Below are 121,896 nucleotides of genomic sequence, written 5' to 3' on the forward strand. Positions count from 1 at the left end.
ACATTTATGACCACACAGAATCATAACAGGGGCTCACCATAAATCTAAGCAAATTCCTAATTTCAGGATCAATAACCTTAATTTCCCTTCAAACATTTGTGTAATTCGATAGCAATTGACTTCTTTTTTAAATACTGGTTAGATTAAAATGTCTACCAGCATGCTTTTTATACAGCTGGTATATACTGAGGTGGGTTTTTTCGGGGGGGGGGGGGGGAGGGTGTCATAGATAGCAGTCCCCTTTGCTGTAATGAAGAACCATGACTTTAAAAGCAGGCGTCTGAAAGAGGAAGCTCTAGTCAGATTTACACCTTCGCTATATTTGGGGGAGGGGGGAACTGTTGCCCCGTCAGATAAATTATTGTACTTTATGGAACAAAACTAAAAATATTTGTGCTGTTTTCCAAAGTGCCCCCTCAACCTTTGGTGAAAATTGCAAGAGAAACAAAGCCTACAATTGAATAATTTCGTTCGGAAGGGGATTCCTTTGTGTGGATTTCTGGACGTCCGTTAAAATGTCAGTGCCCTAGTAGTATGATCGTTGCAGGATCTTAAAACTGGTTTATTTCTCTCTCTCTCCGTCTGTCTTTTTTTTTTTTTTTTAACTGCGTCTAAATGTAGCAAGCTTGTGTGTCCACCCTCTTAGGTAAGCCCAACCGAGAGATACCGTTTCCCGTTTGCATGGCCTTGGAGAGCCACACGGGGGCGTGCTCACGTTCCAGAAGCCGCGTTTGGCGGAATAGGCCGCGGTACCGTATCTTTCCAATACTGGATTCTAATAGGCAATCTCAGCCCGTTAGAAACCGGCGGCCCCTAAGGTATTTGTTTGCTGTTTGTTTGTTCTCAGCAGCCACGAGGTGTGGGAAGTTGTATAAAGATAGAGAAAAGGGAGCTACCCGGATTCCTGAAATAGACAATCACCTAATCGTTGTCTTCCTAAAGATAAGGCTGTCGCAAAGAATACCGTAGTATAACCTGGTGGTGTCGAGGAGAGATTTTTTAGAAGACAAATATGTGCATTTCGAAATAAGCCATGCCACTGCGAGTTAATTAAATTAGAGAAAATCCATTTTCTTGTTGGTTTGAGTATGAAGAAGGATACAGGGTAGGACCAACTCCTCCCCAAAACAGCATCCGCCTGGTACGCTCTCCGACCGCCTGAGATGATTAAAAGGCTTTTGTTTAAGACAGATGAGGGCGCCGGCAACTTAGCTGAGTGTGGTCTCAGAGAAAATGAGCCATGAGCGGCGTTGGGACTGAGGGGGTCGTTCTGGGCGAGGGAGTGCCCCCCAATCGAGCCGTGCCTGGCGCCCAGTGATGGGAGGCTCTGGCAGAACTATGAGTTGGGGCGACAGGGTCAAGCTGGGCTTGGTGGCTGCGGGTAGCGGCAGACCATCCCGGGGAAACATTTACACGACAAGGTGGTAGAGAAGGGGGTTGCATTTGAAGCAAACGAGCTTTGCCTTTGACAGAATCCTGGACATTCTTCCCAGCTGCCTGCTGGCCTTGAGCACGGAGTTTGATTTTGGCACCAGCTCTTGGAAGCGGTTTTCTTGCTGCGTGTCCTCCTTGTGCCCCATCCCCCTTTTGCAAAGCCCCTGACTTTGGGGAGGGCCTCTGTCACCATCCTTGTCCAAAAGGGAGGTTCCAGAAGGGACGGCTGCAGGACCTGGGCCGTTCTAAGGGAAGGTGGCTATGCCTTCTTTCCCGAAGTTCACTGTGAAGCGCCTCCATCCCCCAGAATTAGTGCTGGCCTCTTCGGCTCCGCTGTCTCTGTCTCCTTTTTCCAGACCCTAGACCAAAGGCCCTGGGTCCACCCCTGGGAGCCGGCATCGGCTTCAGTGGAGGCTGGGGCGCCACGAACCCCCAAGTGAGGCGTCAGCCAGAGGCATAGGTGTTCCCCGCGGGCACCCCTGACTCCTGTCTGTCTGACCGCGGGTCGCTATCGTGAAGCGACATTTCTCGGAGCCTGACCTGGGCCTCAGTCCAGGTGGGGCGAGAACTCTCCTCCCCAAATGTCGTTGTGTTCCTCTTTAGGCAGCTGCAGCGGGGGTGCACGTGGCCTTTCGGGGGCGGGGGTCTCTTGGCCTTGGCTGGCAGCCTTCCTCAGACAACGGGTACTCGGCAGTCCACAGTTCCCTTCCTACCAGCAGCGCCCTACATGGGCCTGAAAAAGGACAGAGGATTGGACCAGGACTTAGGGGGGCTGCAGACCCAACCCCTCCTGACTGTTCAGAGCCGGTGGCGCTCGTGGAGTGTGGCCGTGTATCTTGAGTCACCGAGGTCTCAGATCCTGAAGTGGAGGGAAAATGAGCCAAGTAGGAGCCTTTTGTGTCTGTAACGGAAAGAGGCTCCCCAGCGGCCAGCCCTTTTGCACAATCTCCACACACTCTTCATTGAGGTGGTGGTGGCGGCTTCCACAGCCTCCCCACTTGCCCCCCTGATTGCTTTCCACGTTGCCTGGGAGGTGCACAGTGCAACCCGGAGGGGCTCCCTGGGGAAGAAGCCTTTAAAATTTGTCCCCATCCGCTCTGCCCCCAAAGAGTGACACAGCCCTGAGGCCACTCAGGGCCCGAATTCAGGGTGAACCTAGGAGTCCCCAGGTCTACTCAGGCCCAGGGTCACTGCTCTTCTTCCTGGTGACAGAGGAGCGCAGATGCAAGCCACTTCTTGATTACAAATGCTAATTTCTTGCTAAAGCGACCCTATTAATTTTTCTCTGGGAAGAGCTGTGCCAGGGAGAAGGATGTCTCCGCACAAATATGGATATTCATCTCCTTTATAGCGCGATATTGATTTATTATTAATGGTAACTGCTCCAACTGATCTAAAGATGATCGAAAACAGCAGCTATGGACCTACATTAAATACTCGTAAGCAAAATACAGGCTGGCCCCGAAAGCCACTGCCTTTTCATTCCATTTGCTCCATGTTAGTTAGCCTTAGAGTCTTAGCCAGATGTTCCATCCTCCCAGGTCCAGATCATCCTCCTGTATTATTTCTATTTTGCTCAATTTTTATGATAAAATCGCCCTGAAACACTGGAGTCTCTGGCCTCAAAGAACTGGTCTGAAGGCAGATATTTGAGAAAGAATAAAATAGAATTGTGTGATAATAGATTCAAAATTATATCTGATACACGTTTTCTGTGAATGAAGAGGACCTATTTAAAGCTTCCAGTGTGGGGGTGACTTAGAGCCCCAAGCCACTGAGAGTTGAAACAGAAAGGCCCCCAAATTCGGAAGGCAGATCTTGTTTGTTTTGGCTCACCGCTAGACCTACCCGCTCCGCAAGGAATTGCTGGGTTTTCGCCTAATGTTTTCTTCGTGTATAAATAAAGATTATGAAAGGGCATTTGATGGGCATAAAATTCCCGATTAGATTAAACAGTCTTGTCTCACGAGTGGGATAGGGAGAATTGGACATCTGAGTTCCAGGCAGCTCCCCTGGCTGAGATGCAAAGGGACGACAGTCCTGGAGCGCCAGGCTGGCGTCAGGGTGCCTGCCGAGAGTGTGTGCAGCGGGCACTTTGTCCAGCCTTGGGCACGCTTAACCGTGGCCGGGATCATGATCTCCACCTTGTGATAAAACCATTTGGGGGGTGATGGTCAGCGGCTGTTAGCTTTGAACAGGACTGTAGCAGGCTAGAGTGAAAAGTTGGATTTTTTTTTTTCTCCTGCTTTCCTCACCGCCACCTCCCCATCCTCAAGCTTAAAATCAGCCACCCCTGCGGAAAGGTAATGTTTAAACCCCGGGCTTCGCCAGCCGGCATCCCGCAGCCGGAGCAGTTAGAGGCGCCAGGCTTTTAACCTGACAATGATGTTGTATTTGAACAGCTGCGTAAAGGTTTAAAAGGTCTGTCTCATTGCCACCGTGGAGTTTTTTAAAAGGGGTTATTGTTTGGGCGAGGGCACTTAGAGGGGACAGGCAAAGTGGTCCCAAGGCCGAAAATAATGTTCAGCGCCTGTTTCCACCAGGCCAGGGGAGATTCCTTTTGGGGAGGGGGGACAAAGGGTTTATTGGAAAAGGTTTTTGTGAAGGAGTGAGCAGGCTCCTAGTTCCCCAAGAATGCTGAGACGCGTTAATGAGCATCGGGCTCCAAAGAAATGTTCTGCTGAGGCGGAAACCCAATTTGCCCACAAGTTCAGTCTCTGGGCCTGAAATCCAAGGCCAGCCCGCACAAGGCGAGTGTGGAGAGAAGAAAACACAGACGCCTTCCCGGACCGAGAGAAACTGGTTCCCAATCAGGGTTTCTGGGGCCCTTTTCCTCTCTCAGATGCTGGGAAGGGGATCTGGGAAGCCCGAGGACGGCTCCTGTGCCCTGGCCCGGCCCCTCGCCTAGGGCAAGCCTTTGGAAATCAAGGTTAAAGCTCCCCGCTGCTGCCCCGAGGCCAGGGCTTCCGAAGGGCGGCTCACCCGCCTGCAACCAGAGAACAAGAAAGGAAGTTGTTGGAGAAGTTTCTCATAAAACTCTGAGTTTCCATGGTGGTGATGGTGGTTGTTCTTTAATGAGCTCGACCACAACCCCAGACCAAATCCTCTTTATAGAACTTTCCGTCACCAAAGGAAACAGAGGACTAAGGTTCTCCCACCTCCTTTTTTTCTCCCTCCCCTTACCCAAGCAAACCGGTGTCAAATAATTTTAGGAATTGTCCAAAACTATAAAACTCAACTTCTGACAAAAGTATAGCTTTTAATATTTGACGATTTGTGTTAAAACAAAAATTGACCTTCTTGGTTAGTAGCGAAGGGGAAAAATCAATAGTATAATTTTCAATAATTCATAAAGCGAACGCCATTATGCTAAATCTTAACTATTAATCTTATCCTTTACAAAGTCTCGATTGATTTGTTAATAAAATATCTTCCCGTGTGTGGCAACAGCGGGTATAACTCTTTAAAAACCTTCAGAAGCAAGAAAATTACCAAGTAGCCCAAGAATGTAGATGAGAATTTTATTGATCGCCCTGATTCTTCTTAATATGTATTAATAAATTCCACAACCTTTTGTACCTTGCACTTGTCAGAAACCAATGCTTTTACAAAATCCATAAAAGGAAAACATATTTTTCTTTGCAGAAGAACCAAATGACACCTTTGCATCTCTCTCTGTCTGCTACTCGGCCCAGTCAGTTTTCTAAAACTTCTGGAGTCTGTGGGCGAGAGTTTTCCCCTTTCCTTGCAAAAAATTCTTTTCTTTCTCCCTCCCTTCCTTCCTCTTTGCTCATTATTATCAGGGTGTGTGGGGAGGGAAACCTCGGTTTCGTTCTCCCGCCGGGAACCGGAGGCACGCTTTCCAGGATAGCCCGCTGCTGGCGAGGGATTGTCTCCGGGCTGAAAGCTCCCAGCCGCCCGGCCGCAGAGGTCGGGGTGTGGTTCCTCCGACTGCCGAAGGCTCCAAGGCTCGGATAGCCCACTGGGGCGCGGAGGGGCCGGGAGCCCGCATCTCCCTCGGGCCGGAGGAGGGAATGGACAGCGCCAGAGCCGGCCGGTCCTCGGGGCTCCGGGCTGGCCAGCTGCTTGGCCTCTTAGCCCTCGCGGCTCTTCTCGCCTCCGCTCCCCACCATAACTTGGCCGCGTCTTTGCGTGAGAGATCTTTACTGTGGCTCCCTGGGGTGGGGTGTCGCAGAGCCCGGGGAATCCGACTCACCTTCCCAGGCTGCCCGGGAGAAATTGAACCAGCCGGGCACCCACCCCCCGCCCGTGCCCCGGCTCTGGGGCGCGTTCTGCCTGGGTGTGTGCGGGGAATGCTTCTGTGAGCTGGCGCCACGGCACTGCGGCTTCCCTCCCCGCGCGTGTCCTCCCGGAGGCCCCTCTGGCCGAGACTTTCCTTCCGCCAGCGGGGCCCGGCGGCCGGAGCGGGGGGACGCGAGTGGGGCTGGCCGGCCGAACGAGCCCCGGGGAGGCTGGCGGGCGACGGAGAGCGCTGGGCCGGTTGTCTCCAGCGCGCACTATCACGGGCGCGTAGTAGATGTCGCTGTTGTCCGTGCTTACGCGGCCGGCCGGCCGGGCTCTGGAGCACGTGACCTGCGAGGAGGCTGCGGCTCAAGGCCATTTTCAAATCTCATTGGCTTGGTTGTCATGTGGTCGGCAGAGGCATCCACAATTACACGGGGAATGTTTTCCTAGAGATGTCAGCCTACAAAGGACACAATCTCTCTTCTTCAAATTCCTCCCCAAAATGTCCTTTCCCAACAGCTCTCCTGCTGCTAATACTTTTTTAGTAGATTCCTTGATCAGTGCCTGCAGGAGTGACAGTTTTTATTCGAGCAGCGCCAGCATGTACATGCCACCACCTAGCGCAGACATGGGGACCTATGGAATGCAAACCTGTGGACTGCTCCCGTCTCTGGCCAAAAGAGAAGTGAACCACCAAAATATGGGTATGAATGTGCATCCTTATATACCTCAAGTAGACAGTTGGACAGACCCGAACAGATCTTGTCGAATAGAGCAACCTGTTACACAGCAAGTCCCCACTTGCTCCTTCACCACCAACATTAAGGAAGAATCCAATTGCTGCATGTATTCTGATAAGCGCAACAAACTCATTTCTGCTGAGGTCCCTTCGTACCAGAGGCTGGTCCCTGAGTCCTGTCCCGTTGAGAACCCTGAGGTTCCTGTCCCTGGATATTTTAGACTGAGTCAGACCTACGCCACCGGGAAAACCCAAGAGTACAATAACAGCCCCGAAGGCAGCTCCACAGTCATGCTCCAGCTCAACCCTCGCGGCGCGGCCAAGCCGCAGCTCTCGGCCGCCCAGCTGCAGATGGAAAAGAAGATGAACGAGCCTGTGAGCGGCCAGGAGCCCACCAAAGTCTCCCAGGTGGAGAGCCCCGAGGCCAAGGGCGGCCTTCCGGAAGAAAGGAGCTGCCTGGCTGAGGTCTCCGTGTCCAGTCCCGAAGTACAGGAGAAGGAAAGCAAAGGTCGGTATGAGCAAGTTGCCACCCCAGCGGGGCGTGCAGCCCGGGAACCCGGCAGAGAGGGAGCGCCTGGGTGCCCAGCGTCGAGCCGGGGCAGCTGAGGCGGGGCCCGACTGGCAGGTGCTGCTCCTCCTGGCTTTTAGAGGGGCAGTCTCAGTGTCGAGAAGGTCCCAGCTTCTCCCCGGCTGCCCTGGCCCTCCTGGCTAGTCCTGGCCCCACGCTGATGGCGCCTGGGCAGAGGAAGGGCTTGACGGGTTTATTTTTCCTGAGCTAGACCTGAAATGCAACAAAAGAGGGCAAATGAGACCTGCGGCTCGTAAACACGGCCCCAGAACCTCCTTTCTCCCGCTCAGATTTGCAGTCCCAGCTTTGCCTTTCACCCAATGATGATTTTAAGGTGGTCCAAGGCACCGTGTTCGTGTTCAAGTGTGTGCACCCCGCATCCTGCGAGCTTGGGGGCGGCAATGGGAACGAGATGACTGGGCTGATTGGCGCTTGGGCTGGGGAACAGGGCTCCCTACCTCTGCGGGGCTGGGTAACCTTGGCTTTGTCTGGGGAAAGTGCCGCAAGCTTTGCAATCCATTTGCAAAGGGGGCAAAGGCTGAAGGGAGGAGAATGGAATCTGCATGGGCTAGGGCAAAGAGCCAGGGGCTCTGGCTTTTGGAGGAGGAACCCTGCCCCAGAGCCTCTCCCCCAGTGTCCAGAGGTGGGCCACACTAAGAAGCTCGGGGAATGCTTTTGTGTGGAGACAAGAAGGTATGAGAATTCAAGAAATTCTGGGGAGTACCTCAATGCCCAGGCAGGTCGGAGAAGGTGCACTCAGTTCCTTGGTTATCTTTTGAAAGAGAAGGGCAACTATAAACCTGGTTGTGGGGCTCCCCGCCTGCGCAGGAGAAGTGGGGAAGAAGTGGCAGCCTTGGGGATGTGAGGCAGCAGTGGGGTTGGCAGTCTTGTTCAGGCTGTGGTTTGTTTCTTCCACTCCAGCCCTGTTGTGAGCTGACCACTTAGAACGTTGCTGGGGAGATCCTGAAAGTTTACTATTGTACTAATGTTTTGTGCAGGTCAGAAAGTTGAGAGAGAAAAAGAGAGAGGGAGAGAGAGACAACCCTAGCATCGAGGGCGAGAGTACCCTCCATCGCGTCATTGTGGGCATTTAAACTAATCTGGCATCAATTACAAATCCCTTCCAGGGCCCACCTCATAAGAGGAATGTTTAATACCAGCATTTCCCAAAGCGGCCTGGCTGCCAGCGGGGTCATGGCCAAGGGTACATTTGAACAGGCTGAGAGAGAAAAAAAAAAAATCTTGATTTTTTTTTCTTCTTCTCCCTTTAATTTTGTTAGAGGAAATCAAGTCTGATACTCCAACCAGCAATTGGCTCACTGCAAAGAGTGGCAGAAAGAAGAGGTGCCCTTACACTAAGCACCAAACGCTGGAATTAGAAAAAGAGTTCTTGTTCAATATGTACCTCACCCGCGAGCGCCGCCTAGAGATCAGTAAGAGCGTTAACCTCACCGACAGGCAGGTCAAGATTTGGTTTCAAAACCGCCGAATGAAACTCAAGAAGATGAGCCGAGAGAACCGGATCCGAGAACTGACCGCCAACCTCACCTTCTCTTAGGTCCCAGGCCCGTCGGAGGCCAGGATCGGAGAGGGGGCACCGCGTTCCAGGGCCGAGTGCTGGAGGACTGGGAAGGCGGAAACAAAACCTTCATTGCTCTTTGTTTTTTGTTTTGTTTTGTTTTGTTTCCTGCTAGAATGTGACTTTGGGGTCATTCTGTTCGTGCTGCAAGTGATCTGTAATCCCTATGAGTATATATATTAAAAAAAACTAGCACGTGTAATTTATTTTTTTTTTCATCGTAATGCAGGGTAACTATTACTGCGCATTTTCATTTGGGTCTTAACTTATTGGAACTGTACAGCCTCCATCGGTCCATTCATCCATCCAGCAATGTGACTTTTTCATGTTTTTCCTAACACAAAAGGTCTGTGTGTGTGGTTAGTCCATGATCTCATGGCGTTTTGAATACATCCAGTACTTTAAAGTACTTAAATTACATATATATTTAAAAAAGATTACGAAAACCCACAAGCTTTGGGGGGAGGGGGACTAAAAAAGCACATTACAATGTATCTTTTCACAAATGAACTTAGCAATTGTCCTTGGTGAGATGGAATATTGACGACTTATGCCTTGTAGCCTTCCCTTGTGGTGCATCTGTGGTTTGGTAGAAGTACAACAGCAACCTGTCCTTTCTGTGCATGTTCTGGTCGCATGTATAATGCAATAAACTCTGGAAACGAGTTCGCTCCCTCTGCTTTCTGAAACGGATATATGTTTCGGTGGAAATGAAAGCCTTTGGTGAGATTATCTTCCTGTTAAACTGCTTGTTTGGGGGCGGTCGGGAGGGGGGCGGTGATAGAGGGCAGGGGGAGGAAGATAGGAGAGGCTGGAGGAGGCCTAGGGCGCTAAAATTTGGCAGTGGCTGGGGGAATGATAATCCAGCCTGGGTGTGCTGGCTTCATAGCTGGGAAGACGGGGAGTCTTCTCCCTGCCTCTCCCACCCTCCCCCCCCCCCCCACCTCCCCAAGGTAGTAACAGAATTGAATTCTAGATGGGTGTGAGTTCCCCTCTAACCACAGCCTGGTAAGTAACCCTGTGCCCACGCTGCTTTTTTCTTCACAGCACCTCATTTGTATGTTTTCCTGTCTTTGGTTTTGGTTGTGTTATTTTTTAATACTTTTAGTGGGGTCTTGGCGATTTCTGGCTGGGACGCCATCGTCAGGGGCTAGGTTGAAAGCGGTCTTGCCCACCTGGAAGCCGCCAGGCCTCCATTACAAGAACAAGGACAACCAGCAGCTAGCATTGCATCGGATCCAGTTCTGCTCCCCCTTCCCTCACCCCCACCCCTATCCCAAGCGCAAGACAAGCCAGGCCACAGCGAAGCCGAGGATGGGTGAGTTTTCCCATCCCACTTTGCCCTGGTTTCCTTGTGGAAGGATTTTATGTTCAGTCATTACCTTTTAGGGTCCCACACGAAATTTTCTTAAAGGAGGAAATTTTTTCCCCCAGGTAATGCTCTCTCTATTTAATTACAAAATGCTGGTTGGAGCCACTGTCTCTGGGAGGCAAGAAAACGTACAAAAGGTGACTGAAAGAGAATTTGCAAATGAACATGACTTCCCATGAAGTCCAATGTTCCAGCTGCCGACACAGCTTGGAAACCTCCAGCCAGCCTTCACCGAGAGAGTCCAGACTTATCTAGTGCTGCCTGGGAGAAGGGAGAAGAGCTGACAGAGAATTCGTTTCCCCAGGTTGTGCTGTGGTTGCAAAAGCTCTCCACCAGCTTCAAGCAGCCTCACAAAACACGGCCTTTTCACTTTTTCTTTTTTCTCCATAAAACTATCTATTGAGGGGCTCTAGGCCTTACAGTTCTCATCCAGGGAGTCAATGGGAGGCTCCGTATTTATTCAGGGTTGTAAACCTCCTCCTGAAAACCAAGAACCTTCCCCAGTTCCAAGACAGAACCCTTTAGGGGAGCCATTCCCTAGGGGTGGGAGAGAGAAGGCTCGGAGTCAATGCCAGGTTGGGAACACTGGGATAGATTTGCCCAGACCTCCATTGGTTGGGCAGGAGAAGGAGGGCAATTTTAACTTATCCGTTTCCTCCCTGCAATGTGGGGAGCGCCATTAGTTGTTGACAGGGGGCCGTGTCTCAGAGGAAAACCCGTGCTACAGGCAAAGGCATCTCTTCTGGAACAAAATCAGAAAGCCATTGGCAAAGGCAATCAATCAGGCCATAAGTAGCCATTTACCCCCTTCCTTTCCGGGGCTCGAGGTGGGCTGGGATCCCTCCAAGGGTGCTCTGAGCAACTTGTAGAGTGAGGAATATATTCTCTGCCGCCTGCTCTGGGGCTGCTTTTGTCTCGGCTCCCAGCGGCGCTTCCGAGGCTTTGTACCATGGATTTGGGAGTGACAATGGGCATTTCCCTCAGATTCAAGGCTGCCCAGCCTTACCTCTGGAGCGGGGGGGTGGGGGGGGCGGGTGGGGAAGGAAGAAGAAGAATTCAGAAGACAGTGGCCCAAGGACAACCACAAGAAGCGGTCCTGGCCAGGGGAGATGCGGTTCCCGCTGGCCTCTTCAAGGCAGAGTTGGGGCGGTGGATGGGAGCGGGCCTGCGCTAGCATTTGGGTTCTGCCCTATGGCGTGTTCTCTTCCAGGGCCTTTCCGGCAGCCCCGGAGAAGACAAGGCACCCTGGCCGCCACTGTCTTCGCGGTGCCTACTCGACAGCCTGCCGGCACTTCCGAGGGCACACAGAAGCCCCACCGGTGGCCAGGGAAGCACCCAGTCGGCGGGCCAGGCCGCCCCAGCTCACCCTTCGGGCCGCGGCGTGTGCTCAGCCTCACGTCGGGGGTGTGTGTGGCTGCGCGGGCGTGTGTGAGTGTGGTAGGGGGAGGAGGCCCTCGAGCTGCTCCATCCGTCCGTTTTATTAGGGACACATTAATCTATAATCAAATACACCTCATAAAATTTTTATTGAAAGGCATAATATCATTACAGAGGTCTTCCACCTGTTTTAAACAACACGACAAGCTGTGAGAGAGCGTGTGTGGGTATGTGGAGGGAGGGGCGGGTTTGGGTAGGGAGAGAGGCACAAGGAAAAAACTCCCCTCGGGCGCCAGGGGGCCGCCTCGGAAGGCCGGCCTGGCTTGGGCCTCATCCCGCCCTGCGCTCCCCGGGCTGCTCCGGGCTCTGGCCAAGCGCTCGGTGCGCCCTGGACACGCTGCCGGTGGCTCGAAGTCCAGGCGCTAGGGAGGCAGCGTCTCGGTTCGAACTGCAGGACCGAGGACGGCTAGAGGAGACGAACAAATAGTCCCCAGCGCCTCCTCCGGCCACGGTCGGGCGCAGCGGTTCCAGCCACCGCCCGGCTGTCCGAGCCCGGCCGGACCGAGCCGGGCGCACGGACCGGGCTCATGCGCTCTAATTGCGGCGTTTATGTTGATGATGATATATATATATATTTTTAAATCACAGCAGCCCCCAGTTTAGCGGACTGATTTACTCCCGGTATTGGTAAATATGATCACGTGGGCCGCGCGACCAATGGTGGAAGCTGCAGCCTGCGAACTAGTCGGCGGCTCGGGCGCCGGCGGGGAGCGGCGCCGCGGCGGGCAGTGTAACCTTGGGTGGGAGCGCACGGCGCCTCAAAATGTCCTCCAGTGGCACCCTCAGCAACTACTACGTGGACTCGCTCATAGGCCATGAGGGCGATGAGGTGTTCGCCGCGCGCTTTGGACCGCCGGGGCCCGGCGCGCAGGGCAGGCCCGCAGGTGTGGCCGACAGCCCGGCCGCCGCTGCCGCCGAGTTTGCCTCGTGTAGTTTTGCCCCCAAATCGGCCGTGTTCTCCGCCTCGTGGTCCGCGGTGCCCGCTCAGCCCCCGGCGGCGGCGGCGATGAGCGGCCTCTACCACCCGTACGTGCCCCCGCCGCCCCTGGCCGCCGCCGCCTCCGAGCCCGGCCGCTACATGCGCTCCTGGATGGAGCCGCTGCCCGGTTTTCCGGGCGGCGCGGGCGGAGGCGGTAGCAGCGGCGGCGGGGGCGGAGGTGGCCCGGGCCCTGGTCCCAGCCCCGGCCCCAGCGGCCCACCCAACGGGCGCCACTACGGGATTAAGCCTGAAACCGGAGCGGCCCCGACCCCTGCCGCCGCCGCCGCCGCCACCTCCACCTCCTCCTCCACTTCCACGTCTTCCTCCTCCAAACGGACTGAGTGCTCCGCGGCCCGGGAGTCCCAGGGGAGCGGCGGCCCCGAGTTCTCCTGCAACTCGTTCCTACGGGACAAGGCAGCAGCTGCGGCTGGGGGAACCGGGCCCGGGGCAGGGATCGGGTCCGGGTCTGGGGCAGGCGGCTCCTCGGAGCCCTCGGCTTGCAGCGACCACCCCAGCCCAGGCTGCCCACTGAAGGAGGAGGAGAAGCAGCATCCGCAGCCGCCGCAGCAGCAACTTGACCCAAGTAAGTGCAAAAGAAATTGCCCCCTGATTTATTGCTGAAACCTGTAAGGCTCGAATGTGCAAAACTGATAGTTTTACTAACCTATAAAAACGTCTAGACGCCTACCCTAGCCTAGGCGAGCAACACGCATCCATAAAAAGCTTCCCATAACCACCTACCCTAGGCGCGCGGTTTGTACGGTAAACAGAGCGCGGGCATTAAGGCTTTTTATGATAATTCCCCCCAAGTTGTGAAAAGCGGCCATCCTTGGTGAAATTAATTTAACGACCTCTCTCCCCCACCCTGTCGTCTCTCCTTGCCTCCCCTCCGCCCTCGATCCCCTTCTCCAAACCCCCCTCTTCGTAGACAACCCTGCAGCAAACTGGATCCACGCTCGCTCCACCCGGAAAAAGCGCTGTCCCTACACCAAATACCAGACGCTAGAGCTGGAGAAGGAATTCCTCTTTAACATGTACCTCACCCGGGACCGGCGCTACGAGGTGGCAAGGATTCTAAACCTCACAGAGAGACAAGTCAAAATCTGGTTCCAGAATCGTAGAATGAAAATGAAAAAGATGAGCAAGGAGAAATGCCCCAAAGGAGACTGACCCGGCGCGCCGCTGGCAGGACCACTCTGCGCTGCAAAAGCAGCGGGTTTTTTTGTTTTTTTGTTTGTTTGTGGGTGCTTGATTTCCAGAAACTCTCCAGCGATTCGGACATTCCCCCCCCCCCTTTTTTTTAGGTAGAAGTGACTGTGCGGTTGGTCTCTGTGAGGTATTTGGGGGACTCTGTATTTGCTCGCTTATGTGTTGGAGAAACGAAGTGGCTTTGGGGTTTCGCCTTTTCCCGCTCCCTCCCTTTCCTGACCCGTTGGTTCCATAGGAAATGCTATATTTTGTGAGTGCACGCTGGATTGAAGAGCCCTCTCGTGTAAATGTCCCCTATGTTTCTGAAAAGTGCTGTAGTTTAGCCCCCAGAGCTGCTCAAGCAAGGGCCAAGTGCGCCCCACTTCTGAGAATGAAGGCAGAGCGACAACCGTGGGGGGCCCGCCCAGGTTGCCCACCAGTTAGTGAAGTCCTCTTCCCTCAGAGAGCCCGCGGGCCCTCGGCTGAGACCTGAAATGAGGCCAAGAGAGGAGCCCAGGGCCTCTGGTGGGTCGGGGGTTTATTCTCAGTGCACTGGAGGAGCCGCTCTCTCCTGGGGAGGGCTCACCTTGCGTGGGCGGCCGCGGGTGTAGGCCCTCCGGGTTCCTGCCTGAGGACCAGTTGTAAATGTTACCGCTTCCTACCAATAAATGCTGACCTGATCAAATGGAGCCCAGACGCTGGCCCTGAACACTGTGTGCCTGCTTTCTCTTTTTCTCTGCAAAATATCACCCTCACAGGACTTCTCCCCCATCTCTGGGAGGAAGACACTGCTAAAAATCTGGAGCCCTTACACCTGAGAGGTCTGTCTGAGGTGCCTCTGAGTCTCCCTTTGTGTGGGCAGAGGCAGCCAGAGCACAGCCTCTGGGGGGCCCTTGGCTGCTCTGTCTTTCCCCCAGCCTGCTTCCAGCTTCTCAGCGAACTCTGTGCCCTGAGCCCAGTGTCAGCCTCACTGCAGTGCCCAGCAAAGCCCACGGCCTCCCCCCTCCCAAGCCAGGCACCCTCTCGCTGGAGCTTTGGCACACTGCACCCCACCTCTCCCGCTGCTGATGAAGTACCAGCCATCCACTCTCCTCTCTAAACAAGGGAAAGGCCAACTCTGTACTCGGGAGCAACTCCCCCCAGCTCGTCAGGCTGGCTGGCTCCCGGAGGGCTGAGCCAGTTAGGCTGGGAACTTCCGCCCTACCCTCAAGAGCCCCAAAATGACCTTAGCAGATCTAAATGGTCAAGTCTCTCCTTCTCAGCTATCCCCACCCCTTCTCAACGCCCCCTCCCCCCCAACTCAGTTTCGGTGACTGTTTAGCCCCCAGCTTGGCCCTCAGAGGGCCGCCTTCAGAGACTAAAATGAAGGTCATTGTAAGTGAGGGTTCGGGCCCAGCACAGCCTTTGCAGGCCTGAGGGGCGGCGGCGCCGTGTGGCCTGGGCTGGGTGGAAGGCGGGGGCAATGGCAGAGTTTGGGGGGATCCTGATGAAAGAGGGGACTTGAAGAAAAAGCAGAGGAGGGCTGGGAGGGAAAGCCAAGGCCCAGATCCGGCAGAAGGTGCTGCTTACTCCCGCCCCTGCGGCCAACCCGATACCTAGGGCTCTTTGAAAACAGGAAGAGCCAAGGTGTCATAAAGCCATCGAGCCGGCGAGACGTCTGGAGGTAATGAGTTTACGACAGGCTCGGCGCTTCGCTTTGAAACCATCTCATTTTGATGTTGTGTTTGTGGGAGGAAGGGAGAAATGCAGACAAAACTGGGTCTTAAAATCTGGACAATAAAATATAAACAAGACTGTGTCGGACCAAGAAGGCAGGGGCTTGGGAGCCCCCGGTGAGGTGTGAGCACCTAGGAAATAAAAATGGGGGAGGGTAGGAAGGAGGAGATGATGTAGTTCTGATTTTTAAAATGGGCCTGGTATTAGAATTAGCCTACGGCGGGTGTCTCTTCACAATATTTCACTGTGGTCTCCGTCTAGCTCGTTCTTTTCTTTCTTTCCTTTTTAATTGGCCTGTTATTTGGAGGTGTGAGAGTTCGTGATCTTGAGTCATTTACTCCGGCCGATGGGTCTCCCAGCGGCATGGTTGCAGAGCCAGCAGGGAAAAATGAAGTTACTTACGTGTCCTTTCATAAAAATACTTGGCCCTCCGCTCCAAACTTTGCTGCAAAAGTACTGTTGGAAATTATATCTACTTGCTTATAGAAAATGTAATTCTTACAGCTGAATTAGAAGAAAACATTTTTGAAATTGAGAAAAAGACTAACCTGGAAGGAAACAAGCTGATTAAAGCTTTGCTTTAACAAAAATTCAAGTGGAATGCTTAGTCAATTCCTTTCACTCTGTGACTTTTGATGTAAATTTAAAATCTCATTTATTGTGTATAGAAATTCCAATAAACACAGCCCAACAGGGCCTTTCCAGATGGCCGCTTAGATATTCCGCAGAAAGCTTTTAAATTGGTTTCTATTTCTGCCTCTCCTGCCCCCAGATTGCCCAGCGATATGGGCCTGAAGGATTAAAATTAGGAAGTTAAAGTAGCAAATATTCAGGTTTTAATGCTAAGAGTAACAGCTTTAAAAGAAAATAATAAAATGAGCTTGGGTCATTTCTTCGTTTTCGAAGTGCTTGGCTCCTCTGACTAAAAACAAAAACAAAACATGTTACAGTCAATATTTAGAAAGTTGTAATTTGTTCGGTCTAGCCCGTCCTATAATTGTGGGCGATTACGGAATGGGGACCTACTGTGTCTGGCAAAAGAAGGACTGGAAGCTTTTGAAAAAGACTATTGGAAGCTCTCGGGAGTACAAATATCTTTGGCGTTCAGAAGCCCCAGCTTGTTGCACTTGACTTGTTGACAATCAAAGGGATGAAGCATTATTAGTGTCAGCGATCCAAGCCCCAGTCAAACTAAAGAACAAGATTAGAACTGCTTTGAGTCGAATAAAGGGAAGTTAAACTCGGTCAATTGGAGGCGGCATTTTGCCACTAGAGGGCGCTGTTGCTCCACTTTGTGATCTCGTAAAGCTGGCGTTGCGGCGGCGGATGGTTTTGATTTAATATATTTACAATCTTATTTTTAATTCCAAATTAGGATAAACTTAAGCAAAAATAAGCAATGTACACTATTAAATTCTCCAGCCGTGTTTTTGTTAGGTATAAAATTTTGTATTAGTCAGGATTTCAGAAAATTTGGACTACGGCACGGCTGAAACTATAAAATGTTATGGTTAAGTTAATGCATTCTATCAAAACAAACGTGTAGAAGCATAGATCTTTATTTACAAAGTTAATCGTGCTCTTTTCCCATTCAGATTATGAATAGAATGCTTGGGGGGGCGGTGAAACTGTTTTGTCCTAAGAGGAAATGTTAGTTTGTAATGTTATCTTAATTAGGCCAGAACATGTAGAAATGAATTTCGTAGTGCTTGTGTTTCTTTTTCGCCCCCCACCCCGAAATCACACAGTTCTGGAAGGTGCCTTGTATAATTGACATCTGGGCTCGTTCTTCTTTTTCCCCATTCTATTCCAAAACCCACTCACTGGTCCAGAGTTTTAATACGCATACACACACATGCCAAACACTGAAGTTAAAAAAAAAAAAAATTACAAAGTTGGTTCCAGGGCTTTATTGAGAATAATTCTCTTTTAACTGGGTATTTGCAAGATTGGAGTACAAGTCGTTAACTATCAGAATCTATTTGTTCGCCTTCGGATCTCAAGGAAGTTTTACCTGGCGATATCCAGCAGAAAACACCCCCCCCCCCCCCACTCCCCGCCCCCAGTCTCCTCCACTCCATGCTAATTTAAAAAATAAAGTATGCCCTTATCATCTGGAAATTCATTAACAATCCGTTTACCTTAACCATTTCCAGGCATTCCCAGTAGAAACAATTGAATGAGTATTACATACTATCTTGTTATGCCTTTCCATCTCGACTTCATTTTCTCCATTTGCAAAATATGATTCAGTCCTTTTGCAAAATATGATTCAGTCCACAAGGACTGACCTCAGGATCGCACTCCCAGACTGGACCAACCCACGAGTAGGGGGTAGTTGAAACGACTCGCCTGCTGCGCTTTTGGGGGCCGTCTTGGGTTTTTAGACATTTGTATTTGGCGTGAAAAGCCGGCGTGCTGTTTTAGTTTTAGCCGGAGGGTCCTCGGTGGACTCGGGGCGTGTTTCCGAGGAGGTCGGTTCCCAAGGCTGGTGTGGGCCTGGTGCCCTCACAACAATGGGTTAACCGTAAGGGAAAGGGGTTCGTCCGTCACCCAAAGAACCCACGGAAAAGGCCGAGCAGGCGAGGGAAAACTCACTCAGCATAGACTCATTACATTTATTGGACATTAAAACGGGAGTAGAGAGGGGGAAAAAAGAGATGTGGAGGTCAGAAGATAGTTGGTGGTGTAACGCCAAGCGGCTTTAGATTGAGCTTCTAAAATCAGGAATATTTTGCCGATTCACACTGGACTTGCCCACATGACTCGGGACGGTTCTCTTCCTCACCGCTCACAAGCTAGGATGAGCCTTCTCTTTCCTTGCTTTTGGAAAAGTTAGTAACTTTTTAAGCTGAGTCTAGCGCCCGCTCTCAGCAGAAAGTTCACAGGCTTGGCAGATGGACTAGAATCGTTAGCAGACGATGGGCGCCGCCTTCAGCTGCCTGGAACCGGCGCGATCCGAAAGCCGGCCCGGAGGTTCGATGGGGGGAGGGGGGGAGGCACTTGCAGGCTTCGGCCCCCCGTGCTCCGCCCGGGGCCACTGCCCGCCCTGGTCCGCTCCGTGCCGGGGCTGGGACCCCGGAGCCGCGCGTCCTGCTCGAGGAAACACCACCCACCCCAGCGTGAGTTCTCCTTCCCGCCTCGGAACATTTCTGTCCGCTTTTCTATTTACTCCCTCAGCAATGCTAATGCCTGCTCCCCCCCTCCGCCCCCACATTCTTCAGCTTCCCCCCTGAGCCTACTGCTGACGTCTATCAAGGGTGAAATGATGGAAACTATATTCATGGGCATGATTTCCATTAAATATCAATTAACCTGGGAGCCTCAGCCAGGCGTGCAGTGCGTCAAGGGTAAATGTACATCTCATTTCCACAAGGCCTGCTCGCCTGGAAAAGAAGGGACTAGATTCGCTTTGATAATGCCAGGTTTTGGGGTCACCCTTGTGGCCTTTAATCAAACCACTTAGGACCCAACCCAACTGTACGCGGTCCGGCCTGTCTACACCGTTTGCCCTTGTTCCCTGGGCTGCGCCCGCGTGTCCTGAGGTGCAAAAGCCACGGCCAACCTCTGGGGGGCTGCTCTAGGGGCCAAGGGAGGGAGTCATTTGCTCCTATAGCCTCTTGGGAGTGGCCTCCCTGCCTCCCCCAAGTGTAAGGTTCTCTCGCGCCCCCGCCTCGCCGGCCGCGGGCCGCTTTCCCCAGGCCCAGGGGGGCAAGACGAGCCCTTGGCAGTGCGGCTTTATGGGCCCCCTTTAAGGCCGGCGGAGGCATCTCCCGGCCAGCGTGAGACGTCCCGTCGGGAGCGACGGTGTCGCCTCCGCGCGGATCCCTCCGCGCGGTTATCTCGCCCCCATCTTCTCCTCACAGTGGCGTGGTGCGAAAATGCCTCGCCGGGGCGCACCGGGGCGGCAGCCTCGGCGGCGGCGGCGAGAGCGGTGGGAGGGGGCCGCGGGGGGGCCGAGGTGAGAGGTGGCGGCGGGTAGAGGGTGTTTTTTTCTCTTCCCTCCAGAGCGGGGGTTTGTAAACCGAAGCCAAAGAGTGTCCCCGTGGGCCGGGCGCACTTTTTTTTTTCTTGTCCCGGTGCGCTCAGGGCCGCCTGGTGCCTGAGAGGAAACAGTGGAGGCAGCGGGGCAGGTCACCCGGGGCGTCGGCGATTATATTGTGGCCCAGCCGGCGCGCGCCGGGAAAGGCCGGGCGGGCGTGAGCGCGGGGGCTGGGCGAGGCCCCGCGACCCGCGAGGGAGGCGGTGCGAGGCCGAGTCGGCGGGCGCGAGAGCCGGGCATGAACGCCCAGTAGCCAAGTGCCCGCGGCTGCCGGGCCTCAGAGGCGACGCGCGCGCAGGCGGGCGGGTGGCAGCAGCAACGTAGCCCGGCGGCCCCGGCGGCGGGAACAGCCGCCCCAGAGGCCCCCGCGGCAGTGCGGCCGCGCTGAGGCGCGCTCCCTGCCAGCTCCGCACCGCCCGCCCGGGGCCGCCCTACCTCGGCCCCTGGCCGCCGCCGCCGCCGCCCCGATGAGCTCTTACTTCGTGAACCCGCTGTACTCCAAGTACAAGGCGGCGGCCGCGGCGGCGGCGGCGGCGGCCGCGGCGGGCGAGGCCATCAATCCCACTTACTACGACTGTCACTTCGCGCCTGAGGTCGGCAGCCGCCACGCCGCCGCCGCCGCCGCCGCCCTGCAGCTCTATGGCAACAGCGCCGCCGGCTTCCCGCACGCGCCCCCGCAGGCGCACGCGCACCCGCACCCGCATCCGTCACCGCCGCCCGCCGGGCCGGGTTGCGGTGGTGGGGGCGGCCCGGGCCCCGGCCAGGACTACTTCCACCCCGGCGGGGGCAGCCCGGCCGCAGCCTACCAGGCCGCCCCCCCTCCTCCTCCGCATCCTCCGCCTCCGCCTCCCCCCTGCGGCGGGATTGCCTGTCACGGGGAGCCCGCGAAGTTTTACGGATACGATAACTTACAGAGACAGCCGATTTTTACGACCCAGCAAGAGGCCGAGCTGGTACAATATCCTGACTGTAAATCGTCCAGTGGTAATATTGGCGAGGACCCAGACCACTTAAATCAGAGCTCGTCTCCTTCTCAAATGTTTCCCTGGATGAGACCACAAGGTTGGGATGCATTTTTTTTTTTTTTTAATGCGGGGAGAGGGGGAGAAATCTGCTTTCATCTCACGTTCTAGCTTTAAAAACTACCTTTTCCTCTCTCTCTCCTTTTCCTTCTTGTGTAGCTATAGTGGCTCTTATTCATAAAGTAATACTGTTTTTTTCCCCTTAAAGTAGAAACCGCGTAAAGATGATGGGGACAGTAATTGTGAAGATCTTCCCTCTGTTGCTCTTGCCTGCATATCCTATATATATCAGAGCTAAAAAGACTTGTGTATGTTTCATCCTTTAGACCTGTTCCAGAAAACTCCAGCAACCTGCAGAGGCACCATTTCATTTCTAAAACGTGTATTTTCCTTTTTTTTTTTTTGTTTGTTTATTTTAATCAGCAGCTCCTGGTAGACGAAGAGGAAGACAAACCTACAGTCGTTTCCAAACCCTAGAGCTGGAAAAAGAATTCCTTTTTAACCCTTATCTGACCAGGAAGAGAAGAATTGAGGTCTCCCACGCCCTAGCCCTCACGGAGAGACAGGTAAAAATCTGGTTCCAGAACAGGAGAATGAAATGGAAAAAAGAGAACAACAAGGACAAATTCCCAGTTTCCCGACAGGAGGCAAAGGATGGAGAAACCAAAAAAGAAACCCAAGAGCTGGAGGAAGACAGAGCCGAAGGCCTGACAAATTAACTTCTACCTTTAAATTTTTACCACAGACTATTAAAACTAATGATCAACACATGCTGTTGGACACCATCTATTTTCTTTGTTGGAAAGAACTTTACCTGTATTTCAAGCTACCTTCATGTCACTGCTCTTGAGGTTTTTGCGCTTTGAGAGGGGCTTGGGTGTTTAAAAAAAAAAAAGTTTCTAGTATCGAATACAAGCAGCCCTTGAGCTGTCCTATGTAAGGGTAATTTGATACTGACCTTGTTGCTATATTTTTATAATGGTAGTTTTTAATGTCTGAGCTGGTGATTCGCCTCAACAACATAAACTTCCTAATGATTAGCACTAAATAATTGAATATAAAATGCTTTATTAATCAAACAAGTGCACTTGAACACTTAAAATCATTTCTTTATGGTGAGTAAATTAAAAGAGATCTATTAATTTTTTTAAGAATTATGCCTGCAGAATATTTACTTTATGTTATTTGATTAAAACATATTTATGTTTTATTTCTGCTTTTATAATGAATGGTTCGGGTGCCTTTTGTTTACTCCTTAAAGGTTTCTTTGGGTATTTTGTAAATGTAATATCTCTGGGAAAAGTCTGGGCCAAATATTGAAAAAGCACATGTTAGCTGAAGAGTGTAATGTGTAGTTCGGCTCCGCAGCTTCCTTAAACTTGGGGAAAACGTTGGGCCAATGAGAAAAGTTTCAGGAAAGTGTCAAAGTTGACATTTGATAATTTTTCATAGTGTATACAAATTATGGCAATTTAATCATCTAGAGTGAACGAATACTTGAAAAGCCAATTATAACATTTTCACTCATTAGTTTTTCACTCTGGCTAGTCGCCTTGTGGAATGCCCCTCATTTCTCAACTTGCTTTCGTTTTGAACTGCGCTTGGCATCGCCTGAAATCGCTAGGTCTCTGTGTTGTGGCCGCTGCTGTGATTCCGTTTCTCTGAATAGGTGCCATATTTATTTGTATTCCCTTCGCTCTGTTTGCACGCCCATTTTGAGCCAACTTGTGTGCGTCTCAGATGTCGGTTGGTACGTCCTCTGCTGTTCTCCAGGATGGCCTCACCTATTGAAACAAGCCCCGAGAGCAAATGCAGAAAAATCTTGAGTGTAAACAACCGCTCCAGAACATAGCTAGCTCCTTAATAAAGAAATGAATCTTTTTCTAGAGCTAGTGTCTTTGAGCGCCGCACATAACCCTTTCCCTGAGTCAGGAAATACCTCCTGGGCTCACTAGAAGCTGTAAAGCTTCTGTTTGATTTAAAAAAAAAAAAAAAGTAGTGGGGATTACAGGCACTGCGCTGCTATAAAGATAAATAAATACATGCAGGGGATGGGGTCTCTTTTTCATTCCAAACAGGGCTGGCAAGGCTATCCTAGCTTCCTCTTGCTGTAAATAACCTTGCCAAGGTACTGTGAAAGCTTTGAACTTCGCAAAGGATTCAGAGTTGTGGGCCCAGTGGGGGAAGACCCAGAGTCCAGGTTACACCACAGCTTATTCCGCTGAGCCTGTGCTGATGCTGGGGTTTGGGATGTGTTATTAACAAGATATCCATTTTCCATTGGAGGCTTCTCCTGCAGCTGCCATTTTATGAGGGAAGAGGAGGGGGAAGAGGGGTAGTGGAGAAGAGAAATTCAAGTATACCAGTATTTCTGCCCCCCAAACGGACAGCACCTCACCAGATAGATATTGAAGAGCTCTTTGCTTTTTCTAGATGTTTTTATTTTTAAGGAGGTACATTTTGATTTCCAAAGTGGTTTTTATTGCACAGGTGAAAAAAAAAAACAACCCGGAATCTGTTTTGGGCCTGAATCAGCCCCTCAGGCATTGGGGGGCTATTTGCCTGCCACTTCAAGGACCAGGGAAATGTCGGCATGGGTGGGGCCAGAAGTGAGCCACCACCTAGCTTTCTATCCAGGGAAGAGGCCGTAGCTATGGCATTCGCTGACCTGAGCCAGAAAAGACAATTTTAAGTCACGGGCGGCCTGCGGCTTAAGAAACATTTGCACAAGAGGAGACAGCTGCAAATGTCCATGCTGGATTTGGAAACGTTCTGCTCTGTGTGCTGCCTGAGACTCTGCTGTTGGCTTCTACAGAGCAAGGGTGCCAAGCGCCTGAAAGCGTGGCTAGAGAACAGCCTGTGGGGTGGGGGTGGGGGGGCGATGGCGGTGGCGGTGGTGGGGGTGGTGGTAGCAGCGGCAGTGGTGGTGGCAAGCTGGCTAGAGCTTCTGGCTGGCTAAGCTCCGGTTGCCCTCCATTTAGGGGATTCCTCTGTTAGCAAAATTTGCGGTCTCCTGCTCAAGAATATTCCCCAAATACCAGTTTTAGAGTCACTGATTTGGGGCAAGACTCAGGTAGGAGACCTGGTACGTGAATGGATGTGGAAATGAAGAAATGAAGGGGAAGTAGTAATGTCCTCATTTCCTCTGTATTCTGTGTTGCTCTGGAAGTGTTGTACCTTCTTGTCCCATTGGCCCCAAATCCACAGTAAAATTGTAGCTCTTGTACAGAAAAAAACTCTGTTGCAGTAATTGGTGCATTAGAGAGTATTTGTACATACACAAATTTGGTATTCTGGGGGTATATATATTTGGTGTATTTGTACATAAACATGGATTACATATTGCAGAAAGTATTGGTCATAAATGTAGGTATATATGTTTCTTTTTGTAGCTGGGAAAATCATAGACCTGCTTCCAAATAAAGAGTTTGAGGAATTACACATCTGTCTCTCTGTCTTCCTCTCTCTCTCTCTCCCCCACACACACCCCACTGTCTTTCTTACAGTGGCTAGAAATCCCCCCATCATGGTATTTCATGCAGCCGAGCACAGAAGATACTCTTCTAATTGGCTCAAATCTGTAAACATCCGAGGGGTGCGGCAAAAAGCGAGCAAACATTTTTGCTGCAGAAATTTGCATAAACCTTCAGAGAATCCTTTGCAAACCCAGACGATGCTTTTCAGCCCTGGATTGCTTAGAGTCTGCTTAGAGAGGTCTGTAAACCGTTCAGAGAAAAGGACCCTCCAATGTTAACACTGAATGAAAGAACCAAGCCTTCGAAATGATTTAGGTTCTCTGTTTTTGAGAACCAGGAACACACAAAAGAGGGTGTGGGTCTCAATGGTTTCTAGAGAAAAGTCAGTTCAGGGACTGCCATTTTGTGAGGTTCCACAAAGCCCAGCACACCCGCTTACCTCTGCGCAGGAGAAAAAGTACAAATATGGCTGCCTATTCAACAATGCAATGTCTTTTTCCCATCCCTCCTTCCCCAAGCTGAAAAGGAGGGTCACAAAGCTCCGCTTTTATTTGGGTAGGAGGAAACTGACAATTGAGATTATTTCTTAGAATATTTTAGAAGTGAGCAATCTCTGTTCAGTTCCACATGTACAGACCAGTATAAAGTGTTCTAGCTTAGAAAGGGCCCCCAAAACTTGCCCCACGTATTTTTACACTTTTCTTACACATTTTCTTTTGTAATTAAAAACATTGTTTTATTATTCTTCAGTGCAGAAGGTGTTGCTATTTCACATCCAAGCTTGTGTCCTCTGCTTCCCTGGTGTTTGCTGAATGTTCCGGCATCTGGGGGGTAGACAGGGGAATACAGAGAACATCTTAATGGACTTTGGCTACTGCTATGGTTCCCTCCAGCAAAACTAGAGCACACTGTTTCTAGAAGGAATATGACTTTTGCTGACAGATGGCAACAGAATTCCTTTAATAAAAAACATCCAAGGTCATCGGAACCTTTTCAAGGGATACAAATGGCCTGCTCCAGAGGGTGCTATGTATTTCCTGCTTAAGTCTACGTCCACTGAGGTACTTACTGGGTGTGAGGATGTTAATAGCAGAGAACCTACACATACACATCCAATGCAAATATTTATAAATGCATTACTAGAAGTTCAAAGACAGTGTCCTTGAAAGCTTGGAGGGATGGGTTACCTCTTTCACACAGGTTCTGAAGCCTGGATGGCCATGCCTATGAATGCATTAATGATGAGGAGAATGCTGGGGACCTCAAGGACATTTACTTTCAGCTGGTGTTCTCTGCAGCAGCTCCTATCAGAAGTGCAAAAGGAATGTGATTCCTGCCTTTGAAGAAAAAAGACTATTTTTCCCCCCAAGGTTGAAATGGGGATCAGCTCTTTTCCCGAACAAATGGAACCCCTCTCCTCTTCAGTGTTGCATTGCGCAGGCTTTCCAATGGTCAAACGTTTTGGGGACAAGGCAAGAGGGGGAAATTAAATTGCACAGAAATAAGAAGTGCACTTAGGGGAGACACAGCAAGGGGTTTCATAGGGGATCCAGAAAGACTGCTTCTCCTTTAACCCGGTACTGTCCAGGAGGATATTTCTGCCAAGATAAATTGCCAAGCATTGGGAGTTCAGACTGTTATCTTGGAGAACCTGACAAGCAACCTAAAACCATCACCAGGATTTGAGCTGGTTGGTACCTCTCCTACCCCCAGAAACCCAAAGAAATGGGAGGGACCCCAATTTATGTTGGAGAGGGAAAAGGGGACGGCGGGCTTTCTTGGCCTGCAGAGCCCAGGTTTTCTGCGCAAGATCGCTGGGGGGGCTGGCTTGCCTGCAGATAGATGAGAGGGGCAAAAACCGAAAGTGCTTGGCTGCCGCTCCGGAGCGGGCCTTTCTGCGAGAGGAGGGGAGGAGAAGCCAAGTGACCCGCGCAAGGAGAGTCAGAGGGGGGTGACTGCCAGGATCAACTCCCCGAGCGCCTGGGCAGTACACCGCATTCATTTCCCCCTCTAACACAACGCCCTATTCAGCAGAGGTTTCGAGCCAAATCAAAAAAGAGCAAAAGAAATACTTCCTAGAAGAGGTGAGAGTCAGGACCCATGGAGGCAAGAGACGCAGAGACAACAGAGGGGAGCAGAGAGGAAGAAAGAGGAGAGGAGGAAGGAAGGAAAAGGAGGAGGAAGAGAGAGAACAGAAGAGAGCGGGGAGAGAAAGAGGAAAAAACATGGCGCTTGCGAGCTGTATGTGCAAAATCCGCAAGGAATTGCAGCAAATTCCTTTTTGTTTGAAGAAAATTTACAACTTGGTAATAGACCTTTTTATGACCTATTTGCGGTCGTCATTGGCTGCGGCTGGTCATGTGCAGGCGCCGCTCGCCTTCACGGCCTTTTTCCTGATTTCCCAGGCGAATTTCCCCCCGCATTCTGCCTTCCTGGAGCCTCACCCCCTCTTTTTCTAACCTTTGTCTCTGCAGAGGTGGGATCCAGTCGCCGGCTGCGGGATTGCGGGGTCCGCGGCGGCCTCCGCTCCCGCCCGGCGCCCAACGTGGCCCCACCGCCGCTTCGCTCGGGCCGCGCCGCTGCCGCCTCCGGAGCCGGTGGGGAGCCCGGCGGGCGGGAGAGCCCGGAAATAGCCCTGGGCTCGGAGGCCCCCGCCGGCGCCGACAACGCTCGCCGGGAGCGGCCGGCCTGCTCCGGGTGACTGCAGCCGCGCGGTTCCGACGCGACTCCTTCCCCAACACGAGCGGATCCCTGCCGCCCCGAGTGCGCGAAGCCCGGCAGCGCCCAATGGATTACTGCAGCCGCCCTGGCCGACCGCCGCCTCCTGCTCGGCAGCCTCCGGGTAAGAGTCGCCCCTCCCCGCGCCCCTGCACTGCCACCGAGGAGCTCCAGGCGCCCACCCCCTTGGGCAGCCCAGTGAGCCTGCCCCGACTCCCTATACTTCTCCGGGACCTTGGGGTGACTGCGCCCCCGGCTCCCTCTTCACTCCATCTCTGAGCAGGCATCCCCTGGGGCCCCGGATGGGGTCCAGCTGAGCTCAGAAGTCGAAGGGAAGCCCCATTTCCTCTCGAGCTTCCGAGAGGTGGAGAGCAGCAGATAGGACCCCACTGCCTGGATGGAGAGCTCCTCAATCCCCACCCTGGGAAGAATAGGTAGATGGTTCCTGGATGGCTTAGCTTTGCTGTGGATCATTTGAAGGCATTCTATAGTATAGAGCAGTGTTTTGCGGCTTGTCTGTGGTCAAAGGTATCTGGGAGGCTAACAGGTGTTTTTTGAGGGTTGGGGCTTGGGGTGGGGGTGGGGTGGATTCTGTATACCCAAGATGTGTTTGGTTTGTTAATCTAGGCTTTGGTGAGTGATGCTGGCTGATTTCTAGGCTTTATTGAGCTTTATGTATGAGATGGAATTTTAAATATTTTAAACCGTTTCTCTAGTTTTTAGAGAATTTTTGTAACAAGTCGAGAACGTTTCCCCCCATATCTAATAATCTGTTAGGTGAAATTGGATTATTTTATATCGCAAAATGTATACATGTTTTGGGAGGTAATAGTATCAGAAAAGCTGGTGCAGGTCTTGGGTAAAAAGCAATAGATATTTAAGAAATGCAAACCATGTCTAAGTTCAAATATCGCGTGTCTTTCTTATTTGCCAGAAGAGGAAAAGAGTAGATATTTTGCTTTCTAAATGCACTGTCGTGGTGTTTTGCCTACAAATAAACGTTGTATAGCAACATTTTACCCTCTACTTCAAAATTACTGAACTGAAACATTATCTATGCATCAAAAGAAAATCCTTTGCAGAAAAAAAGAATGCTTTTATCCCACCCATTTTGAACAGTACTTAAGGATGCAGTTCTCAAAATCCTCTTGACTCTTCCCTCATGAACACCTTGCGAAATATTAAAACCCGTGGACAGTCTGCCGCATTGCGCATGGGATGGACCTGCGCACCGCTGAATATCTTCCCCAAAGCACCCAGCGGCGAGTACTAGTAGTCCAGATATTCCTTTGTAATCGTTTTGACCATAAATATTTCTAAACAATAAATGAAATCTTTGTAGAAAGGTATTTTTAGCAATTCACGTTGGAATCACGCTGGTTTCAAAATGGAGGGCCACTATTTGTGGCCAGTTGACGTCTGAGGGATTGTGGTGGATCACTATGATCTCACAAATAAGAAACTGAATGATATTTTTTATTTGGAATGTCTGCATTTTGTAACTATTTCACCACTACGGTACAATGGCTGTCGAGATCATTGTTTCATATTGGTAAAAAGCATTGCCTATTGAAAAGCAGGCCCCTGGTCAGGAACGTAGGCCTGTCCCCTGGCCTAAGGAGCCCCCTAGGTGGGCTGGGACAAGTGTGGGGGTGGGGAGGAGTTGTGGCTGTGATGGCCAAGCCCTAGTGTTCACTTTTCCCTGGGTTCGGTGGCTGAGTGCGCCCAAGTGACTAAGAACTTAGGCGGGCTGGGCTGCAGGTCCTTTTAAGAAGCAGAGGGTGAGGTCATGGGCAGATATGGAGGACTGAAGGGTTCTTTGTAACTCCTGTGGTAGCATTAAGAGTTTATTGGAACTAAGTGGTCGGTTGCATTTAAGGGAGTAAATAATCTGCAAATCACATTTGAACTCGGGCCAGAAGGAGACCAGTTAACGCTTTTGCTACTGCCGGAAATGCCCCCATTGTTCCGGATAACCCAAAAAATTAAACCCAATTTTTAAAAATTAAATAAGAAACACTTGGATTGTAAGAGCTCACAAGCCGGGAAGTGTAACTCCCAGCGTATTCAGTGGGAACCTCCATCCGTTTATAGTTCAGGCAGCCGGTGGCATGTCCGGGCCTTGGTGTTTACCGGTCAGGCTGTGAGCTGGGCTTGCACTCTTCACGGGGACCAGCGAAAAGAACGAAGCTCGCTCTTATAAATGTGGCCAAGTACCAGGGCTAAAAACCAAACGTATTTTCTTATCAGATGCTCCTCCAAACAAGTATATTTCGCCAGAATTCTTTCTGAACTAGAAAAGCAGGGGAAAATCGGAACAAAGACAGTATTTCACTCTGGGCAGGCAGGCAGCTGTTAGAGGTATTTACGGCCTTGCCGCAGTGCGGCCGCGGGGCAGGGCACGCGAGGGCACCGGAAGCTAGGGAGAAGCCACCAAGAACTCGGAATTCCGATGTAAGTCCAATTTGGGGCCACTTTTTCCGGAATTGGTGTGAACAGATACCCTCTTTCTAGGAAATGGTCCCTTAGACTTGATGGCTGTGCCGAATGAGGGATAAGTTGTGCTTTCTGACCATAGGGAGTGATTCCCCCCCCCCCCCCCGCCCCGCCTTGATTAACGACTCAAGAGAAGCCGTGCAGTAGATGTGAAATTGCTAATCCAAATGACAACCTTGAGAGTGTTCGTTGACAACATGGCGATTTTGTTGGTTTGGCGGAACAGAGCTTGCAAATCAGAAAGGACCGTTGGGGGTTTTAATACAGGTTTTGCTGAAGAAAAAAAAAAAAAAGGAAGGAAGAAAGAAAGAAAAAGTACGTTTTCTGCCTCTCTCAGACGGGGTGTCCAAGCTGCTCTGCAGGTAAGCACGCAAGGAGTGCGCGGTGGCACACACCGCAAAGCGCTGCGCACGCTGCGCTTACCGTTCAGGGCTCTAAGCGCCTGCCACGCACGCTCGTTTGGCGTGTGGCGCATGTGCAGTGAAATAGCCCAGCCCGGGGATCCAACCATAAGGCGCAGATGGGGGGAGGGGTTGAGCGGACTCAGAGCAGGAAGATATAACCTGATCTCGCCACTCCTCCCTCCCTCAGAGTGTATAGATTTTTTTCCAGCCTGGTGCCTCTGCTTGGGAAAAGGCCTTTCCTCCTGGCGTCTACTCAAACCGCCAAACTTCGGGCCAGTCCTTCAGGCGGACCATTCCCGGATTTTGTTACTCTAGAGCAGCACGTCTGAGGGCTCTGAGGGGGCCAGTGGCTCAGCATAGAGCGGCCAAATAAATAAATAAACGACAAACCGGAGGGATTTTCCGCCTGGACTCGCCTAATTAATAAGGGATGCACTCTCCTGGGCCACAAGCCGGGACGAGGTTGGGGGTGGGATGGGAGCCATTCTCTGGATCCTTTCGACTTCTGGTCGCCCCAGGGGACACTGAGGGACCAGCTCAGAGCCTTTGGTGCGGAAGACCTCCACCCGCGCGTAGAAGCCTCAGAACGCGGTTTCCCGGGCAGGCTCAGTCCCCCTGCTCGACTGTCGGCGCCTTGTCCAGGAGGAGGCGCTGTAGGACAAGCGTCTCGCCCGCTGCAGCGGCGCCGGAGATGCCCCGGGCGCGGGCGGGGGTAGGGAAAGACATGTGACTCCCCTCCCTCCTCTTCCAATCGCAGGGTGCTTTCTGTCTCGGAGGAGGGTCGGAGGTACGGCACCCACCCCCAGAGGGCCGCTTCCCTGGAGGGGCAGCCGAGGCAGAACTGAGGCCGCGGAGCCTGAAGGTAGTGGTGGCAGGCCACCTCACTTCCTCTGCCTTCCCGGAGGTGGCGCGATTTCTGCGCACTGGGCTAAGAGCAGGAAACCAGGGTCCCGCGGTTGGACAAGCCGCGTTTAACCAGCCCCCTGAGGCTGGGCTGCTGTTCTTGCCACTTTTCCTTACTGTGATCCCTGATACCCAGAACGGACAGCCTTGAAAAGCACTGCGTTCAGCGCCCCCCATCCCGACGTTGTCGGAATGGCCTAGACTTGGCTTTCCTACGACCGGGCTTGGGTTGAGGGATTCCCTCTGGCCTTCCTTGAGGCTCTCGGGGAGAATCTCATTGACTTTGCAGGTTGAGGACACTGCAGATTGTCATCTCTACTTTTTTCCACACCCTTTTTTCACCACTGCGCCCATTTCAGGACTTTGGTGGGCTCCACGGGGTGTTTCTGGCACCATTGTGACACCCACCTTCAACATCGGGCTCTGATCCAACCCCACTGATCCTCCATGGCAATGCAGTCTTTTTCTTCCCTCTTTTCCCTACTTTAGGCCAACGATTCTTAATGAAGGCCTGCATTCAAATTGTTAATAATTTAGGTTCCTGGGTCTCAGGCCAGACATTAAATCAGAATATCTGGGACCTGCATTTTGTAAACACGCTCTCCCAAGGCAATTAAGAAGCATGCTTACATTTGTGAACCGCTGGTCAAGAGTCTCTCCTGATTCTTCTGTGGTTCTTTGGTGTCCAGGCACCAAGTTCCCTTTACTGCTCAGCACCCCCATAGTTCCTGGGGCTCCCTCCCTAATCACGTTTTTAAATGTCACTACCCCATAGGCTGATTAATTGCTCCCATTTAGGGAAGGGGAACATTGACTTCTTACTAACTAAAGATTTTAAAGAGAACAAAAATGTTCTCAGTCCGGACTGCTTAGGTTCAATTCTTTACTACTAACCTGCTATGTAACCTTAGGAAAGTAAGGCCTGTTCCCTCATTTGAAAAGGAGGAATAAGAGTACCTTCAAGGGTCGTTATGAAGATTTTTACTTATACAGCAATGCTATGTACCATGCACTATTCTCACCACCTTGCATACATTAACTCACTGGTTAAGTACTTAAAAACTGTATTTTGGCACATAACAAACATTCGGTATGTGTTACTTATCATCAGTATCCTTTTCCTGCTCAACAATCAGGCCTAGACTTTTAGAGCTGAAAGAGACCTGGTTCATTCACCCAATTCTTGAATTCTACAGAGGAGAAGACAGGCCTAGGCTGGCTCACCCAGGAGAACATAGATCTGGGACTCTTCCTATTGCTGTGGTGGGCCTTGTAGGCCCTGCCCCCTTGGGTCTCAGTATCTGGCATCTGCCTATGGGTAGACTTCAGGGCCACATTCAGAAGGAAAGTGCCCCTAGCTCCTCAGTGGGCAGATGTCAGGTTGAAGAGGCCTTGCACCCACACAGGCACATCTCGGGCTTCTACAGAAGGCTTCAGGCCTTTCCTGAGAGCAGGCCTCCCACTATGCAGCTCCTAGAGTCACCTTCTCCACCACCACCTATCACTGACACCCACCAGAGCAAGTCTCTTCTTTCTAGTCTCTTGAAATCTGGGGCAGGATAGAAAAGCAAATGGCCAGTGGGATGTCAGAAGTGTTCCATTCCCTCTTAATCGGCTTATGTTTCAAGATCTTGGCCTCAGGGCCATGGCTGAGCCACAGCTCCCAACTTGGGCCACAGTGATGCCAAGATAGATCTTGGAGTGGCCTTATCCTCCCAGATTTCCATCAGCTCTTGCAATTTTTTGAGATTCCTTATATCTTTTAAGAAGAGCTATGTAAGTGCTACTTCATGCTACAACCCATGTACACGCACACACCCCTTGTAACCAGGTTCCACCCCCTTAGTCCTGGCTTCCATGACTTATACTTACAGATTTTTCCTAACAGGGCCTCCTCAGCCATTGGCCAAACTGCTTCTCTTGGCTTAACCAGGAAAATCTGGGTCAGATTTTCTCTCAAAACACACATGGTCTCTTTAGCTATCAACCACGTCAGATGAGGTTTGGCCCATGGCATAGGGCAGTGCTGCATTCCCAGCCACACCCAACCCCTGTGCCATCTAACCTCCACTCTTGTTTCTCAAAGTACTAAGGTGACCACCCCAGACCCTCCCTTTCTTGGGACCACTGGGGGCTTCGTCGCCCCCGGCTCCATCATCAGAGATCCTGTCTCAGGGCCCATTCTTTTGGATCCCATCTCTCACTATTGGAGTTTTCTTCTGGGGTCACCTTTTCTTCCCAGAGGACACGAAGCCAGACCTCCAATGAGAAGACTCCATTGTAGGGGGTAGGGGTGAGGGTAGTGGGAGAAGTGTTCCTCTTCCAGTGATAGAATACAGGGCCAGGAATATGGGATCATATTTCTCTCCTGCTCGGGACTTCCTGCTCAGCCCTTCTCTGGCTCTACCCCCATCCTGTGTTCCTAAGTGCCAGGCCTGTGTAGTCTCCTTCCAACTGCCCCCCATCTAGGGATTTCATTCAAAGTCCCATCCCTACCTATCCTGGTTATGCAGACACTTAGCTTAAAAAGAGACAGGACACCTAGGTGGCTCAGTCAGTTCAGCATCTGACTTTGGCTCAGGTCATGATCTCATGGTTCATGAGTTCAAGCCCCACATTGGGCTCTGTTCTGACAGCGCAGAGTCCGCTTCAGATCCTCTGTACCCCTCTATCTCTGCCCCTCCCCCACTCATGCACACACACACACACACACACACACACACACTCTCTCTCTCTCTCTCTCTCTCTCACTCGCTCGCTCGCTCAAAAATAAACATAAAAAAAAAAAGAGGAGTGCTCAACAATACCTCTGGGCAAGAGGCCTCTTAAAAGTCAATGTCAGAATATTCTTTCCTGGAGCCACATAGCAAGGACCGTTAGGGTGGGCAGAGGGTAGGCCTCATTACATTTGGACTATAGCCGACACCTGCTGGTGCGCCTTCACTTTCTCCTCCTTCCTGGAAAAGCTGCTCTGGCTTCTAGGTTGGTGGAGTCCTACACGGGACCCTACCTCATGGGAGCTCTCTGGGCAGGAATTCCCAGGACTGGCTCTTTCTAGCCAAATGGGGAGGGGTAGTGCCCAGAGTCCCACTTTCCCCCAAAACTAATTCCTTACAAGTTGTAAAGAAGACTTCAACCTCTCCTTCCCCACCTCTTCTTCCATTACCAGCACCAACACCACCATTGAAACTCCTTGAGAAAACTCCAGCAAACTGGCCCAAGTTAGTATGTTGCTACCCCTGATGCTCAGTCTTTTTATTAGATCAAGTTTGTTCTTCCCCATCCCCACTCTCTCATTCATTCACAGACGCCCGGGACACTGGGGGCCCTGGGGCAAGCAAAGACTGTAGGAAGGTGGACACTCTCTCCTTAATCATGTTCCTGGCTGCTCTAAGATTAGAAAGTAATTGAAAATGTCTGCCTTAATGTCTTCCTTTCCTCCTTTTCTGTATGCATAGCTAGTTACTTTCCTGTTATTATCTAAATATACAGAGTAGTCTGTGTCATTTTATTAATCTTCCTGTGTAAGCCGCAGTAAAGACTGCAAGCCCAGTCACCATCCTTCATTACCATTCATTCAGAAAATATCTACTGAGCCCGGATTAGGCTCCCGGCATTGTTTCAACCACCTCCTCAGCCTGGTCTCCTCCTTATATCCCACCCCCCGTGAAAAGCTCATCACAATTGCCTGGAAAGTCATATATCCTTTGATTAATTCTGTTTTATTAACCTAAGGAGAAATAAAGCTTTCCTCAACCTCTCAAATTCTAATTATTTTCTTACAGTGGATTAACTGGGACTTATTTTGAAACTGCTCACCTAGTCCTAACAGAATCAGAAATCAGTTTTTAAAGGGTCGATCTTTGCTCATACTTTAAAGACAGATGCTACCAACTGTAAAAGAAAAAGGTCGTCCTGAGTGGCTAATGGAGGAGGGGGGGGGGAGAAAAAATGTCCTACGGTAGGTAGGTCGGAGCTAACAGCTCCTGCTTTCTAGCTAATGAAAGTCAAACCAGGAAATGGGTTTAGAAATACACAGTGAATGGGTAGAAATTAGGATGCAAAGAGATCTTTGTAGAGAGGGGTTTCTTTCAGGGGCTTGGTTGGACTTGCTGATGAGAGCTTTTGCAACTGAAGTTGACTTAGAAATCATATGTGTGTGGGCTTTACAAACCTACACATAACACCTAATGCTTTTTTAACCAGAATAGTCAAAAACACACGTATTTTCACACTGGTGCAAACTCTGGCGGGCTATGGAAGGGTGCTAGGGTCACTTCTCGTTTTATTTACCCACCTTGGTAGGAGCTGGGGGCATCTTTCCCACCCCCACCTTGCCCAGCACAGAATGTCACATCCTCCTGGAGAGCAGCGCTCAGGCCCAAGCTCCTTTTCTGGGCTTTCTCAGCAGGAGAGTGCACTCCCTCCTCCTCTCTTAGGCTCTCCCTCCAGTGGGAGTGGCAGCGTGGGGGTGTAGCTTTGTGCTCAGGTTTGGGCTCAGGGACTCGAGCCCTGTGGGAGTAGGGACATCTGACTTCCTGGGCTTGGGTTCCTTGAGAGCCTCATTTGCTTCCTCACACCCTGTCCCCTTCACACCAGGGCTGTTTTATTGTTTTATAACCTTCTTTAGAGCTTCAGTTGCCAAAGATTCCGATGGGGCTATTCTCCAGTTTCTCACTTTACCAAACCCCAAGTCTTGCTGTTTTAAGCAGTTTGGTCACTTGCAAAGGCTCCCCTTTCAGATCTAAGCAAATTATAGAAACCTCTAGGCATGTGGCTACCTTCACCTTTCTCACTGAGTCCATCCACAACAATACAGATCCAAGTGTTAACTCCAGCTGCCCCCCACAAGCCCACCCAGCCTCTCCCTCACCACCCTTTTTCTGTTGAAGTTTGAACAAAATCTCAAATAACTTCTGGTATATACAAGTAAGAGGTAACCTTTGATTTTCCTCTTTATTTACCACATCTAGAGCTAGAAAATGATTGAAATAAAGGAGCTGATGGTACTCACAGTGAATGCAGCCAAAGAATCATAAGACATGCCCACCAACCAGTCTTTTCGAAATAGCCCTATCTCCCAACTTAAACAGACTTCTCTGAAAAGATGCTATTTGAAAAGCCCAGGGTATTGATATGAATATGACCCCCCTTGCATCCTGAATATTTGGAACTATTTAAGTGTGAGAGAACAGTTTCAGTGAACCTTTATTTAGTGAATAAAAGTTTAAAGCCGAAGGTTATTTATGGTTGTGCAGAGATGAGACCTGAGTGGCTATTTACGAGCACGTGATTCCAATAAACTTTGTTTTATGGCTTGAGAGTTGACAAGCCAAAATATAATTCCCACCATAAATTAGGTTAAGAGCATACAAGTGCAGATGCTTGGTTCTTGGAGCAGCGATAGGGAAGTGAGAGGCTCCAGCTAGCGCCAGGCTCAGAAGGAGACAGTTCGACTCCCAGTTCCCCTGCCCACTGGGAGAAAAAAACAGTAAGTCACTTACTACTTTTTCCAGGACAACTCCAGGGGTGGGGGATTTCTCTGCCTTGTCTTTTCTGCCTGGGGTAAGGAGAAGTCCCATCGAAATTAATGTTCATTTTAGCCTAAACCTAAATTAACAAATAGAATGGGACTCCTGGGCTCTTCCCCTCCCTTCGGGACATAGAAAGTTAGGAACTGAGGGCTCCTACCTCACAAAAGGGACTTACTGTCTCTCTCTTCCTCATAATGGAGCATCTGCTTCAGACGGGAATGAAACTGTGGTAGTCTAGGTGGAGAGAGTGGCGGGGGGGAGGGAGAGAGAGAGAAAGGATAAGGATGGAGATGGCTTTGCCTCTGAGATTTCTCAGAGAAGACTGCCATCATAGAAGGGATGAAAACTTAAAGCTGGACACCAGCCCCTGTGAGGATCACCGATTTGCTTTGTGGGCTCTCCAGAAGCAATACTGACAAAATACTGCCCGGTCCATAGAGCTGCATAACAATCTAAAGCATTGCCATTTACCTTCAAACCCATCGATTTTCCTCCTCCTTCGTTATCATTTGAATCCTCATTTCCCTTGGAAATTGCTCTTTGTTTTGAATTGGAGCAGGAGTGGGAAGGCAAGTCCCAGTCATGCCTGGTCCTTCTTTGGGAAGGAGAAGACAGGTTTGGGGGGGCGCTAGTTGGGGCTGAGGAATTTGAAACTAATCTGAAACTGGCAAAAGGGGTTGAATTGCTCCCAGCGCGAGGCAGACAGGGCGCTAGGGCAGGGGACAGATGCAGCGGCTGCCCCCTCCCCAGTGGACTTGCGCCCACCCGGCTGATTGTGCAGAAGGAAAAACACAAAGGCCCATTTTCTCCTCGCTTCCCGTTTTCCCACTGGGGAAACCCTGTTACAGGCAGCCCGAGTCTGGCCAAGCAACCAGTAAGGTTTTGCCCAAGGGTGCATGGAGTGGGGGAGGTGTTGGGGACCATACTCTGCTACTCCCCGGGTCTGCCCTTGAGGACTGCGGTCTCCCGCTCCGCTCCGCGGAGAACTTGGCGCAGTTCCTGGGGGCGGCACCCGAAGCAGGGAGGTCTGGGTATTGGTGGGGTGTCTGGGCCTTGTCATTTTTCTGTGTATCCTCTACCTCTGCTTCATTATCATGTGGAATTTAAGTGACCCCCGTTTTCATTGCAACAGGTTCGGGACCATGAGAGGCTGCGGCTGTAAGTACCTTCCCGTTTCTTCCGAAATGCGAAGAGGCGGTATTGATAACTGGGGAGGTGTCGGCAGAAGGGCCGCGCCAGAAGAGTGGGCGGGTGGAAGAAGGGCCCTGACTGCCCTGGCCTGGCGGTGCAAGGGAAGCTCTCTCCGGGGTTGGAGGCTCTAAGTTGATTGAGCTCCTGGATGGATTTTCTGGGGCCTAGTTCACAGTCACCTATCCAAGAGAGCACACCGCAGGCTCTCACCCTTGTCTCCTTGGGCCTCTCTGGACCTTCTGGGCCTCCCCGGGCCTCCCCAGCTCGCACAGGTGCAGCTCCGCAGCAGCCTATGCTTCTGTTAGGAGCTTGCAGCTAATTAGCAGCCCGCTCCATTAACAAGTTGCGGCGAGCATCGCTTTCTGCTCTAACCAACCTGCTAAACACCAAAGCAATGCGATTCTCTTCCGCCCCCCCAGCCTAGCTTAACCCGTTCCAGCCTGGCGCAGTCTTCTCTTGTCTTCTTTTGTTTTTAATAAAAAGACGAAGGAAAGAAAGAAAAACGTAACCCTCTACGGCTGCGGGTGTGTGCAGTTGGCCCGCTTCCGGGAAGGAAGGGCTGCGAATTCTGAGCTGTAAGTGGAAATCCCTCCTCGCCCCTCCCCCGGCCACAGCTCCAGACGTTTGGGCTGTGGGCTGGGGACACGGGCTGAGCAAGGAGGGAGAGATACGAAGCTTCTGGTTCACTTCTGCTTCTCTGTAACTGCAATTCGAGAATTTTCGCGCCAGAGCCGCTAGTGTTGCAAGCAAACGTGGTTTTGGTGGTGGTAGTGGGGGCAGAGATTCTTGGGGTCCTGGGCTCAGAACTTTGGATCTTTCTGAGTTGCATGTGCCGCGGAAGACAGGTACATTTCTGAGGAGGCCTGTGGGGTCTCCAGGAAGACTATCCCATTTAAGTTGATGGTAGTGGCAGGAGAACCGAGGAAAAGATAGTGACCCTTCCCTTACTGCAAAATGGAGATGACTTTATTTTAATGGGAGATGGAATGAAGGAAGGCGGAAGGAGCCAGGCACCCATCCTCTCTGGTGAGACACCCTCTCTTCAGGGTGGAAGAAACTGGTGCTTGGCTCTGGGCCAGGTTTCTTTGCCTTCCAGGGTGGGCAGCCTAGTTGACTTCCTGGGGGCTGTGTTCACCCCCAGGAGTGGAGATACCGCCCAGTTCATAATTCCTCTCTATTAATCAGGCTGGCTTAAGTGAAACGGGCTCTGGGCTCCAGGCTGGAAAATCTGGTGTCCCCAGGACACCCTGGTTTTGCCCCCTTCTGGCTGCTGCCCCTGCTCTGGGTGCTTATCTCTGCCAGGGCTCTTCGCTTGCAAACCCATTCGGCACCCTGTAGCTGAACACAGCACAAAAAGCCCGAGAGATCAAAAGCATTTGTATGGGCAGTTGAGCGGGAGGTGAATATTTAACGCTTTTGTTCATCAATAACTCGTTGGCTTTGACCTGTCTGAACAAGTGGAGCAATAAGGTGAAATGCAGGTCACAGCGTCTAACAAATATGAAAATGTGTACCCTCACCCGGGTCCCCACCCGGCCCAGCAGGCTCCCCCAATTTGTCTGGATAAAGCCTAGGCCCAGTGTCCCCAGGCAGGTGGGTATGTGGGAGCATTCGGCATTAGGGGAAGTTGGGGGGAACCACCCCCTTCAACAAGGAAATTTGGCTTGGGGCAGCCTCAGACTCTGGTTAGAATTGGCACCCAGGAAATCCCTACAAAATAGCCACAGCACTGGAACCAAAGGATGGGGGGTGTGGTGGGGAGCATGCAAAGTGCAGAGCAGAAGCAGGCAGCCAATTTTGCCAGGCTGAGAGGCAGAAAGGCGTTTCTCTGCTCTACCCCACCAGATGAAGGCTGAGGCTGAAACTAATTTTTGAATCACAAGGAGGAAATTAAAACAATCAAAAAAAATTTTTTCTAGCACCTCTGGCCTATGCTCACAGATCCAAAAGCCGGACTTGAGCCCGGGGCATCCTTCTGCCCCTGAAATCCATCCCGGCCCTGAGTGAGTCTGTGTTCTTGGTGCCCTAAACCGAGGGGTGAGCCCTAGACAGCGCTGAGGCACTGGGGCGGGCGGGTGCAACTCATGAACTTTTGTACTCTTGTGTGCTGCTGTCGGCAAAGCAAAAATAATGAAACTTTGTGATATGTTTGTAAATGATTTCGAATGACCCCTCGCCCTGCCCTTCACCATTAGCACTCCGACCCCAGCCCAGGGCAGCTTGGTGCCTGCAAGCAGTGCCTGCCGCAGGGTCTGCAGCTCTGGACGGAGAGGACAGCCCGGCACAGGGCCCAGGAAGGTAAATGCAAGACCTCTTGGGGAACTAGCTTTGTCAGCCAACCTGGCTTGCCCCTGCACTGGGAAGAAGAATGGGCAGAGGATATTCTCCTCTTGCATCTTTTCTCCTGCCACTAAGGGCATTTGCTCCTTTCTGGAAAATACCACTTGATAAGGGGGAGGGGGTGGATCTAGAGAGGAGGGTAATAAAGCCCCCATTTCTGGGATGGATTATTTTTTCTTCTTTTCTTTCTTTCTTAAGAAGAGTGTCCTGTCTCCTTGGCTGCTCGGTAACTCTGGCCCTGGTGCAAGGATGGGGAACTCGTTGCTGCAAATTGTCACCGAGCTCTTCAAGCTACCTGAACCCTCTCTGAAAGTGCGAGTGGCTGCGTCGGGCCGGTGATGGCTCCGAGGAAGAGGCCGGGGCTGGCAGCGGTCTGGGTACCCACTCTAGGTGAAACCCGGAGGTAGTAACGTTGTCTATATATACCCTGTAGAACCGAATTTGTGTGGTATCCACATAGTCACAGATTCGATTCTAGGGGAATATATGGTCGATGCAAAAACTTCATGTTTCTCCGAAATAGCCATAGTCAGAAGCTGAGGCCAGAGGCAGCCGGGTGCGGGTCAGTTTCCTTTCTGTTTTATTACCTTAGACTCCAGGAAGATGGACTGAGCCTGGTGACACGGGGGGAGCCTTTTCCCCGAAGCCCCTCACGTTTAAACAGAGGTTCCCGTGTAAACCCTTAATTGGTTGCATGAATGCAGGGCCAAAGGGCTAGCTTTTGGGGAACTGGGGAGCAAGGTGGAAAGCCAGGTAGCCCCAGCCCCAACTCTGCCCTCAAGGAGCATGAAGTGAGGTCAGAGGGTGCCCAGTGAGGAGGCTCACAGGTCGTTGACTGCCACGTGGGAAAAGGGAGTGCAGGGTCCTTTGGAGCCTATCTGGGTGAGGTGGGGGTGCCATCATCACCTTCCAGGCCCACCCCTCAGCTGTATGAGCTGGGTGGAGGGCAGTCTTGCCATACCTGTAAGACCGACTTTGGCTAAAAGCACTCCATCCTGGGCACTCACAGAAAGCTTGGCAGTTACTCATCGCCTGATTTGATTCGGGCCCGCCAGACTGTTGTAACTTTTGGGTGACCCTGAGGAAGACAAAGCCGGGACTCAGCCTTTGTATGGCAGAGTCCCCGTTCCCGCGGGCGGGAGCCCTGCCTGCCTGGGGTACTCTGCCCAACTCAGAGGCTGCCTCACCCACCGGCCTTTTGGCATTCTGCAGCCTGACAGAGTTGGGGTTTCATTCCCCCTTGAACTGTACCCATTTTGGGGGGCTGTATTTCAGCGGGGGTGAGTGGAGAGGACACCGGAGGTTAACAAAGTCAGTGGCAGACAAAAGCTGGGATTACCTGCCAGGAATGAGGGTGCAGGGAATTGGAGAACTACACTAACATCTGGCGGGGGCCCTCAAATGTGCCATGGAGAGTCACTTGATTACACGTATGTTATTTAGTTAAATTTGTGAAAATTATGAGATGCTCACCAACCCGGTGATAAACTCGCTTCCTCGCTATTGGCTGGCTTGGTCACATGGCCGCCAACTTTATTCAGTTGACAGCAAGTAGGAGGGCCCTATGGAAGGAGAAAAAAAGACAACACGAGAAAAATTAGTATTTTCTACCTTCTGAAATTAATGGCCATGAGTTCGTATATGGTGAACTCCAAGTATGTGGACCCCAAGTTCCCTCCGTGCGAAGAATATTTGCAGGGCAGCTACCTAGGCGAGCAGGGCGCCGACTACTACAGCGGAGGCGTGCAGGGTGCAGACTTCCAGCCCCCGGGGCTCTACCCACGACCCGACTTCGGTGAGCAGACCTTCGGAGGCGGCGGGCCCGGGCCCGGCTCGGCGCTACCCACACGGGGTCACGGGCAAGAACCCGGCGGCCCCGGCGGCCACTACGGAGCCCCAGGAGAGCCGTGCCCCGCACCCCCGGCGCCGCCGCCCGCGCCTCTGCCCAGCGCCAGGGCCTGCAGCCAGCCGGGCGGCCCCAAGCAGCCGCCCCCCGGGACGGCACTCAAGCAGCCCGCGGTGGTCTACCCATGGATGAAGAAGGTGCACGTGAATTCGGGTAAGGCATGGTCCAGCGACCTCTCAGTCCCCACCCCAGCCTGGAGGCCTGGGCCCCCGAGAGGGGGTGCGAGTGGGTGGGGGCTTGTGGGGCTTCAATGGGCGCCGCAATTACTCTCTCCATAAATTTTTATAGCTGAGGGAGCAGGCCGGGACCATGTGGCTGGCTGCTTGGCTGTGGGCGAAAAAGGGGGTGGAGATGGGGGTGGGGTGGGGGAGGACTCCATTTTCAGAGCGGACGGAACCTGGTAGAGGAGGAGAGGGGGGTTTTCCAAAATGCTAGGGAATTCCGGAGCTCGGTGGGCCAGGGAGATGGGAGCACGTAAGGGGATCCCCGCCCCGGAGCCTGGGGGAGTGGGTGGGTGGGAGTGAGCGGGTGCGCTGGGTACAGAGGACGAGAGGGCGGGAGGGAGAAAGGGAGCGGGCTGGGGAGTGCGCTGGGAGGGCCGCGGGCCTCGGGCACGCCAGGAAGTGAGCGGCAGTGGCGAGGGCCCTAAGAGGAGCCGGGCGCTGACCTGACCGTGCTGTCTGTTTTGTCTCGCAGTGAACCCCAACTACACTGGCGGGGAGCCCAAGCGGTCTCGGACGGCCTACACCCGGCAGCAAGTCCTAGAACTGGAAAAAGAATTTCATTTTAACAGGTATCTGACCCGGCGCCGTCGGATTGAAATTGCTCACACCCTGTGTCTCTCTGAGCGCCAGATCAAGATCTGGTTCCAGAACCGGAGGATGAAGTGGAAAAAAGACCACAAGCTGCCCAACACCAAAGGCAGGTCCTCGTCCTCGTCCTCCTCTTCCTCCTCCTCCTGCTCCTCCTCAGCTGCCCCAGGCCAGCATTTGCAGCAGCTGGCCAAGGACCACCACACGGACCTGACGACCTTGTAGAAGTGGGGACCCTGGGCCCATTCCTCCCTGCGCTCCCGGCTGAGCCGAAGCTGCGGGGGCAGGCCAGGCTTGCTGTCACCTCCCTGGGCTCTAAGGTACTGTGGGGTGGACCTGGGATACGCAGGCCGCCCTCGGACTAGGTTAGCATCCTGCCCGAGGGCAGCCCCCTCCCTGAAGTGGGATGGGGGTGGGAGGGGGGCGGGATTCTCTCTCTAAGTATATTATATGGCAGGAGCTACTGAGAACATAAACCTTGGCGAGTCATTAAACTTATGAAAATCTCTGCTGTTGGATTTTGAATTTGCAAATGAAGGTTGGATGCTTTATCCCAGTGTGAATTTGAACATCCTCCCCCACCCCACCCCTCCAGGGATCTTGGTGGCTTAATAAAGTGGGGGAGTTGAGGCAGCAGGTTGGCCATCCCTGTGCTAGGTGCTTTCAGTGGAAACAGGGAAGCTGGGCCAGGATTTCTGAACTTTCTGGGTTATCTGTATAATTTCCGGTGTGAAAAAAATATTTTGCTCCCGGTGGCCCCATGCCCAAAGAAATGAGTCTAAGAAGGAAGTGGAAATGGGTTGGGTTATTTTATGTTTAGATTATATTTGCTTAAATATTTATTTGTTGGGGGATGGGGGACAGAAATAACTGACATCTTAATGCCAAAAATCTTAAGAAGGTGAAAGGGGCTGAGTTTCAGGGAGAAGAATCAGAGATGTGTGGACTAACTTCTGGCTCTAACCGGCATTTTGAACTCCACCCCTCCCCACTCCCCGGAAATGTATGTAGGGGGCCCTTAACCCTTTTAGAGGGAAGCAAAGGGTCCACTCAAAGTTGAGTTCTTGAAAATATATTTCCACATGTGCTTTTTTCAGCACTGTGCTTACAACTAGTTCTGGGTGATTAAAGGAAAGGGAAAAGAGAAAGAAACAAATGGTCCAACATTTTCCTTCTGGGGAAAGAAAACAACACCTCTATGTTCTGGGTCATTAGATTGTGACTGAATTTTCTATTCCAACTGGATTCCAAATGCTGGATTCCAAATTACCCATGTAGCAGTATTTTATAGGAATTGGTGTACGGCCTATATGGGAGAGGGGGTGTGTGGTGGGGAGAAACTGGGAAGGTGGGGAAATCTTGCTGTAAAAAAGAAAGAGAACACTAATTGAATCTAGAAGCCCACAAAAGTTGGTCTTAGGGTTTTTTTCCCTGAAGTTTCTTTTATTTTTTAAACAAGTGTAAGGAAGTTTTTCTCAACCCATTGATTAGAAGCAGAGATTGTAAAAGTATAAAAGTTTTAGGCCCTCCTCCTTGCCTTAAGAATAGTGGTTTCATAACAATCACTCTCAAACAACAGAGGAGTGATGTTCTTTAGTCATTTTTCTTATGCCTTGCCTGAGGATTCAAGGCTCATTTTTCTAAAATGCTGACCCTTAAGGCTAAGGGGGGCGGGGGGGAGAGTCAAAGGGAATGGCCAGAGTTCATATACTCAAATGAAACAGACTTTGGAAGTTTAAACCCCAAAGCTGTGGGCTCCAAAAAGAAACCCCTGGTTGTAGCTACCAAAAAGTGACAAAAGAGGGGAGGGGAAAAGGATGAGCTTGAAAGAGAGATTAAGAATTGGAGCTATTTTTTTTTTCAGTGCTTCAGAATGCTTTATAAAGTTCAGAGATAATTTTTTAAATATATTTAAGTGGAGGGAGAAAAAAAAAAAGACTTTTTCTGCACGCATGTTCTTTGGTGTCTCCTGAGAGCTGAGAGCAGGTATTCACTGGAGTCCCTAGGCTGAAATTCCACTTCTCTAAAGTATCTTCCAAGCCTTGGTCTTTTGTATTAGACCCTGGGGACAGCTCTTTGTTCCTCCTTGGGGTGAGCCTGGCTCTCAGACTTGCACATGGCAATACTTGAATATCGCCACGTCGGGATATTAAAGATGGATATTCCTGCATTATTCGCATCATTGTTTCTATGACAAAAAGCAAAGAGTTCATACATAGTCAAGACGTCTTTTTTCTGACGCCCTCACGTTGAGAAGCTGAAAAGGTATTTTACTGAAGTTCGGCTAAATTACAGAATCAGGTTCATCCAGAGGACAAATTTTCTATTCGATTAGCTGTATTTCAGCCGGGAGGACTGACCTCTAAACCCTTAACCTTTTGGACTCTAACTACCCTTCTCTTCTTTTTTTCCCCCTCTAATGGGGAGAGCAGTCTTTGGATGTAGCATTTGAAAAGAGCCGCTATCGTCAGAGGCAAGTTGGAAAGTTGCTAAGATTCTTTCCTAAAGCCCAAATCTGTGAATATATTGAACCTTCTCCTTGGGAGGGGGGAAAAGTATATATTTTCACGACACCCAACTACATATATATTATAAAGATTATTATATAGATTTCCCCATTCCCAGAAGTTCAGGTTATCTACCCCAGCTTCAGACCAAATGCCAAAACTGCTTCACTGACTTCACCCATGTCCCAGAGGAAAGCCAAGAGGCATGTTTTGTTGAAGAAAACCCACCTTCTTCTCAAACATAGCTTCACTACTTTGAAAAGTAACTTAATCAGAGAAACAACTTCTTTGTTTATAAGTCTCAGTTCTCCTCAGTTTCCAGGGATTGTCTTTTGAAATGTTAATGGAGCTTGGATGGCCCAGGGGGCAGTCCTCAACCCTGTGGTCCCAATCGGACCCCAGCGTCCATTTGGGCCCACAGGAGTGGGGCAGGGGAGAAGCAGCAGCACCCCCCCCCCCCCCTTCTCAAAACCACCTAGGGCAGGGAAGGAAATGAGTTTCCATCTGGGAACATACTCTGGAGAAACCTAGATGTGGAAAGCCTCAGTGCCCATTTGCTTTCATTTGTTTCCAGTTTGTTCCCCCAAATATGAGCCAGAAGTGTTTGTTTTGGTGTTGTTTTTTTTTTTTAAGCTGTGTTGGGGTCGTGACTGGGGAGGAGTGAAGTGTTTACCGAGGACATTGCTCCTCAGACTCCCATCTCACTTTGTCCATTGCAGCCTTTTGTTGGGAGATGACATTGTCTGTCAGCCCCATGGTGTCTGTTCGCACAGGATGCTTTTTTAATAGAATTGACCAATGTTCTGCTGCCACTGATTAAAGTATTATTTATACTAATTGTTGCCTGTAGTTTTGATGTAATTCATTGATCTATATTTGAAATAATAAAAGGTGTAGCGAAACTTCCATCCTGTTTGGTGCCTCCAAAGAAGCATTCTTCATTAAGTCTTCTAAAAGCTAACATTCAATATAAACAATTTATTATTTTCTGCATTGTGCCTGACATGTGAAGGTTAAAGTGTGTAAGGGTTAGCAAATCTGTCATTAACCTCTCCCCCCACACATACACAGTCCCAATTTGGCCACCATGTTTTGTGAGCATTGGGAAGCCTAACGTTGCATTCAGGCTGCAGGGCGTTATTTTTTGGAAGAAAAAATAAGTAACTTCCCAGGCTAAAAGGAGGCTCCCGGTTGGCCCCGGTTAGCTCCAGACACCTCCAGTCTCTCTTTGTCTTGTGGTGGGTGAGAGACCTCCCTGCCCCCCAACTCTGGGAGAGTGCTGGGTTCTGGACCAAGCTGAGACTGGCCAGTGGCTGCTGGGACCAAACCCCTCTGGCCTCCAATCTTGGACTCCTACTTTCCTTGTGCTATTTAGTCCCACTGGGGCCTCCAGCACCTGCCCCTCCTTCCCCCAGAGCCCCCTCTGCCCTCCAGACGACAATAAACACTCCCCACCATAAAAAGTGGCGTGCGCTATTTTTTTTTTTTTTTTTTCTGCAAAGGCTTTTTCTCGTCTTTGCCTTGCCTTGGAGAGTGGGCCAAGACAGGAGTCCCAAAATAGCTGGGGGGGGGGGGGGGTGGGATTGCTCGCGACAGGAAATGAGCAGAATGCATAAAATCAGACATGTGTCCTTAATATATGGAAGGGCTCGCCTCAGACGCGTGGACATGTGTATTTATAAGTGCGCAGACAGAAGTTTAAATATTCAGACACATTTTATGATTGTCCTCTGCCCGTCTTCTGGTTAATGGCTCCTCCTGTGCCCACCAATACATCAATACCGTTGTGTGTATTGAATCACGGGCAGGGACGAGGAGGAAGCGAGTCCATAGCCGAGCCCGCTTGAGTACAGTACAGTAAATCGGGACCCTCGGCAGAAGGCGCTTCCCGCCCGCCCGCCATGTTGGGGAGCCCTCCCTGCCCCCCGCGCCTGGCTGGGCGGCCGGGGCTCGCCGGCAGCCGGGGGAGGGCCTTTCATAACCCGGAGAATTTTCAAAGTGCGAGGAAGATGATAAGAATAGATTTCTACAAGTCCCGACCACGTGATTGGCGAAATAATTAATTCAGCACGTCCCTTAAGAAACACGGAGTCGTCATTAATCTGCCACGCAAAGGGCTCTCTCCGACTTGGAAAGTGCAGGGATCCCAAGAATATCACCCGCCGAGGGGGGCTGCGCGGCGCCCCCAGCCCTCCACCCTCGGCCCCCAGTGGCGGGCGCGGGAGCGCGGCCAGCAGGTAAATATTTTGGCGACTTTTATTTCTTCGGATTTAAATCCTTAATGAACTTAGCTGTCAGGGCCGCTGACAAATAGTTCCCTTTGCTTCCTGATTTGGAACCGCGCGCCGGCGAGAAGTTGTTAGTGGCTTGGATGGTGACCTTTGGTTCAGCAAAGCTTTGCACTTATGAAAAATTACTGAGAGCGGCCGAGTGTGTGTATGTGAGCGAGAGAGAGGGTGTGTGTGAGCATGTGGGGGTGGGCGAGGGGCGAGGGGGCGAGGGGCGAGGGTGCGCGCGGGCTGCTCCGAAACAACAGGAGTTGTTTAAAAAAAAAAAAACAAAAAAAACCCGCCCGGCTGGGGGACGCGCCTGGCGCACGCGGGCCGAGGTTGCCCGGTCGCCTGTGTCTACCGGGAACAATGGTCGCTGTCACGGCATCTGCTGCCTATTCTTAAACCGGTGAGAAAAGGCCCCGGCCCTCTTTTCAAGCGAGGGTCGTAAATTTTTCTTTGCGTCATAATAGAAGGCTATAAAATCGAGTTGAAATTTTACCCCAGGCAGGTTTTAACCAACAGATAATGATTTCCGAGTTGCTTCTCCCACTCCCCTCCTTTCCCACCCCAGCTCTGCTGTTTCGGCCACCCCAGCAAGGAGTTTCTCCTTCTTCCCCTTTATTTTTGTATTTTTAATTTGGGGGAAGATGGAAAATAAAGGCGCGGGTTAGAAGTCCCTGCCGGCAGGGTGGGAGACCCTGGGGCGAAGGGGAGCCTGGGGCAGGGATGTGCAAGAGAGGCCAGGGAGAGGTGCAAAAGCTGTCTGTCCGGTTGCCTCCCATTTCAGCCTTTCTTCTCCCACACTCCAAGGAGATTCGAGGTCCCACTCGCCACTACGCTGCCACCCCACCCCACCCCCAGCTTGCCGGGGTCTGGGTCGGGGCGGCAGCGGGCATTCTCCTCCTTCAGCTTGAAACTCAGGGCCGGTGCCGGGGAGGAGAGCCTCTCTATTCGCCTCCTTCCCTGTCGTTGGCTTTGAGGATGATTTCCGCTAGCTGGGGCTGGCTGCGTTGGTAGTTGTTGTGGGATTGTGTGTATGTTTTGATTTCTTTTTTGGTGTGTGTATATTTCCCCGTCAGGACAGAGACAAAGTTTCCTCCGTTATGAATTATACATTCAAACAATAATACATTAATTCAATTATTCAAAGATGACAAATGTTTATGTGCTTTGCAAGTGACTCCGACGCAGATTCCGGGCGCTTTCTTTGAGCTGCTTGCGTTTTTCTCAATGAGAATTGGCTCCCCTCCCACCCCAACCCCACCCACCCCAACCCACCACACCATCCCCTGGTAGGCCCAGAGAAGGAACCCACAAAAAACCTCCCCAGCCCCGCTGGCAGCCCGGCAGCCAACAGCCTCCCAAGTCCTGGGCTTGGCGGGCACCGGCCCGGGCTATTTTATCAGTGTGACAATTGCCCGGGTTGATGTGATAAATCATCGTAAGTAATTCCTGAAAGGGTGCGAGGCTGTTGGGGGCCGGGCGAGGACTGTAAATCTTTCCGGTTTATTGCTCTATGAACATATGCTCCGATTGAAGAAGGCTTAGATCCTTTCCTGGAGACAAATTCCCGCAAAGCGGCCCCCCTCTTTGGCAGGAGATTAACACTTGCTGCGGGCCCGTTGCTCGGCCCCTGGCGGGAGGCTAGGGGGCGGGATACTCCGGTGGGGGTGAACTGGGGGCACCCACGGTCCGGCTCCAAGAGGCGTCCCGAGTGGGCCTCCAGCCAGGCCCGTCCAGGTGAACAAAAGGAGGAGCTCCCTCACAGGTCTAAAGGGCTCTGAGCAGCCTGTGACCTGTCTTCCGGGACTTCTTGTGCCTCTGCAATGGGGATGAGGAGGACTTTACCCCCTTCTCCCCGGCTCTTCTGGGGCTGCTGAGCACATTCACATTCGCCTTGGTCGCTCGGAGACCTCGCCGGCGGCGACAGGGCATCTGCTCCGTGCCCGATGCCGTTGGGAAGCAGAACTGGCCATGAAAATCAGACTTCGGGGATGGGGTGGAGACTTCCGCATGGTGCGGGATTCTGGGGAGCGGGTCGGGCTGGGAGACGACCTTGGGGACTCGCGGCAGGCCGGGACCTGGAAGCCGGTCGCTCACCCTGGCTGGGAGCTTAACTCTTTCTCACACGCAGAATTGTTACCGTAAATTCCGCCTGACCACTCGGAGAGTGCTGGGAACAGGTCCCGATGTAATATTTCTAAAATAGAAGCTCCCAGGACTCCCAGATAAGCCCGGCTAGGGCTGATTTCTCAGCCACCTCGCCTTCTTGGAGGCGCCGCAGGAAGCGGGAAGCCGCGGCCTGGCAGTCGCCGGGCCTGCGGATTCCGTGAGCCCTGCCCAGGTTTGGAGGCGCGCGCTCTTGGCAAACAGCAGCTCGGCGCCTTGGCGGCTCCACGCCGCGCGGAACCCGAGTGGAGCGCGCAAGACGCAGAGCAGGGAGACCGTTACGGGTCCGGTCGGCTGCTTATGCGCCCTTTCTGGCTCTGGGGAGTGGCGGCTCCTCTGCAGCGTCTGCGGAACGAGCCAGAGCCCCAGCGGGGTGGGGGTGGGCGTGGGGGTGGGGTTTCCCCGAGGTGACCGGCCCCGGTCTGGGAGCTGGAGTCACCCACCTCAGGGCTGGAGCCTGCGCTGTGCCACAACTAATTGCCTCGACCGGGGAGGGGGCGAGCAGCCCGTCCGCCTAGGCGGAGCCTGGCCCGGGTGCGTGCGGATGAGAGGTATCGGGCTCGACTGGGGAGCTAAGGGAACCCTGGGCCTCCGAAGCTCCATAGTCACCTCCGGAGACGCCTCTGAAAGGCAGCCTCTAAAATTTCCAGTCCGCGGGCTGGTCCGGTGGAAGGCTGGGCCAGGGTCAGAGGTCGTGGGGGGTGAGACTCTCAGCGCCCCTCATGCCACTGCCGGTGGCCGGACTGGGGCTGGGTTGGACTCGAGCTGCGAGATGAGGGCTTTCTTTCCGCTCCATACCCACTCATGCCTGCTCCGGGGAAGGGGCCCGGATCCCACGCTTCCCGCCCCTCCTCCTAGCCCCCAGGCCTGGCTGCGCTCCGGGGCTGGATGGCGTGAAAGTTTCAGCCTCAATCAGTACAATCTTCCCTTGGGGTCACGTGAACAAATATGCTCGCATTTGAAGGCAGCGTCTGTATTTCCCGACCATGAGGGGGTTTCCGGGGCTCTCTCCAAATCCAGAAAGGGCCACATTCCGAAAGCAAAACAAACCCCGAGCTCTGGGGGGTCTGGGAGGGCTGGGCAGGAACCCAGGAGTGGGTGGGGGCGCGGGTGGCCGCCGCTCTGGGCCTGGGAGCGGACAGGCGGGCGGGTGGACCGACGGGCGCGCATCGCAGGCGAAGCCAGCTCGGGGACTGCGAACTCGTTCCTCCTGCGTTTATTGGTAGTTGAACCTCAGCCTGGTTCCGTTCTACCGGGAATTCCGTGTGCTCGGGTATATGGCCGCGTCTGCGAGCGCGCAAGACCAGGGTTGGGACAGTGTTGTCTGCAGACAAAGGGGGAAGGCTAGCTCTGCCCCCCACTGGCGCCCACTCTGAGGCCGAGGACACCAGGTTTATGATAAATTGGGATCCAGGTAAGCAATTGCATGACAAAATGGAAATCTTTGGGCACCGGGCTGCTTGCTGCCCTGAGCGGGATACTAAATATGATTTATTTTGTGTAATCTGTGATCTTGATTATTGCCAATTGGTGAGGCAGTCCGCGTAGACCTAGATACACTTCTACATATACATTGAGGACGGTGATTAATCGTAAGGAGGTGCGCTTTGTGGGGATGCTCCCCGCCTACCCAAAGGTTAGGAGGACACACTAGCTTGCCAGGCTTGGGGGGTGGCTGATGGCATGGTGGGGGGGATGTGGCAGTTTGAGGAGAGGGTCGGTGAAGGTGTTGGGGGCTGGAGGAACTATTTTGGGGGTAAATGTGCAGTTATGAAAATGGGCTGGGAAATGAAATGAATAAAAAGAAACTTTTTTTACACTGTCACTGCCAAAGTAAGATGGAGCGTCATATTAATTCTGTGTCTTGGGCTGCCTGGCTGGGCATAGGCAGGTTGATTTATATGTATTTAAAATAAACTCTGTGACCAGCCAGCTCCCTGCATTGTTCTGGGAACTAGCTCCATATACGCACGCCTTTATCTCTTGCTGTTGGCTTAATATTTTTTTCCTTTAGAGGTTAAAGTGCTTCTCAAGCTTCTCCCCCAAATTCAAGAGAACCCCCAAACTACTCAGAAGAGTTTGAGAGGCTTCTCCAGTACATGCTCCCTCAGTAATCTGGGTTTTGACTTCCAGAGTGGCAGAGAAAAAAGGTTTAGGGCTCCTGGGTTCTTCTCCCCAAAGAACCCAGGATGAAAGCTAAATCATTATTTTGGCTCCTGCTTCCCATCCATCCTTTTGTTTACGGGATCCTGTGGCTCCTGGCTGGAGGAGGACAGGACAATTCATCCTGGATTTTTCCGGGGCCAAAGCCCAAGTAAGCAGCTCCATGAGTCCGAGGGAGCGGCTCTAGGCTCATGGGAGCGTCACACAGCCGGGCCAGACCGGGCCTCTGTGGGGAAGGGTCCCAGAAAGCAAGGAGCAGTCCCTTCACCTACGATGGGACAGGCCCCAGCTGGAGAGGGACCGACTTCCAAGAGGACATCGCCATCAAAGGAGAGCAGTAAAGCTGTTTTGTCAATCGCCTGCTCTTGGCTCCATCAGAACTTAAAGTCACTGGACATTTTTCTTCGCCTGCTGCCTTGGAGCAGCGCGCCTGCCAACTTAGTCAGCTGAATCCAATTACCGCGAGCAGCATTTCATTTGGCCCCGTGGAGCACTCACTTATAACTTCCCCGAAAATTTCAATAATCCGCACCAAGGCTCCCTATCCTAAAGACTTTTCCCGGGGATGCTGGTGGGGGCTGGGGTATAGGTCCCGGCCTGCGCCTGCCGCGGACCAGCTCTCCGTTGACAGCTCCCAGATGGGTCTCCCTCCCGCTACCCCAGTTTCTGGCTGTGGAAAGGGTACTTGAGCTGGTGGCCCAGAGCCAGCAGGGTTAAGCCCGCGATTCTGGTCAAGCAGGAGGCTGAAGTTGGGCTTGTGCTGGAGGGTGGGTGGGCTGAGCAGGGAGCTCCAGAGAAGGCAATGGGGACTCTGGGTGGCCTAATGTTGGCCACCTTGGGGTCCTCTTTTCTTTTCCCTTCCCAAGCCTCCTGAGCCTAGAGCACAGGGTGCACAGGGCATCCCAGAATGCCCAGGAGCAAACTTACCCTGATCATCCATGGCTGGAAAAACAAAATCTAGCTACAGGCATCGTGGGATCAGCCCTGGTGGTCTTTCAATTTAGCCCTCTTCTGAGGGGGAAGATCCTGCTTTTAAAGAACCCCCTTTTAAAAAAAAAATAATAAAACAGTCAAGCGGCGAAAGTTGATGTCTGTTCACGTGAACGTATCATATAAAGTAGCTTCCGGCTCGCTGATCAGGTCTGAGTACCTGCGTACATCGCACACCCACTGCACAGCCCTCAAGGCGGGCCTAGCGGCCTGGGCCCCCTGGGCCCAGACCGGCTGGGAAGCTGAAGCCTGGGCTGGATATTAGGAGCCCTACTGGGCTGGGATCTCTCCGAGGCGCTTCCGTTGGGTGTTCATTAAGGGGTGAGTTATTGCTGTCTAAGCCAAAGGTCACTTCAAAGGCTTATGGCTGTGTGCTCTGGTCTTTAGAAGGGACTGGAATGCTTTGTGTGGGGCTTTCTCCTGCCCGGTTTAGTGTTTGCAAACTACTGAGTCGACAAATTGCACAGGGCAGATGCAAGAGGGGGGATTGTGTCTCTCCTTTCACCTGACCTGCATGGGCACCCGCTAAGTGCCCGTAGTGGTGGGCAGCTTGGTCTGTTGGGTGGAAGGGATGTGTGTTTCTTAGATTGTTTGCAGCCTAATCCCGACCCAGGAGTGGGCAGCCCAGGCCAGGAGTGTGGTGGGTACCGACTGGAATAAAATAAATTCAGAGGAACCATGCAAGATACAAAGTACAAATCAGGAAATAGCGCCCAGCTCCCTTTCCACTGGGGCTGAGTAGGGCAGCCATTGACTAGGACCCACCCAGGCCCATCTTTTTCAGGTGCCCTATGCTGTAGCCTCCCTCCCATGCCAATTTTGTACAGTCCTTCTCTTTTACTCCTAGGAGGTTTGGGCTCAGCCTGGGAGACTAAGGCACCTGGAGCACTAAGAGCTTGGCTGAAGCAGGGGGAGAGGACAGATTCCCCTTGTGCCTTTGACCCACTTGGCTCACCCGTTGCTTGAGGGTCTGGCACTTCCCTCTGGTCTGAGCTCCTCCTTCCCCCATCCAGCCAAAGATTTTGGTGTTAAAGGCCACTCACTCCCTAGAAGCCAATCAAGTCTCCCTTTCTGCCAGGGAGAAGGTGCCTGGAATGGCTTCGGGCAACATATACAATAGTCACATTGATTATGACACCCTTAAAGGGGAAAGCTTCTCAACATGTGTGCGTTAGAAGCGGCTGCCACTGAGAGTTTTCCATTTTGTTCCAGATCCGCCTCAACAGAATATCAAAAGGACCCTAAAGAACCTAAAAAGAGTTACAGACAAAATTCGAGAGCTTGCGCGGGGGCACACACACACACACACACACACACACTGTGGTGAGTAGTGTGATTTAAAAAAATAATTTCCACTACATTTCCATCTGTCCTGCAACTCAAGGTAGCCATCTCAGGATTCATACATCAAGACATAAAACAAAGGGCGGCTTTGAAGTGGATCACCTCCGTGTGAACTGCTGCCCGTTACATGATAACCGATCATCGGCCTTCAAATTTATGGCGCTTTAATGGGGTGAGCCCAGTGCCTTAAATGGAGGGTGTATTAAGTATTGAGTTATCTGGGCTAAATAAGAATGATTTAGAAGGCGCGTCCAGGGCTTCCCATAGGGTAGAGGAAGCTCAGGCTGAGAGATCGAGAGAACTCGGGCAGAGAGAGAGCCCAGCTCTGCAGCAAATATATCCCCACTGAGCAAACCCGAAAAGGAGTGGTTTCAGAATCCCCCAATAGTAAAGCCAACAGGGAGCGAAGAATCGTTGCTATGTTCCAGTGAATTAACGGAGGTGCCCAGCACAAGTCTTGTCCGCCAGAAAGAGGTGTGTGGGTTTCCCAGGCCCTGGTTTCCTGGTTTAGGAAAAACAAAAACAAAAACAAGGAGAGGAGCCAACTACAACCTTAGAAAAATTTGAGAGCAGCAGAAGCAACCGGCACATCATCGCCTCCCCCTTCTCTTTCAACTTGCCCTGACTCTACCGGCCCATAATTTACTGCGACTGCCGCGCTAGTCACAGCCCAGCGACTGCCGCCCCCTCCTTCCCCGAGCCCCTCGGTCTTTCACGGCCCCGGCGGGAGAGCGAGCGCCGGGCCGGCCTCTGAGCATCCAGCGAGCTTCCCGGCTTCCCCAGGCAGCGGCGGGCAGCGGGTCTTCGGCCCCGGCGGAGCTGCGCGCGTCCGGTCCTACGTCTGGCCGTGCAGCGGAGCTGTTCGGAGAGACCGGCACCGGCCACTTTATATAATCCCCCAGCTCGCGGGGCGCGGGGCCGGGAAAAGTGCGGAGTAGGGAATTCTTTTGCCGCTCTTCCTCCTACGCGGAGCCTGTTTTCCACTTCTGAAAAGTGCCGGGCCTTGCGAAGTGTTTTTCTTTTCATTCCTTACTGAAGCGTTTACTGCCGCCGTGCTTGCAGTCATAAATTTTGTTACAAACCACAATGACAGGTGCATTGATATGCACCGTGAGAGCTCCAGCTGCTTAATAACCCCGTCCCCTGGCCGCTGTGAGCGCCTTTTATTTATTCGGTATCATATTAGGTATTGATCCCGGGCAGAATTAAGTGCAGTGAGCAAGTATCAGGGTTCGGCTGTTTCAGAGGCGCGGCGAGTGTGGCGGTCCAGCGCGGCCCAGGCGGCGGGCGGTGGTCGCTCTGAGGCCGCCTTCCTTCCGTGTGGCTAGGAATCCTTTGGCCCTGCATTCCCAGCCTGCGGTTGGGCCTCCAAGCTGAGTTGGGCAACTTCCCGGGACCGCAAGAAGGGTCGAGTCAGACCCTGTGTAGTGCCCTTACTCTAGAAAGGGCCAGGCTTGGTGCCGGCGGGGTTCTGGGGAACCTGCCCTGGCCGGTGCCCTGGGGGTTGAGGGGAGGAGGAATGAGAGAAAAGGGCAGCTGAGGACTTCGAAGGCTGCCCCTCCCCCGACACGGGCTAGTCTTCACCCCAAGGCATTTGGGTCCCCGAGCAAAAATGAGCAGAGATACCAAAGGGCCAGGAAAGAAAGCCTTTAAAGGGGGGTGGGGGGGGGGATCGAAAAGATGAGCCACTGAACAGTTGACCATTGTCCAAGTGATTTATGACCCATTCCTGCTTTTTAGGTTCAAGCAGAGTTCACAAGGAGTAGGGATTTCTAGAAAGAAATAAGCTTTTTTATTTTTTTTTAACCAGTTTTGTAACAATATTCTCAGGTTCTGTTTTAGGAGAGGTGGCTTTTGGGGGGCATTATACTGCGGAGGTGGGGGGAGTCTGCAAAGCCCTTCCTGGTGAGGAGAGGGCTACTACCCTTGCTTCTGGGGCAAATAGACATTGGAGTGGTGGATCATCACTGAGTGGGCCTTGAAATTCCTTAAGACAATGAAAACGGAGGCAGAACAGACGCTGTGGTTATTCATGAAGCTGCCAGATATTTACACTTTTAAGACCCAGTACACAGCTTTTCCTAAGAATATACCATAGGAAAAATATATATGTAAAGCCATCTGTTTCAAAAACCTGGTCAGTTCCTAAAGAAGCTATTTTAATGTGACTGGTCCACCTATCAAGATAACCTTGGTCAACCTGGGAGGCAAGAGGGAAAGTATTTTGCTTCCACACTTGTAAATGAAATGACAGAAGCAGCAGTGACTTCTGGTGGGTTGTCAAATGTGGCCATTCTGATATCCAGAGGGCCCAAGGTTTAAGACTGGAAGTAGGATCCCAGAAAAGTCCAGAAACAGCTAAACCAGTCCTTTGGCTTGGGGGCAAACCAAGCCAAATGTTAGACACAGGATGAGGCTGTAACTTTCCATTTGATATTCAGTAACTTTAATAGTCAGAATGACATAGAAATTGAATGAAAGAAAGATTAACATCAGCTTTGCTAGGTAGATATCTTAACTGCATACATTTCAGAACAATAATAGAAACAATTCCTAAAACATAACATCCTAGTATTCTATTATTCCATTGAAAAGGGTCTGTGTCTTATCAAGATAAATGCCATATTCACTTATTCTTTGTAACAAAATGGGCAACAGTATTACCAAACAAAGGCTAATATAAAGGATTTTAAAAATTGGGTTAGGCTGTTTGGTGAAAGTGGAGGGGAAATGAGTGAATGGCAGAGTGGTTTTGGTACCAGTGGTCAAATCCTTTAGGCCACGTAAGTCGTCTAGACAATGTGGTCCATCATGATGACCATGATGGAAGCCCAGGGAGTTTTGAGGAAGGAAAGGTGCCTGAAAGAGGAGATCAAGAATTAAGACCAGGGAGCTGACCTATGAGTTTTCTTTATCAAGCACACAAAAGTGGTTGAATGCTATTAGTTATACTTTAACTCCTTAGGAGCCTTTCACAAGATGGGGGTGGAGTGGTTGACAAGGAAAACTTCCATCAAGAGTCAGAGGACACAAAAGGGAAGAATTTTTCTTAGTTTTTTTTTTTCTTCTTCTTCTTCTAAATCTGGGTCCATTCATCATGCCATGAGAGGTTCTCTCATTGGTTGTAGAGTGGGTGGAGGTGGGGTGCAGTGTATGATCCAGAGCAGAGGTCAATAATAATATCTGTTCACACAATTAGATGCAGGATAAAAATGATAAAGTTGTAACATGAAGCATTCTGCGTTTACCCATGCTCCATGCATTTCAAATTCTAAATCTCTTTACCAAGTTTCTAGTGGTATCCACTTAAAAGTAGTGGAGGACAAAGTAAAGAGTCTAGAAAAATGCAGATGAAAGAGAAGAAACATCTTTCTAACCTCAAAATAAGTTTGGGAGTCTTTAAGTGTTCTTGGTTTTTATCTCCTGGTAGATTTCACAGTGCTGACACACAGAGTTAACTGGGTGGATTCTCATCCCGGCACCAGAAAGTGGACTGTCTGGTCTCCATGAAAGATGCTGTGATTTTGAAACCAGGTGGGGGAGATACTTTTCTTCTTCTCCTCCTCCTTCTCCTCCTTCTCCTCCTTCTCCTCCTTCTTCTCCTTCTTCTCCTTCTCCTTCCTCCTCGTCCTCCTTCCTTTGAGAGTTCTGGCTGTTCTGAACTTTCTTTTCTCATCAAAACTGTGGGATGACCCAAAGATTGATTGATAGGTCCATTTAGTCACTCATTCAACAAGCATTTATTACACTTACTACATGTAGGGCACTGGGCTGGGTGTTAGGAATATATAGATGAATAAGACACAAGGAGCTCAAAGTCCAGTGGGAGAATCAGCCATTAAAATATATGTCCATAAGTGCTTTCCTATGCCATATCAAAAGCTATTTGACAATCTTGAAGAAAGAAAACATTATCTGGGTGGGGGTGGGGGAAGCCCCTTCTCTTGGATGGAGTTGAGCTAAAGAGTGGGAGTGGTCTTTTCATGTTTATAAGAAATTCCTTCTGACTTTTTCAAAGGTTCAAATAAGTTGAACTTCATAAAATCTCAGCTCCTTCCACTCTGAACTGGGTGGGCAGCAGAGAGCCTGGGCTAGCTAGTCCTTATATATTGACTGTCCTGTCAGTTACAGTCTCTCTGGGGCCTTTTGCTTTTCTTCTCCACAGGTCACCTGGTGCCTGTGGCTACCCCAGCCCTCTCGGGATTCGGCAGACAGTGGAGGTGGTGGTGAAGGAGACAGTGGTGGTCAATGTTATTTGAGCAGGGTCAACAGACCCTGGAACTTCCTGAGTGCACGATGCAGAAGGCTGCTTACTATGAAAACCCAGGACTCTTCGGAGGCTACGGCTACAGCAAAGCCACCGACACTTATGGCTACGGCACTCCCCATCAGCCTTACCCACCCCCTGCCGCTGCCAACTCCCTGGACACTGATTACACGGGCTCCGCCTGTTCCATCCAGAGTTCCGCACCTCTGAGAGCCCCAGCCCACAAAGGAGCTGAACTTAACGGCAGCTGTATGCGTCCTGGCACTGGGAACAGCCAGGGTGGGGGGGGTGGCAGCCAGCCTCCCGGCCTGAACTCAGAGCAGCAGCCACCACAACCCCCTCCTCCACCACCAACCCTGCCCCCATCCTCGCCCACCAATCCCGGAGGTGGAGCGCCTGCCAAGAAGGCCAAGGGTGGGCCCAATGCTTCTGGCTCTTCAGCCACCATCAGCAAGCAGATCTTCCCCTGGATGAAAGAGTCCCGACAGAACTCCAAGCAGAAGAACGGCTGTGCCGCTGCAGGTAGCTCTCTGAGGGGGCTCATCCTGGGCTAAGTCTCCTCCCCCTCCCCCCCCCCCCCCTCCGCACTGAGCCCCAGAGGCTAGCTCAGGCTCATCTAGGAATCAAGAGACTGGGGGCTAGAAGCGCAACTTTGGAGGCCACATGTCTAAACTCCTACTCATGCAGGAATGTCCTTTCTTTTTAGTGTCCCTGATTGGACCCATGCCCTTACAGTGACAGGGTGTTCCATTCCGGGCTGCTGGTGCCATTGCTGGACAAGTCCCATAGTTATTAATAGATAGCTCTTCCATATATTGACCTAACATTTGTTTTCCTGGGTGGCTGGTCATAACTTGGCTCCTTCTCCCATCCAATAGCTCTTCGAAACCTGTGATTCCCCAAGCCTGGGTTTTTATGTATCTTACATCACACGAATCCCGTTCCCTTAAATTAATAAGAACTAAAGTCTGTGAAGGGCTATGTTAAGAACCATGGTAAGCGCTTTACAAGCACTATCTAATTTTCCAAAGAACCGTTTGAGGTAGGTATAGCCCCATTTTACAGATAAAGGGTTAGACAGTTGCGCAAGATCACAAAACCACAGAATGGGGCACTCGAATCCAACCGGAGCCTGCAACACAGCCAGACTCTACTTGGTCCACGCCAGCCCAGTTCTCCCCATCCCAGCAAATCCATAATGGGGAGGGGCATATCTTAAGGGAAGGGGATATGCTCTAAAACAAGAGCAGCCTTGGATTTCTCTCCCTGAAAAGGGAGACCCCAGAGTTGGGAAGAATCTTCTGTGGGTCTATTCAGGGTGGGCAGAAGAAGATGGGCAGGGCCAGGAGCTCTGAGGCCTACTGCCTCTCTCTGTTTAGCCTGCCTGGTCCCTAAAATTTTCTGGCCTCGTGTCGTTTGATGCAGTTTATCTTCAGATAGATGAATATGCTTCCAGGTCCAGGGCCAGTTTGAGGCATGGGATGTAACTACCTTGTTATCAAATCTCTGGTTTGCCTGCAACTCTCTGGGGCTGCTGCTCTTGGGGGAAAGTGCCTTCCAGCCTGTAAGCTCCTTCTCCTGCCCCTCCCTCCCAGCTGCAAGTCCAGGCCCCTCCCTCCCAGGAGAAATCCATTTGTGTAACCAAGGAGGGAGTGGACAAGCTGCAGAGAGGTGGCAGGGGTAGTGGAAACCAGTGTTCAGACTGCTGCTCCTAGCACTGCAATACTCAGAATGCACCCAGGCTGGCCTTGGAGCCCCTGAAACTCTGGAGAAGTATTTTTATGACTTATCACTTCCCTGGGTTTGGGTGCAGCTGAGCTGGGGTGAGGTGCCATGATCTCTACCCTCATTCCATGCTCCCTGGGGTGCCTTGCCCAGGAGCCAGCCCCTAAGCAAGGCAAGCTGGGGCTGCCTTCCTCCCCCAGCCCGGCAGAGGCTGGGAAGAGTATTCAGAGAAGTCTGTTCCTTCTTTAATGGGGGTTGGAAGAGGGGGGTAGGCCCTACCAGCTGCTACTAGTTTCTCATTAAACTCCTCCACAGCCTTAGCCTTAGGGACAGGATGATGGACTAGGCTGAAGGGGAGGGGGTGGCAGAGTGAATCGGACCTCAGAAGGCAGATGTGTGTGTGTGTGTGTGTGTGGCAGGGGCGGGGGGGGGTGGGGGTGGGGGGCTGGAGTTCAGGTGCAACTCATAGGTATGGCTGGGGCCTGTGAAGTCCCGATTGGAATCTTACGTCTCAGACGCCCCTCCCTCATTCCAGCCAGCATTAAGGTGGGACGAGAGGGGGAGGAAGAGGAGGGATCCAGGGAAGCACCCCGCTTTGGCCCTGGATGTCCTCCCCATCCCCCGCTCCCGCTCAGCGTCCTCTCTGTCTCCCTTCCTGCCCAGGAGAGAGCTGCGAGGATAAGAGCCCGCCGGGCCCAGCGTCCAAGCGGGTGCGCACGGCCTACACGAGTGCGCAGCTGGTGGAGTTGGAGAAGGAATTCCACTTCAACCGCTACTTGTGCCGGCCACGGCGCGTGGAGATGGCCAACCTGCTGAACCTCACCGAGCGCCAGATCAAGATCTGGTTCCAGAACCGGCGCATGAAGTACAAGAAGGACCAGAAGGCCAAGGGCATCCTGCACTCGCCAGCCGGTCAGTCCCCGGAGCGCAGCCCGCCTCTGGGCAGCGCCGCCGGCCACGTGGCCTACTCGGGCCAGCTGCCGCCCGTGCCCGGCCTGGCCTACGACGCGCCCTCGCCGCCCGCCTTCGCCAAATCTCAGCCCAACATGTACGGCCTGGCCGCCTACACGGCGCCGCTCAGCAGCTGCCTGCCACAGCAGAAGCGCTACGCGGCGCCCGAGTTCGAGCCCCACCCCATGGCCAGCAACGGCGGCGGCTTCGCCAGCGCCAACCTGCAGGGCAGCCCGGTGTACGTGGGGGGCAATTTCGTCGACTCCATGGCGCCCGCGTCCGGGCCCGTCTTCAACCTGGGCCACCTCTCGCATCCGTCTTCGGCCAGCGTGGACTACAGCTGCGCCGCGCAGATTCCCGGCAACCACCACCATGGACCGTGCGACCCTCATCCCACCTACACAGATCTCTCGGCCCACCACTCGTCTCAGGGACGCCTGCCCGAGGCCCCCAAACTGACGCATCTGTAGCGGCCGCCACCGGCCCGAACTCGCGGCGCAATTACCTCTCTTGCTTTGGTGGCGGGGGTGGCGGGCGGGGCCCGCGGGGCAGCTCTGTGACCCCCCCCTCCCTCGCTCTGGCCCGGTTGCCGCCTCCTGGGTCTCGGGCCAACAGCGGCCGAGGCGCAGGCGACTGGGCCTCCCCTCCAGGAGCTCCCTCCTTTGGGTGACTCGCCATAAATCAGCCGCAAGGATTGTCCTCTGTAACCCTGACAGTGCCATATACTGCGGACCGAGGGACTCTAATCTGGTAATGGTGTCCCGAAGGTAAGTCTGAGATCCACCGGCGGCGCGCTCTGCAGAGGGACCAGAGCCCGGACAGCCCCGGGCCTGGCCCGCGTCTAGCTTAGTTGCGGAGACCTTAATTTATATGCTCCTTCCCGTCCCGTAAGGATTGCATCGGACTCAACGACCGTATTTATTATTTGAAGCGAGTCATTTCGTTTCCCTGATTATTTATCCTCGTCTTAATGTATTTATGTGTATATTTGTAGAATTCTCCAGCCGAGCTTAGGAACGCGCTCCCAGGCCGCGGGGGCCACGTCTCACCTCTTTAGTCCCCTTGCTCTGAACTAGTTGAGAGAGTAGTTTTGAACAGTTGTAACCGTGGCTGGTGTTTGTAGTTGTAAAGGATTAAGACCGCAAATTGTCCTTCATGGGTATAGAGTCAGGCGGCCCCGTGGCGTGGCACGACACCCGTTACTCATTTCTCAACAGCCGCAGCCCTCACCACTCGACACAGTTTATTGATTTCAAATTGTCTGGTACTATTTGAACAAATATTTAGAATAAAAAAAAATTTCTCAGTCGGAAGTGTATCTGTGTTAATCAAGCACACTTGGAAGTAGATCGCTCTGCCTTTTATCTTTTGCACACTCCCAGCAGAAGGCCCCCGAATAGGCTGACTCTTTGATATATCTATTTTTCATTTATTTGGAATCTGGTATACGAATTGGTTCTGGGGATACTTGATTACATTGCAGCTATTGACATTGGTGGGGGGTGGAAATCTGAGGATGCAAACCCAGAAATGCCCCGGGGAGGAGGGGGGGATAATCTGGGTAGGGCTTTGTGCTGTGCCTGCTATGCTATTTCCACCACCTTCTTTTTAGACATAAATCGACTTTTTAAGGTTGCATTTACACTGGGGAGGCCAGCTCTCACGTTTCTGCGCTAATAAAAAATAAACTTTGAAAGAAAACTGACAATCAAAGACAAGACACAAGAAGTTGTAAGAAGAACTGAGCTCTGAAAAAGCTAAGGTGCACAAAAAGAAACGATCATTTGGAGACACGCACCTAAGCTTTTTCTCTAGGAAATGCTGTCAGGACTTTTTCCTTTATGATGGTTGGTGGTTCATTTCTCAAGTAAACAAACGTTCCCCACGATGTAAAGTAATAAAAGTTTAATTAATGGAACACAACAAGTATAAACACCTTGTTTATTCCGGTTTCTTTGTACAACACGGGCAAAAATGTCTTCAAGAATTTATATCCACTTTGTAAATATTAGCCTGGCTTCGGCTAGGGGTGGACAATGTCCACCCGCTTCTCTAGGAGGAGACACTTGGAAAGGAAAGCGCCTTCAGATAAGGTTCAAGTCTTTTGTATTTCAGCAAAGTCAGCCCACGCATCTCTATTCGGTTTGACAAATAATACAGCTCCTACTACATCCCCCCGGTGACACGAGGTGAAATTCCCATTGTGTGGAAATAATTTAACTTCTAATCTTCTGGTGGAACAACAATCGTTTCTATTCGGATGTTTGTGTTTCGCTAAATAATGATAGCTCAAATAATATCTAGTTCCCTTGTTCCTTTGTTTTTAAAATGGCATGTTAGATCGGGGGGTGGTAGGGATTATCCTTTTGCAAAATTTCACTTTATCTGAGCAGGTTTAGAGTATACATGTTGTACAAGTGTATCAACAGAATAAATGACTTCAACTGAAGGGATATTTTACCCATTTGCAAGGTTTAAAATTGTTTTCTATGAAATTTGCATCCATAGGCAGAATTTCTAATTGTCTTGTGAGAAATTATTTTTTAAGCTATTAGGGAAGTCAAAGAAGAGCTTGCTGCCTTGCAGGGATTACAACAACCTTTCTTAACTGGCTAAATATTAAATAGATGAATTATCAGGCTGTTTAGATTCAGCCCGGTTTTCCCTCATCTCCTCTTCCTACCATAAATAATAATAAAAATACATAATGCATTATGGCTCCAGGCGTTTTCCAGCGCGGTGTGTTACCGCAGGAGTATCTGCTGAGTCTGCGGGTGTCTGCAAGGCCCCAAGTGTCATCTGCGGCTTAGGTCTCATGGATTAGACTTTAAACGGTGTCTAGGCCGGCTGACATCAGCTTCCTCTCACACTGATGCTCCAGAGAGGTGCGGGGTCGGGGGCTCCCTCTCCGGACAGTTACCCGGAGGCACCCCTCTCTAACGGGGTGGGGGAGTTCGCTTGGGACAAATTGACTTTCTCTCACCTTTGGTGACAGGTTTCCCCGAGGCTTCCTAGAATGGCTTGGATTCTTTCCTGCCCTCGGCGTGTCATGTGATGGGCACACTCCGCCGCTCCTGGCGCGGGGAGGAGGGCGCGGTGGCGAGTCTGGGGAGGCGCTTCCCGCGCGGCCGCCGGCCAGGGCGAGAGGAGGGCCTGCAGCACAGCCATTTAAAACTTCATAAATTATAAACAAGCCGCCTTGGCCTTCGCCATAAATTCTGCTCCTTTTGAGCCCGCAATTAGTGTTAGGAAGCACCGGAGTCTAAACACAACCAAACGCCCTCTGAAGGGCCCAACTGCCCAAGGTTGCAAACCTTTATTTATTTCCCAGTACCACCCCCCTCTGCACCCCGAGGTCTGCGCATACAGTCGCCTCCTCCCCCGCCAGCGGTACACTCGGTTGGGTTCCCGCTCGGCGAGGGAAGGTCACAATAGCTGCTCTATCGGCGGAGGCGCCCGCCTCCTCCCTCCCGGGCCTCGGGAAAGCAGAAAGAAGAGCGTGGGGGAGGGGAGCACCGGCTGGGCAATGGCGCTCTGGGCCCAGGCCTCTCCTTCCCGGGGAAGTGGGGGGAGTGTGTGACCTGGAGCGGGAAGGGGCAAGCTGGCAGGAGAAGGAAACCTCCACCCCAGCCCGTGACTTTTGCCCGAGACGGCCGCACGGGGTACAATGGGGGAGCGCACAAGGCCTCGACTGTCCGGCGCTAGGTTGAGGGCGCCGAGCAAGCCGGGCTTCCAGGAGCGGCTTCGCCTTTGTGTGCGCAGCTTCCCCAAGGGCTCCGCGTCGTGAAAGGCCTCACAATGGCACTGTTGGGCCTACGCCTGGAGGTGGGGAAGGGCCGGGCCTCGCTTTGGGCATTGGTCTCTGGGAGGTTTACCCCGTTTGCTGCTCCAGAGGAGGAAGTGGCTCTCTGGCTCAGGCTTTGACCAGCTCGGCTTTTTTTTTTTTTTCCTATAGAGGCGGCGGGGAGGGCTGGGGGAGGGGAGGGATCAGCGAGGTTGTGGGGGATCATCCTGAGGCCTGAAGAAAGGGTCCATGGATGGGGGTGGCAGCGGTTTGGGAGCCCCTGGTTGTTCTGTCCAGGCAATCAAATGTTAATTACAGCTGGGTAGAGAAGGGCTGCAAAAATGGCCCGCAGTAGAATGGGAGGTGGGAGTGGGAAAAGATTTAGCCATAAGGAGACCTTGCCGTGGCTACCAGGAGAAACTCAGGCCCAGCCAGGAGTGGGATAAGAAGACCCAACTGAGCTAGCCAGGGGTACGGGGACGTGGCAGAGGAAAGGTCTGAAGAGCAGTCCTGGCCCCTGGAAAGGCGGTAAGAAAGGGCGATTAAGTAAATGTTCTGCCTCCTGGCTTTCAGACCTCAGCCTCATCCCGGGACCTGACAGAGAAAAATCCGCCTCTGATGGAATCATTAAGTTAACCATCCATTTGTACCATTTCTTTGTACAGGCTTTCAAATGAGAGAGAATGATAGAATATAGAGTGAGTACTTTCCCCCTGGTGCAGCCCCAAGCCTAGTCCCTATCACAGACACATCAGCCAAATCGGTTTCCCAGGCCCCAGAGGGTGCTAACCTTGCGGAACTGGATTTTTTGGATTTCTATCTGTAAGGAGTATTAAAAGACAGTAATTACCTATACTAGCTTCCCATTTCTTCTCTCTCCCCCATTCTGTACAAGCCAACCCACCCTTGAGTGAAGTGCATCTTCTCAGCCATAAGTCTTGGGAGCCTAGGCTCTCCATCTGTTGAGGTTTGTTCATTAGGGAGGGACAAGGGGATGTGTGTGGGTGTATGTTTGAATAACAAAGAAGAAACCCAACATTCTAATGAAAAGTGTTCCTCTGCTTGACCTGGAGGAGCCAGAAGCTTGTTTACACGGTCAGTGTTCAAGGGACAGTCACAGGCCTGTTTGCTTTTATCCTGAGGATTAGTTGAAACTTTCTCTCCCAGTAAAGAACTGGTTAATCCCAGTTACAGATCCAGGAAGGTCCTCTTCATCTGGGAGTTCTTGGTGTTACTTTGGTCCTTCTTTCAGAAACTGTAAGGGAAAAAAAGGGGGGGGGGATGAAGAGAAGTTTGTGAGTATTAAATAAAAATAAAAAGAGGGGCAGGAGGCCCCAGTTCCCACAGGCCTACAGCCTCACCACTTTAGGGCGCTGTGCCTTCCCAGAGAGGATATAGCTACCGGTGAGCAGACTTCTCCCTAGACCTTTGGACACAGTTGAGACACAGTTGAGACTGAGTCACCAGCCATACCCTCCACCATCTCTGAGCACTGGCTCACTCTTGCAGAGGGCCCGGATGGAGAGGAAAAACGACTGGGTAGGTGAATCCTCTGTACTTACAGCATTGTTGGTACTGGTGGTGGTGAAGATCATCACAGAGGGTGAAATTTTAGTTTTCACTGTTCCCCTCTCTTCTGGTGCCCTACACATGCCCTTATCCTTGGGGCCCAAAGTTGGTACCAAATGGATTTACACACCTGGCCCAAAGTCCACGCCTAAACACCTCCCTCAGGTCTCATAACCACCTTGGCAAGTTGGAATGGTACAAGGGGAATTCAAGGACCCACTTTCAGGCCAGGTGCAGCCTGAAGCACAGTGAACAAAAGTTTCCTTCCACACATGAAGAAGAGGAAATGTAAATGGATGTCCAATCATTTGCAGTAGCAGAAGCAGGTGAAAGGTCCCTAGGAGATTTGCAAGGTGGGCAATAGTAGGTAAATCCTCTTGTCCTAGATCTTGTGGCAAAATATCTTGACTGGTTCCTATGGCTAGTCTGGATCAATTTATGGAAGAATAGTATCTGGAAAATAATGAAAATGGGATGTTTACATCAGTAAGAGTCCAAGGAGGAGACTTAGGATTCGTGGAGAACAGATGAAGTGTTTTTACTGGGAAAGCAGGCCTAAAATCAGGCCAAGAGGACCTGTTGGGCCTCGGCCTTTCTGAAAGAGGGGAGAAGAGCCTAGCTGCCTTAGGAGGAGACCAGGGAGAAGGCCTTTTGATGGCTCTATTGTTCCAAGCGCTTGCCCTACAAATACCACATCCCTCCCTGTCTCTTCCGCAAGGGCAGAGCGGGAAACTGGGTCGGTCGGTTGGGCCGAGCTCGAAGTAGCTACAGCGCTGGCACCAACCTCTCGGCCCCTTCTGCGGCCCCTTGGGGCGGCAACGGCGCGCCATTCCCGTCGCAGGCCCGAAACACACAAAGGAAGCCCCCACCCGTCCTCAGATGTGGGGACACTCTGGGGAGGAGGCTGGCGTGGACCCCGAGTCTGAGCACCTCCCTCCCCCGCGGGGAACAATAGCCGCCGCCTCCCCGGGGCGGCCGGGCGATAGTGCGGCACAAAGGCCGGCTCCGGGCCGCGCCACCATGTGACGCGCGCGCTCGTTCCGCGCTCTCCGGCCTGCAGCCGGGCGCAGTCAGCAGAGAGCCGGAGCGGCCAGGCTGCCTCAATCCACCTGGCACACTTTCCGAAAGACAAACGGTGAGTTAATCACCCAACCGGCTGGCGGCCGCGTCCCCTCTTGCCGGCGAGGAGGCCTGGGGAGGGGCGGGGGGGGGGGGCTTGGGTGAAGGATTTCTCAGTGTGTGTCGAGGGTCGGGGGGGGGGGGGGTGGTGGCGGGAGAGGTTAGTCCTATTAAGAATTCATCAATCACCCGGTGTGCACTTTTCACTCGACAGCGGTTCCTCCTACTTCAGAGCAAGTCTGGGCCAGCTGGGAGCCGACCAGAAACCGCAAGCAGAGGAGACACCGGCACCCGGGGTGAGCGCTCACGGAGGGCGCGACCCGCTGCCCCACGCTCTGCGGCGCGAGGCCGGACACCCCCCCACTCCCTGTCCTCCCGGCCGCCTGCCGGCCCCGCCTCCGGACCCCTTGCAGCCCACAGTTCTCCCAAGGGGCGGCCCCCGCGCCCGCCCCAGACGCACGGAGACTGTATACCCTGCCCCCCCTCCGGCTCCCCGCCCCCCGTCACACCCTTAGCGCAGCTGTACCCCTGGAAAGGGAAGAGGAAAATCCCAGGTTTTGCAGACACTATGTAAGAGTCTTAAAAAAAAAAAAAAGATTCCCAGGGGACTAGAATTCAGGGACGGGGCGGAGCTAGTTTAGTTCTCTTATTTACCTGCAGGAGTCATTTATTTGGAAGGAAGCAAGGGTATCCCTGTTAAACTTGGAACTAAACCTGAATGCCATATAAAAAGAACAATAAAAATACACGTAAAATGCCAACCTTAATAATGATACGCCTCTCCTCTCTTTTCAAGTGTGAAGGAAGGACTGGAGTATTTTTACTTCAGCTCTTTTGGGGTTCATTTTAGAAATACCAGAAAGGGATAGACTGAAAACTGTAAGCGTTGGTGGAGGGAGAGAGAAGGAGGTCATTAGCATTAGAGCTGTTTGCAGCAGGAGGTCATGGGTAAAGTGGGTGGTGAAGCGTTCTTATGGTGGTGCTTGTAGTCCTCGGTAAGTTCTAAGAAAGTTTCAGGCTACCCCCTCTTTTACCCTCTTTTTGAGTGACATCAGCTGAGAAATTTCTGACGTTAGTTAAAAGTTGTTGCCTCAGCCTATAGGAAAGAGCCCCTGAAAGACAAAATCCCAGCTCCTCCCTCCCTGTCTTCTCTCTCAGCATCCTCTCAGGTGGAAATTAACTTGCTTTGGAGAGATGTTCCACTATCATTTTACTTTAGATAGATATAAGCTGTAGCATTAAGTCTTGCACAGTGTCCTGAATTCTTTAAGCAATTACAATACTGGTCCTCTTGTCCTTGGGTCAGAGTCTCTCTCTCCTTGCCTTTCAGCAATACCTGCTGAACAGCTCCTGTGTGCACTGTGCTGGGCTCTGAGATCTAAAAATGGGTCACTAATAGTGTATGCCTTTTGATCTACTGGGGAAGAAAAAGAATCCTAAAACGGTGTGACAGACGCTAGAACAGAAGTGTGGCCTAAAGGTTCCTGGAATAAAGAGAAGGAGCCACTAACACAAGTGGAGTGTCAGAAAAGGCTTCTCAGAGGAGGTGAATTTTGATTCCTGAAGTATGAGCTTTTTAGGTCTAGGAAGGAGGGACATACTCGGTGGAAAGAGCAGCACATGCAAGCAGGGAGGGAAGAAAGAACAAGGTCTAGACCTGGAACAAAGAGAGTTTGGAGTAGAGCATCTGGCTGGCAAAAGAGGTTGTATGAGGTCCGTGGAAAGGAGTCTGGAATTAATCTGCAGGCAGTGAGAGGCCACTGAAGTTTTTAAACTGGGACATGACGTTATCTATTTGGAAAGCTTGCTCTTTGGGAGGGATGCTGTGTCTGACTGGAGGAGGGATAGGAGGCAAGAAGGAAAGAAGAAGGGGAAGCTGCTGCAATAATCCAGCCTAGGGAGAGGAACTATAAGGTAACGAGGATGAAGAGGGAAGACATTTAGGAGGACAAATTCACAGGACTTGCTGACAGTTGGACAAGTGAAAGAGGAGTTATGGATGTTAATCCCTAGGCTTCTATTTAGAGGCCCTGATTGGGTGGCCAGGTCATTCACCAAAATGAATACAGGAAGGGGAAAAAAGATTTTGCAGGGGGAAACTAAGGACTTCCGTTTTAGGTCTACACTGTATTTTCTGTTTTGCTGATACATTGTATGACCCTAAACAATTCACTTAATCTTTCTGGCCTTCAGTTTCATCTTCAGTGAAACAGTCAATAGATATCTACCTCATAAGTTTATCAGTAAAGTTGCGTGCGTGCGTGCGTGTGTGTGTGTGTGTGTGTGTATCCTCACCAGGTCTAAATGAGAGTCACAGGCAAAGCTAAAACCAAGGGAAAACATCCTCTTACCCACACCATGCTGATCAATAACTTAGATCCTGGATGTCCAGTGAGAAATAAGTCTCAGGAAAATTAAAAACAACACCTACTGCTTCCCAGATATTGAATACAGGCTAATGCTTAGGACTAGGTCAGATCATATTGCTAATTAGAGCTCCTCTGCTTCCGGAGGGTACTCTCCAGGGACACATGCAGAAATGTGGTCTTGGTATCAGACCACTAAGGAGGAGGCCTCTTAGCAGATGTCGGAAAGCTTTTTTATATCCTGTGTCTTTCAGGGAATGCTTGAAGCCACCCACTCTCTCTGAATCTCCTTAGGCTTCCTCGGGGCACAGTGCAGTACAGGAAAGAGTGCTGAATGTCTGACCTTGGCCATTTACATTGGGTGTGATAACGACCAACAGTTTATCTTTTCTGTGTCGCCATTACCATTTGTAAACTAGAATTATGAAAGGATCAAACAAGATAAAAAAGAATGGCATTTTTGGAGATGCTATAAGGACAAGTAAAAGGTATTATTCTTTATTTATCAGACTGGCAAAAATAAAAACTTTTACTATCCCACTGACTTGGCAAGGGTATGAGGTAACAGGAATTCTCATATGTTGCTGGCAGAAGCATAAAGTGATTCACATCTAAGGAGAGCAATATGGCAATCTGCGTCAAGATTGCCAGCGCACATACTTTTGACTAAGTAATTCCATGTCTGGGGATTTTTCTAATAGGTTAAAAACTTGAACATGTGTTTGTAATGGGAAAACAATGAATAATAAGCGAAATATCCATTAATAGGGGGTTAGTTAAATAAATTGTGGTAGGTGTGTACAGCAGAACAGCATGAAGTTGTAAAAATAAGCCAGGAAGTTCTGTATGCATTTATAGGAAATGATCTTCAAGATACAACAGGGGAAAAAACATGGTGCGAGAGAGTCTGTCTGGTACACCATCATTTAAGCAAAAAAAAAAAAACAAAAACAAAAAACGGGGGATTTATAGATAGATAGAAACGTATAAGGTATCTCTGGAAAGATATGTAAGAAACTCTTAACTGGTGCCTATGTGAAGGAGAACTAGGTGATGGGAGAAAGATGCTCACTGCATACCACTGTGTACCCTTTGAATCTTGAACCATGTAAATTTCAATGTATACCCTATTTAAAAAATAAAGGAGAAAAAGATTAGTACAAGTGTAACCGACCTGGGTATACCTGTGTTCACACGGTCCTAAATTTGTACTATCCAGTTACATTAATGGAAAGACACCTCTGGTTTTGATCCCCCAGGGGTCAAGCTCAGCAGGAAATGAGGGGATCCTTAACCCTTGCGTGGTGGAGGGGGTGGGGACCCAGATCCACCTCTGCCTTCTCTTGTAGGAGTAGCTCAAGGTTGGGCCTTAGAAGTCTGGAGCACCAGTTCAGCAAATTGCAAAGGGAGGCCAGCAAGCCTCCCAGTCAGTCACACTGCCTGTGTGGCCTTCCAGAAACAAGGGTGTCTCCTTCAACACTGCTCTGCTTGCTCAGCATTGACCCTGCCACAGTGCAAAGGAGGGGCTGTTTTACTCTTTCCTCTTCGTACACTGTGGACAGGCAGCAGACTGTAGACAGCTGGGAGACCCAAGTTAGTTCCCTCATTTTTTGCAGGGTAGTTTTGTCTTTTTTTTTTTTTTTTTAATGTTTATTTATTTTTGAGAAAAAGAGAGAGACAGAGCAGGAGTGGGGGAGGGGCAGAGAGCGAGGGAGACAGAATCCAAAGCAGGCTTCAGGCTCTGAGCTGTCAGCACAGAGACCGATGCGGGGCTTGAACTCACAGACTGCAAGATCATGTCCTGAGCCAAAGTCAGACACCCAGCCGACTGAGCCACCCAGGCACCCCGATAGTTTTGTCTTTTAACCTCTGAGTAAAGTTACTCCCTCTTTGAAATGAGGGGTTCAATGTCACTCATCTCTAAGGGGCCTTCTTGCACTGACATTTTATGACATCTTGATCTTTAATCAAAGGAAGAGTTACAGCTTAGGCCAAGGGACATTTCATCCCCTCTGGCTCCCCGGAGCTCAGATGTTCATTCCAGACAATTTGGGAGAGGTGGAAGGAAAGAAGAGTTGGCTCCGCCCTCTTGAGACTCCTATTCCTACTCCTCCTTCCTTCTTTCCATTACCTCAGAACTACTCTACATTTTCTCTAAGAGACCGGGAGAGACAAACGCCTTTCACTTCCTACCTTACTGGCATCCCTAAAGCCAAGTTAGGAAGGTGACAAGGAGCGGAAGCCAGGTCTCTGCAAAGCACTATTTTATCAGCAAAACTTGGGAAAGTTCTACTGACTACTACTTAAGGATATTTTATAAAACTTCACCCCAACTAGACTTAGGCTGCCAAACCAAAATGTGAGAGCCATTTCACATTCTCTGCCCCTACCACCCAAGAGGCTTCTGGGCACTGTTCAGGTATAATGTTCCCACTAGCCATGAGCTCTCATGATGCTAGCCAAGGGCCCCTCCCACCGAATTACCGCTCTCTTCCCACATTGCCCACCCCAATTTCTGAGAGGCAGAAATTCTCAAAATATGGTTCCCAAGAACCCTGCTTGAGAATCACTCAAGAGGCTTATCACAACTCCTACTGGAGTCAGGCATACTAGATAAATATCTCTTGGGTGGGCTCAGGAACCTGCACTTTTAAAGAAGCTTCTATGCTGATTTCCACCCACATGAATTGGTTTTGGGAGCCGTTATCTAAAGATATCTTTTATCCGATATTAGTCATGGTAAAAACACACCATTCTGTCCATTTTTATTTCTGTCCAACAAACATTTCTTGTATGTTTACTGTGTGCCAGACAAGGGCTTGACCCATGAGCCTTTCATTCACAAAGCTCGCAGGGAAAGGCACAGCACTCCAAACTGTTTTCCTCAAGGAGGGTCCTGTTATCAGGCTTCTGATAGGTTTAGAATTCCTGTCCTTCACCCCCACTTCCATCATGGGATGACTGGATGACTGAAGGCTTCTGCAGAGAACTACAAATCTTGCTTGAGAGAAAAGCCCATCCCCCCACCATTCCTCCCCCCCCCCCCCCCCCTGCTTTTCACCCCAACAAGCAAGAGCCCTTCTACCCTTTGGGGCTGTGGAGCCAAGAGTCTGCATGTGCTCAAAGCGTCTCCAAGGGGTAACATGAAGAGGCTCGTGGAGAGGGGTTGCAAGAGGCTTCTTAGGAACAACTGTAAACATACAGAAGACCAGAGTGTCACCCTCCCTCACTTCTGTCTTCTGTCTGCAGGAGAAAAAAAAGTTTGTTGTTTGAATGAGAGACAAAGGTTGTCATGGGGGGTGGGGGTTTCAGGGTGGCTGCCCTGGTTAGCAGTATGGGAGAGATTTCAAAGCATTCCTACATCAAACACAACCTGGCAATCAGGCCCCTCTGCTGTCACCTCCTGCTGAGAACTCACAGCACCCGGACCCGGCAGGGCAAGTGACCCTTGGGAATTCATGACTTGAACAAGCAATAAAATTAGTAAGACATTTCTCCCATACTCTGTGAACATCTAGGAGACAAACTTTAAAGTTACTCAAATATCCTACGTTCACATCTTTCTGCATATAGCTCCTCCAATAATATCTTCCGATCTCTCCTTAGAGAACTGTAGATTCACATTCTTCTGGAGTAGATTTATAGCATAGTTGAGACCTGTGCCAGAAATGAATCCCTTGTTCCTTTGGTTTGAGAGTATCTTTTTTTGTGCAGCCTAGACCTCCCCTAACAAAATGTTCTTACACAGTAGGTCCTTGGGAAATGATGACTCTGAGTCTGAGATGACCAGAGTCTCGGCTCCAATATGAATAAGTCAAGGACCAGTCCAGGGGTTGAGATGGCAGCTCTTGGCCCCAAGGTGTAGGATATGCCAAAGCCTGAGAGGTTAAAGGGAGTAGAGAGAAGGACGAACAGAATGTAGCTCTCTGTACGCAATGATCATTGAACTGCAATTGGGTCTGAACGAATATTGAACACCCTCCTCCCGGCAACTCTCACTCATAGTTCTGAAAACAAAACAATACAATTTTAAGAAAAAAATCTCATTCCCTTTTAGGACATTTTCTTCCACCAGCGAAAGTTCAATCTCCAAAATTTTGCTTCAGAGAAACAGTGTAGACAGCTCATGGGTGGATCAAAGTCAATGCTTAATTGTGACAGGAAGGACCCAACCTTTGCCCCAAGTTCTTAGCAGCAGAAGCCTGGTCTCTGTTGCAATGAAGTTTGCCAAGGCACCTAGGCTGCCTATTTTCCCTGAAACCTTAGAGCAAAGGCCCTTAGTGTGATAAGTTTTGGTCAGATCTGCCGGGCAATTAGGCTTAGTTTTCTGTCCTACATCCTGAGTTGCAGCCTGCAGGATGCCTTCTCCAGAGAGGTTTACAAGGCCATCTTCCTTCTTGACCTGCTGGGGCTTCTGGGCCTAGGAGTTGTGATTAACCGAAAACCTTTCGAGAGAAAGACTGATTTAGACAGAGGTGTGCATGCTAGGTCACTATCCTGGTAAAAACTGGCTCTTAAAGTCTAGCCAGGGGTGCATGAGGTGTTATGTGAACTCAGCAGCATCTGGGTCGCTGATATTTTTGTATGGCCATCAGAGTTGGGGACAGCCAAAAAATGTTTCTACATATGAAGTCTCAGCTAGGTCTGAAGAGCTCTACCATTCCCTGTCCAGAGAGCTAGAAAAAAGACTCTATTTTTCTCTTTCAAAGAACTATTTAGGACCTTTGTCATCTGATTGCCTAAAGGAAAAGACTGAAGTAGCAACATCAAGTTTGAAGGGCCATCTTCAGCACAGGATTCCATTTCCCAACCAAATCCCAGAACTCCAGCAGTGCCGCAACACCAGAACTATTAGCTTTGTGCTCACTCCTAGCTGGGTACCCTCCACCTCCCCCCTCCCCACCTTGGCTCAACTTCACCCTCACCAGGGTAACACTTCTGGTGTGGCTCTGTTTATTCACAGGTTCACATCCCTGTAAGGAACTGGCTCCCCGGACTGTGATGGCTCCTATTTTCCCGGCTTCCTCAGAGTGGAATTTTAGGCAAGGGCTCAATCGCTCTTGCATGACAAGTGGATCAGTGAAACAATAATAAAACCTCCGTCACCATAACTAAGAGGCTATAATAGATCAAATTCTCAAGGGCACTTGAATAAGTCAAGAGTAGACCGTATTCACACAGTTTTAGGAAGCCACCCTCTCTCATGACTGCTGTGTGTAAATAACATTTATTTATATAGTTTTGCTATTTTCCTGCAGCCCCAAAGAAATGTTCAAGGAAGTTGAAAAGTTTGTCCATGTAAAGCCGGTCTTTGTAACCTTTCTACTCTTCATTTCCTGTGCCAGTTGCGCTTTTATTTCCCGTCTCTCCACACTCCGTAAACAAAACCGTATTATCAAGGGAAAGACGTGAGCCCATTAACATTGTGAGCCCTCAGATTTCACTCGCAAGAGACGACGCAGCACTTATCTGATGGAACAGAAGCTTTAATTGCTTCAAGGTACAAGCCCGTCCAAACCTCTGAGATCTGACGGCTCCCTGGGAAGCCTCTGCACCCTCCAGCCAAGCGCCCCAGCCAGAGCGTGCGCGAGCCAGCCTCCCGGAGAGGAGCACGAGCGTTCAACCACAAGCGCAGATGCTGTATTTGGATAACCCAGTTATGGGGGAAGCCTGGTAAACTTCTCCGCAAGGCAGAAACCTTATCTTTTGTCCCAGTCAAAACCTGGCGCTCCAACACTCGCCCCCACCTTGACTCCACAAACGGTAAGAGCGGAAACTGAAGGGACTCTGCCGAAGTAACGTGAAAATCTAGTCTAAAGGTGAAGATCTGATGCCGCCCCAGGGCCCCAGGGCGCCCCAGCGCCTAGGGCACAACATTTAGTCCGGTGAATCGGAGGCAGGCTGAAAGCGAGGGAAAAGTAAACACGTCCTCTAGGTTTAGGAGAAGGGTAACACCAGTGCCAGGAAAACCGAAAGCGCATAGGGCTCTGAACAGTGCCCACGGGTCGAACTCCACGCTCCCTTTTAACCCCTTCCCCACCTCAGTGCCCACTATCCGCACCCGAGGGATCAGCCACCCACCGATCCAGAAGAACAAGCGTCTCGCCCTCTATCCTCTCGTCCTCACCCGAGCGGCTAGTCTTGCCTTTCTCCTCCCGCTTCGTCCAGTGCCCGTCCCGGGGGGCAGGCGTCCGGCGCTCTCGCCCCGCCCTTCTCCACGCCGCCCCGGGGCCGCGCCCGCTCTCCCCGCGGCCCGGGGGCGCTGGACGGCGGCCACCCGCAGGTTTGGCAAAGTTGGCGGCGGGGCAGGCGCGTGGAGCAGCGCGCCAGTCGGGACCCCGGCCGTGCGGGGCAGGCGCCCATTGGCCGGCCAGCGCCACGTGGCCACCCCCGCTGCTATATTAGGCCACTATTTACCTCCGGCCCGCTCGCCATGGCTCGGCGAAGGCAGTTCGGATAGAGAGGAAGGGCGGAACGGCGCAGCCCGCGGCGGTCCTGCCCGGCCCCGCGCTCGGGCCCCCGCTCAGGCGGGTGGGCCGGAACCATGAGCTCCTACCTGGAATACGTGTCGTGTGGCAGCGGCGGGGGCGGCGGCGACGCGCTCAGCTTCGCGCCCAAGTTCTGCCGCGCCGACGCCCGGCCCGTGGCCCTGCAGCCCGCCTTCCCCTTGGGCAGCGGCGACGGCGCCTTCGTCAGCTGCCTGCCCCTGGCCGCCGCCCGACCTGCGCCTTTGCCCCCGGCCACCCCCGCGCCACCCTCCGCGCCGCCCTCGGCCGCGCCCTCCTACGCGCCGTGCACCCTGGAGGGCGCCTACGAGCCGGGCGCCGCACCTGCCGCGGCAGGGGGCGCGGACTACGGCTTCCTGGGGCCGGGGCCGGCGTACGACTTCCCGTGCGCGCTCGGGCGGCCGGCCGACGACGGCGGGGCGCACGTCCACTACGCCACTTCAGCCGTCTTCTCGGGCAGTGGTTCCTTTCTCCTCAGCGGCCAGGTGGATTACGCGGCCTTCGGCGAGCCCGGCCCCTTGCCGGCGTGTCTGAAAGAGCCAGCCGACGGCCACCCTGGGACCTTCCAGACCGCGTCCCCGGCCCCTGGCGCCTACCCCAAGTCTGCGTCGCCGGCCTCCGGCCTCCCCGCCGCCTTCAGCACCTTCGAGTGGATGAAAGTGAAGAGGAACGCCCCTAAGAAAAGTAAGTATCTGGGCCTTGGACGGACGCGACTGGGGTTGGGATCGGAGCCTCCTCCGCAGAATTGTGCTGGGAGCGCGTTGCAGCTGCCCCTCTGGACGGCGATTTAGGACTTCGGAAGGAAATGCGTCCCGCAGCGCTGTTAAGTAGGCGCATTCCATTGAGCGTGCCCCAAGTACACGCTCCGAAAATGTGCCAGGCATTGAGGAAATTTCGGGAAGGCGCTCTCCGTGGGGCGTTTCTCCTGGCACACCTTGTGTCTACAGAGACCCAGGAGAGCTGAGCTGTGATTTTGATTCTCACCAGCCCCGCTGCTCGCCCGCGTTCTATGTCCGCGTCCTCTCACCCCACCGATGCCCTGTCTTTATGTTGCAGGCAAACTCGCCGAGTATGGAGCCGCTAGCCCCTCCAGCGCGATCCGCACGAATTTCAGCACCAAGCAACTGACAGAACTGGAGAAGGAGTTTCATTTCAATAAGTACTTAACTCGAGCCCGACGCATCGAGATAGCCAACTCCTTGCAGCTGAATGATACGCAAGTCAAAATCTGGTTCCAGAACCGCAGGATGAAACAGAAGAAAAGAGAACGAGAAGGGCTTCTCCCCTCGGCCACCCCTGTGGCTTCCCTCCAACTCCCCCTCTCAGGAACGAGCACCACCAAGTCTGACAAGAGCCCAGGGAGCCCTTCTCAGGCCCAAGAGCCCTCATGAGGTTTAGTCTTGGGGCTGAGAAACCTTGGCCTGCAGAAGTCATAGGTCACCTCACCCCTGTCTAGACTTACTAGTTAAGTTTGGGATAGAGGTTTCACTTGGGAAACGAAGTATCCTAGTCGGCTTCTGAGTTCTAGGCTGTAGGTGTACAGATATCAATTTGAGGTCTCTTAAGCCACTCGTTTGTGTTTTATTTGTGTCTTATCAGGGAAAAGGTGCCCAGCTGCCAGCCCAGCCCTGCTGCTGTGTCGCCTAACTTAGTCATATGCAATTATTGGGTGCCGAGTGGCAGTTGCTGATCTCTGACAACCCCTGATTTACTCAGAAGAACATCTACCCAAAGTTTTCCAGATTTTAATTTAAAGAATGGGCTACATGTATTCAGCTTGAGATGACCAAAGCTAGTTAGGGCCTCCTTGATGTAGCTAAGCTGCTTCAAAGATGATCTTCACATTTGCACTCCAGTTTTGTTGTTTTTTTCTTTAAAAAGCAGTTTCTACCTCTTCATGTGCCTGAGTGAAGATACAATCGCTGTTTAGTTAGTAGCTGAACAAATCCACAGGGTGGGTGAAGATTCGAACCTGAACTACACCTTGACACCAACTACTCAGACTTGAATGTAAATATATACAGTATGTATATTTTTTAAAATGTTTGCTTGCAATGAACTTCTACATGGCATTGAATGTCATAGCATGTAAAGAGTTCGAACTTTTTTTTTGTAATAAAAATTACAGAATCTGCTCCTCTCTGTCTTTCCTTACGCTCCTTTCATTTCCATGATTTTTCTTAAAAGCTAATGGGGTTTCTTCAATTTGGAATTTCTTGATTCTGCTCTGGGAAATTTTTGACTGTAATAACTTTAAAAAGTAACAAACACATTTTTTATAGGTTGTTTACACAAACAAGTAACGGACAATTATCTGAGCAGTTTAAGGGTGAAAAAAAACTACTCTGCCAAATATTCAAGTAACTAAGGAGGTACTATACTTTAAGTGCCTGAGTTTTATGGTGAATACAGAGACTGCACATTAACTCAAAGGTGCCCACTGTGGGAATGTCGTAAAGCCAAGAAGATACTGCAGAAAGACCTCCTTATTCTTTTACCTCTTGCTCTCAGGCAAGGAAAAGGCAACCTGAAGATTTTGTTAGTCGGTTTGCCTTCTCTGAGAAAGGCAGCTGCATATCAAAAAGTTCTCAATGGCTGAATTCCCATTTCCAAAGTCAGGAATTACAAAGGAAGCTGGCAGAGACTTTCCACTTCCTGTAACCCAGACTAAGCATCTGGCCTACTAAGACAGCACAGAGGTGTCTCCGTTTTTAAAAGTGAAATATTTTCAAAGAATTCTTTGAAAGAAGCACAAAATTTGAAAGTTGGCAAGAGGGTGGGTATGTGATAAACTTCTTGTTTTCACCCAAACTCCTAGCTTCTAACCCTGAAAGCACTCATGGTTGACTAGGCTTTTATGCAACCTTACAGAAATATGTGAAAAGATGCAACAGTCATACACAAAGCCAAGTGGATACTTGAGACAATTGTCAGGGCAGGTCCTCACTTTATGAATAGTTATAGCTGTATCTTTAAAATCTCTCTATAGTTCAACCAAAAAGCATAAAGGCCCAGATAATCCAGATAAGAACTTTTAAGCTCTCCTTTTACCTAGATTTCTAAATTCTAATGTAGTGCTTTTTTTTTTTTTTTTTTAATGTTTTATTTATTTTTGAGAGAGAGTGAGCACAAGCGGGGGAGGAGCAGAGAGAGAAGGCGACCAGAGGATCCGAAGAGGGCTCTGAGCTGACAGCAACAAGCCTGGATGTAGGGCTCAAACTCATGAACTGAGACATCATGACTGGAGCCAAAGTCAGACGCTCAACCGACTGAGCCACCCAGGCGCCCCTAGCGTCACGCTTTAAATCCAATAATTCAGAAGTCTAACAGTTGTGGGTGATTACTATCCCTGTAAAACTGTGATGCGATTGTCTTAGGAGATTGAAGTTACACTTAAAATCTTGTCTTTTGCACCCACGGTTTAATGGAGTTGAAGAAATAAAAAGAGATCGGGTAGAACTCAGGTCTGTCAATATTATTCTTTTTTTTGTTTTTCACAGTTTCACCCTCTTTTTTAAAGGTTTTTATTTAAATTTCTGTTCGTTAACATACAGTATGATAGTAGTTTCAGATTGTTGATATTATTCTTGTGTTTCACCATCTGCCCTCCATTGACTTGATGCTAATCAGATCTTGTTTGAAAAACAGCCCCACCTCACCCTTCCACTCCCAGCTTTGTAGCTATTTGAAAGGACTTGTTACAGGAGCTGTGATCTCCTTGCTCCAGCCACCTCAGGGCTTCCCCTGCAGCGGTCTTTGACAAGACAATGTTTCCTTTTTGATAAGCATTAAATGTATACCTAAACAACAACAACAACAACAACAGTAAAATACCAACACGCCTGGTCATTTCCTTAATCTACCACGGTTTTCTCTGAGAAAATAAAGCTTTTCCTTTTGAAGCTGTAGCTAGCACTTAACCCTGATGGATGTCTTCCTTGATAAAGGTGGCTGTTTTGACATATGTATAATGTTGTTCTATGAATCAGACCAATATTAGCTATTTTTTGACCAACCCCAGGGATCTTTAAAAGCTTTCTTAATGCAGATCACTATATAGCTATATTCAGTATTAGGGAGAGTCCTGGCTGGAGATCCGGATGAACTAGGTGACCTCTGGAGGTACCCTCCAGCAATGAAAATGATACAGAAACAATTCAAAGATTTCTGCATATTTTATTTTAGGCCTAACATTGGAAAAAAGTTCAGCTCTAAGAAAGTAAATGCAGTCCATGGGAATACAGTGATACTGTGTTTGTATAGGAAAAGTGTATTGAAAAAAAATTTTTAATGTTTATTTTTGAGAGAGAGAGAGAGAGAGAGAGAGAGAGAGAGAGAAATAGAGCACAAGAGCATGGGGAGGGGCAGAGAGAGGGAGACACAGAACTGGAAGTAGGCTCCAGGCTCTGAGCTGTCAGTACAGAGCCCCATGTGGGGCTCGAATCCACGAACCGTGAGATCATGACCTGAGCCTAAGTCAGACGCTTAACCAACTGAACCACCCACATGTCCCTGGGAAAAGTGGGTTTTAGAGTTTGTTAAATGTATCTTGTCAGTGGAGGTACCCAACCCTTGTGAATTGTTTATAGAACATTTCCCCTTCCCATTATTCAGAGCCTTGCATTATTTTGAGTCAGATCGTCCATGGAGTATGATGGTAGCTATGCACACTGTGAAACTGCTAGAACAATCCCATCTCTATTTTATAAAAATTCAAACTAAATATGCTAATGTACCCACCAGTGTTCCATTACGAGAATGAATACACAGTGGACCGTTCTGGCTGTTGTATAATTTACTGTTCAATGTTCTTTTGTCTTCACAGAATGACCATGTGTCTGTCTGTTTTTCTGGATTCAGGATAGTTAGGAATGAGGAAGAAGAAATAAAGCATTTAATACTACTTAAAATTCCATTACTTGAGTACTAGCAAACAAAGGGCTTGCTAATGTAAAAACCTAAAGCAATGTCACCTAAATCCTCAAAAGATTAATTGTATGTGAGTCTTCTGTCCCAGTCTTATATACGGTGAGGCCTGGGACCAGACAAGGTTATGTCCGATTATCATATCATCAGAAAAGAGGGGCAGACTCAGGGAGACCTACAGTAGCTCTGGAGTTCTTAATTATTTCTTATGGCCTAACAAATGCTCTATATTTGCTGAATATTGAATTTAAAAACCTCAGGACCTAATCAGGTTCAGAGAGATATTTAGTCTGACCACAGACCTCTCAACAAGAAAAATGCCGATTGTTAAAACTGTATTTGTGGTTTTAAAGTGAAATCATACTGGACATAGCTCACAAATAATGATAAATCTCCATCTAAATAGAAATCTAGTTTTTCATGGTTTTGACCTCTAAAGCATACTTCCAGAGCATGAACATGCAACAAACATACAAAATAGTTCTATTTGACATCTCACTTATATGCTTCTGAAGGTATAATTGTTATGCAGGAATATGAATTCAATAGAAACTTTAACTAAATTCAATAGCGAACTAAGAGGAAAGAATTCCTAAATATTGGCATAAAAGGAAAGTCAATTGCTTAGACTGTAAAGACTTCAACATTATCTCTTCCACTTCTACTAGTCTTATTGATATAATTTAATATATACAAAGGGTGGCCAAAGACTGGTGGTCATTTGGACTTGGAAATAGCTAATACAGCAGGTTACTGACCCTTTTGAGGCATTTCTAGAGAATGCTAGACTATAGCACCTTCTTATATTCCACTCTTCCACTATATTCCCTTCTTAGGGGTTTTGTTGAAACTAAACTACAATTTGGGGGAATATCTTTAAGAAAAAAAATTACGAATACAAAATTGCTAGGGTATCTTTCAGGACCTGAAAGGGCCCAAGTTAGTGAAGCTCAAGTTTTTTTCTTTCTTTTTTAATTTTAATATTCTTTTTTTTTTTTTTTTTTTTTTTTTTTAGTTTTTTTAATGTTTATTTATTTTGAGAGAGAGACAGAGAGTGAGCAGGGGAGGGACAGAGAGAGAGACAGACACAGAATCCGAAGTGGGCTCCGGGCTCCGAACTATTAGCAGAGAGCCTGACACAGGGCTCGAACCTACCAACAGTGAGATCATGACCTGAGCCAAAGTCGGACGCTTAACCAACTGAGCCATGCAGGCACCCCTTAAGATTCTATCTTTAAGTAATCTCTACACCCAATGTGGGGCTTGAGCTCACAACCGGAGATCAAGAGTTGCATGGTCTACTGACTGAGAGCCCAGGTGCCCAAAGTTTCTTTGGGTTCATGGTCAATCCCTATTTTCCCCTTCCGGAAAAGGTTGCTCCATTCCTAGTATCCAGGATTGTTTGCAAGATGATAGCAGTGATTGCTTCTCTCCAACATCTTGGAAACAGAAGGTCTGTTTGCTCCTCTTGAAGTACATCAAGTAGTGGCAGATAATGCAGACAAGAATAGGTTGGGGCTTTGTCCTCCACGCTGAGTATCTCAATCCCACTCTGCTCTTCTGGGCTACTGGCTGGCTGAACTATTTCACTGTCTTGGAAGGAGAGCTCTGTCTCATCCAGGAGGCTCTTTTCTGTTGTATTTCCTTCTCAGTGTTATAAACAGAAGAGAAATACAGAACTAGATATGACACAGCTACACAGTTGGCTTCTAAGCATTTCCCAGAAGGATGGAATCACTGAAGCTTAGGTAAAGGACTGGGAAAAAAAGAGAACATTATTCTTCAGGGAGGAGATGCAGATTTTAGCACCAGTTGTGTTTTCTCTTTCTTTCTTTCTTTCTTTCTTTCTTTCTTTCTTTCTTTCTTTTTGTTTAACCCTTTTCCTTTCTTTTTGTTTTCTATTTATCTATTTTTTAAAATTTAATTTATTTTTAAAAATTTACATTCAAGTTAGTTAGCATATGGTGCAACAATGATTTCAGGAGTAGATTCCTTAATGCCCCTTACCCAGTGAGCTCATCTCCCCTCCCACAACCCCTCCAGTTCTCCATATTTATGAGTCTCTTCTGTTTTGTCCCCCTCCCTGTTTTTATATTATTTTTGCTTCCCTTCCCTTATGTTCATCTGTTTTGTATCTTAAAGTCCTCATATGAGTGAAATCATATATTTGTCCTTCTCTGACTAATTTCACTTAGCATAATACCCTCTAGTTCCATCCACGTAGTTGCAAATGGCAAGGTTTCATTCTTTTTGATTGCCGAGTAATACTCCATTGTATATATATATATGCCACATCTTCTTTATCCATTCACCCATCAATGGACATTTGGGCTCTTTCCATACTTTGGTTATTATTGATAGTGCTGCTATAATCATTGGGGTGCATGTGTCCTTTTGAAACAGCATACATGTATCCCTTGGATAAATGCCTAGTAGGGCAATTGCTGGATCATAGAGTAGTTCTATTTTTAATTTTTTGAGGAATCTCCATACGGTTTTCCAGAGTGGCTGCACCAGTTTGTATTCCCACCAGCAGTGCCAAAGAGATCCTCTTTCTCCGCATCCTTGCCAATATCTGTTGTTGCCTGAGTTGTTAATATTCACCATTCTGACAGGTGTGAGGTGGTATCTCGTTGTGGTTTTGATTTGTATTTCCCTGATGATGAGTGATGTTGAGCATTTTTTCATGTGTCAGTTGGCCATCTGGATGTTGTCTTTGGAGAAGTGTCTATTCATGTCTTTTGCTCATTTCTTCACTGGATTATTTGTTTTTTGGGTGTTGGGTTTGATAAATTCTTTATAGATTTTGGATGCTAACCTTTTATCTGATGTGTCATTTGCAAATAGCTTCTCCCATTCTGTCGGTTGCCTTTTAGTTTTGCTGATTGTTTCCTTCGCTGTGCAGAAGGTTTTATTTTGATGAGGTCCCAATAGTTCATTTTTGCTTTTGTTTTCCTTGCCTCTGGAGATGTGTTGAGTAAGAAGTTGCTGTGGCCAAGGTCAAAGAGGTTTTTGCCTGCTTTCTCCTCGAGGATTTTGATGGCTTTCTGTCTTACATTTAGGTCTTTCATCCATTTTGAGGTTTTTTTTTTAATATGGTGTAAGAAAGTGGTCCAGTTTCATTTATCTGCGTGTCGCTGTCCAGTTTTCCTAGCACCACTTGCTGAAGAGACTGTCTTTATTCCATTGGATATTCTTTCCTGCTTTGTCAAAGATTAGTTCACTATACATTTGTGGGTCCATTTCTGGGTTTTCTATTCTGTTCCATTGATCTGAGTGTCTGTTCTTGTGCCAGTACCATCCCGTCTTGATGATTACAGCTTTGTAGTATAGCTTGAAGTCTGGGATTGTGATGCCTCCTGCTTTGGTTTTCTTTTTCAAGATTGCTTTGGCTAGTCAGTGTCTTTTCTGTTCCCATACAAATTTTAGGATTGTTTGTTGTAGCTCTGTGAAGAATGCTGGTGTTATTTTGATAGGTATTGCCTTGAATATGTAGATTACTGTGAGTAGTATTGACATTTTAACAATATTTGTTCTTCCTATCCAGGAGCATGGAATATTTTTTCATTTTTTGATGTCTTCTTCACTTTCTCTCATAAGCTTTCTATAGTTTACAGCATATAGATTTTTCACCTCTTTGGTTAGATTTATTCCTAGATATTTTATGGGTTTTGGTGCAATTGTAAATGGGATCTATTCCTTGATTTTTCTTTCTGTTGCTTCATTATTGGTATACAAGAATGCAACCAATTTCTGTGCATTGATTTTATATCCTGTGGCTGCTGAATTCATGGATCAGTTCTAGCAGTTTTTTGGTGAAATCTTTTGGGTTTTCCATATAGAGTATCATGTCATCTGCAAAGAGTGAAAGTTTGACTTCTTCCTGACCGATTTGGATGCCTTTTATTTCTTTGTGTTGTCTGATTGCTGAGGCTAAGACTTCCAATACTACGTTGAATAACAGTGGTGAGACATCCTGTCTTGTTCCTGACCTTAGGGGGGAAGCTCTCAGTTTTTCCCCGTTGAGGATGATATTAGCGTTGGGTCTTTCATATATGGCTTTTATGATCTCAAGGTATGGTTTTTTTATCCCTACTTTCTTGAGGGTTTTTATCAAGAAAGGATGCTGTATTTTGTAAAATGCTTTCTCTGCATCTATTGAGAGGATCCTATGGTTCTTGTCCTTCTTTTATTGATGTAATGAATCACATTGATTATTTTGCAGATATTAAACCAGCCTTGCATCCCAGGTATATTCACCCACTTGGTCGTGGTGAATAATCTTTTTTTAATGTGTTGTTGGATCTGGTTGGCTAATATCTTGTTGAGGATTTTTGCATCCATGTTCATCAGGGAAATTGGTCTATAGTTCTCCTTTTTAGTGGAATCTTTGTCTGGTTTTGGAATCAAGGTAATGCTGGCTTCATTAGTTTTTCCTTTCATTTTTATTTTTTGGTATAGCTTCAAGAGAATAGGTGTTAACTCTTCCTTAAATGTGTGGTAGAATTCCCCTGGAAAGCCATCTGGCCCCGGACTCTTGTTTTTTGGGACATTTTTGATTACTAATTTGATTTCTTTACTGGTTATGGGTAGCTCCAGTTGTGTTTTCTAATTGAAAGGGGACATAATTTCCCTGGTCTCAGTTTCTTCTATAAAACAGAGGGGTTGGTCTGGGTGATCATTAAGTTTCCACATCACCCTATTATTCTGCTGGATTCCTTATCTTGCTGGTTATTACTGAAAAGTTTATTTAACAACAATGTAGCTGTGTAAGATTAGCATCAACAAGAAGCTTTTACGTTTTCATCTACTTGTGTGTGTGTATGTGTGAACTAGATGATGTTTCTCATTGGTCTTAACTGGAACAAAAGAGCTAACAATGGTGATAGCTACCCCCAAAGTTACCACTTCCCTTTGAACAGATAAATTAGGGTCTAATAAACTTTTCAAATATATGTCAGTGCTTCAAGTTAGGATTCTCAATCTCCTTATTCTTAATACTTCAAAGTAGACAGCTTTCAGAACAGAGAAATCTGGAATTTCTCCTCCTTTAAGATATGTGGGATTCCAAAGTAAATACTCTGTTCTGTTCAGGAAAAGAGATACAAATACCCAACTTGCTCCTGCTTTCCATTAGTCACCAAGCCCTACTTATTCTTCCTTCAAAATGTCTCATGCCTTCTTTCCTTCTCCATTGGTTCAGGCTTTATCATTTCTCAATCAGCTACGCAATGGATGCCCTGCTGACCTCCTTGCCTCCAGTCTCCTTCCCAGCCAATCCATTTTAAAGCCCTGTCTTCATGTTGTCCATTTTAAATTCTTGGTAGCTCTTGGTTGCCAGTGGGAAAAACTCAAATGTTTTAACCTGAGATCCAACTCTCTCAATGTCTGTGTCCATTCATGTTAATCTCACACCTGACATAGAAACTTTACCCTAATTAACGTTATCTCTTCAGTCTTTTCCACAAGGAAACTTATGCTTTTTCTGCCTCTGCACCTTTTCTTATGCCATTCCTTTCTCTTCTGCCTTTCTGCCTATCCAAGGTCATCCTTTATGGCACAGCTCGAATCTCATCACTGTGACATCTGTTTGCACCACCCAAACTTAAAGTGAACTCCTCTGAGCTTCTGTAGCATTTGCTTGTATTACTCATTCAGCACTTACAATATCCTGCTGTACTGTAAGATCGCTTTCTCTCTCTCTTTCCCTCTCCCTCCCTACCGCTGTCTCCCTCTTCCCCCTTCTCCATTAGTTTTCTCTCCATTGTTATATATTTTATCTCTCACTGAATACCTGTTACATAATAGTGATTCTGTATTAGTTGCTGAATGTTGAATGCAGTTTTATTACATCATCACATACAGTGCACCTCTTCTGCCAGGAATATTATAAACAATTTGTTAAGTATTCCTTTTCTTTCTTTCATTTATTTATTTTTTTCAAAAGTAATCTCTGTGCTCAGTGTGAGACTCAAACTCAGGATCCTGAGATCAAGAGTCACATGCTCTACTGACCGAGCCAGGCCGGAGCCTCGTGCTAAGTATTCTTTCTTTCTTTCTTTTTTCTTTTTTTTCCAAAGTTTATTTACTTATTTTGAGAGAGAGAGAGAGAAAGAGAGAGTGCACAAGCATGAGCAGGGGAGGGACAGAGAGAGACAGAGAGAGAGAATCCCAAGCAAGCTCTGTACTGACAGGGCTCAATCCCACGATCATGAGATGATGACCCAAGCTGAGATCAAGAGTTGAGCGCATAACCAACTGAGCCACCCAGGTACTCCATTATTCTTTATATTTCATTATTCACAGAAGAACATGAGCTATTCTTGGCCACACAATAAACTACCAATAGGAGGTGAGGAAGTGAAGGAGGAACTATGAATTTCCCTTCTTGAGCTTCAAGGCACATTTTTTTTTCCAAGTTTCTTTTTTTTAAATTCATTTATTTTGAGAGAGGGAGAGTGTGGGAGGGGCAGAGAGAGAAGGAGAGAAAGAGAATCCCACTGTCAGCGCAGAGCCTGAAGCAGGGCTTGAATTCAGAAACTGAGAACATGACCTGAGCTGAAAACAAGAGTCAGACATAACCAACACAGCCACTTAGGGGCCCCAAGGCACATTCTTTCAATTGAATATATTGTAAACCAACAGAGACTGTGAATGTTATCTAAAACTATCCCTTTTATCCTTATAGAATATAATGTATAATGCACTTTGGTTGTTATTTGGGGCTTTGTAATATACTGTATTGCATTCATTACTATAATTACTTGAGTACCTTGTGGGAACTTGAGTACCTTATGGGAATAGAACCATTGGAAGAGGAGTTTTGAAACCAAACGAGGTCTAGTATGGGGTTTCTCAAGAATGGTCTGGAGACGATTAAACATAGTGGTTACAAGAGTGCATCTTGGAGGCAGACAGTCTTGGGAGCAAATCCTAGGATGGATAATGGAATGTCACTTAGCCCTACGTTCCTCCCTTAAAGACAGGAATAATAATATCCTTATTTCATTGACTTGTGAGGATGAACAGAGGTCATTCGTACATATTGCTTCACACAATGTCCAATGCTTAATAAACATTCACGAATTATTAAAACAGGATGGATGGATTATAAGAGTTGTAACAGGAAGCTAAGATGGAAAGACACAGGCTGAGGGAGAGAAATATTCATGTATATATAAAACATATATTTATTGAGCTCTTAGGTGCCAGGCACAGAGAATTAACAGCTAGAGTTGAAGAGATATTGAGAAGGGGACCAGAATTACAGGGAATCAGGGGCACCTGAGTGGCTCAATCAGTTGAGCACCCAACTCTTGATCTCGGCTTATGTCAGGATCTCACAGTTGTGAGACCAAGCCCTGAGTCGGAAACCTGCTTAAGATTCTCTCTCTCTTTCTCTCTCCCCCTCTGCTCTCCCCTCACACTCATTCACTCTCTCTCTCTCTCAAAAAAAAAAAAAAAAAGGGGCGCCTGGGTGGCGCAGTCGGTTAAGCGTCCGACTTCAGCCAGGTCACGATCTCGCGGTCCGTGAGTTCGAGCCCCGCGTCAGGCTCTGGGCTGATGGCTCAGAGCCTGGAGCCTGTTTCCGATTCTGTGTCTCCCTCTCTCTCTGCCCCTCCCCCGTTCATGCTCTGTCTCTCTCTGTCCCAAAAATAAATAAAAAAACGTTGAAAAAAAAAAAAAAAAAAAAAAAGAAAAGAAAAGAAAAGAAAAGAATTATAGGGAATCAGGTTGGAGTAAATAAGTAAAGGTTTAGGGTTATTGATAAAATTAACAAAATATAGGTGGTTCATGATAACAGACTAAAACAAAATGGTAGTTAATGAATACTTGATGAGAGCCATGGCTGAGCACTCACTGAATTAAGATCCCAAGACAGAAGATCCCAGCCTAGGAGAAATAAAGGATGAAAGGGGCATTAGACCATTGACCTTGGCTTCCAATTTACTAGATCATTCCAAGCAATGCAAAAAACTTAAGTCCATTATACTCAATTTTTCCCTATCCAAAAGGACATGTGAAATCACATGCATGGTATTTTGAGGGTCGGGCATCATAAATTAGATTGCAGTGATGATTTACATGAGTTTCCTACATTGTGGCACTTCCCCAGGTTTGAATTTATCAACCTTAAAAATAGAGACTCTGGTTGCTGTGTTCTGTTGACATCAAAGTTAAAATAGGATCAACCTATTGATTCTGTTGCTGCAGAAAGAAGAAATTCCTCCCTCTACCTACTCTGGCAGTGGGGAATCATGAATTTTCTTAACTGTGCATAAACCTGTAACTATTTCCATTGTGGGTTTATGAAAGACTGCCCTTAAACTGGAAAAGAAAGAAAGAAAGAAAGAAAGAAAGAAGAAAGAAAAGCTTGCTGCAGAGGGGACATTTTAAGGCAAGATTATCCTATGTAAACAGAAAGTATCTTATTTTTCCTAAATGCCTATGACCTAATTGTCGAAATAGTGTTAGTATTCTATTGCTTGTATGAGTAATTACTCTATCATATATAAATGTTTATATCTCCTCTTACATTTGAAACTTAAGCTACGTTTCAAATTCATGAAGTGTTGGGGCGCCTGGGTGGCTCGGTCGCTTAAGCGGCCGACTTCGGCTCAGGTCACAATCTCGCAGTCCGTGAGCTCGAGCCCCGCGTTGGCTCTGTGCTGACCGCTTGGAGCCTGGAGTCTGTTTTGGATTCTGTGTCTCCCTCTCTCTCTGCCCCTCCCCCATTCATGCTCTGTCTCTCTCTGTCTCAAAAATAAAGAAACGTTAAAAAAAAAAAAAGAAAAAAGAAAAAAAGAAAAAAAAAACAAATTCATGAAGTGTTTTGGCTTTACTATAGGGGGCAAGGAAAGAAATTACTAGCTTATAAAAGAATTGTAGAAAATATAGATTCAAAGTAAATAAATATAACAAGCTACAAAGGACAAGTTAAAAAATATAATATTTCTGAGGTGTCTGGGTGGATCAGTCGGTTGAGTGTCTGACTCTTGATTTCTGCTCGGGTCATGATCTCATGGTTGTGAGATCGAGCCCCTTGTCAGGCTCTGTGCTGAGTGTGGATCCTGCTTAAGATTCTCTCTCTCTCTCCTTCTGCCCCTCCCCTGCTTATGCTAGCTCTCTCTCTTTAAAAAAAAAAGTTTAAAAAATATATAATATTTCTTATTCAGACAAGGATCACATACTATTTGTCCCTAAAAATCTTTAATCAACTTTAAAAACAATTTAAACTTCCTTGGGTTAACCTGCCAAGAAGCCCAGTTTATTCCTCTGTTTTGACTGCAAGTGAAAGCCCACATGCAACCAGAATAATCTATTTTTCTAGTAGCATATGGTTCCTTTGCAAACTTCAAAACCAGCTGTGTTTGTGTCTCTAAAGAAGCTTTGGAATTTGTTACATGGTGATGCTATCCAAGAACTGTCCAAGTCTACTTTTATTGAAAGTTTGTGATTTTTGGCTTGGCCCTGAATTTTGAAAATTATATAGGTTATAAAAAAAATGTTAGGGGCGCCTGGGTGGCTCAGTCGGTTAAGTGTCAGACTTCAGCTTGTGTCATGATCTCACAGCCCGTGAGTTCGAGCCCTGCATGGGGCTCTGCGCTGACAGCCCAGAGCCTGGAGCCTGCTTCAGATTCTGTGTCTCCCTCTCTCTCTGTTCCTCCCCTGCTCATGTTCTGTCTCTCTCTCTCTCTCTCTCAACAATTAAGAATAAACATTAAAAAAAAGTTTTAAAAAAGTTATAGATTTCTTAACTAGTCTCATATAAACAAAAACTATTATAAGTTACATATTTTATTATACCAACAAACTGAAAGAACTTCAGTCTGAATGATCAAAGATGAATAAAAGTATTGCTTTATACCTGTCCCTAACGTCATATGCATCACAAAGACAAAGGTGAGCTAGCACCAGATTATTTGTAAGTAAAAGTTTCAGATTTTCCAATTCTGTTCCCTTCTAATTTTAGTTGTAAAACACAATTAACATTTTGAACTCAGAACACATAGAGTTAGCTTAAAGCTTTCTGAGTTAAGATTATGTAGAATTAGGGACACTAATAAAATCAAAAAACACATTTGAGTTGCTAAAATGTCCAGACTTTTAAGTATTTTCCCCCCTTAGTGTCAGAAGGCTCTTCTAGAGACTACTCTCTTAGTGAAGAAGAAATAGTTACGTGTTGGGACACCTGGGTAGCTCAGTCGGTTAAGCATCCAACTTCAGCTCAGGTCATGATCTCACCATTCACGAGTTCAAGTCCCACATCAGGCTCTGTGCTGACAGCTCAGAGCCTGGAGCCTGCTTCGGATTCTGTGTCTCCCTTTCTCTCTGCCCCTCCCCTGCTCGCACTCTGTCTCTCAAAATAAAAATAAACACTAAAAAAATTAAAAAAAAAAAAAAAGAAATAGTTACCTGTTAGTTTCATCTGTTTCTCATTTCTTAAATTCAATATTTTTATTTTAAAACTAACACGCACGGTATATCCCCAGTTTTAGAAAATTATTTCCGTGTACTAAGCTATCTCTGCATGTGTTCATCTATCATTCCTCCTGTCTGTGTGTCTACATAGATAGGAATGTCAAAAAAGATGTTCACCTAATGTTGACGATGGTTGTTTCTACATGGCAGGAAAATTTTGTTGATTTTTTCTCTGTAGTACTTTTTTATGTTGCTTAAAATTTTAAAATAATGGATCACTAAATGTAGAGGTAATACAGTCATTACTCTCAAATACATGAAAAAGGGAAAATTGCATTGGACAGTCACAGTCTTTGCATTTATTTTTGCCAGTGGAAGACCCCAGAGGAATTAGGTAATGCATCTCATGTGCCAAATCCTGAATAATTAAATAAAAATGTCTGTCATATACATGGGTGTACACATGAGTCGAATAAATGATAGATAAGGTCTATCATTCATTTCTTCAACAGGGAATTCAGCACTTGGGTGTCACATATGTTCAATTTTCATCCTACCAGTTGGAAACAAGCTCTGAATCATGCTGATAAAAGCAGAATTCGTGATTAGCAGAAGAATAAGAAAAAAATACGTTTAGCTTAAGTAAAATGGAGAACCAAGAAATATGGGAAACGACACTCTATTCTAGTGTATGGAACATAGTTTTTAAAGGGAAGTATGGTTGACACACAATGTTGCGTTAGTTTCAGGTGTACAACACAGGGATTGGACAATTTTTTTTTAATTTTTTTAAACATTTATTTATTTTTGAGACAGAGAATGAGAGAGAGAGAGAACATGAATAGGGGAGGGTCAGAGAAAGAGGGAGACACAGAATCCGAAACAGGCTCCAGGCTCTGTCAGCACAGAGCCCCACGTGGGGCTCGAACCCACGGACTGCGAGATCATGACCTGAGCCGAACTCGGACGCTTAACCGACTGAGCCACCCAGGCGCCCCATGATTGGACAAGTTTATACGTTATGCTGTGCTCACCACAAGCGTAGCTACCATCTGTCAACACACCTTGCTATTATAATACCATCGATTATATTCCCTGTGTTGTGCCTTTTATTCCCTTGACTTATCCATTCCGTAACTGGAAGCCTGTATCTCCCACTCCCCTTCACCCATTTTGCCCATCCCCCAAGCCCCCCCAAACTAGACTCCTGGTTATCATTTTTCCATACGTCTAAAGCAAAATTGGGGAAACGTTGCTTTTTATGTGAAAATCAAGTTTCCGAAGACGTGAGCAAACTTTTGATAAGAAGGAGTATTCTTAACTTGCGTTGCATTTTTTCTGGAGAGCGACACCAAAATATCCTTTGGTATCCATCGTCCATTCATGTTGTAGAAAGACTAATGAAATGTCACGGTGGTCTCTGAGAGAGACCCACCAAAAACTCAGGTCCAGTTGAGCCTCCGGGAGACTAGTTCAAGGTCCAATAACTACCGGGAGAAAATGCTAGCTCTTTCACTGGCTTTATTTTGGGTTGGCTTATTTTGTTAGCAACTTGATACCTCTAAGTTTTTGTGAGAAACTTTAAAATGGGTACGTATTCCAACCGTATGAGGTGTCTTCATGTGGCCCAAAGTATTAAAATTCTGTGGAGCACCTGCATTGCGGCTGCTAGTGGTCTGGTCATTTTGGCTGACCTTGTGCCTTCTTCTTCTTTCTCCAACAGCTTTCCGCTTTTTCGGGGGGTGAAGGAACAGCTGATTGTCCTGCCCACGGCAGCGAAGCCAGCTCTAGGACGGGTGCTAGCTTATATTGAGGGAGGTGTTCCTGGCTGGCTGGAGAGCCTCCTCTGAGCGAAGGTCTGTGACCCTCCTGGAGGAACCACACCTAATCATTTTCCCACCCTGTTTCAACTAACTTGAGTGGGTCCAATGTGTGCCTCTTAGAACCCTGTGTGATGCACTGCCCTCAAGGAACTTAAAAACTGAGTAGTAAGGGAGATCAGACAAGTCCAAAAATAACTTTAAGTGCCTTATCGGAGCTTCACATGCTTAGGACTGTGTCTACACAGCACAAAACAAAGTGGCCGTCTGGCACGCGTCCAGTTGCTTTAACAAATTTGGCAGCCCATTGGATACATGAGGCTTCAGAGTCTATCATAAGATCTCTGGAGAAGGGATTCCACAACTTCCACTGGAAACTCATTGTGAGTCGCTTCATAGACTGGCATTAGAGAAATGGAATAGGTTTTTTCCATCCATTTCTTTTGGATTCCAGGAAGTTTCTCAGCTCAAAGTGGGAATTTTGAACTAAATGATGGCAAAGACCCCATTGCCAATTGCTTCTTGCTTTGTTTCATAGTTCGATTAACTTTAATTCTATTTCTAAATCCTTCTGTCTTCCACTTTGCATTTTGTACACAAAATGTCGCAATGATCTGCATCGGTGTCTGTCTCCTCCAGGAAAGGAGCTGTAGTATTCATCTTCCTAACTCTGGATTCCCTACCTTATCTGTTTAGTGTTACGCTGGTTTTACACACCATAATTACTGAAGAGATTTTTGTATTTTTTAAATTTTTATATGTTTATTTCTTTTGAGAGAAACAGCGCGAGCAGGAGAGGTGCAGACAGAGAGGGGAACAGAGGATCCCAAGCAGGCTCTGCGTTGACAGCAGCGAGCCCAACGCGGGGCTCAAACTCATGAACCATGAGATCATGACCTGAGCTGAAGTCGACCACTCAACCAACTGAGCCACCCAGGTGCCCCTGAAGAGGTTTTTCTTTAAAGGAGTTGTCCACGTGTCCCACTCTGGTCCTGTTAGAAGGTTCTTTCACCCATGCTTGGGTTAAGATGATAAAGTAAGAGAAATTTGTCTCTGTATCTTCTTTTTTTGAGGCACTCTCTGCTACTCCTCCATTTACCTGTGCTATCTAGTCAGTTAGCAACAAGCAGTAGCTGGCAATATTCTATCGCAACCAGGTTACATGGGTAGTTGAAATTACACACGAAAGCTTAACGTACCCTTCTGCCTGTATGCTGTATTTCACCATCAAAATAAGTGAGGGGTGCCTGACTGGCTCAATTGGTACAGCACGCGATTCTCGATCTTGGGGTGGTGAGTTCAAGCCCCACGTGTGGTGTAGAGTTTACTTAAAAATAAAATTAAAAAATAAGTGGAATAATGCTTGTTAAAAACGGTTGTCCAGCCTGGGTTTCCCTCTGAATGAGAGAGAAGACTGTTTAAAAAAAAATTTTTTTTAATGTTTATTTATTTTTGAGACAGAGAGAGACAGAGCATGAATGGGGGAGGGTCAGAGAGAGGAAGACACAGAATCTGAAACAGGCTCCAGGCTCTGAGCTGTCAGCACAGAGCCCGATGCGGGGCTCGAACTCACGGACCACGAGATCATGACCTGAGCCGAAGTCGGCCAGAGAGAAGACTGTTTTAATATGTGTGAAGCTTCTTCTAAAGGCAAGAGTGAGGCCCTGAGAGAGTTAAACTCTCGGATGACACAGAAACCAGTGCTGTGAGACAGATTGGATGGGATGAGGCAGTATCCGTGAGGCCATTTAACGGGTTCATTTCAATAGACTACATGAGAGATGATGACGGCTTGAGCCAAGGAAGAAGATGGAAAAACATAAAACAGACACTTTGGAGGAAAAATGGGAAGGAGTTAGTGAGACCAGATATAGACCTTGGAGCTCTAGCAACAGAAACGATTAGAAAATAAGTTTTTTGTTACGGTAAAAGATACATAAATTAAAATTCACCATTGTACGCACTTTTACGTGAACAATTCGGTGGCATGACGTGCGTTCACATTGTTATGTAGCCATCACCACCATCCATCACCAGAACTGTTTCATTTCCCCAGACTGAAGCTCTGTGCCCATTAAACACGAACTCCCCATTCCCTACCCCACCCCCCGCTGCCCCAGCAACCACCATTCCCACTGCTGTCTCCACGAATTTGTCTCTTCCAGATACCTTCCATGTGTGGAGTCATGTATTATTTGTCCATTTGCGTCTGGCATATTTAAGTTAGCATGATGTTTTCACAACAGGAACGAATGTTGTTGTGCCTCACCTCTAATACGAGGCATTTAAGGTAAAATCGTGTTTTTCAAAATCACACCAAATTATACGTACCCTTAAATTTAAGAAAGCATATCTCTGGGTTTTCTGGTTGCAAATTTTGGATGATTGAAGCTATACTTTTCTCTCTTTCTGCGTTGGGGGTGTGGGTGGGATGCGCGTGTAGGAAGTACTGTCCGCTCACCTACTGGGTATTCACCCGCTCAGGGGCCTTCCAACACCCGGAAACGCTGCATTTTCAGATCTTTCTCAAATGTTCTTTAAACATTTCCCAGCTAACATTCAAATTGTAATTAGGGATTTTTTTTTTATTTTTATTTTTTTTACTAGACTTTAAAAATTCCTACAGACAATCTAGAAAGGGAAATTCAGGAGAGATGATGGGAGACTTTGGCCAGAGCAGGCTTGGGGCTCTCCCAAATCTCACATGTGGATGAGCACCTGGGATGGCTCTAGGGCCCCAGGACAGGCCACTAAAGGTGGCTGGTGCTTTAGGTGGCATGAAGCAAGGAGGGGAGGAGGAGCTTTTCACAACACAGAACTCACAACACACAACTCTGCTTGGGCCAGAAAGAGACTTAGTGATTTTCCGCTCCAGTCCCAAAACATGGGCTTGGAAATCAGAGGATTGGAGTTCGAATTCTGACTCTACTCCTTACTCTTTGCCCTTGGGCAGGCCGTTGGACCTCTCTCTTCTGTGCTTGAGTTACCTTACGGGGAAATGAACAAAATGGTATCTGCCTCATAAGACTGTGGTAAGGATTAAATACAACAATATATAGAAGGTGCTTATATGTTTATAAAGGTAGTGGTTTATTTAAAGCAACAGCAATCACCCGTGACCTCACAGTTTCTGCGTCTTGGGAATTCTGGAGTGGCTTGGCTGGGTTGTTCTGGCTCAGGATGTCTCACGAGGTTACAGCCAGATATCAGCTGCACTGCAGCGGTCTGACGGCTTGGCTGGGTCTGAAGGGTTTACTTCTAACGTGACTCCCTCACGTGACTGGCAGGTCAGTGCTCTCCACTCGGGCCTCTCTGTGGGGCTGCTTGAGTGTCTTTGCGACCTGGATACTGGCTTCCTCCAAAACAAGAAACTCAAGAAACCAAGGCAAAAGCCTCAATACCCTGCCCGTCTGGCCTCTGGAATGACACACTACACTTTGGAATGTTCTACCAGTCACACAGGCCAGCTCTGATCCAGTGTGGGAGGGGACTACACAAGGGTGTGAAGAGCAGGAAGCGAGGCCCTTGGAGGCCAGCCACTAGTTCCGTCTTCGGCTCCAATTCTGGATATGAATTACCCCAGGAGTGGGAGAAACATGGTGGTCGGGTGGGGTCTGGAGGGAGGCCTGACATTGGCCCTGAATACACGGAAGTGAGCTTTATCCACCTTTCCCTGTCCCAATAGAGGGTCCAAAAGGCAGCTTGAGTCTGGAGGGTGCAGAAGGAAGCTACAGACCTGGGGAGCATAGTCATGCCTGGGAAATACAGATAAGATGTTTCCTCTTTTAAGCAAATTGGGTACAATTTTGAACAAATGCCCCGGTAATCCCTGTCACCCGGCTCCACCAGGAGTTTTAGACAGCCACTACTGCTCTTACCAACACATTGTAGGCGACGGCCAGTTGATCTCTTCATGCCTTACTGTCTCTCATCTTTGAAATGGGTTTGACGATGTAAATTCCTCGACGGTTGTTTTGAAAAACACGTTTCTCACTACAAATACAAAGTATATTTATTTTCGTGTTATTATTTTGCTTTAAAATATTCACTAGTCTGCTTAAAAGATAGTATAAAGATCCTCATAGATGCATTAATCAACACATTTTCTTGCTCGTTTTTCTTCTAATTTCAGTTTTCAAAAATACCCAAAGGCTACGTTTATTACAGGGTAATGGACTGCAAAATCTTATTTAATTGCAATGAGCATATTTAGTGGAGTTACAAAAAAGGAAAAAAATACGTAATTCTGTGAACATCCACCAGTTTAAAAGAATCAAAACCACTGTTCTCACTCTCCTTTACCACTCCTTCCATCCTCATTCACTCTGACTTCACAGACCTTGAGAAAGCAGGAGACCCCGGGCCTCTACATTCAGAAGGCCTTAGAGACCCATGGCTCATGGAGTTGGATGTATCTAACATGCTTCAGGGGTGATTCTGATACAGGGCTTTCGGGTGGCTCACCACCAGCAATCTCCAGGACCTTCCTCCTCTGCAGACTGAGAATGCTCAGCAGACAGATTGTGTTGGGGGGACCCTTGGGCCACAAGCAGTCCCACTGTCTATGAGCTATTCTGGTGCATTCCCTACTTACCCTGAAGACAGTGTGAGCATTTTCTGAGGTGATTAACAGTGGCCTCACACCAACAGTCTTATTTACGATTCTCGATTTGGAAGCTATTTTAATGGAAGAATTTCTCCAGACATTTAAAGGCAATAATTAAAGATAGATAAAACACACGAGTTTGGGAAAAGTTACTTCACTCAAATTCTTCTAACAGATCCTGGTGCTATTACGTATATGAGTATATTTAATTCAATCTAAGATGATTACTTCAAACTGGATTCTCCTGCTGTCTATTTCTGGTTCCTCAGGGATCCTGTGAAAAATCTGAGGAAATTTCTTGCTGATTGGGGAGATATTAAACGGCAACATATGGCCCACACATGTGATTAGTATTCCTCTAAGGAAAAATGTAAAGGATTATATTTAGAACACAGGGTATGTGTTCAGTGGTTCTGGATGACCCGGGGGATTATTAGGTTCTTCTTATGGAATTTTCTATAGTTAAAAGATGAACCTGGAATTCTGACTGTTTGGTGTGGACATGGGAGCTCATCTGTAAGATTTTGCAGGTGTGAGGCCTGCCAAATTTTCAACATCATGTAGTTTCCTGAAAGGTATTTATACTGTTCTTCAGAGATTTTCTGAGTTTAGTATCTCTACCATATATTTTAGAGGAGTCTTCTCACACAGGTGTCTTCTGAAGGAAAAAATTAATAATTCATGAGCAATATGTTATTGGCCCCCAAGTAAAATGGGTTGAGCCTGTACTGGCATTACCCGTTTTGTGCCCTACAGTACCTTAAATGAAATAATCCCAGATTTCATTCTTTTTTGTTCTGACGTTTCACCACAAATGTGTTTTACCACATAGTTGATCATGGAACTAAAGAATGGGGCATGATTTCTGATAAAATTCTGACACTCACATCATGGTCCTGGGAGGCCGCAGGCAGATATCAAGATGGCCTGCTGCCTTGGTCCAAGGCCATGGGTAATCTGACCATCTCAGAAGCTCCATAGTCCCTTTTCGGTCTTCTGGTAAAATGTTCTGTATTGTAATATGAACTCCTTGTTTTGTATGTATCCGACTTCAACCACAAAAATTCTAAAGAACAAAAGGGCTTCCAACCACCTATAGGAGGCCTTTCCCCCTGAATATCCTACTATCAACTCAAAATCATATCCCACGCCCAATATCCCCCTCCAGTAAACTGGTTCTCCTTCCTGGTTACTCAAGTCCTGTCAGTTTAGTGGTACCACCTTCTCCTCATCTCCAGTCACTCAGGTGAGAATTTTGGGGAAGTCCAATTTTGTTCATTCTCTTACACTAATGTCTTTCTAAGTTCCTTTATTCATTTTTCTCTTCAAGCATTTGGATTCACTTTCCACATCCCCCTCCTTTGACATCACATGGGAAGTTCTGATTATAGATATTTTCCATAACTCCGGTGTCCTTCCTGTCCAGTTCAGCCTCAATCCTGTCCAGTGATTCTTCATGAACCATCCCTCTCTCAGTTGTGCCACTGCCCTGGGCTCCAGATATGGACAGCAAGCTTACACTATTTTATCTCAAGGGCGCCTCTAATAGGAATCTATTCATCTGGCCTGATTTCCCACCGTCGCTAAAAAAACCCTTCTACTTCAATCAGGTTAATTTCCTTCTGTCTTTTCCTCTTTTTTTCATATTAAGCTCTTGTTCTGTTTATTTTTTTTTTCTTCCTGGAATATTTCTCTTCCCACCTTTCAAATCTCCATATTCAGACCTCTGATAATTCTGCCTCCCAGTAGCTTCTTCCTTCTCTGTACTTAAAGTCAACAAAAACATGCTTCAGAGTCTGTGTCTTATCCTTTCTCTGCGCCTCCCCCACTTGTGCTCTGTCTCTCAAAAATAAATAAATGTAAAAAAAAAGGGGGGGGTGCCTGGGTGGCTCAGTTGTTTAAGCTCTGACTTTGGTTCGGGTCATGATCTCAAGGTTTGTGGGTTTGAGCCCCGCGTCGGGCTCTGGCTGACAGTTCAGAGCCTGGAGCCTGCTTTGGATTCTGTGTCTCATTCTCTCTCTGTCCCCCCACCCCCCAACTCATGCTCTGTCTCTGTCTCTCAAAAATAAATAAATGTAAAAAAAAAAGATTTTTTAAAAAATCAACAAAAACAAATCAAAACCACAAAAATGTGTTCATATTCTTTAATCTAGTAACACCATTTCTAGAACTGTATCCTAAGACATTAACACTAATAAAGTAGTGTTCACTCTTGTGTGAACGAAGTTCCTCCTCCCCTGTGACACTATTGATGATACTATTGAAGAAATGGAAACAAATTATATGTTCAGGGATAGAAATAAATAATTATCATACATCACTCTATGGAATACACAAAATGAATATTATAAATACTATGTAATTATATAAGATTTTAAAAAATATAAAGGTAACTGGACAATAGCAAGAGAATATTGTGTGTATATAAACACTTAAAATCAGCCCTTAATATGCAAATTTTAAACAAGTTTGATTATGAAATGGTGAAAAGAGATAAATTAACCCTAAAGACATTACTGACATATGAAAAAAAAACCACAATAAAAAACCGCATCTATTTACTAGTTTCTATGTAAATAAATTTGGATTTTTGTTAAAAAGAATCTAACATCTCTTATGTACCTATGACATTCTAGTTTTCTTATATTTCATTTAATCCTTACAATACACACCGTGAGGGAGGTATTGTTGGGTCTATTTTACAGATGGATGAAACAGGCTGGGAGAGGTTAAATAATTTTCTGAGGATTACACAGCTAGGAAATGGAAGGTTCTGGATTTCCACCTGATTTTGCTGCATGGGAGTCTGAAACAAATGTAAACACTTCTTCATTCCTAATAAAATTTCTGTTATTGAAGACTTGATTATTAAATAATGTGCTTATTGTAAACTTTAAGAAGTAGGGGACAAGAGAAAGAGAGAAGGAGTTTGGGACTTCTTCCTAAGAAGTAGTCAAAACAACACAGAAGTTAATGACAAAGACCATGCTGGTGGACCTTCTGGGTCCTTCCAGGAGCTCTGGTTCACCATTTTTAGCTTTAACATTTATGATTCAGAGGTGACAATGATAAAACTGTGCAAGCACTTGAACGATTTGATTTGATTAGGATGCAATCCACCCTCAAAATCAGATAGAAGAAAGGATGCTACCACCTTTCTATAGACTAGAGATTCAGACTCAGGTCTGTTTCTGGAGTGGAAGAGGATCCTGTAGTCATCTCCCATTCATGGATCATAAGAAGCTATGAGATTTTGGCAATTTCTGACTGCAAGTAATAGGTCAATCTGCAGAGAATCTTGTAAAAATAATGTTGGCAAAAACCTAATTTTACTAGATTCGTGGAATTGGTAGCCACCTGGGAAAGGTTAATTTCAGAGATCCATCTATTTTCCCCTGGGACTTGAAAACTGAAATCCCAAACAGGTTTAAAAATTAAAATTCTTCATGTGAACAGCTTTCGCAGACAGGAAATGCTGAAATTAGCAAAGGTGCATGAGGTGACTAAGAACATCCACCAAGCCTTCTATCTGACCACCTTAACTGCGTGATAGAGAAGTAAATAAATAAATAAATAAATAAATAAATAAAAATAAAAAATTGATAAAAACATTAAAGAGAGAGAGGGACAAAGAACTCCAATGGGCTTTCTCTCTTTCATGTTTTTATTTATTTTCGAAAGAGAGAGAAAGAGAGAGAGAGTGTGAGCGGGGGAGGTGCAGAGAGAGAGGGTACAGAAGATCCAAAGGGCTCTGTGCTGACATCCAAAGGGCTGTGCAGACAGCCTGACGCAGGGCTGGAGCTCACGAACAGCGAGATCACGACCTGAGCCAAAGTCAGATGCTCAACTGACTGAGCCACCCAGGAGCCTCTCTTTATCTTTTTTTACTTTTAAGCCTGCCTAAAGTCTCTTTTTATGTGAAAGGTTAGAAGCAGTATGGCTTCTCATCTTCAGAATTCTATTCATTTGAATGATTTTCAAGGTAGCTAACTAGTGATTCATCTTGGTATTTTCTTAGCTTATATTTTCTCAAAAAGAATTAAATACTTTACTTTGATGTACATCACATGAGCAGAGTATAGGTTACACCTTAAGTATACTGTCTAGGGATTCTATTATGAAGAAATTTTAGAGTTTATCCTGTCATTTCATTGTTACATGAATGATATTATTTTTAATAAAAGCATGGCTTTTGGCCGTCGTTTTATTTCCCCTTCACTAGGATATAAGCAGCATCAGCCTTTCTTCAGATGGTGAAGAAAAAACCCTATTATTCTATCAGTGACCTTTGGCAAGAAACTGCTCTCTTGAACTGTTCATGTCTCTGGAGTGTTTGACTAAGGTTTCTTCTGGTCAAGTCATCGACAATCCAAATGTCAGACAACAATGTGGCCATTTTTCATCTTGAGGTAAGTGTTTCCCCAATAAGATGATCAATTAGTCTTATTCACATTACAACACACCTCCCCATGTATTTTTATAACATGCAAAGATCTCTGTGGTCCTATATTACCTTCTTCTTCAGTTAGATTTTAGGCTGTTAGAATGTATAATCAATGCAAACACACCTCATGTATGACCTGTGTGTATTGATATTCTTTATACCAATGCATCCTCCAAAGGTGGTATTAATGAAGAAAAAAATCTCTATTCTCAAGGTTATGAACTAAAGCCTTTCATAGCAAATGTCTCACTTTTGATAGAACTAATGCTCTAGAAATGGGCTTTTCACTGAAGCAAAACTTGTATTTAATTATAATTCCTTAGGGTTTTTTTCACTTGGAAACCAGGCATTTCGTGGAATGTTTCACATGAAAATTCTAAAATGTGTTTGTTTTTTGCTAGAAGACACTTAAGATGCCATGCTTGCTTCTAAAGAAAAGTCTAATGTGGGAAACATTAGGTGTACGTCTTGAGAAGAATTCTCAGAGCACCATTACGTATTACTTTGGAAAGTTTTAACTGCTGTCTGGGGTTGTGTCCATGGAGCTGCTTCAAATACAGCCAGACTTTAAATATGAACTACCGCTTTTTGCTTAGTTTCCGTTAATGGCAATATCCTCCACATCTACCCACATTTTCAAAAGTATTTTACATTGCAGTTGGCCAATTTGTAAGTCCTTCCCAAGAGATACCTACAGTTTAGAGAGACCTATGAATGCTCTCATTTTTAGAGATCTTATTTTTAATTAATGAAAGTTTAAAAGGCCCTTTCTGAGAATGTTACTTGGAGCTCAGAGTGCTCATACCTCTGAATATACTGTTTTAAATCGTTTTGGGGAGCATAATAAAAATATAGCACTACAGCAGCGCCTGGGTGGCTCATTCGGTCGTGTCCAATTTTGACTTAGGTTTTGATCTCGCGGTCAGTGAGTTCGACCCCACATCAGGCTTGCTGTTGTCGGCACAGAGCCGGCTTTGGATCCTCTGTCCACCCCTCTCTCTCTGCCCCTTCCCTCCCCCCAAAAAATAAATAAAACAGTAAAAAATATATAGCACTACATATATATGTGTATATGTGTCTGTGTATGGTGAGGAAGAAAAATCGCTCCATGTTCAGAATCAGTCTTTAGTAACACACTTCAGAAATTTGGAATATTTAATATCATCGAAACAGCTGGCTTAAATGATAACAAAATACTTTCCTACATTTGAAAGTGGAACAGCAGTTCCAATAAGCTTTATAAATAGAATAATCTTCATTGGTTTATTAATTCATTTTCTTTTTCCTATGACAAGCCAGTGACAAGCACCTAATCTGGGCCAGGTAAGTATAAGGCACTGGAAATACAAAGATAAATGACAATCTGTGCCCTCCTGGAGATATTTTTCCTCCTGGAGTTTTAATGTTTAATTTCATTCGTGCTTTTATTAGGAAGGAAAGGCAGAAGAGGAGGAAAATGACTGTCTGAAAAAGGGGAGTTTGAGTCAGAAGCTATTATTCAGCTTTTCTTGGGAGATTCTGAACTCATTCCATTATTATAATGGTCCCACTTACTTTTCTATCTGAAATGAAATATACACACCCCTTTTCTCTCACACAAAGGTGGAATGAATAGTAACAAGGTAAGAGCATGGGATCTGGAGTCAGACAGGTCTGGGCTGGAATATTCATCCTGCTACCAACTTGATTGTACCTTTCCATAATTTACTTAATTAGCCTCTCTGTGGATTGGTTTTCTCACACAGAATGGGAATAAAAATATCAGCTGGTCCTTGCTAAAAAGGCTGTTTCTTTCCCCTTCTAGTCCTTTCCTTTCCCTTCATGCACTGAATATTATTGATCTGAAAATGAGGCACCACACAAAAAATTTAAAATAATTTGAAACCTGGGAATGTATCTTTCCAATGATGTAGCATAATCACTAACCCTGATGTTTTATAAGGCACTGGAGTAAAACTGGTGTCAGGGCTCCCTAATCCCTCGGTCTGGCTATGCATGTTTGGCACAGATCCCAGACTAAATATAGCAAGTCTTGCTTCTCGGGTCAATATAATTTCTAATCCCTAGGTTGAATGAGCAAATCTTCCCAGACAAGATTTAATTCACAAAGGCATTTACGTAGACACTGGATATACCTAACAGTACATCATCAAGTGAAAACAGGTCATCAGCATTAGCTTGGCTAACGGAAAAGAAACTTGCATTAGGAAACCGGCAATCTCACCAACAAATCCTGCTGGGGATTGACTAAACATAATTGTTAATTGAAAAAAAAATTAAAAATAGAGTATTAGGGAGATATACTCCCACTGATAGTTGTACACAATTCCCTGAAGTGTTAATGGAAGCTTGGCAAGTGCATCATCAAGGAAATCTACCTTTTAACCTTCACGTTCATCTGTCAGTCTCCATCCACAGACTCTTGAAGTGGAGTGGAAAGCAAAGGAAAAAAAAAATCCCCTGGAATTTTCAAGAAGTCCATCTCATCTCTTTGCACTTACCAATTCACCACACTGTAGCCTTAGCTTTAAAATGGCTAAACTATTCGGAATCATGTGTTGCCATCCCTGGAGGATGGACTTTGCTGTCTTTTTCTTTCTAGAATAGATAGATTAATGGGGTCCCATCTAACTTAACCCATGAAGGACAAGTTTTCAGCCAGGCCCCTCTTACTTACATGGAAATGAAAGGATTTTCCCTTCCTCCCTCCCTTCCTTCCTTCCTTCCTTCCTTCCTTCCTTCCCTCCTTCCTTCCTTCTTTGCCTTTGCCAAAATGTCACTGTATTCTTGCACTTAAAGTTGAGAAGAGGCTTTGTATTCTCAGAGTATCGGTAGAAGCTAAATGTCTTTATTCATTCATGTTGGTTGAAATAAACAAGCGTATATTTTCCAATTTCTTCACTAACTAAAATCAATTTCTGTGGTGGATGAAAGTTACTATCACAACTCAGTGAGAGAAGTCAATGAGAGATTTAAGACTGCTCTTTCTGCGACTACTTCTAATGATTGCAATAGCAGGCTTAAACTGCTTTCACAGGACTCCTACAAGCCAGACCCCAAAGAATCCTTATATTTCTGTGCGACCCCTTCTAGTAAAATAACCATTCAATCTAACTGAGACTGGATAAGCTACACTTCTGTGATTTGTTTGGCGTGTGGCTTGTATTAGTTTTCTATTACTGCCTTAGCAAATTATCACAAACCAGTGGTTTAAAACAACCCAAATTTATCATCGTGCAGTTCTGGAGGCAGAAGGCGGATGCAGGTTTCACTGGCTTAAAACCACGGAATTGGCAGAGGAACATTCCTTTCGAGAGGCCTTAGGGGAGGACATGGTTGCTGGTATTTCCAGTGTCTAGAAGCTCTTGTGCTAAAAGACGTTGCTGAATCCTGTTCCCTGAAAGTAATGGGTCATGGGCTGGATGATAAAAAGAAAAGAAGAGCTCTAGTTCACGAGTCTTTTATTTTAATGACCATTGTGGTAGACAGCCTTTAAGATGACTCCAGTGATTCCAATTTCTCGAGTGTGAGCTGGACCTAATGACTTGCTTCCAGCAGACAGAATATGACAAAGATAATGAAATTTTGGTTCTGAGGTGAGGCCACAAAAAGGCTCTGGGTTCCATCGCGCTTGCCTGCATGCATTTGCTCTGATGAAAATCAGCCACCATGTTTTGAGCTGCTTTATGGACAGGCCACGTGGCAAGGAACTGAGGTAGGCTCCTGGGTAAGAGCCAGAGAATGGAAACCCAGGCCCTCAATGCAACAACCTCAGAAGAACCTAGTCCTGTCAACAACCACTTGAGTGCCCTTGGAAGGGGATCTTTTCTGGGTCATGCCTTGAGCCAGCTGTCATCCTTGAGACTGAGGCATCTGGAAAAGCTGTGCCTGGATTTCTGATTCACAAAAACTGTGGGAAAATCAATGCTTATTGGGATAATTTGTGTCATAACAATAGATAACTATTACAACAGTGAAATGGCATTACAGAAAGTTTGGAAAAGGGAGGCGTGGAAAGTCGTCCATAATTCTACTACTCAATCACAACTGTGGTTTAATTCTTGCCTGTTTTATTTCAGTCTGCATACATTTATATTGCTGGGGAGCATAATGTGAATAAAATTTTGCATGATTTAGTTAACCTCCTCATTCTCTTTAGGCATTTCCATTACTTCCTATTTAATTTGCAATTAAAAATAATGTAACAACCATCATCTCTGTAGATGTGGTTCTTTTTTTTTTTCCCCTCTCTTACTTAACTTTCATTTTTCCCATGTCTTTCTCTTCCTTGGTACATTCCTCAATTTGCTATAGTAACTCCTCAGATAATCCTCAGTGGTTGCTGGATGGCAAAATTTCTGAGTCACTTCATGCTAAAGCTGTCTTTGTTTTTCTGTTCATTAAATATTAATTTAGATGGCTATTGATTTCTGGTTGAAAATTGCCATGCCCAAATATATGGCAATATCAAACCTAAGAAAAATTCTACCTCCCCAGTAAGAATACAGTTTCAAAGTTTTTAGCCAGCTTGAGTAGACAATTTTATACATAGAAACAAAATAGGTAATGTATATTTATAATTAATTTTGTCACACAAGCATTTAAATCACCATATTACAAAAGTCACTTTTTTTATTTTGAAATATTGCCTTCTTTTTTTCTTGTTGAATTCTTTTTTTTTAAATGTTTATTTATTTTGAGAGAGAGAGAGAGACAGAGTGAGAGCGAGATAGGGGCAGAGAGAGAGAGAGAGAGGGAGACACAGAATTCGAAGTAGGTTCCAGGCTCTGAGCTGGTTCCAGGCACAGAGCCCACCACGGGGCTTGAACCCATGAATCTTGAGATCATGACCAAAGTCGGATGCTTAACTGACTGAGCTACCCAGGTGCCCCTTTTCTTGTTGAATTCTTAAATATTTTTTATTGTGGTAGAATATACCTAACATAAAATTTGCCATTTTGCTCATTTTTAAGTGTACAATTTAGTGGCATTAAGAACATTTATGTTGTTGTGCAACTGTCACCATTATCCACTTCCAGAACGGAATTGCCTTTCTTTTGGAGTAGGAAAAATTCTTGTAAGTGGGATTACTGGGTCAGAGAGTTTGAATTATGTGCCCTTTTCGAAATTCAATTATATTGTAGCATGTAAGAACATGGGCTGTAGAGTTAGATTCAAACCGGATTTGAATCCTTAATCTGAGTAATACCTGACAACCTTTGGGAAGTAATCTAATTTTTCTCAGTCTCATATTCCTCTTCTACAAAGTGGGGGTGATGAAGACATCTAATAATACCTAATGATAATTGGTATGAAATTATATGTCAAAATAGATAGTATGGTGCCTGACACACAAACACCCGTTATTTCTTTAATAATATGTAAACATACGTAAAGGTAAACTCCTATTATTTATCGTCATCATCATCATCGTTATTATCACCATATTCACAATCCTATAGAATCAGTTGTTCTTTGAATAATGTGGCTTCTGGCATTTTACTGCTTCTGTATGGAGATTTTCAACAATATCTGTGAACGGTATTTGTGTTTTGAACAAGTTGCGATAGTATCAGGATTGCAAAATATGCTATTGGTGTGGGGTTCACCTTAAACTTGAAGGATCTGCTTTTTACAGAGCTTAACAACAGATGCACCGAACATGGAATTAAACCACAACAGTATTCATAGTACATCACCACAAAGCAGGGTTCAATATCAGATGAAACGCAGTGGGAAAGAATATAAAACAATGATGGAGAGAGAGACTGAGATTTTGAAGAAATGAGTAGAAAGAACCAGGGAAGCTCCTGGTTATTGAGCTATTAAGGAAAATGACTGTGGTCAACATATAGTCAAGTGCTGCAAATATCCTCAAAATACTTTCATGAGACAGCGAAGAGTGGACTGACTAGGAAGCCTAAATACAGAAAATTTACTTTCTCAGTGTTGCACAGCCAATTATTGGCAGAACTGGGATTGTAATTTAGGCTTTTGATTCCATGATTTGATTTGTTTGTGGTTCACTGCATTAGTCTGATTAAGGACTAATTCTAGAAGGAGGGTTTTTTTTTTTTTTTTTTCTATTTGAAATGAAGGAGTCTTTACCCCGACGCAGACTTATGAAGAATGGATAAAGCACAGCTGTGCTGGAGCCCCCTGAGATCCATGCCTAGCCTCCTCCCTCTTGCTGTCTGCATCTGAATTGACCTGTAGAGATTGCATCAAAGGGCTCCCCTTGCCCCTCGGCTTCCTGTTGGTATTGGTAAAGGAGATTAGAGGGAAGAGAGTATTTATGGTTTCCTCCCTGAGGGGTTTCATTAGGCTGGCTGTGTCCTCGCTCCTGTCTGGCGTCCCTCTGTGTACAACCTTCAGGTTCCAGTAACTTCTCTATACCCTTGTTATTGCAGGGTGGTAACAGCCCCTGGGGCACTATAGTACTATGCCTTATGGATTGCCTTATGAATGGAGTTATTTCAGTATCTATGAATCCTCAAGAAAACTGGATCCTTCCTCTACCAGTTAAAGGTGAGATGATCTTTCCATCAGTCGTCTCTTCACCAGGTCTAGTGACCAAAGAACGTCTCATTACTAAGTGTCATTTGTTTGAAGGTCTCTAGACTTTAGAGAAGCGATTGTTCTTGGAACCTCTACCAAGATACTACCATTGTCCCATATGGGACAGACATCTTTGATATTGAAGTTGTGATACTCACTGTTTTATGTCCTCTCTTGAGAATGCCTTATACAGGGGCGCCTGGGTGGCTCAGTAGGTTAAGCGTCTGACTTCAGCTCAGGTCATGATCTTGCGGTCCGTGAGTTCGAGCCCCGCGTTGGGCTCTGTGCTGACAGCTCAGAGCCTGGAGCCTGCTTCAGATTCTGTGTCTCCCTCTCTCTGACCCTCCTCCGTTCATGCCCGCTCTCTGTCTCAAAAATAAATAAACGTTAAAAAAAAAATTAAAAAAAAAAAAAAAAAAGAGAATGCCTTATACATTTGATAGGACAGAGTCCCAAAGCTGCCAGGCTCTGGCAAGCTGGGAGAGCATCTTTTATCCTGCACACAGTCAGAAGGTTCAACTCTAACCTTAACCTCCAAACCCATTGACTGTCCACTTAGCTACCTTTGCTTTTCTTAAAAATTTTTTTTTAACGTTTATTTTTGAGACAGAGAGAGACAGAGCATGAACGGGGGGTGGGGGGGGCGGGGCAGAGAGAGAGGGAGACACAGAATCCGAAGCGGGCTCCTGGCTCTGAGCCATCAGCCCAGAGCCCGACACGGGGCTCGAACTCACGGACCGCGAGATGTGACCTGAGTTGAAGTCGGACGCTTAACCGACTGAGCCACCCAGGTGCCCCCTACCTTTGCTTTTCTAACTGCTTTATTCTTCATGTACCCTGCACTTTGGTACATGATTATGTAGAGGCTGCCTTTTGTTGTTGCTTCAATAGTGTATGTTCATTCATTTATTCAAGTACTTATTGGGTGGGCAGGGACTGGGCATCAATGGGCAACTGTGAATATGATGAATATAGTTTCTACTATAAGTCATGGAACTTAAAATCTAGTGGAAGATACACACAAAAAGGTAATGACCCCTGGTTGTTTTTTGTTTCACCAACTTTATCATAAGTAAAAGGCAGAATTCATATCTACTGTTTTATATCCATTGGCATTCAGTAGGTACTTTGTTTTATACATTTTCTGCTAATAGTTCAGAGTTTCTTACTCTGCCTGCCTTGGTGTCAAAGGCACCAGATACAGCCTTGAGGCAAAGAAGGAAATCAGATCGGAAACTGATGCTTGTTTCACTCTTTCTGTACACTCTGGGACAGGTGTCAAATCGGCCTAGAGAGCTCCAGATCCAATAGATTGGGCTAGTTCCCCCATCCTAGTCCATCTAGGAGGCATAGCTGTACCCCTCACAGATGAGGCTCCCTGGCCCACTGCTTAGAACCATTTTCCAGTAAAGAAAACAAAAAAGAGGAAAGAACAGCTCTCAGGGATAAGAGATCATTCTCCAAATCACTTCATTATTTTTTAAAAAATTTGTTTTTAACATTTATTTATTTATTTTTTATTTTAAATTGTTTTTTTTTAACGTTTATTCATTTTTGAGAGACAGAGACAGAGCATGAGTGGGGAAGGGGCAGAGAGAGAGGGAGACACAGAATCTGAAGCAGGCTCCAGGCTCTGAGCTGTCAGCACAGAGCCCGACGCAGGGCTCGAACTCACGAACCGTGAGATCATGACCTGAGCCAAAGTCAGATGCTCAACCGACTGAGCCATCCAGGCGCCCCAAACATTTATTTATTTTTGAGAGACAGAGCACAAGTGGGGGAGGGGCAGAGACAGAGGGAGACACAGAATTCAAAGCAGGCTCCAGTCTGTCAGCACAGAACCTGATGTGGGGCTCAAGCCCACAAGCTGTGAGATCATGACCTGAGCCAAAGTCAGACACTTAACTAACTGAGCCACCCAGGCACCCCTGCAAATCACTTCATTAAAGGGAACAGGAAAGGAAAGACCCTACCTGAATCAGTGGAGTGTAGTCATAATCGATTCCTTTAGTTTTCTTGCTAAATCCTGGATATTTATTGCCACTGGCTGATATATTTGACTCTTGCTTTTTGTAGGGATTAACGTGCCCAGTTTTTCAAACCAGTATATTCTGAGATTGTTTGGGAATTGCTTGTTTCAATTATTAATTTAATTTCCAACTTTCTTGGTATTTTTTCACTTTCAGTTAAAATTTCATTTGTTGAATGCATCAGGATTTGCATGATGTTTGACATGATTCCTTGTAAAGGAAATTAAGTAGCTTAAAATGGATAGTAGCCCTTATACTAGCGATTATCATTTGGTATTAATAGCACTCCTTCCATCTAGACCCCCCAAAAGTCAAATTAAAGAGTTAAACCAATTACAGAATCATAATTACCTTCATAGATTTCTTCAAATTTTTAACTGTTATGCAGTTATCTCTTTATGTACCTTAACTTTCGCTCATCTTAACCACACTTAGGACTTTTCCTTACGATTATCACCTTAACCTGTCATCATGTCCAGCTCATATTTGCAGTAATTTCCTTATGATCCTAGGCTCTATTTTTCATTTTAAGGCCATTGGAACATCTCTCACTTGTGTCTGCAGGGAATTAGGTAAAGGGATCCCCCTGCTGCTTATGCTGCCTCAGGACTAAATCTTATACTGCTCTTTCAGACCCAGTCGGGTACTCGTCCATCCTGCTGAGACTTTCTCCTCTAGTGACTCTACAGCTCGTTTGTCCATCTAGTTTATTAGCCATCTAGTCCTCACCTTGTCCTTTGGGTTGGAAGCACACCACTTGTCTTCCGGCTCACAACTGTGGCATCTTGTGACTCTCCCATGCCAGCAAAAGCTTCAGTGGCTGCCACAGGAAACACTCTCCGGACCTCCACTTAGAAAGCTTCTATCAGACTTGGTCCAGGCTTGAGGTGGAATCCACATGCCCTGTTTCTTAAAAAAAAATTTTTTTAAATGTTTATTTAGTTTGAGAGAGAGACAGAGAGAGAAAGTGAGTGCAAGCAGGGGAGGGGCAGAGAGAGAGGGAGAGAGAATCCCAGGCAGGCTCTACTCTGTCAGCACAGAGCCTGACATGGGGCTCGATCCCACAAACCTGTGAGATCATGACCTGAGCTGAAATCAAGAGTCAGATGCTTAACGGACTAAGCCCATCCAGGTGCCCCTTAAAAAAATTTTTTTTTTTTGCTAACTAAGTGTCAAATTGTGGAAGCAGGTGGGATGGATAGGATCAGAAAGCAGACGAGAGGTGGGCTTAGAGCTGAATGCTTTAGACAGAATTAGAATATAAAATAGGTGGAATTCTTTAGCAGAATTAGAACACATATTGGCAGAAAGCCAATAACTGGTATTTGTAGCCATTGCGTTCATATCTGCAGCTGCTATGCTGTTTAAACCCTTTTTAAAACTAGAATTAACTGGAGCTGTGAAGAGCATAACTTTCCTTAAGGAAACTTTAGCAGAAGGAGCAGTAATTTTCAAGGTAGAAAAAAAAAAGTATAAATATTCAGACTGAGTTCATCTAAGACAGATGAAACAGACATCTCTACGAAAATGTATCAGTTAGGATTAGATCCAGCAGCAAGTAACAGAAACCCAAAATAATAGTGGCTTTAACAAGTTACAGCTTTATCTCTTCATGTGAAAGTCTAGAAATAAGCAGTTCCTGAAGTCATCAGGCATATATGTTCCTCCTGTCTTTCTGTTTTACTGTCTGTCTTTAGCGTTCTATCTCCTGGTCCAAAGTGGATGCTAAGCCCCTAGCTGTCACATTTGCATTCCAGCCAACAAGAAAGAAGGATGCTATATACATATTCTTGTTTATATCACATTAGATAAAATTTCATCATATGGCCATTACTAGTTGCTAAAGAAGCTGGGAAATGTCTTTATGCCAGGTGACCACGGGCTCAGCTACAGATCAGGAATAGTATTGCCAAAAAGAAGGAAAGAATAGATGTTGGGGAATAGACAAGTATGAGGCAACTGGGGACTGTTAGGAGTAAACAGATCCACAAGAATTTCATGAAAACAAGTTCCAAAGAATTTCTGCCTTCTAGCATTAAATAACTAACTTTAAATATATGTTAAATCATGTTCAGGAACATGTCTGTAACAGAACCACAAGCCAACTCTCAAGAGCCTGGTATTAAAAGCACATCACCAGTTATTATTCCCATTGTAGGTGTTGAGAATGAAGAAGACTGAGTGAATGCTGAAAAAAAAAAAAAGATCTCAGGGACCTATGGATAAATGGACTCTGGAAGTGTGACAGCACCTATCACAACTTGAGGAATGATTTTGACCATTGTCAGTGGAGTTACTCTGAATCGCGGATTTGGGACTTAGTGAGTTTCATTTAGGTCAGATTCTCCAAAGCAGCATTTCTGTGCTTCGATTTTCAAATCAGAGACACTGAAACTTTAACTCATAAGGATAGCAGCTTTTTTCAAAGGAGCATTTTCCCTCCCAAATGAGCTCATTTTACCCCTTCTTGCCATTTCTGGCAACATGAATATTTTTATCCAGTGGTGCTCTAAGTTAACTTAATGTGCTTAGCTTGTCATGAGGGAGTGATTTATGTACCACCAGAGGTAAAGTTCACTAGTTTGTGTGGGAAACAAAAGACTTGCCCTATGAGCCACCAGATCACGCACCAGCACATTTTGGCCTTACTTGTTTCCTCTGGAGGGTTCGTCCATCTAAATCCCTTGAGGCCAGAGACCCTTTCTATTTCACTTGGTCTCCCAAGTGCCTAGCTCAGTGCCTCTCACAAGGCTAGGTCTTAATAAATATTTGTTGAAATATTCTGAAGATGATTCATCAGAGACAATGACAGAAAAGCACATAACAAAAATTAACAACACAGTTTTGGGTTAGCCTTGGGTCATTTCTAGTAGCTGTAAGAGAAAAGAAAATTCACAGCAAGACGGCACTGAAAGTCTTGAGCATTTGTAAGGAAGTGGCGAAGGAAAAACATTTATTTTGACAACTGCTCTTCGGTGTGAAAAATTCACAGCTGTAAACGGCAACAAAGGAAAGCAAACCTAATCCGTAAGAGCCTAAGCACTTTACCATACTAGATTTCAGGACACATGATTATTCCTTTTGCTACTTGTTTGTGAGTGTCGCCCATTTGCCAAAATAAAGATGTTCTTTCTCCAGCCAGACCCGAGCTGCCAGAGTGAACTAATGACTTCAGAATGGAAGACAGATGCTTCCTGCAGGAGAATTCCCCTTCAGGCAGAGAACCCTTAACCAGGGCTGGTTTCAGAACTTGTGAGCCCTGGTGCTAAATGAAAATGGGGGACCCCTTGTTCAAAAGTCAGGGGAAAAAGTGTCATTAAAGATACTAAAATATAAAGTTTTCCTCCTTCTCCCACAGTATCTCTGTTGACTTGTCATGGTGTTCTTTTATTTACTTCATGCTGCTCTGAGTAAAGAAGACTTAACATTTTAAATTACTGTTTTTTTTTTTTGTTTTTTTTTTTTTTTTTTTTTACCATTCATCTTTCTATTTTGGAATTCCAGTTTTAAATTTGTTCAGATATATTTATTGAATTATTTGGGAACATTTGTTTTTTTTCTTCAATTTTTAAATTCTTATTTATTTATTTTGAGATAGAGAGAGAGAGAGAGAGAGAGAGAGAAAAGACGAGCGGGGGAGGGGCAGAGAGAGAGAGGGAGAGAGAGAATCCCAAGCATGCTCTGTGCTGTCAGGGCAAAGCCCAAAGTGGGGCTCGAACTCATGAACCGTGAGATCATGACCTGACCTGAAATCAAGAGTCGGATGCTTAACTGGCTGAGCCACCCAATTTGTGCCCCCAAATTATATGAGAACATTTAACTTGTATGCAGGATAACCAAAATTGTACAATTTGTGTTTTGTAGCTTGTACCTGCATGTGTATATGTTTTTGTTCTTACTACCACCCTGGATATGTTGCAAAAAACTGACTCACCTGTTTTTTTCTTTCACTTTTTTTTCCAATGTTTATTTATTATTGAGAGAGAGAGACAGAGTGTGAGCTGGGGAGGGACAGAGAGAGAGAGAGAGCAAGACACAGAATTGAAGCAGGCTCCAGGCTCTGAGCTGTCAGCACAGAGCTCAATGCGGGGCTCAAACCCACGAACCATGAGATTACGACCTGAACACGAGTCGGACGCTTAACCGACTAAGCCACCCAGGTGCCCCTCTTTCACTTCTTGATACGTGCACATTCTCCTAACACTCTGCAGAAGCCAACAGCTTCAATAAAATGCTTGCCTTGTGCTTGCTTTGAGTCCCATGCTGGATCCATTGGAGTTCTGTATTCACGTAGCATCAGGAATGCTATATGAAAGTGGGGTGGCAAGAAACATCAGATACACATACATTGTGCACATTCTGCATTATCTGCTCACGCCCTGCTTCTTTGTCCCTTTGGACTTTGCTTATGTAAGCCAAGTTCAAGGATTAATTATTATGAATTTCAACACAGTGACAGAGCATTAAACCAAGACTGGGGCTCTTTTGACCCTGGGATCTGTGTGCCTGCACGGGTCATGTGCCCATGAATAGCACTGCATGTAACCAAAGTAAGAGTCGTCTTTTCTTTTTCAGTAGTTTGAAAAATCAGTAACCATTGGAAGAACACAAAATGAGCTCACATTAATGGGGCCATATTGAAAAATAAGATTGTTTTTGGCTAACTGAAGCCTAAGCTGAATCTTGGAATATTGTAAAAGAAGTAACAGGAAGGGCACCTGGAAGGAAGAGCATTGGACTCTTGATTTCCGGGTCACGAGTTTGAGCCCCACGTTGGGTGTACAGATTACTAAAAAAATAAACTTTAAAAAAGCAATAAAAAGAAAAAAGAATTAACAGGGAAAAAAAAGAACTTGTAGTTAATGTTCAATTGAGAATCATCTTAAGTGCAGTAATTACATAGTTGTGTGGAAAATGAGTGCATTAAAGTCTTTTAAAGAATGTTTTTTATTGCTGCAAACCTTACAACTTAAAAAAAGGCTAAACATTACAGAGAGGTAATATAAAAAAGCTGCTCTTACAATTTAATGTATCTTGAAAAAAGTGTTGCATATACCTATAACATAACCATTTTTACTCCTAATTCAGACAGATGACATAAGATTAAATAGAGATACCAATCTTGTTCTTGTCTTTTCATGCACTAAAGTTTTATATTACTTCATTGATGAGAGCACTGTAATAGCCCCAAAGGAAAATCCATCTAAACATTTTCAATTTGAAAGGTTGAAAGAGACAATAGGGGCGCCTGGGTAATGCAGTCAGTTAAGCATCTGACTTCAGCTCCAGTCAACATCTGACATTTTGTGAGTTCGAGCCCTGTGTCGAGGTTTGTGCTGACAGCTCAGAGCCTGGAACCGGCTTCAGATTCTGTGTCTCCCTTTCTTTCTCTGCCCCTCCCCTGCTCGCACTCTGTCTCTCTCTGTTTTTTAACGTTTATTTATTTTTGAGACAGAGAGAGACAGAGCATGAACGGGGGAGGGTCAGAGAGAGGGAGACACAGAATCTGAAACAGGCTCCAGGCTCCGAGCTGTCAGCACAGAGCCCGACGCGGGGCTCGAACTCATGGACCGCGAGATCATGACCTGAGCCAAAGTCGGCCGCTTAACCGACTGAGCCACCCAGGCGCCCCTAAAAAAATTTTTAAAAAGAAACAATAAATAAGCCATTAATTTGTTTTCATGTTAACCCATTTTCTTTTATTTTTTTTTTTTTAAATTTTTTTTTTTAACGTTTATTTATTTTTGAGACAGAGAGAGACAGAGCATGAACGGGGGAGGGTCAGAGAGAGAGGGAGACACAGAATCGGAAGCAGGCTCCAGGCTCTGAGCCATCAGCCCAGAGCCCGACGCGGGGCTCGAACTCACGGACCATGAGATCGTGACCTGAGCTGAAGTCGGAGGCTTAACCGACTGAGCCACCCAGGCGCCCCAACCCATTTTCTTTTAAATTAAGGTAAAGAGTTCAGCTACATTTTCAAATGATCAATAAAAATATAAATAATTATATTAGAATGATATGGGAAATCATATGAGACAAGAGAGCTAAGATGAAGTTCTATGAATAGACAACTTTGTGGATATATAAATATTGCTGCAAAATAAAGATGCATTATATGTTCACTAATAATTGTTTATAATAAAATTAGCCAAAAGCCCAATAATTTTTGTGCTTATTTTAATATTCTTTGTATTCCCATACAACCATACAACCACACGTGCAATTACGCATTGAACGATTCTGGAACGACACTCAAACTGTTGATTAGGTGCTTCTATCTACTGAGACTGAATGTTGACAGAAAGAACTTTACTTTTTGCCTTTCTCTGTCTTCTGTACTATTTGGACTTTTTAACCATGAACATGATTTTATTTTAATAATTTAAAAACTGGCTAGTTCAAAAAGGTAGTCATTCAGTGAGTACACACTAAAACATGTACTACAGTTTACGGGCACACATTGTACATAGGCATCTCTATCATGATTTCATTCCATTCTTAAGTTGGTTGGAGCCACTCTTCAGCCCAGGGGGATCTTTGCATTAATATAATGCCATTGAGGGTCTCCAGAGGAACAAGTGTCTGCAAAGGGAGGGTTTTTTGCAATAGTAGGGCTTAATTGTCAATCATGAGAAAGAGCAGTATCTGTGAAACTTTTCCTGTGTGCAAATGATATTCTTTCACAATCTTAAAACATTTTTTAAATGGAAAGGTTTGAACGTACACAAGGGTAGAGAGAAGCGAGCCTCCATGTATTCAGCAATAAGCTTCAGCAACGATCAATTCATGTACAATCTTGTTTTGTTTATACCTCCCCATTGAATTATTTTGGAACAAAACCAAATATCATATCTTTTCATCTGTAAATATTTCAGTATGTATTTCTATAAGGACTAAAAAAAAAATAACCACAATAATATTATCACATCAAAAAAAAATCCCCAAGAATTCCTTAACATTGTTAAATATTCAGTTATTACTAAAATTCCCCTGATTGTCTCATATATGATAGAGATGACCTTTCTGAAGTTTTGGCAGTTCTTTTATCTCTTTATGTAATAGGATAAGGTTTATTATTAACATTTTCTGGTCCTTGTACTTACATACTTTTATAGACTTTCTGACGTGATTAAAGGTCTTTATCATTTTGTTCTTGAGCTTGTCTGTTCAATCCACACCAGAATTCTTTATTTCCTTTAATTTGTCTCATTGACTGTTTTACTTCCTGCACAATTCTTCTTCTCTTCCTTTTGACAGCCCAGGCAGATTTACGGACAGTCCTGTGTTAGCCATGCCAACCTATCTATTCAGTTTATCCTTGGGAGATTCAGGAGAAACCTGTTGCAGTCAGTGTTTAGGTGTTCTTATAATATTTACTTAACAAATGTGGCCTTTAGAAGACCTAGGTAGACATTGACTGGGTTGACAAATAAGAAAAATAGAGGGATGGCAAATGCAGGCACAGGTAGATGGGAGAGTCACTCTGGAAAGATGCTTATATGAAATGAAGAATATTTTCCCCCAATTGTTAGAAGAAGCTGTGGCCAAATCATTCATTTCTTCAATAATACAGAATCTTGGATCTCTTGAAGTATATAATCTATATATAGAACATATGTATGTAAATATATATTTCCCTTGACCAAATATAATATTATATACTTTGTTGTTTCATATTCTTTAAACTATTTAAAAATAATACTTCACTTAATACCAACAACACATTGTGACACACTTTAGGAACTACTGAATTTATAGGTAAAAAAGCTAATGCTCAGGAAGATGGCTTTCCTCTAATGGGAGAGCAGAGGACCAGGGGAAAACACACAAGCTTGACTCTATGCTCAAAGTCAACTTCTTACCCCATATACAAAGGCAAAATAACGTATAGTCCAAACTTGAATATATTATATTATATAATACAGTATTTTCCTAGAGAGTAAGAATTGAAAGCCTTGGATGGATTTTGGTAAACAATACAGTAATGTGTAAATGTCAAAGAAATGAAAAAAAAGAAATCTTTAATCAGACCTCAGCCAGGCTTATGAGAGTCACGAAGGTGTAAGCTCAACAATGATTAAAAACTATAAAGCATTTGAGTGTCTTAAATGATAAACAGCTTTACAATCTTGGAATTACAAAAAGCTTTCTTAAATACCATTATCACCAACCAGTTTAAAATATTATCAGCTTAACACTGATTATCAGTAGTAAAACACTATCAGTTCAAAAGTATTTCTTGGGGCGCCTGGGTGTCTGTTGGTTAAGCATCCGACTTCGACTCAGGTCATGATCTCACACTTCATGAGTTCGAGCCCCATGTTGGGCTCTCTGCTGTCAGTGCAGGACCTGCTTCAGATCCACTGTCTCCTCTCTCTGCCCCTCACCTGCTCATGTTCTCTCTCTCTCTGTCTCTCTTTGTCTCTCAAAAAACAAAACAAAACAAAACAAAACAAAACAAAACAAAACAGCCATTTAGAATGAACCTGGACCATTTTCTTACACCATATAAAAAAATAAACTCAAAATGGATGAAAGACCTAAATGTAAGACAGGAAGCCATCAAAATCCCAGAGGAGAAAACAGGCAACAACCTCTTTGACCTTGGCTGCAGCAACTTCTTACTTGACATGTCTCTAGAGGGAAGGGAAACAAAAGCGAAAATGAACCTTTGGGACCTCATCAAGATAAAAAGCTTCTGAACAGTGAAGGAAATAATCAGCAAAACTAAAAGGCAACCAACGAAATGGGAAAAGATATTTGCAAATGACCCATAAGATAAAGGGGTAGGATACAAAATCTATAAAGAACTTATCAAACTCAACACCCAAAAAACAAATAATCCAGTGAAGAAATGGGCAAAATATATGAAAAGACACTTTTCCAAAGAAGACATCCAGATGGCTAACAGGCACACAAAAAGATGCTCAACATCACTCATCATCAGGGAAATACAAATCAAAACCACAGTGAGATACCCCTCACGCCTGTCAGAATGGCTAAAATTAACAACTCAGGCAATAACAGATGTTGGCGAGGATTCGGAGAAAGAGGAACACTTTTGCACTCCTGGTGGGCATGCAAATTGTTGCAGCCACTCTGGAAAACAGTATGGAGGTTCCTCAAAAAATTGCAATTACACTACTAGGTATTTATCCAAAGGCTAAAAAAAAAATGCTGATTCAAAGGGGTACATGCACCCCAATCTTTTTAGTAGCCCTATCAACAATAGCCAAAGTTTGGAAAGAGCCCAGATGTCCGTCAACTGATAAATGGATAAAGAAGATGTGGCATATGTACACAATGGAGTATTACTTGGCAATCAAAAAGAACGAAATCTTGCCATTTGCAACAATGTGGCTGGAACTAGAGTGTATTATGCCAAGCGAAATAAGTTAATTAGAGAAAGACAAATATCATATGATTTCACTCGTATGTGGAATTTAAGAAACAAAACAGATGAACATAGGGGAAAGGAAGCAAAAATAATATAAAAACAGAGAGGGAGACAAACCATAAAATACTCTTAAATACAGAGAACAAACTGAGGGTTGATGAGGGGCTGTGGGTGGGGGGATGGGCTAAATGGGTGATGGGCATTAAGGAGGGCACTTGTTGGGATGAGCACTGGGTGTTATATGTAAGTAATGAGTCACTAAATTGTATTCCTGAAATCATTATTACACTGTAGGTTAACTAACTTGGATTTAAATTTTAAAAAATGTAAAAAAATATATTTCTTGAATGTCTTAAAACTGTGTTCAGTACTTTCAAGGAATGCAGATGAAAATAAAATTTGCCCTTTTATTTATTTTTTTAATGTTTATTTATTTATTTTGAGAGAGAGAAGGAAAGCATGAGTAGGGAGAGTGGGAGAGAGAGGGAGAGAGAATCCCATGCAGGCTCCATGCTGTGAGTGCCAAGCCCAAGGTGGGGTTCCATCTCACAAACTGTGAGATCATGACTCGAGCCTAAATCAAGAATTGGACGCTTAATGGACTGAGCCACCAGGTGCCCCCAAATTTACCCTTTTAAAGAGATAGTAATCTTTCTTGAGTCACAAACTAAAGATATTTTGGAAGCTATTAATTTTCTTCTTAGAAAGTGCACATTTGAACATACACTCAAAATTCAACATTTAGCTTTTGGAGTTTATGGGCATTCCAGAGGCTCCTCCATGGATCCCGTAGGGGTGAGTTATGGACTACAGTTGCCTCTTATGTATTGGGAAGAAAACTTTGTAGGAGTCACATATGCCCCTAACTTGCCATCTGATCTTGACGAAGTCACTCATCATCTTTAGGACTCCGTTTCCTCATCTGTGAAGAAAAGAAGCATGGAGTAGCTAACCTTCTGGAAATAACCTTTTTTCTTTTCTAGGAGCTAATTATCTGGCTGGGGACATAAAATGAATGATCATAAAAATATTCAAGGCAATATTTTTTTCAACATTTACTATGAAAAATTTTAAACAAAGAGCAAAATGGAAGGAATTTTATAGTGCCTACCCATGTCTCCATCACTTAAATTCTAGCATCCAGTTTTATCATATATTTATCTGTTTAACCATTACTCTATCCATCCAGCAACTAATTAATTAATTTTAATTTGAGAGACAGGAGAAAGAGAGAGAGCGAGCATGTGAGTGGGGGAGAGGGGCAGAGGGAGAGAGAATCTTTTATTTTTAATTTTTTTTTGAAAGAGGGAGAGGGAGATTGCAAATAAGGGAGGGGCAGAGAGAGAGGGAGAGAGAGAAAACCCCAAGCAGGCTCTGCGCTGTCATCCCAGAGCCCGAAGCAGGTTTCAAACCCTTGAACTGTGAGATTATGACCTGAGCTGAAATTAAGAGTTGGACACTAAGGGCGCCTGGGTGGCTCAGTCAGTTGGGCGTCCAAATTCGGCTCAGGTCATGAACTCACAGGTTGTGAGTTTGAGCCCCCCGTTGGGCTCTGTGCTGACAGCTCAGAGCCTGTAGCCTGCTTCAGTGTCCCTCTCCCTCTCTGCCCCTACTCGGTTCAAGCTCTGTCTCTCTTGCGTGCTCTCTCTCTCAAAATAAATAAACATTAAAAAAAATTTTAAAAAAAGAGTCAGACACTTAATTGACTGAGCCACCCAGGCGCTGAGAGAGTAAGGCAGAGAGGTTGGGGGCGGGGGGACAGAGAGAGAAAGTCTTAAGCAGGCTCCAGGCTCACCGCAAAGCCGGATGTGGGTCTTGATCCCACCACCCTGGGATTATGGCTTGAGCTGAAATCAAGA

General features: G+C 47.3%; 6 protein-coding genes and 4 long non-coding RNA genes across 12 annotated transcripts; 8 read left to right on the plus strand and 2 right to left on the minus strand.

The window, feature by feature from the left end:
• Positions 1 to 5,380: 5,380 nt before the first annotated feature.
• Positions 5,381 to 9,230, plus strand: HOXD10 (homeobox D10). Its single transcript, XM_042952721.1, has 2 exons — positions 5,381 to 6,926; positions 8,267 to 9,230. The coding sequence occupies exons 1-2, from the start codon at positions 5,972 to 5,974 to the stop codon at positions 8,542 to 8,544; spliced, it is 1,233 nt and encodes a 410-aa protein (XP_042808655.1). The 5' UTR covers positions 5,381 to 5,971; the 3' UTR covers positions 8,545 to 9,230.
• A 2,338-nt stretch (positions 9,231 to 11,568) lies between these two features.
• HOXD9 (homeobox D9) lies at positions 11,569 to 14,363 on the plus strand. The gene is made up of 2 exons (XM_042952723.1): positions 11,569 to 12,936; positions 13,282 to 14,363. The coding sequence occupies exons 1-2, from the start codon at positions 12,138 to 12,140 to the stop codon at positions 13,521 to 13,523; spliced, it is 1,041 nt and encodes a 346-aa protein (XP_042808657.1). The 5' UTR covers positions 11,569 to 12,137; the 3' UTR covers positions 13,524 to 14,363.
• Positions 14,364 to 19,343: 4,980 nt separating this feature from the next.
• HOXD8 (homeobox D8) lies at positions 19,344 to 22,203 on the plus strand. 2 transcript variants are annotated; one of them, XM_042949204.1, is made up of 2 exons: positions 19,344 to 20,361; positions 20,745 to 22,203. In XM_042949204.1, the coding sequence occupies exons 1-2, from the start codon at positions 19,767 to 19,769 to the stop codon at positions 21,038 to 21,040; spliced, it is 891 nt and encodes a 296-aa protein (XP_042805138.1). In that variant the 5' UTR covers positions 19,344 to 19,766; the 3' UTR covers positions 21,041 to 22,203. The 2 variants fall into 2 exon arrangements, with proteins under 2 accessions (XP_042805138.1, XP_042805139.1); XM_042949205.1 differs by having other exon boundaries at positions 20,748 to 22,203.
• A 17,682-nt stretch (positions 22,204 to 39,885) lies between these two features.
• HOXD4 (homeobox D4) lies at positions 39,886 to 45,443 on the plus strand. The gene is made up of 2 exons (XM_042949206.1): positions 39,886 to 41,442; positions 41,986 to 45,443. Exons 1-2 carry the CDS (start codon positions 41,007 to 41,009, stop codon positions 42,324 to 42,326), a joined length of 777 nt encoding a protein of 258 aa, XP_042805140.1. The 5' UTR covers positions 39,886 to 41,006; the 3' UTR covers positions 42,327 to 45,443.
• A 12,344-nt stretch (positions 45,444 to 57,787) lies between these two features.
• Positions 57,788 to 62,003, plus strand: HOXD3 (homeobox D3). The gene is made up of 2 exons (XM_042949202.1): positions 57,788 to 58,336; positions 60,203 to 62,003. The coding sequence occupies exons 1-2, from the start codon at positions 57,796 to 57,798 to the stop codon at positions 60,958 to 60,960; spliced, it is 1,299 nt and encodes a 432-aa protein (XP_042805136.1). The 5' UTR covers positions 57,788 to 57,795; the 3' UTR covers positions 60,961 to 62,003.
• A 414-nt stretch (positions 62,004 to 62,417) lies between these two features.
• LOC122226282 lies at positions 62,418 to 66,716 on the minus strand. Its single transcript, XR_006205553.1, has 3 exons — positions 66,628 to 66,716; positions 65,837 to 66,296; positions 62,418 to 65,529 (listed from the first exon to the last, which is right to left on the minus strand). It is a non-coding gene; the product is annotated as an uncharacterized LOC122226282 (long non-coding RNA).
• A 78-nt stretch (positions 66,717 to 66,794) lies between these two features.
• On the plus strand, positions 66,795 to 67,729 carry LOC122226281. Its single transcript, XR_006205552.1, has 2 exons — positions 66,795 to 66,978; positions 67,177 to 67,729. It is a non-coding gene; the product is annotated as an uncharacterized LOC122226281 (long non-coding RNA).
• Positions 67,730 to 75,769: 8,040 nt separating this feature from the next.
• On the plus strand, positions 75,770 to 77,969 carry HOXD1 (homeobox D1). The gene is made up of 2 exons (XM_042952724.1): positions 75,770 to 76,518; positions 76,891 to 77,969. The coding sequence occupies exons 1-2, from the start codon at positions 75,873 to 75,875 to the stop codon at positions 77,223 to 77,225; spliced, it is 981 nt and encodes a 326-aa protein (XP_042808658.1). The 5' UTR covers positions 75,770 to 75,872; the 3' UTR covers positions 77,226 to 77,969.
• An 18,167-nt stretch (positions 77,970 to 96,136) lies between these two features.
• LOC122227938 lies at positions 96,137 to 97,952 on the minus strand. The gene is made up of 3 exons (XR_006206281.1): positions 97,837 to 97,952; positions 96,881 to 96,995; positions 96,137 to 96,373 (listed from the first exon to the last, which is right to left on the minus strand). It is a non-coding gene; the product is annotated as an uncharacterized LOC122227938 (long non-coding RNA).
• A 137-nt stretch (positions 97,953 to 98,089) lies between these two features.
• Positions 98,090 to 113,947, plus strand: LOC122227937. Of its 2 annotated transcripts, XR_006206280.1 has the most exons (5): positions 98,090 to 98,183; positions 101,831 to 102,017; positions 108,463 to 108,580; positions 112,799 to 112,961; positions 113,779 to 113,947. It is a non-coding gene; the product is annotated as an uncharacterized LOC122227937 (long non-coding RNA). The 2 variants fall into 2 exon arrangements; XR_006206279.1 differs by lacking the exon at positions 112,799 to 112,961.
• Positions 113,948 to 121,896: the final 7,949 nt, after the last annotated feature.

The sequence above is a fragment of the Panthera leo genome, chromosome C1 (assembly GCF_018350215.1).
Source record: "Panthera leo isolate Ple1 chromosome C1, P.leo_Ple1_pat1.1, whole genome shotgun sequence".
NCBI classification, from domain to species: Eukaryota; Metazoa; Chordata; class Mammalia; order Carnivora; family Felidae; genus Panthera; species Panthera leo.

Excerpts from the sequence above, each read along its gene's own strand:
- HOXD4 (XM_042949206.1), top strand. The coding sequence starts at position 41,007 with ATGGCCATGAGTTCGTATATGGTGAACTCCAAGTATGTGGACCCCAAG. Across the intron at positions 41,443-41,985 it reads GAAGGTGCACGTGAATTCGG|TGAACCCCAACTACACTGGC; the intron begins GTAAGGCATGGT and ends TTTGTCTCGCAG.
- HOXD3 (XM_042949202.1), top strand. The coding sequence starts at position 57,796 with ATGTTATTTGAGCAGGGTCAACAGACCCTGGAACTTCCTGAGTGCACG. Across the intron at positions 58,337-60,202 it reads GAACGGCTGTGCCGCTGCAG|GAGAGAGCTGCGAGGATAAG; the intron begins GTAGCTCTCTGA and ends CTTCCTGCCCAG.
- HOXD1 (XM_042952724.1), top strand. The coding sequence starts at position 75,873 with ATGAGCTCCTACCTGGAATACGTGTCGTGTGGCAGCGGCGGGGGCGGC. Across the intron at positions 76,519-76,890 it reads GAGGAACGCCCCTAAGAAAA|GCAAACTCGCCGAGTATGGA; the intron begins GTAAGTATCTGG and ends TTTATGTTGCAG.
- HOXD9 (XM_042952723.1), top strand. The coding sequence starts at position 12,138 with ATGTCCTCCAGTGGCACCCTCAGCAACTACTACGTGGACTCGCTCATA. Across the intron at positions 12,937-13,281 it reads GCAGCAGCAACTTGACCCAA|ACAACCCTGCAGCAAACTGG; the intron begins GTAAGTGCAAAA and ends CCCTCTTCGTAG.
- HOXD8 (XM_042949204.1), top strand. The coding sequence starts at position 19,767 with ATGAGCTCTTACTTCGTGAACCCGCTGTACTCCAAGTACAAGGCGGCG. Across the intron at positions 20,362-20,744 it reads TCCCTGGATGAGACCACAAG|CAGCTCCTGGTAGACGAAGA; the intron begins GTTGGGATGCAT and ends TATTTTAATCAG.
- HOXD10 (XM_042952721.1), top strand. The coding sequence starts at position 5,972 with ATGTCGCTGTTGTCCGTGCTTACGCGGCCGGCCGGCCGGGCTCTGGAG. Across the intron at positions 6,927-8,266 it reads ACAGGAGAAGGAAAGCAAAG|AGGAAATCAAGTCTGATACT; the intron begins GTCGGTATGAGC and ends TAATTTTGTTAG.